Source organism: Ruditapes philippinarum, unplaced genomic scaffold (assembly GCF_026571515.1).
Source record: "Ruditapes philippinarum isolate M1 unplaced genomic scaffold, ASM2657151v2 ctg6376_1_1_1_1, whole genome shotgun sequence".
Lineage (NCBI taxonomy): Eukaryota > Metazoa > Mollusca > Bivalvia > Venerida > Veneridae > Ruditapes > Ruditapes philippinarum.
The window spans coordinates 1-140,744 of record NW_026856252.1 but is presented as its reverse complement, the minus strand read 5'-3'; the positions used below and the strand labels follow the sequence as shown (position 1 = coordinate 140,744).

At 31.6% G+C, this 140,744-nt stretch overlaps 1 protein-coding gene and 1 long non-coding RNA gene across 3 annotated transcripts; one reads left to right on the top strand and one right to left on the bottom strand.

The window, feature by feature from the left end:
* Positions 1-39,683: 39,683 nt before the first annotated feature.
* On the bottom strand, positions 39,684-138,572 carry LOC132745968 (uncharacterized). The gene is made up of 2 exons (XR_009627926.1): positions 138,354-138,572; positions 39,684-39,811 (listed from the first exon to the last, which is right to left on the bottom strand). It is a non-coding gene; the product is annotated as an uncharacterized LOC132745968 (long non-coding RNA).
* Positions 45,195-70,907, top strand: LOC132745969 (G-protein coupled receptor dmsr-1-like). Of its 2 annotated transcripts, none has more exons than XM_060735002.1 (2): positions 45,195-45,512; positions 64,888-70,907. In XM_060735002.1, the coding sequence occupies exon 2, from the start codon at positions 66,376-66,378 to the stop codon at positions 67,525-67,527; it is 1,152 nt and encodes a 383-aa protein (XP_060590985.1). In that variant the 5' UTR covers positions 45,195-45,512; positions 64,888-66,375; the 3' UTR covers positions 67,528-70,907. The 2 variants fall into 2 exon arrangements, with proteins under 2 accessions (XP_060590985.1, XP_060590984.1); XM_060735001.1 differs by lacking the exon at positions 45,195-45,512 and adding an exon at positions 58,465-58,930.
* Positions 138,573-140,744: the final 2,172 nt, after the last annotated feature.

Sequence of the window (140,744 nt, the reverse complement as noted above, 5' to 3'; positions counted from 1 at the left end):
AAGTGCAGGCAAGGGTTTTGGGAGGGGTTTCTTTTTGGTACAATTCAGCAGCAAAAGAAAAATTGAAAATTGCAAAAAAGCTTTTAAGGGAAAGATTTGAAGGTAGAGGTTAAACCTCTACAAAAATTCAAAAAAATTACATTTAATGTAATCTTTTTTTTTTAAATACTTTATACATACAAGTTTTTCAAGACAATCCTTAAAAATTCCGTATTAATTTACAATAAAACCTATAAACTTAAAGCAATTAATTCTTTTCCCTTTAATTATGACCCTTTTCCAATAAAAAAGTTTTCCCCCTTTAAAGATAAAAACCAATTTTAAAATCCCCAAAAAGGGAAAATGATATATAAAATTTTTCCTTTCTAAAAATTAAATTTTTCATCAAAAAGGGGGGGGTTTTCTTTTAAGTGTCTTTTAAATGCTTTTTTTGTTTTGAAAATTTAAATTTTTAAAATCAGCCTTTTTTTTCAAAAGGGGAAATTTTAAAATTTCTAAAAAAGATACTAATAAAAATTAATAAGAAAAAAAAAATTCTAAACTGTTTTGACATTTGAAATCTTTCTTAACCAAACCCAATGTCAAAAAACCACCCAAAAAAAACAGGGGGGGAAAAATGTTATTTTGGGAAAAACAAATTTGGTCCCCTACTGATTAAAATTTAATTTCTATGGGGTTTTAATGGGGAAAAACAGTTTTAATGAAAAATTTTTGGAAATAAAAATATATCAATATAAAACAGCTACATTTAGGATTGTGGGAAAGGGTAAATTTATCTTTTCCCCTTTATAAAAGTTTTAAAGGGAATGAAGAAATTTTTTTGGAACTCTTTAATTTGTTTTTTTTTAACATTTTTAAAATTTAAAGATATTTTTAAAAATCACTATAAAATTAAGAAAATTTAAAAAAATTAAATATTTGGGGTCCCCAATTTTTTAATTTAAAATTACAACCAAGAATTTTAAAGGAAATTATTGAGTTTTTTTGGGATGATGGGTCTGAATTGTTCTTTTTTAGATAAAAAGTTTTTTCCAATTTTTTTTGATAAAAGGATATGACCAATAAATTTTGTGTGCAAAATTTCAGACTTTTGGGCTTTTATAATTTTTCAGAAAAAATTTTTTTTTAAATTTTAAAAAATTAAACCAAAAAATTTGGGCAACATTTAAAAATTTCACTAAAACTACTTTGAATAGCTTTTAAAATTGTTTTTCGATTTATTTCGAGTACTTTTCTTCTTATTTTTGGAAATTTTTTTCTTTTTTTGAACCACTGATTAAAAAAAAAATTAAATTTTTTAAATTTTTTAACTTTTTTCCCCCAGTGGGGTTCAAAAAAAAGTACAAAAAGTTTTAAGCATTACTGAAAACTCTCTTTTAATTTTTTTTTATATTACCTTTTTTACTCAATTTTACTGAATTTGCCATCATCATTTTCTTAAGGAATCGATGCCCAGTGTTTCCATATGTGTGATTTTCTAATCATTGGACAGAAACATTTTCCAAATGCGCAATGAGGTATAATTTCAGCAGGCACTAATTGTTTTTTGGTGCCTTTTTTTTTGGAAAGTGATAAATTCTATGACAAAGAAATAACAAAGTGAGCAAAGGTCAACTCAAGTTATTTCAAAAATTTCCTAAAGCGAGACTGCAGTAACAAAGCTAATCGAAAAATCATATTATTCTGAAAATTAAGAAGGAAATTGCTGCACTTAAATAGTAAAAGCAAAGACATGCACACACAATTAAAGAAACAGTTTTTTAATAATAAAACAACAAAAAACATTTTAAAATGTAAATGGAATCTAGTTATTTTTCCAAAATAAATTTCAACTGATTGGAAACAAACACAAAAAACAAGAAATGTTTAATCACCCAAAATGTTGAACTATTTCTCAATGTACAGATTTTGAAAGATGTGTTGGTCCAATTGTGAAAAAGACAAAAAGATGTAAATGGAGAAGGAAGAAAAAAGATAAAAAAAAATGAAGCCACAAAAGAAGATGAAGAGGAAAAGATAATGAGGAGAAGGTGATGAAGAGGGAAAAAGTGAGAGTGAAAAAGATGAAGAAAATGAATGAGAGGAAAAGTGATGAAAAAAAAAGTGATGGTAGAGAGGAAAGATGAAAATAGAATAAAAATGAACAGGAAAAGGTAGATGAAGAGGAAAAAAAGTGATGAAAGAGGAAAAAAGATGAAGGGGTAAAAGTAATGAAAGAGGGTAAAGTAATGAAGAGGAAAAAGGTGACAAGAGGAAAAAGTAATGAAGAGGAAAAAGGTGATGAAGAGGGAAAAAGATGAATGAGGAAAAGTCGATGAAGAGGGAAAAAAAGATGAAGAGGGTAAAGTAATGAAAAGTTAAAGTAATGAAGAGGAAAAAGGTGACAGAGGAAAAAGTAATGAAGAGGAAAAAGGTGATAGAGGAAAAAGTAATGAAGAGGAAAAAGTTGATAGAGGAAAAAGTAATGAAAAAGATGTAACTGCTCTGCTGTAGATAAGGATGCATATTCTGAAAGTAATGTTTTACTTCCAGAAGAATAATGATTATGACATGTCTTAAAAAAATTAATCTACTAGAACCGCACCCTAATGATTTTAGATGTCTGCCTGGCAATAAAGGGACCTGATGACATGAGTTTGAACATTACTTTAAAAGTGACAGTCACAACAGTGTTCCCTCAAAAAGATAATAGCACTCGTTAGTATGATGAGGACTCATAAGTTGTAAGTATAAATTATAAGAGCTCACTTCAGAATCAAACTAAAAATAAAAAATGGTTTAAAAACAAGAAGCTGTCGGTAGGACAGCAACGCTCGACTTTCATAGTGCTTGATAGTAAAAAAATAATGCTTGATAGAGTTCCTACTCTCTGTTTTACAGTGTTGGTGACATGAATGGTGAACCTAAGTATTGCAAAGTTTCAAAGCCATATGTCAAGGGGTTTTTGAAAATTTTGGGTTTTAAAAAATTTTTAAACCAAAATTCTAATTCAAAAAAGGGGGCCAAAAATTTTCGTCAAATGTTGATACTTTCCCCCTTTGGTTCAGGTTGGTGCATAAATGGTAAAGTGTAAAAGTTTAAAGCCTTTTAAGGGATTTTGGGAAAATTTTTGAAATTAAAAAAATTTAACATAAATTCAAGGGAAAAAAGGGGATTTTTCGAAAAAGTTTTGGAAAATTTTACCCCCCTTTTCCCAGGGGGGGCATGAGGGGAAAAAGGTCAAATTTTAAAAATTTAAAGGGATTTAAAATTTTAAACTATAAAAACTTAACATAAATTCTAATTAAAAAGGGGGCAAATTTGAAAAATGCTTGAAGTTACCCCCTCCTGTCTCAGGGGGGGTCATGAGGGTGAAAATGTGAAAAAGTTTCAAACATATTAGGACTTTGAAAATTTTGAACTTTAAAAAAAATTTAACATAAGTGGTTACGCCGACGCCGACGCTCGGGTGACTAAAATAGCTCTACTTATTCTTATCGAATAGTCGAGCTAATAACTAAAAAGAGCTATATTTAGTACAGATTAAGGCAAATGATTTCAGTTACAAATGAAATAAAGATCATCTGAAAGCACTGTATTATAAGCTGTAATTTACATCAGAAATAAATTACTTTTAAAGCAATTAGAAACAAGATATATATTAAATAGTATCTAATTATCTCCTATTAATTCCCTATAACTCACTCGGAATTTAATTAAACACACATGTGGCTTTTAAAACAAAGATAAAATTCACTACTTTGATTCAATCTTATAATCCTAAATTGTCAATTTATTTTCATATATTCAATTAAGTGACAAATTCATTACAGTGACTTGGGAATAATGGACAATAAAATATTCAAATCAGAACAAGTGTGTGTTTTTTTAGTGCCATAGAATTACATTATAAGTTTTTTGTTCTATGGAATTGAATTATATGAAGCATTTATCTCAAATTCCCTATAATATTTTCTGACAAAAAAAATTAAAAAGATGTAAAATACTTTAAATATTGTTTTTTTTTTTTTAAACCGTGTTCAGACGAAAAATATAATGGGACAAACAATTTGAGACTAAAGCTGTGTTACTTTTTCAACCTATAAGGTGCAAGCACCATCTATTTGTTAGCTGATCTTTAAGACAACAGTATAATTTTTCATTTAAAAAAATGTACATAACAATACAAAAGCAGACGGTCATTCCTTCAAGTTGACAGTGACGTCACAAAATAACATCATTATACGTAAACAGAACTCTTAGATAATTCTTTTTTTATTGTCACATAAAATATGAGAATGTACTTCAAGTGTTTCTTTTATAAGTAGAATCATCATTCTAACAAATTTAGAGAAAAATATTTTCTTGCCACAAGCGAAAAACTGAACGGACATTGACCCTATTTTCAAATTTGTTGTGAATTCTAGTTACAATCAACAATATCTGAGTGAAATGTATATTTTTAAAGATCCTGTATGTTGTAATTTAAAGGCTGTTAAAACACTTAAGTGAAATTTTATATGTATATAATTATGCTTCTAAAACAATTTTCAAACATCGGAGAATATGTAAAGTATGTACTGCAAATATTTGTCCAGCAATTCTATTTCCAAAATTGCTAAAATTTGTAACAGTTACAAATATGGAATTCTGTCTGTTGTTCTGTTAAGTTTTAACACCATCAAAGACAACAATTTGCTACAAACCATAAATATTTGACACAGATCTTGAAAATACTTATATTACTGTCAATAATTTCTTTCCATTTTATGCACTGCATGAACATTCTGGTGTCACAATTCAATCACTTATATTACCATGTCATTTTCTCTGTAACACTTGCGTCAGACATAGCACATTCTGCATTTTCACATTTGTTGTGATGTAAGGCTCATAAGTTTTAGGAATGGAATCTTTGATTGGGTGCATAGCAAAATCTGACTACCAATTTAAATGTAATCATCTTTTTTAAGAACACAGTAATAACTACAGAAGTATCCTGGTGCCAAATCATAAATGTTCTATTAAAACTAGGAGTAAGGACTTATTTACTCATAACTCGTAACAGCCTTATTAGGGGCTTGAAAACTTCTAAAAAAAAGTAACAAAAGCATAATTAGGACTTAAAAAACTCCTATTTAGGACTTGAAAACTTCTAATAAGTAGTAACAAAAGCATAATTAGGACTTAAAAACTCCTATTTGAGACTTGAAAACTCCTAATAAGTAGTAACAAAAGCATAATTAGGACTCCTATTTAGGACTTGGAAACTCTTATTTAGGACTCGCAAACACCTAATAAGTAGTAACAAAAGAATAATTAGGACTTAAAAAACTCCTATTTAGGACTTGAAAACACCAAATAAGTAGTAACACTAGAAATGTGTCCATAGGACACGGATGCCCCCACCGCGCCACTGTTCTGTCAATCTTTTTACTAATTCAAGGGAAATAACTCTACAAATACTGGATAAATCCACAAGCAAAACCCCTGGTGCAAATCTAAAATATGCTGAACAACCTGCCCATAAGGTTTAATGACTATGTCAAATCCTTTTTGAGAAACTTGCGACACAAGTTGAAAATGGCAAAAATTTAAAGGAATAGGAATGGATGGATTGATGTCTGTCTAATATAAATATTCATCATTTAAAAAGAAGAATCATGACAGTTTTCCTATTGACATCAACCCTATAAGAGAGAAATTCGTGTTTTAAGACACTATTTTTTACTTGAGAAATAAGTTCATGGGCGCCGCCATTTTGGCGTAATGTCATTCTCGCAAGACAGACGAGACCGAGATTGTGACGTGTTATACCCACTTCCGGTAAAGGTGTACACGCTGGTACAACTGAAATATATCTTGATGAAGAACTTATTAATTTTATTGCGTACATTATATATTATTTATGAAAACATCATATGGAACTGAATTGCTTTAATTAATTAATTTAATTATTTTTTTGAAGACGCCGCGACATAAATTATCATTTGTCCGATATTCAAGCTTGCTGATGATCCCACCACATGATTTAAGCAATGACTGCTTAATTTTCAAAGATAAACCATAAATTTAATTTGGGTACTATGAGAAACTTCTTCAAATTGACGATATATCCTTTTATTTTGTACTTAATTTTCGCTAGACACGCTGTCCAAAATAGGCTATTTAGCACCCAGTCAAAAATGGTACCAACAGCAACAGGTTGCCCATTCCCCTATAATTACACATATTCTCGGGTTTATCCAGCTCCCTAAATCTTTTTTCCACGTTATCTACTTACCAAATTACTTTCCCGACAGATACGCATTACTACTACCGTAAATTTAATCCAATAAAACAAAAAATCATAAATCTACTTAATATTTCAAATGATTATTGGTAACTGAAAAAATGTGTTGCTTTTTTATGACGTGCTGTAATTTACTACAGTGTGGAACCTAATTCCCCCTAAGGTCATTCAGTTCACTGATGAAGCGTAAAAAAAATAGATGTCTATTTCGTCATAAGAATATTTGACAAGGGTGATTAACCAATCAAGGCACAATGTTTGTACATGATCAAAAGGTCTGTCGGCACAGAGGCATACAAGGAGCAATAAAAATCGTCTATACACAGTGTGACAGGAGCATTTGGTGCAAATTAGGAACAATTAAAATGGACAATGCGCAGTAATAGACATAAGTAGTAAGAACCAGCAATTGTGTGAATAAATTATGCAAATTAGATTTTTGAGCAGCCAATAAAAATGATTTGCCTGCAGTTAATATTAGGCTATGATTACGATGCGCAGCATCATACGTTGACAGACTTGTTAACAATTACTTTTCAAAAGAGTTGCTTATATTTTTGAAATGTATACATCAATTATGACATGTGTCCACACCTTTAAATTTGAAAGTCAGAATCAAACTGCAAACATTTAATTATAAGTACTATTAAGAACATGTTTTAGTACGATTTATATAATGGAAGTGGCTAGCGTACGGGCCCGTACGGCTAGCCAAAAGTTTTAGCCGTGCGTGAGTCACGTACAACTAGCAAGGACACGCTGTATTGGCTAGCTGTACGGCACTTTTCAAAATTTTATGGAAGTCGAAAATGCATATGTTATTTATGACTTTAAGCAAGGATTTTAACCAAGAAACAGCATTAATTGTCTTTGGATGTTAACTTTTTAGAGATTAATCGCCTTAATCGCTATATATATATCGATCTTTCAAGATGTCGAGAAAAAATAGCCTTTGCTTGCGTTTACACCAATTGAAATAGTTACAAAATTTTGATAATAATCCTTTTTTGTTTCATTAAGTTTAATTTTCGACACCTTTTATATGAAAAAAAAAACAAAAAACAAACAACAAACACTGAAAATGATTGTTGTTAGGCTCTTGATAATTGCGACAATTACCGACAGTACTGTATAAAAGTTTGTCCATCAAGGATAGTTTGCATGTTCCGTGAAAGGCATACTAAAATTCTATTGTCAGTCCCTGGATAGGTTTTAATTAAGGCTAATTAATTGATTGACTGTGCTTTTATGTTCGATATTTATCTACTGTTTTGAAAATTATATAATCATTTTTGCATTTCACCGTGTTTTTCTTTTTCTCATTCAATGATCTTTTTATTTATTTATTCCACTCCGATCATTTTTTATTCGACCCATGCATGTGCTTAAAATTAACAAAAATGATTTAATAATTCATAAAAATAAAACAACAAATGATAAGCATTCATGAAAATCAACAATTTTATAACGTTCGACTTCCAGATGATTTTGAAAAGTGCCGTACGGCTAGACAATACGTACAGTGCGTCCTGGCTAGTCGTTCGTGACTCACGTACGGCTAGAACTTTTGGCTAGCCGAACGTTTCTTTATTATTTATTTTTTTTTTTGATATTGTTACGTATTTTGAACCATAAAAAATCTCCTCTACACTTCCTGTGAAAATTAAATTGTCTGGTCAATACTTTATTATATTAATATTTCCTTACGATTCAACTAGATCGATTTATCATGAATCTAAAGATGTGGGGAAATGACATCACGCGCACCTGTTTTTATACGGCCAATACACAAACATGGCCGCGCTTACTGATTTGTAGAAATCGGTGATTTAGCGATTTCAATTTTGTTATCATTCGTTTAATATTATTATTTGGCGGCAGAAAATTTGCAGACTTATTATTTATAGTATTCTTTTTCTGAAATCAAGTTTTTATTCCAACCTTGTCTTTCCCTTTAAGTGAAGGGCAATAACTCTAAAAATACTAAATAAATCCAGACGAAAATACCTGGTGCACAACTGCACATGCTGATCAATATTCCTGTAAAGTTACATGACTCTAGGTCAAATACTTTTGAGTTACGTGCGACACATGTTGAAAATTGCAAAATTTTACTAACTCAAGGGCAATAACTCTGAAAATACTAACAATATCCAGAAGAAAATACCCAGGTGCACAACTACACATGCTGATCAACATTCCTGTAAAGTTTCATGACTCTAGGTGAAATACTTTATGAGTTACTTGCGACACATGTTGAAAATTGCAAAATTTTACTAACTCAAGGGCATTAACTCTGAAAATACTAAGAATATCCACACTAAAATACCCAGGTGCACAACTACACATGCTGATCAACATTCCTGTAAAGTTTCATGACTCTAGGTCAAATACTTTTTGAGTTACGTGCGACACAAGTTGAAAATTGCAAAATTTTACTAAGTCAAGGGCAATAACTCTGAAAATACTAAAAATATCCACACTAAAATACCCAGGTGTACAACTACACATGCTGATCAACATTCCTGTAAAGTTTCATGACTCTAGGTCAAATACTTTTTGAGTTACGTGCGACACAAGTTGAAAATTGCAAAATTTTACTAAGTCAAGGGCAATAACTCTGAAAATACTAAAAATATCCAGACGAAAATACCCAGGTGCACAACTACACATGCTGATCAACATTCCTGTAAAGTTTCATGACTCTAGGTCAAATACTTTTTGAGTTACATGCGACACAAGTTGAAAATTGCAAAATTTTACTAAGTCAAGGGCAATAACTCTGAAAATACTAAGAATATCCAGAGGAAAATACCCAGGTGCACAACTACACATGCTGATCAAGATTCCTGTAAAGTTTCATGACTCTAGGTCAAATACTTTTTGAGTTACATGCGACACAAGTTGAAAATTGCAAAATTTAACTAAGTCAAGGGCACTAACTCTGAAAATACTAAAAATATCCAGAGGAAAATACCCAGGTGCACAACTACACATGCTGATCAACATTCCTGTAAAGTTTCATGACTCTAGGTCAAATACTTTTTGAGTTACGTGCGACACAAAAGTGAACAGACGGACGGACGGAAGGACGGACGGAAGGACGGACAAGGGTAAATCTAAATGCCCGCCACTAATGTGGGGGCACAAAAAGCATAATTAGGAATTTAGGACTCCTATCTAGGACTTGGAAACTCTTATTTAATTAGGATTTGTAAACTCCTAATAAGTAACTAAGACTTAGAAAATCTTATTTAGGACTTGGAAACTCCTAATTGGGATTTAGTAAAACATGTCACAGGATGAGTAAAATAAATGCTAATGTAATCTGACATGTTTTAATTAGGTTAAAAAAACACTTTATTTTGATTTTTCTCCAGTCCCTAGTTGTTTCATTAATGCAACATGTCTTTTTAATTATGATATATTTTTTTTTTTTTTCATTTTTACATGTCTTTCTCTGTTTGAATTTTTTTTTTGTTGCAACAACTGCAATACACATTACATCAATTTTTGTGCTGGCAAAAACAAATATTCAATTCTGAAAAAAAGCTGAGTAATGTTATAAATGAAGCAAAAAATACAACCCAAAAACCACACCTGAAATGTAACAATGTTTATTCCTACCACAAGTAATGGTGGGAGAGTTATTTTGTATGTCCTATAAACACAGCTATAAAAATTTGTAAAAATAATGCACTCTCTTTGGTGGCAAAGTTTTTCAGGCAGAAAAACATATCAAGAAAGAGTGCTAGAGACAAGAAAATGAATTAACATGGTTGTAACAACTGATTATGAAAGTTCTTACATTCTGAACTAACATATCAGGCATAGTTACTGTACCAAAAAAATTACTTATTAATGAAACTGTAGTACTATCTATTCTGGAAATGACACACACAGGTAAAAATACGTACAACTGCTGTCTTAGTTTATCAGACTTGAAGCTTTACAGAGACCTACCCTGCTGGTGGCAAATGATTTACCCATGAAACCAGTGCAGACCGAGATTTAAAAGCTGTAGTGGCAGATTTGTGCAGTCTGATTCTGTCCCGCACTGTTTGCTATTCAGTCAGTATTTGAGGAATGGATATGTTCAGAATTAAAGGATTAAGATCAAACTAAAGAAGATGTAGTACTGTCCAAAAGTCCTAAGATCTTAAAAAAAATTTATATGAAAACTAAAAATTGCATTTTAATGGAACTGATATTCAAATTGATCTGGCTCTATAATTGTAGTATAATAAGTAAATTATAATTATCGAAAAATTCAAAAGATGTCTCAAAGAGCTGTGTAATGCTCCTTAGTAAAGAAGTAGAGGCCACATCAATTGCCAGGAAATTGTCACAAAAGCATCACAAACTACACCAATATAAAGATAGCTTCGAAAGATACAATCCAAAGTCTGTCCGGATTCAAACCCACAACGTTGAGGGGCAGGTGGTTTGATGTCAAACAGCCTTACCCACTCGGCCACTGATGTCCAGATGGTAAAATAAATGTGATTCAAACAATCTCAAGAGATGTAAAAATTTTAAAATCTGAATCAGCATGCATTTAAGAATTTCAGAACTGGTACTGAAATGAAATTAATGACTGACACAGAAAAGACCTTCAGAGTGTATGAAATAACAATGGAATGCCAGTAGATTGTCTCATCTAAAGCCATAAGTATTATATCACTTAATCTATCAAAAAAGAAAAATGGTCTATTATTCTAAGTTGATCAAGCTCTATTTCTGCAACAATTGCGGAGAGATTTCAGCTATAATTGTATATGTGACACACAGAAATGATCGGGAGCACATGGGAATTGATGCCTGTGTTTCCTTCTGTCAGATTTTCTCATTTATTGCTGGAGACAATTATTCAGAGCACAACTTTGGGGATTAATTTGGCACCTAACTGTTTTACTTAAATAATCAATGGTATTATAACTCTGTAATGACAAACATTAGCAAATGATATAACTCTGTTATTTCGTTTCTGAGTACTTCTTGACTTGTTTTTGTTCCGGTCATCTGCAGATTTCTTTTTACAAAAACAAATCATATTTTCTCTCTAGTTTAGGAGTTTAAAATCAAATTTGAATTTGGTCTAAAACATTTAAATCTGATAGGAAAAGGTCCCATTAATGACTATAATGTTGTTTTTCAAAGTCACATGGTTCTAAATGCAGGCTGAATCAATTATTGTGCTGAATATCATTAAACCAAAAGATCTTTTCCTAATTATATCTAATATACCAAACAAACATTTATACAGTTTTAATCTGATACAGTTTTCAAAATAACCGGTAGATTTGAGGTATCGAGGGGCTTCCTTATTGTTTATTATATTTTATTTTCCACTTTCATTCTTTCCATTTAACAATTATATGAAACAATTTATCTAAAAATAATATATATAGTTAATATTTAGAAAAGCTGAAGGCTGCTTTAAACCAGAAAAAAAAAACTGGCATCTTATATAACTAAAGACAAAATTGAATGATAAAAATGATAAAATTTCATCTAAAGTATACTGTTTTAACCAATCAAGAGTACATTGTGTACAATAAAAAAGACATTTATAATTATATTGAAGCTATAATGTACTTTTACTAAAGGAGATCAGAAAATTAAAAACCTTTTTTCATAAAATATGACACTGTACTACTGACATACTTAAAAAAACTTACTATAAAAAGCATCACCTATTAAATCTAAATGTAACACGATTTTAAATTGCAATAAATCTTTCTTACATAAGCTGAGAAAACGAAAATCATGTAAAGTGACTTTTTCTTGCACTTATTAATTTTATATAATATAAGTAAACTTACTACAAATAGCAAAACCTATTAAATCTAAATGTTACACGATTTTAAATTGCAAATAAATCTTTCTAATAATATATAAGCTGAGAAAACGGAAATAATGAAAAGTGACTTATTCTTGCACTTATTATTTTCATATAATATGATTTAGTTACTTCCTAGACCTCTTCATTTTTTACAATGGCAAAGAAGACATATCTAAACTAGTGAACAGAACTGGAACTTTGTATGATTGCAGGGAATCATAACTGAAACAAGTTCATGGAGAAAAAACAACAACAAGAGCATTGCAAAAGCGAAGGGTTTAAGGTTTAAGCCATTATTATAGCATTTAATTACTGAATATGCTCCATGCACTCTCAAACAAACATACAAACATATTTCTTCCATACAGGTACTTTGGAACTTCTTTTTCAAAATTAAAATAAAAAATTTGTAAAATACAGGCACCAGATACACTTTAACAGTATGTTATTATTTTCAACTACCAAAGTCGCCCGGGTGTAGTTTTTCCGAGGTTTATGAAAAAAAACCATGGAAACTGCCTAAAAAACCTTGGAAATAAACCAGTTTTACAAGGTTTTTTTTTAATTCCGAGGTTTTTTTTAAAACCTTGGAAACTTTATCCAAGGTTTTTGTATAAAAATCCTTGGAAATAAAGAAAACCTTGGAAACTACCTCGGAATTAAACACTCTGCCAAAAATCAGCTCGGAAAAAGCTTGGAAATAAGAACTTTGTCATTTTTTTGCTCGGAAAAGAACTTAGAAAATTTACGTAAAATTTGTTGGAAACACTTTGCCAATATTTAGCTTGGAAATGACCTCGGATAATTGAACTTAACTAAATTTCATCTCGGAAAATGTTAAGACATAATCATGATTTAACTTATAATGGGCATCAAAAGCAATAATCAACAGTTAAAGCAAACTAAGATAACAACCCGACTGTAGATTGCCAATGGATATTTTTTAATCCATGGTCAGAGCAAACAATTGTCCAACAGCATGGAAAGGAGAGATTTGGTCCAGGGAATCAATTTTTAGTATGGACATTGTCAATGGCCAACTTCCTTTTCAATAAATTTGTACTTTAATCTTCTGAAGCCATTTTTTGGGGAGGAATCAATTAAAAAAATTTAAGTGTGAAAACATGGAAAAGTTAAATACAATGCAAATTCCTTGTTGCCATAAAATACCTTTTATTAATGGCTATAAAGGTATTGTAACTAATCAAAATAAGATAAAGATTATTCAAATAACTGATGATCAGAAAGACTTGAAAAAATTTTTTTTTTTATTTTCATATTTTTTTTTATTATTTATAATTATTGTTACTAGATATCTTCTCCATTTTTAAGAATAGATAAAAGAGCAAAACTTATAATTATAGAAAAAGAAACAATCAGTGTTTATGTCTATTAGTTTCCAAATGCATCAGTATTTTTCCTGCAGTTTCTTTCTATATATAGACTTAACTTAGGGTTTCTTGACAGCCTGTAAGCAACACTGGAATAAGAATGCTATTAATCTTTAATATATGTTTTATGCCATATAAAATAGTATATTCTACTAAGCAAGTCTGTGACATACATTCAGATTACAATTTACTCTGCCATTAATTATGTGTACAATAAACATAAATAGTTATTAATTGTCCTTTAAATAAATTATGTACAATTGAATGTCTGAAATATAATAACCAGTATGCTTGTTAATTTCTTATAATTAGGATAAATAAATACTGCATCCACTAAGATTTCACACACAGAATATAACACACTGATCAGATAAAACTAATGGCACCCCAGGTGGTTCCCTTTATCTATGCATGATCAATCTTCTCATTGAGCATTCTGGGATAGACCAGATTGTTCCATGTGATTATTCAGGGGGAGTCTGGGTTTTTATACAAACTGCGACCGGGGGCTGCCTTAGGGGCTGGGGCTGGCTGCTGCTACACTGTGCTGGGGTTGCGGCGGCCCTTACTGACTGTCACAACTTCTCCACTTAAGTAACATCAACACTGTATGGGGACCTAGACCTCCGGTAGAGCTATGCATTACCGGTTGTTTTAAGCTGTGGGGAATTAGCCGAGGTCTAAGCTGAGTCCCGATACACAATATGAAGTGTCCACCCCAAGCAGTCGGTCACATAGTTTACTATCAGTATGTAGAGTGTGATAGCAGATAACTTTGATGAAATGAAGATGAACACAAATGTTCCTAATTACTTATTCAATTTATTGATTTTCTTTATTTCACAGTTTACTAATATTATATTCCATACAAAGTTTCTTAAAGTTCACTTTCATTAAAATATATTAAGTCCACAATGTTTCTTATCAAAAGGGTTTCCAAGATACTTTTAACACACTATTACATTAATTCTGATTTGCCTAGTCTGTTCCTAAATTCCATTCTTTATAGTTTATCTCTTAACTGTTCTTAATCTTACTATTAATTCTTCACTCTTAATTCTTAATTCATCATTCTCTCTCTGATCTACATATTTGTCTTCTATATCCATTATACCTCAGTTAAATTATTAAATCATAATCTGAATACACCAATGAAATGAAAAACATTGACCAATGAAAATAGACAAGCTCACTTCACACTCATGCTTAATCTGGCACTAAAATCTCTTATGCAAAAAGTAAAAACATATCTGTAAGTTACCACATAACTTTCTTAATAGCATTAATTCTAAAGCTACATCGTACACCAAGTATTATACAATGAAATACACTAACAAAAGGTTCTGTAACGAGTAAAAGGATTTCTAAAGTGAACACTAATGCTTCTTAAGTGTCAAAAGACTGCACATATGGTGATATTTAAGTATTAAGAATAAACTTGCTAAAATAATGCCTTTATGGCTTTTTACACCTAAACAGTAAGTTTAATTAACAATATGATTATGGATTCAAACATTACATTATATCTGAAAATAAAGCATTCATCATAAAACTCTAATAATATATTACATACACACTCACATTCATACATGAAGAAATATTATTATTATTTTGCATTTTTTTGTCATTTAAATAATTTTATTATTTTTACTTATTTTATTTACATAAAAAACTGGGGTCAAATATGCCTTGGTGGCAGTACCCGCCCTCTTTAATTAAAAGTTCGTCCCCGAACTTAAAGCATTAATACAATATAATACAATAATAATTTACAAGTACTTTACAATAATATTACTTATGCACATCTCAGCAACTTATTTAGAAATATTAATAATGCAACCGTAGCAGAAGCACAAAATTCAATATGATGACTGAGTTCTAAACGTTCTTTAATAATTTCTTTACACAATGTTTGTTTCAATTGATACACGTCAGTTGTCCAATAAGCAATGAATTCTGGAATTTTGACTGCTGAAATGTTAGATTTCCTGTGGAGGATTTTTATTAGTACAAGACTCTACTAGCCCGTTTTACATGCTGACCAAACATTTTTTTTTTTTTATCGACTTCAGTATCGTAACGTAAACCAACATCATTAAATTAAAAATAATTTATACAATATGCTCAATAGTATATCCTTTCTTTAAAGTGCACTGCTTCAACGCGCATATTAAGGGTTACGCGTCCACTGTATAACCACAAGTGCTCTAAATTAAAGAAAGGATTACTTTAACTCCCGTGAAAAAATTATTCTTTATTTTCAAATAGATAGAATATTTCCAAAAGAAAAATATTTAATTGATACTTAATGACATTAACATCATTAGTCAATTCGTTCTAAGATATGATCACGATATAAGGTATACAGGGATTTGATTAAATAATGATTAAAAGTCAATAACAAATAATTGAAATATATAAAGAAAATAATAAAAATAGAAATATATATAGTAATAAATCTAAGATCAGTCCACTTATGAAGAATCCTTAATTTAATATTTATATATTATATATATACATTATGACCAGTAAAACACAGGATATATATAATAATATAATATTATTTATATAGATAGAGTAGATATATATATATAATATATATATAATACGATATAAGATATATAGATATATATATCCGCGGGGATCTTCTAGATTTAGATAATGGATATAGGATTATATGAAATTTACTAAGCACATGATTTCCTCATCCTTGTTAATTGTAATTTCACTAATGGTGTTTTTAAAGCTGATTAAGTACATCCTTTTTTGTAATTCATGTAAGGTACCATTGTGTTTTCTTTGTGTATGTTCTAGTTTGAATTCTAAGTGCTTCTTTTTTATAAATTCTTCTAATTCAAGTATAAACTTTCTTACTAAATAATATGCTGTAAATATGTTTTGAATTTCAGGTGTTTCATTGCCTTTTTGAACAAGGAAATAGTAGACTCCATAGATAATTTTGATTCCAACAAGTCTTTTGTTTTCTTTATCATTCTTATCTTTTGCTAATGAATTTATATTTGTTTGAGTTTCTGTTGATTCTTTAAAAAATTTGTGACCTTGTTGAAGTGGTTTCTTTCTTCGTTTACCTGACATGGTTTTGTTTGCATGAAATTCTCTTATTAAATGATTTGGAACTTTACAATCATAGTGCCATTCAGTGCTGTTGTTGTTGAACTTAATTTTATAGTACAGTGCTCCATTGCTACGGTTTGATGCTAGTATCACTTTAATATCTTCTACTTTGAAGGGTTTACATATTCCTTGTCTGCATTTTATACATTTTGATTTTATTTCTGATTTCTGGTTTACAACATCATGTAAATTTTGTTTTTGCGCTTCATGTCTGTTCTGATTTTGGTTAATTATGTCTGGCTTCTTATTTGAATTGTCTGATCTTACTGTCACATTTTTCTGTTTATGGTTTGAGTTATCATTCACAGCTAGTCTTCTACTTTGTGTTTGACATTTGTTTCTATTATCATCTATCTGTTTCTTCTGTGCTTCATTCACATTTTTATGCATGTTATGACTTTTTCTATTGGACTTTTGTCTTTGATTATCTTCCTTTCTTGTATCGTTTTTGGCTTCTTGCCTCTGCTGATTTGTATTTCTACTAGTTTGTTTTTCTATATTACATTTCAGTGGTACACTACTTCCCTTTCTTTTGTTCTTACTATTACTGTTGGCATCTTGCCGTGGTGCAGTCTCAGTTCCTTTTGTTCTAACTCTGTTACTATTATTATTTTCTCTTGATTGCTTACTTCTTTCATTATTTACAACTTGAGTTTGCCTATCATTTTGCCTATTTCTTACATTATTCCTGGCTACTTTTCATTAGCTTCCTTACATTTTGTATCATTTTGTTTGTTATCCCATTCGACAGGGTTCACATCATGAATCTCCTCTGGATCTAGCTCATCTGTCTTGATTCTCGAGTTCTGTTGAGGTGATTGGTTGGTCTTGTCATCAGGGTCAAAGTATGGTTTCAGTCTCATTGCATTTCACCATTGATTTTACTTCTTTGTGGTCTTAGCAGTCGTAATCTGTAGTGTAGTTTGGTCCAATCATAGTAATGTAATATGGTCCGACCCATCTTCTATGTAACTTTGGTGCTTTCCCAGGTGGAATTTAGTACAATAACACCAAACTCTCTCAGCAGGTTTATATTCAGGGGCTTTTGCTATATTTATCATGTTGATATTTGGTTACTTTTTTCTTGGGCTCGCTGAATATTTTCGTTTGCTAATTTCCTACAGATTTTCCAAATTTTGAAGTATTTGCCCAGATGTACCTTGTAACTTGTGGCAGATGATCTTTAGGTGCAGCACTGTGTAATCGGTAACCGCATTCCCTACCATATAAAAGGAAAGAAAGGGCTAAAGTCTGTTGACTGTGTTGCTGGCGTAGATCTGTAAGCCATCATTAGTTCCAGGTAAAGGTACTGTCCAATCAATCTTGTTGATCCTTGCAATAAGCTCGAAGGTTGAAAAGATGTAGGAGTTCTTGGGACTCAACCCAATCATTTGTACATTGGATGATAAGCACTTGTTAAAGGTTTTGCGTTGATTGTTAATAGCTCTGATAAAGCCTTTACAAGGGTTTGACCATGAAGTTCTGTCCTCTGTCGCTAAGTAGTACTCTTGGTGCACCATATTTGAGATGATTTCCTAAACAGTACACTTGCAACTTTCTTCCATGTTTTGCGTTCGTAAGGAAAGCATTCTGCCCATTTAGGAAGTAGCTGTCGAGCTACTAGCCAATATATGTTTATATTTGTCCTGTTGTGGTAGGAAGTCACTCAGGATGTCCATCTGCCATCTATGAAAACATCATAACAGGTTTGTGGTTGTTAATGGAGGAAGGTTTTGGAGTTGAAGCTCTTTTTAAGACTGTTTGGCATACTCACGAAGTCTGTAACATAACGTCTTATGTTTCATACTTAAGGCCAGTAGTATTTGTTTACGAAGTGTGCATATGTCCCTTTCAAATCCTTAGAGTCGCACTCCTGCAATACGTCATGTCTGTTCAGTGACATCTCATCGTAAGTCCTGTGAATGGGATCTGTTGACAAGGCGTCCTCTGGACACTTGTTTTCACGTCTGGAGTAAAAGTTGATGAGGTTTGTCGACCATTCATTATTGTAGGATTCTGCAACTATTGTTCTGGGTTTTTGCTGATCTTCCTAGGAGACAATCTTATAACGATTGGGACAAGATAGTTGTATAGTATCTTTGAATCGGAACATTCACGTTGATGCTAGGTAAGTCTTTGAATGTCCCTTCTTAGGATCCATGGCTTGTTTCTGATGTAAGAACTGCTATAATTGTCTCTTAATCTCCAACCAGGGTACACAAGTTTGCCTGTGGTATTCTCTTTGTTTCCTCATGTAGTGAGCAATGTGGTCGGCTAGTCACTAGAGCGGCTTGTGTTGATTTGAGCAAAGTTGTCTTGATAAGAATCGGCATTGCAATTTTGTTTGAACCGATCGGGTGGAGGATATGAATTTGGTAACGTTGAAGAAGATATCCAACGGCCTAGGCGACTGCTTGACAGTCCTTGATTTAATCTGAGATATTTTACAGAGACGTTTCAGTGTACACGTAAATTTCGTCCAGCAAGGTAGTGTCTAAAAAATGTTGTATTCCTTCAACAAGAGCAGTTCTCTTTATCTAGTTGCAGTAACGTAGTATTCATTGGTCGTGCAGGGCTAGTCGAAGAGCAGAGGCATACACCATTCGCCCAAATGCATCTGGAGAGAAATATCCGAAGTCGACAATAATCTGACGAGTCTACGGCGAGAATAAGTTTATTGAAGTCGTGGATGATCTAATCTGTAGTGCGGATATAGTTTATGTTTTAATAATTGAAAGGTTTTTACATTCTTGCGTCAATTAAATGTGTTCACATTTGTTAGCAAATTTTGTGAGAGGTGTTAGCTATTTTGGCATAGTTGCATATGTGTAATATGCCAACATATTCGTAGGTTTGTTTTACTTGTTAGCAATTCTTGAGAGTCAGGTTGATATTCTTGATTTTCATCTGTATTTTCAGGTGTAGTATAATGGGTGGTAATATTCACTGATTTAGTTCCAAATTTGCACTTTTTTGGGATAATTTTAAATTTGCTGATGCTAAACTATTGAAACTAGATTTAAATGGTGGTAATGTTGGGCAACAAGGTGGAGGTAACTGGAACGGCATCAATCAATGTAAACGAGGAATTTTTGAGTATGGGAAGACTTTGGATGGGTCATTGGAGCACTTACCAGTCGAAAACTTGCGATGAGATATAGATAAATCTGTCCTGGTGCTGTAATGAAAGCACTCTATGTGTTTGGTGTTGAATTGATGTGTGGTACCCGGGGTACGAAATGCTAGGGAAGAAGGAAAAGGGGTGGAAGGGTAGAGAGAGGGGGGCGGGGTATAGACCCGAGAGGGAGAGAAGTTTGATTCCGACGAAGTAGAAACATGGAGGCTTTGGCATTGCAAGGGTATAAATACATCAATCATGTGCGGAATGGAAATTGACTATTGTTCGGTTTAGCTGCACTTTAGCTTCTATCAAATCCAAGCAACGCCATTCATTGTTTGCTTCTTACTAAGACTACTGGACTGTGGCATGGAGAATCTTTCTTCGATGACCCTGAATCTTCCATTTCTTTTGATCAGTTTTTGTAGAATTTTTTCTTTCTCTGGTGTGTCTATAAGGACTGAACTGATTGGGTTTAGAGTTTCCGTAAAATAATGTGTTCATGCGATTTGTCTCCTAGTTCGATAATCTTTTGGAAGATGTACGATTTTGGCGAGAAATTTCATTAATTTTGTTTTGTTATTGCTTAAGTCATGGTTGTTATGTCTATTCTAAGTCTTTCAACTATCGGTTCATAATTAAAGTTGATTGATTCTGGTAGCACTCTAGTTGAAAATGTTTGCTGGATTTTGTTCTTTGAGCCCGATATTTGATTTTGATTGTCTATCAGAAACTTTGCTATTTCTTTGTTTGCTGTTTTAAAATACTGGAAACTGGTTGGATTAAAAGTCTACAAACACTTTTAGTAATTTGGACATTTGATTGTTTTTTTCCATCCAGCTAAAGTCTTAGACTTTGTAAGTTATTCTTGGTTTAATAGCACTGTTGAATCAGAATGATTCTGGATATTCTCACTGGTATGATTATTTACTATGTGGTGTATTATAACTTCTTTGATTGTTGTGTCCCCAAGAATGTTCGTGGAGGAATATTTTTCTGAGTTGGCACTTTTTTAATGTTTTAACCTTGCAGAATTTTGGAACCACGCATTTATCACGGCAAAATTGATTTGAACCTTATATTTTTCTTAAAAGTCTTCCAACAGAATCTTGAATGTAATTGTTCAAATACATGAAGTTATGTGTAAAAAGTTTCACCGCTCACATTTAAATGTTTTCAATTTGCTAATCTATGATGCTTTTTCACCATAAATCATACTCCAATATTTGTTGCAAATGACTTCTTATTTAATTTTGCATTAGGTGAACCATGTCAATAAGGATTTTATTATAGCACTTTATATGGCTCAAGAGTCTACAGGCAGGGGTATTAGCTCGCCTATTGTGATTTTCATATAATTTTTCTCCATCTTTGGGTTAAAACCAACATCCATTATTAATTGTTTCTTTTGTGATTTATTTAATTTACAATTTTCCTTAGAACAGCACCAGTTCTCCATTTTAACAATATTACCTTACTCAAACTTTAAGAATGACAAAAAATGTTGTTCACATACAAAAATTTGTGAACAATAGACCTAAGCACATTTGAAAAAATACTTCAACAAAAATTTCTCTTAATCTAATATACAGCTTAATGCCCTATTTTTTTTCCTAAACATAGTATTTATACTCTTTTTATACGCTATTATTTGTTCACATATAAACAGGTATACTGAAAGGCATGCCAACAAAAATTGACTCAGCCACACATCAAATCTGATATGTTCCTCAAGTGGTCTTTGTGGTCGTCCTCACGTAAAATCCTGCTGCTACGTAACGCAAAATGTTTGAATATGTTCTTCTAGTGCCCGATCATCTCACGAAGTCTGTCGGATAACATCTGATTTGTTTCTTCATATCACAAAATGTCCAAAATGATCTCTTCAGCAGTTTTACTGAGTACGCCATTCGCCACCAACTGAAGACGCGGGGGCTGCCTTAGGGGCTGGGGCTGGCTGCTGCTACACTGTGCTGGGGTTGCGGGGGCCTTACTGACTGTACAACTTTCCACATTATAGCAGCAAACACGTACGGGAACCTAGACCTCCGGTAGAGCTATGCGGTACGCGGTTGTTTTAAGCTGTGGGAATTAGCCGAGGTCTAAGCTGAGTCCCGATACACATATGAAGTGAACCAAGCAGTCGGGCAATCAGTTTTACTAATCAGTTGTAGAGTGTGATGCAGATATCTTTGATGAATGAAGATGAACACAATGTTTAATTAACTTATTAATTTATTGATTTCTTTATTTCAAGTTACTATATTATATCATCATACAGTTTCTTAAAGTCATTTTTTCATAAATATATTAAGTCCACAATTTTCTTATCAAAGGCGTTCCAAGATAATTTAACACACTATTACATTATTCTGAATTCCTAGTCTGGTCTAACACTTCCCATTTTTATAGTTTTTCTTAACTGTTCTAATTCTTATACTTAATCTCCATTTTATTCTTAATTCTCATTCTCCTCTGTCTAACTGATTATTTGTCTTCCTATTACTATTATTCTCAGTTAATATAATTTAAATAATTAATTGAAAAGCCAATGCAAAATTGAAGAAACATTGACAATGAAAAATAGAAAGTATTACATGATGCTTATCTGGATAAAATTATCTTATGAAAAAGGTATAACACATATCTGTAAGTTACATAATTTCCTTATAGATTAATTGCTAAAGTACATGTACAAAGTTTTATAAATGAATAGCACTAAACAAAAAGTGTTTAAAGAGTAAAAGTTTCAAGTGGAAATAATCTTCTCTAAAGTGTCAAAAGACTGACTATGTGATATTAAGTATTAAGAAAAACTTGCTAAAAAATATGCCTTATGCTTTTTACAAGCTCAAACAGTAGTTATTAATATGATTATGATTTCAAACATTACATTATATCTGATATAAAGCTTATAAAAACATTATATATATTACTACACACTCCATTCATAATGAAAATATTATATTATTATTTGCATTTCTTTTTGTCAAATTTTAAATTTTTATTTTTACTTCTTTTATTTCATAAAAAATGGGGTCAATATCCCTTGGTGGAAAATCAAAACAGTCTAAAATGACACTCGCACTGTGGATTCTCTTCAGAACTATTATAATCTTTCAAGTTTTACTTTATTTATCATTTGATATAATTTGTACTTCAATTAACTGTCAAAAAAAAAAATGCTGTGGCTTTGATATTTGGATCAACCTGTTTCACTATGTTGCCCTTCAGTTATACTGTTTGAAAATTTGAATCTCAGACATTATGGTCAAGTGGTTTAGTTGGAATTGATGCAAACCTGGATATATTTAAAGCAATTATGGAGATATCTTGTTTTACTTAATGTTGGGTAGCATATTTGAATTTTCAAAGAAACATTTATCTAAGGTGACAAGAATTCAGGAAATAGTTTGGTTGTTGGTAATTGAACTAAGATCAATGACCTGGGACAGAATAAAACAAAAGAAACAAGATAGTTAAATGTCAAGGTAAATAATTTTAGCATACATTTATTCATTAAAATGTGCTGTTGTTTTTTTCAAATAAGTATAAATACAAACTATTTTAGATTATTTTTTAAGCCTAAATGTAAGCTAGTTAAATAGCAATTGTTTAAGAGATAATTTATCAAGTTATAAAGTGCTTATGTTTGTATATGATTGTAATTGAAAAGATGAGTGCATTAACTAGATGACAATTTATTATCAACTTCATCTTTCATAACTATTATTTGAATCTACATTTTTAATTGCAGAGTCAGCTTGTAAGACAAGTTTGCAGGACTGTTCAACATCCGCTTTGCCAGTGAGTGGTGTTTATATAGTATAGCAGAGAAATATACGGAATGTCTTGGCATAAATGGCACCTTCAAAGTTAAGTGATTAAGGAAGCCAACTGTAGACTTGAGGAAGGCTTCAAGGAATATACTACAAGGTATGTTTTTGTTTTAAACTAGGTTTGAAAAGTTTCGAATTTTGAAATTGGAATGAATGAAGGTTTGGAACTGAATTTTTTTATTGATATTTGTGGAATGCTGGTATTATGAGATCCTCCAGCTTTATTGATGCATATGTCACTTTGAGCAGACAGATACAGTCAGTGTAGCAATTGAATCCTTAATGAAAGCATTATTTTTTGCAATATTTTTGGAGTGCTTTAGGTTGTAACTCAGTATGAAATAATCTAAAATAATAGTAACAGACTCGTTTCTTTTTCTTAACATCGGGCAGAATTGTCAACTGCTAAGTTTTCTTGAATCTAACACTTAAGTACTGATGAGAAAATGAAATCACATGAAAAAAATTTAAATTCACTATTTCAAACAGTAGACAAACATTTACAGTAACTCAGAAAGGTCATTTGAAAAATAATTCAACGCTTCACTTTAAGCAAAGGTCTTAAACAACTTGTCATTCAAGTAAGTTTTGGAATCATCAAAGTGTTATTTCTTCTTCAAAAAAGTGCTGATTTTTTAAAAAATATATAATCAAAGTGAACTGATATTTTTGTACTTGGAAACGTTTAGGCACGCTATATTTTTTTTTATTGATTAATAAAAAAGAAATTAAAATGATTATTCTGATGCCGTACATACTGAATGTTCCTGAGTAATAACCAGTGTTCCTTAAATCCTGGGTTGGAACTTCCCTCAGACGGAGAAGCATCCTTGGTTCAGGAGTCAAATACAATGTGTAAGGGCCAAGTAGTTTGCAGTCTTTGTCTGCATGAGAGGGAAGCGCCCAGTGGGACTATTTATATATATTGTTTTTTCTAACTTCTTTCAATGGTGTACTTTATTAAATATTTAATTTATTTATTTCAGAAATTGTATCCTGGAGCATTTTCCACATGTGACCCTGGTGGATGGTGAGGGAAAAACTAAGGAGCACTTTAAAAATCATGGAGAGTGAACGGAATTCAAAAGATAGTATATTTGAATAATTTAAATATAAGCCGGATACCAAAAAATTATAACTGAACATTGGGATTGTAAAATTTACCATTAAAGACTATAACTAACTTAACTTTCATTTGTAGTGGATATACTATTTCTCACACTGAATTAATGTTTCAGTGAGTCATGTGATCAATTTTTTGCTCTGGTATTATTATAAAGATTTTCCTTAATTCTTAAAAGGACATATAATCTGCTCTTTTCAGAATATTTCATTGCGGATGTTATATTTTCTTATTTTCCCTGGATAATTCTCAGAATCCAAGGTTTTTGCTCAAATAAACCTTGGAAAATTTCTGTGCTTAAGTAGATCCACGAAAATACAACAGTATTCCCCGTTGTGAAGAACTTTCCGGAGTTCTTCAATTTAAAATCTTGGAAAAACACCACGGAACACTTTAAAAATCCTTGAAATTCTTGTTCGAATACTCCGAGGTATCCCATTTTCCAAGGTTTTCAAAAAATCCTCGGAATTATTTTTAGCGAGGTTTTTTACTTCTGAATCTTGGGAATCGTTCCAATACTCGACGTCATACTTCTTACAGAAGTTTTTTTTAATAAAATGAATTTTTTTTACAAAGGTTTTTCACCATCTCCCTATTTTCCAAGGTTTTTTTAATAGCGAAGTTTTGCATTTTCTTGTTCCAATACTCCGAGGTTTTTTTCCAAGGTTTTTGAGCCAAAAACCTTGGAAAATCTACACCCGGGCACAGAGCTCAATTAAATGTTTCAATAAATTCCAGATTTCATAATTCAAATTGTAGATTGATTTCCAAAAAGAATGAAGCTGTTAGGATTGTGGATGTTTTTTTTACTAAATCATAATCTATCTGATTACACCAATTCCAAATTTTCTTCTCTTTGTTAAAAAAGTGGATATTAAAAAAAATGCTCTTTCTCTTCAATTACTTTCAGAATTTGTTTTGCATTTTTTCCAGTGATCACTTGAAAATGGACGCATGATTATAATCCTAAATTGACATTTTGAAACTGTTTCATTTGAAAACTTGAATTGTTGTTTTTTTTTCAACCACAAGAAAGATTCCTATAAAAACACATTTTTTCCTGTACCATTCTTTATTTTCAGTAAACACAAAGTTCATTCAACCCTATAAAAACAAGAAACTCCAATTTCCTATCAATTATATACAAAGTGTTTTAGGGAAATTCCATGTCCAAACATTCTTTCTAACTGGTAATTAGACGCAAAAGGTCTGATGCAAAAACATGTGTTGTAAGACAATGTTATTGCATTTTTAATGGAAAGAAAAACTATTGTTGAAGTTTATTTATTTCGGAACCGTTGTAAACATAACATGGATCAGTGCACTTCAGAAAGGTAAGTCCATGTGTGTACACTGGATATTATTGGTCATTACTTATTGGGTCATAATATTATGGCATGAGACATTGTTAAGTTTTAGTGTAGTGTAGTGGTAAGCGCGCTGGTCTTAACAACTTTACTGGTGTGGGTTTTCAAATCCCGCAGCATTTCCTTTTTTTAATACACTATTTTTTTTCAAAATGCAAGGGATACTTCTCAAATTTGTGGCCATGTATAAAAATAAAGATAAACAAACTTTCAGTGCAAAAATTTTACTCTCGAAAGGCGAATATAATTGATCTTTATAAGTACAATCATTTTAAATAAAAATCAATCATTTCGGCAAATACACGAGAATATGAAATTCATGTTTAATACATCTCTGTGGTCATAACCTATTGAGGTACTCCTTTTTGGCACAGGAGACGAACGGGTCAGAGCGGCCCGCGGCGAATTGAGAGTGCCACAGGGTTTGAAGGCTTGTTTGAATTTGGTTTTATATTTGAATTTTAACTTTTATATATGCTTGATTTCCGGAATAAAACTTGGGAAAATAAACTATACAAGTTATCTAAAAAAGAAAGTAAAAATAAATTTAATAAAATGCAAAATGTGTTATTCCCCCGTCCTGGGGTTTTGTGTTATTCCCATTGGGGTTTGAAAACTTACGACCTTCCGCATGCAGAATACAAACCCATAACCACTAACATCAAGTCGCTTGAATGAAATTCAATTCACCTGTTTTTTTGCTAGTAATAGGGTTTCCCGTATATGTTTTTTATTCCTGCCACCCCTATGTAGCTTATAAAATATAAGATGTCCCATTCTGATCATATTTAATTGAAGTAATTAAATTTTTAATGTTATTTTAAATTTTCAACCTGACCCCACTTAAATGTAATTCCCGCAACACCCCCCCCCATAAAAAAAAATATATATATGTAATAATTTAATTTTCAAAATGACAATAAAATACTTATTCCAAAGCTGGCTTTGATAGCTTTGTCAACACGAACATAATCCAAGCTTTGTCAAATGAAATAATCCAAGCTGTTCACATGACACAATCCAAGCTTTGGGCCCACTTGAATAATCCAAGCTTTTGCACATGAGAGAATCCAAGCTTTTGTCCAACTTGACGAACAAAGCTTTTGTCCACATGACTTTATCCAAAAGCTTTGTCAATAGAAATCCAAGCTTTTGGGTCAACTTGAAAAATCAAAGATTTGTTACATAACAGAAATCCAAGCTTTGTCACTTTGAAATCCAAGCTTTGGTCACATGAATGCAATCCATGTTTGTCCATGAACAGAATCCAAAGCTTAAAGACAACAATCCAAGCAATGTCACTTGACAGATTCCAAGCTTTGTCACTTGAAGAACCCAAGCTTTGTCACATGATGCAATCCATGCTTTGTAACAATTTACACAATCCAGCTTTGTCACATGACACAATCCAAGCTTGGCCACATGACACAATCCATGCTTTGTCATGTGACACAATCTAAGCTTTGTCACATGACACAATCCAAGCTTAGTCACATGACACAATCGAAGCTTTGTAACTTGACACAATCCAAACTTTCTCACATGACAGAATCCCTTCGGCTTTTGTCACATTGAACAGAATCGAAAGCTTTATCATTGGGAGAATCCAAGCTTTGCCAAAACATGGAATGCAACTCCAAAGCTTGTCACATGAAACAGAATCAAAAGCTTGTCAATTACAGAATTTCCAAGCTTTTGTCACTTGAATAATCCAAAAGCTTTGTCACATGAAAAGAATCCAAAGCTTTGTCACATGAAAGAAATGAAAAAGCTTAGTCACATGAACACAATAAAAACTTTGTCACATGAAACAAACGCAAAGGGCTTGTCACTTGACAAAATCAAAACTCCCTGATTGGTTGAAGGGTATTTAAACCAAAATGTTTTGTCACTGAAAACAATTAAATTTAAAGGAAATAATATTTTTCATTTTGGGCCGCTCCTTTTTTCCCTTTTGTTTTAAATACAAAATTATAATTTAGAAAGATTTTTAAAAATCAAGCCCTTTTTAAATGTGCTTAATACCTTTTAGTAAATCATTTGTTCAGCTGAAATCAAATCCACTGATTTGGCAATAAAAAAATCTCATTTAAAGCCATCCATGGTCATAAAACTCGCCGAAACAGTGGGGGGGGAAAATGTTATAATTGCAAACTTATTTTCACCTTAACCCTGAATTTAAATTAATTTCTATGAGGATTTAATGAAGGAAACAGGTTTTAATGGAGAAACTTGCCACTATCAATTATAAAATATCATATTGCTTTAAGTAAAAGGAATAAAGAATATTAAATTTCTTTTTTAGTGAAACACATAGAGGAGATTAGGGCGCAAAGAAAATTGGGACTATATGAGAAAATGATTTATTATGATGCTTTTTCGGTGGTTTTATTAGGAAATATATTCAGTGATATAAAAAACCTGGGTAATTTCACTGCGTTTGAAAACAGTGAAATTACCACTGTTTTGAAATTTAAGCCCCCTTTACGTTGTTTCAGTGAAATAACAGCATGCCACAGTACTGGGTAACCCTTAATGAAGTGAATGTCGTAATTGACATCAACATTGGGTACTTATTTATTTTGGCGCGCTTTTCATTCAGTATTAGGTTAAAAATTTCTTTTAAACGTTTTCCTTTGCATGTAATTAAAAAGAAAATTTTGTTTAGTTTAGTGTAAGATTGAAATAATATTTCACCTGTGTGAACACCAAAAGTTCATATTTTACTCTCTGCTGCGCCACTTCGTGAAATATAACTTTTGGTGCTCACTCCGGTGAAATATATTCCGATCCTACACTGAACTAACAAATATCCTCTATATAATGGAAAAGTACAACAATTACTATAACCTTTTGTAACCTGCTCCAGGAACTAAAAGTAATTTAACAAGAGTCATGTCAACATGGCCCACCATCCCCCGCCGAATGGGTTTGCTAATTGGAAGAATGTATATCGTAGTAGAGCAGAATAATTCAATTTTTTAAGTGAAAACTAATGGCTGAAGTGATTACAGATTTGAAACCTATGTGAATACTGATGGCCTGAAAAAAACAAAGGGCAACTAACTTGAAAAATAATGCAGGGGTAGGTTATCATTCTTTTGTGCTGCAACACCCTACTCAGTAAAATCTATCACCTATGAAGTTTCAAAGTTGATACCCAAATACTTTTGAGATAAGCTCCAGAGAAAATAGTATGAAAAAAGAAAACAAAGGGCAATAACTCCAAAAAAATTATATAGCAAAGAGTTATCATTCTTGCGCAAGCTCCAGAGAAAATAATAGTAATGAAAAAAGAAAGGGCAATAATCTCAAAAAATTATATAGCAAAGAGTTATCATTCTTGCGCTCAGCAATTCCTCCTCATAAGATCTATCCACCTATGACATTTCATGTTGATATCTCAAAGGCCTTTCGAGTTACTGCTCTGGACAAAAAATTAATTTTGAAAAATAACAAAGGGCGGCAATAACTCAAAAATTATGCAGGGTAGAGTTATCATTCTAGTGCACTGCACTCCTCCTCCAATGAGATCCATCACACTCATGAAGTTTCAGTTGATACCTCAAAATACTTTTGAGAATAAGCTCCTGACAAAATAGTATGAAAAGAACAAAGGGCAATAACTCAAAAATTGTATAGGGAAGAGTTTTTCAAATTCTTGTGCACAGCATTCCTCCTCAATAAGATCTTATCCACCTCTGACATTTCATATTGACATCTCTAAAACACTTTTGAGGTATGCTCCACTCTGGTGAAAAACTAAAGAAATGTGTCGATAGGGACACGGGGGCAGCCCCCCACCGGCACCACAAGCGAGTAGTGAGTGTTCTGTCAAATCTTTTTAACTAAAGTCAAGGGAAATATATCTACAAATAATTACTGGATAAAACCACAAGCGAAACCCCAGGTGCAAATCTAAATATGCTGAGCAACCTGCATAAGGTTTTTAATGACTAAAGTTGAAAATTGCAAAAATTTTCTAATAAAGTCAAGGGCAAAACTGCTAAAAACTACTTAATATCTAGACGAAAATACTGGTGCACAACTGCACATGCTGATCAATATTCCTGTAAAGTTACATGACCTCTAGGTCAAATACTTTTTTGAGTTACGTGCGACATATGTTGAAAATTGCAAAATTTTACTAAGTCAAGGGCAATAACTCTGAAAATACTAAAAATATCCAGACGAAAATACCAGGTGCAACAACAACACATGCTGATGAACAACATTCCTGTAAAGTTCATGACTCTAGGTCAAATACTTTTTTGAGTTACATGCGACACAAGTTTGAAAATTGCAAAATTTTTTAAGTAAGTCAAGGGCAATAATCTGAAAAATAACTCTAAAATATCCAAACACGAAAATACTTCCATTTTTTCCACAATTTCAATGCGACCCAAGATTCCCCTGTAAAGGGGTTTTAAATGATTTTAAAGGTAAAATCTTTTTTAAAGTTTAACATGGGGGCCCTAAAGAAATTTGAAAAAATTTTCCCCTAAGTCAAAGGGCAATTAATCTTGAAAATCCCATCCCAAAAACCAAAATACCCGGGTTTGCACAACAAAACCAGGGCTTTTCAACATTTTTTTGTAAATTTTTCGAGATTTCTGGGTTCAAAATCCCTTTTTGGGGGTTTACTTTGCGACAAAAAGTTAAAAAGGGGGGCAAAAATTTTACAAAAAATACAAGGGGCTGGGCAAGTAACTTCTGCGAAAAATAATAAAATATTCAGAGAAAATACCAGGACTCTCACAAACCCTCTAGTACTAGTTTATGCTTCATATCAAAATTAGGCTTAAAGTTTTGTCATGACTCTAGGTTTAATTTTTTATATGTTAAATCTTGTTTTTTGGTTGGACAAACCTTCCAACACAAGTTGAACGGAAATCTCTAAGATTACGGAGCGGGAAAGGACTCCGTTATTCTTAACAGGAGAGTTTCTTATTCTGGCTATGTTCTTTATTTGTTCCTCTAATTGTTTCTTTTTAGCCACAACAAAAGAAATAGCCACAAATAAAAGCCATTACGGAAAATGAATGACATCAAAGAGAAAAGAACAGTTACCTATTGTCCCCATGTCTAGGCCACAAATTACTGTCCACTGTGAAGCTTTTTTGGCGGACGACTGGAAGAATAACCCAGGTTCATAAGGGGTTAATTAACTCACCACCCCCCCCCCCATGTTATGATCGGAAAGGTCGGGTACGTTGTGTTTTGGCTTGCGCGCCGCTTAATCTGAGCATTGATTAAAAACGATAATAAGATCAACACCTTGGGAAATAACTTTATACATAATCGGGATGCTTTCTTACAGGATTAAGATAGTTAGAGATGATGAAAAAGTAACAAAGGGCAAATACACGTCAAAAATTATGTAAGGTAGAGTTATCATTCTTGTGCACTGCACACCTTCCTGAGTGAGATCTATATGCACTATGTAGTTTCATGTTGATATCTCAAAGGCTTTTTGAGTAATATATGCTCTGGACAAAAATTAATTTAAAAAAATAACAAAGGGCAATAACTCAAAAAATATGCAGGTAGAGTTATCATTCTTGTGCACTGCACTCCTCCTCAGATGAGGTCTATCCACCTCTGACATTTCATGTTGACATCTCAAACACTTTTGAGTTATGCTCCACTCTGGTGAAAAATTAAGTATGAAAAATAACAAAGGGCAATAACTCAAAAATTATGAAAGGTAGAGTTATCATTCCCTTGTGCACTGCACACCTCCTGAGTGAGATCTATGCACCTATGTAGTTTCATGTTGATATCTCAAAGGCTTTTTTTGAGTTATGCTCTGGACAAAAATTAACTCGAAAAATAACAAAAGGGCAATAACTGAAAAAAAATTTGCAGAGTAGAGTTATCATTCTTGTGCACTGCACTCCTCCTCAATGAGGTCTATCCACCTATGAAGTTTCAAAGTTGATACCTCAAATACTTTTTTGAGATATGCTCTTGACAAAAATGTCGGAAAACAGACGGAAGGACGGACAGATGGAGACTATCTCTATATCCCCCACCCGCTTTTCGGCAGGGGATAATAAAGAGCCTTCACTACTTAATATTACAACAGACCAAATATCATTAATGGAAAACTAGTGTTTTAAAAAAAGTGAAATATAGACAATTTTGAAAGAATTTGTTTATCTTAGGAACTGAAAATATTAGGTAAAACAATTTTGATTATTGTTCTGTTGTTAATATTGGTGATAAACATCTAATACACATAAATTTTTTTCATGTATTTTTATCTCTTCTCTTTTCTTCTTCTTCCTTAATATATAAAATGAAATATTAAACATATCTTTAGCATGTGCCATAATGAACTGTAACTATTATGTAACATTGTTTTTATTTTGTTTTGTTTTTTTCATTCTACTATTTTTTAACGCAATATCAACTACTCAAATAAAGTGTTAATGAACCATAAAACAGAAATAGTATGTTCACACTTCTGTTAAATCATGCCTGTTGGGAGTTTTTCAAAAGTAATTTCAGTATATATCTACAAAATATCGTCCATAACACTTGAAGCAAAATAATTTTACAAAGTAACATGAAATATTTTTTCTTCAGAATTATTTATATACCTTCAAGGCATGGTGTGAATCTTAAGATTTTATTATGCTCATTTATCAAATACTTATAACATGAACAAAGGAATGGCCTTTTTACTGAATTGAGAGCTTTGGCGTTGTATTTTGTTATTCAAACTTTATCCTTCCAACAGTGTGACAAACTTGTCCTAATTGGAAATAGGGACAGTCCAATCTTAATTTATAGAACTCCGGAACAGTCCAATTTCAGTTTGAAGAAGTTTGGGATAGTCCTTTCTAAGAATGAAGAAATTCGGGACAGTCCAATTTCAGATTGAGGAATTTGGGGACAAACCATTCTTAGTTTGTAAAACTCTGGGACAGTCCAATCTTAGTTTGAAAAATTTTGTGACATTCCAATCTTAGTTTGAAGAATTTTGGGACAGTCCATTCTTTTAGTATGAAGAATTATAGGACAGTCCAATGTTAGTTTAAAGAAGTTTGAAGAACTATATTAAAATCAGTTAGAAAAACCAAACTTAATAAAGAAACTGTATGCAAATCATAACATGACCAATGTTCAAAACTCAAGGGAGAAAATGTACTTCCACAATATTTTGGGAATAGCTGATAAAAAAAAAACAACATAAAAATTTTACATTTGTAGTTCATTGCACCGAATGTGACTTCTGGATGGTATATTATATACTGCGATTAATACAGGGATCCCACTGAGAAACCTCTAATCTCCATTGCAACATTTAAAAGATCTTAGATACACAATTTTCACAAAGCTAACATAATATTTTTACAGGTATCCATGTGTTTTAAATTCATGCTAAATCAATTGTTGAATGTTTTAACAGAAGTTACAAATATCTCCTATCTGATATACTTAGTAAACTTTTCTATGTCTTCTTGTATTAATGAGAATTCAACTTGCAACAAACTATTATAGAGACAGGGAAATAAAATCTGAGGCCATATAAAAAATAATTAAAATGTACTTTTATTGACCAAAACCTAGACAGAGAGTGGTTTAGAACTTGTGGACTATATTGTTAAAGAGGACATCTTGGTAAAGTTAAGCCTACAAAGTTATAAAGTCCCATGACATTTTTCAGTCATGAAATAATTATTGTTGTCCCTATATACAAACAAAAATTAATTGAAGGACCAATGACTTTCTGCTAAGCTAAAAAAGGTATTTCATGCAGCATGCCTACAGATTTACTAATGAGCGACCCTAATTACAAATTTGATGCTCTCCCTACTGAGCTAATTATTAAGGCATACTCATCTAGGGGTGAGCAACTTTAAAATTACTACATGAAATCATTTTTTTTTTGTTAACTTATTTTTATTCCATTTAAATTGAATTAAACAGATATCAACTAATCAATTATGCAAAGTATGGGACATAATTTCTAGTTATTGAAGTCACAGGTTATTGGCATGGGACCAAGCCCGACCCTCAGGGTAGCATCCCCCAGGACCCTCTAAACTACCAAAATATACTTTAACCGATTCAAAATACATGTAATTTTGTATTGACATGTATTTTAAATAGGTTGAAGTATATTTGGGTAGTATAGAGGGTCCTGGGGGTGGTAACCCTGGGGGTCGGGCTTGGTCCCACACCGATAACCGATATCAAGACATTTTTTAAAGATTAAGAGTGCAGCTAAGTTCCCATTCTGAGAACATATGATCAGTACACAAGTACAGAATAGGAGAGAAAACTGTCTGAAAGACACAATTACTGTCAACAGACACTCTATGTCTAATGAAATCTTAGAGGAATGATGTTTGAACTCATTGACAAGGGTAAAATTGAGATGAAGTGTGTCAAACAATCAAATTGAAAGCATTGCCAGCAAATGACCATGAAGATCTTTAAATTCAGGCAATAAGAAATATTCACTTTTTGTTCATCACCAGATTTAATATAAAATATAGGATAAGCAAATGCAGAGAAAGCAGGAACAAAAACACTGCAGAGATACAAAATTTTCAAAGTTAGAAGAGGAAAAAATTTCCCTTGTCTGTTTCATCATGGGTTTCATCATGGAGCCTTTACCATATGACATTTTGTAATACGTGTGGGGGGAAAACCAATACAAATGATGGTTCAGGTAGTATTTTCTTATTATATATTTAATACATTTAATTTTATACATAATTTTGCATTAGATGTGAAGATCCTGTTGATTACATAAAATGTCTTCAGAAATTTTTTCCTGAAGTGAATCCATGTGAATTTCTGTCAAATGTTCAAACACTCCGTTTCAGTTTACAAAAAATAATACAGCTTTTTTCCTCAAGAAACATTCTGTAAAAAATGCATAAAAATATTTATGTAATAACTTAAATAGGAATATAAACATTGCTTCTTAAATATATTTACCAAGTAATGTTGCTTTAGTTTAAACCACTTTGTGGCACACACCAAATCACATTTGAATTTTTTTATTGTTGCCCTTATCAAGGCTCTTAAGTTACAAACATTATCTAAGATAGAAACAAGACTTTCAAGTGCTTTTTTCACTTTGGTATGTCTGTAAATGAAACAAATTTAAGAGAATAGGTGTTTTTTTGTTGTTTTTTTATGACAAATGTATAAAAATTCTTAAGTGCATTGAACCTGGTTGGCATACGTTTTGTTTCCTAATCAGATGGCTTGTTCAAGTTGTCTTATTAACTATAGTACAACTTTTCAGAGATATCCATATCATCTTTTTTGTCTATAGAAACAGAACAGAGACCTAAAACTTATCATAAAAGCATTTTTTCTTTCTTTGTCATTCTTGATATTGATCAGTATTTGTTTTGACATTTTACTTGCCCTTTTGTACGCCAAAGTTTAATAATATTACACATGTGTAACATAAAAAATTACTCTTATTAGTTATACTACATGGAAAATACGTTATGTAACTTGGTCATAAAATAAATTGAATTTCAAATATCAAAAGTATTTTTGCTTTAACGTAACCTTTTCCCAAGATAATGATTAAAAGTCTTGCAAGGTGATTGAAGGATCTGAGTAGATTTATACTGTATGATATGTATGCATTTAATTTGTCTGTCTTCAAGACAGCTCTGTGAAAAATCAAAGACAATAGCTTTCCCAAATGTGCTGTTATTGGTGTTAGAATTGAATGTCCTGTTATGGTGTAAAGAGACAATAAACATAAAAATTTAATAATGAAGATGAACAACTTGTTCTACAGACAAATCAGTGGAATGGTGAACAGAATTGCACATTCTTATATGGAAATAACAAGAGAAGGATTTTTCAAACCATTTTAAGTATGGTTGTTGTTGGTTTTTTTTGTCCAAATCTTTTAATTATCCAAAGGGTTGTGAAGTACTATAAATATTAAAGGCCCATTATGCCTAAGAGAAATGCTATCATTTTTATTTCTCTTTTGGCATTATATTACAGTTTCCAAAAAAAAATAATACTCATTTGCCATATAGATGATGTTCTTTTGCCCTAATAATCGATTTTCAATTTAATTCTGAGCATAATCTTTATCATTCTTTGCTGACTTTTTCATTTTAAGCACTTCACTAAGTGACCTATGTAAAAAAAATTGACCTCAGTGGAGCTCCTTTAATAAGTAATACACTTCAGTCAAATGCAGTCAATAGTTGTATTTTATCAAATAAATTCACTGATTTGGCAATAAAAACTCTCTTAAGCCATCCATGTCATAAAACTCAGCCAGAAACAGTGGGAGGAAAATGTTTTATTGCAAACTTATTGGCTCACCTACTGATTCAAATTAATTTCTATGAGGATTTAATGAGGAAAACAGGTTTTAATGAGAAACTTGCACTATCACATCATATCAATCATACATGCAGTCCTGGAAGAAAAAATTATATCTTTCTAGTAATGGAAGTATTTACCCTTATTCTAATAAATTTGTGTAATGGACCTCACAGTCCTGCATTCAATTTGAAAAAGTCTGTTTAAAATCTCAGGGATTTCAGTGAAAATAAAAAAAGAACAGCCGTAATAATGGTAAATATGCTTTTTTGATTGGGTTTTACATCACACCAACATACAGTATATTAGTCATATGGCAACTTTTTAGCTTTAATGGTGGAGGAACACTTCAGGCACATTCTGTAAGCTATAGCTGGATAGCTTTCTCACATGAAAAAAAAATGGAAGATGTTGGCATGGCTCAAACCTACCACAGTGAGAGGCAAGAGGTTTGAAGTCGAAGAATTTAACCATTTTGCCACAGACACCCCTTCCATCCATTTCCTAACTGGATTGCTCCTTACATGAAAAAAAACAACTCTAGTGGGATTCAAACTAACAGTTGCAAGGGGCAGTCTGAGTGAGTGAGCCTTCGGGACTTTAATTGCTTTACGAGGCAACTATCTTTACACGCAGCAAGACTTCCACCCACCCTGTGATATTAGTGATCTGTCTAAAAAAACCAAAGACAGCAGTTAAAAAATTTTATTGGACTAATTTAATAAACAGAGTGCACCTGCATATACCTAGTTTATTAGATACTGGTAAATTATTTCATGGTCTTAATAGGCTAATTTACACAGAAATAACCTGCAAAATTCTGGTAATAGCAATGTAATTATTATAATACTGCAACAACATTATAACATTCTCTGAAATATTAATAATTCACAAAATAGCCTGAAAAGTGATATTCAAATCTAAAGATACAGTATCTGCAAGGTAATGCATTCACTTTGTTGCTGTTTTTTTTCCCAATTATCTAGTATTATTAATCATACCAACAATATTGAGGCAATAATTATATAATTATCAATAAAAATTATTTGTTTACAAAGCCAAAACCTTCCAAAGGTCAAGTTCCAGTTACAAAACAAGAACATAAAACTGATTTCATGAAATAAAACATGTTAAACTTTTGCGAAAAGCAATATTTCTACAAATTGGAATTTGCTCTACTTTGAATTTGAGACTGTGCACTGTTTAAAAAACTGAACAGTAAACAGGAAGTGAAACTGTTCAGGCTGGTCCGGTACAAACTGGTTTGCAACTTGGCATGGCAGTATCACTGCACAGGCTTAAGTGATTAAAGAGTTGGCATCAAAAAAAGGCTTGATGGCTTAATTAAATAACAAATTGGAATTTGCTCTACTTTGAATTTGAGACTGTGCACTGTTTTAAAAACTGAACAGTGAACAGGAAGTGAAACTGTTCAGGCTGGTCCGGTACAAACTGGTTGGCAACTTGGCATGGCAGTATCACTGCACAGGCTTAAGTGATTAAAGAGTTGGCATCAAAAAAAGGCTTGATATGACAATGATATATCACATGTTACAAGTTCTTGAAACAGATTTCTTTCTCTATGTTTTTTTTAAAATTAAATGTTTTAAAAGCAATTCTTGGTGCACATTTTCTGCTTAACATGTTTCTGTGTTGTAGGCTTTCACACTGTTTTAAAACTTTTGTAAATAAATGAAGTCTAAAGATAAATAAATAACTTCTCAAACATCTGGTAGCATAAAAAAACTTTAAATATTTAATTCTTTTTTCAGGTTTGATAATATTAAAGTAGGCAAATACTACGAACAGGGAAGTAAAAAACTAACTTTGACTCCCATGTATAAAACACAGCAGAGACTGTTATTACAGGATTGTATGCCCGCATAGCGCAAGAGCCAAGACTTGTAATCTCAACATTGTGGGTTCAATTACCGGGCTGGCCAACCTAAATTACAAATCGGTCTTTAGATCCAGGGTCTGTGTATGAGTGCTTAAACACTTGGCACGCTAAAGAACCAGGAGAAGCTGGAATTGGGGCATCTTTCTGTATCTGTATCTTGTTCTATCCTCCAAACATATAAAATGACTAATACTCTTCTGGAGGACTCACCCATATTGGCAACCGGTGGCAAGTATAAATAAACTCAAGCTCTCACATACATCGCAGGATTTGGCAAGGCCAGATCAACCTCTGAACATTCAAACTTCATTATAGACTTAGCAAAAATCTACTCAAGGGGCAAAAAACATGTCAGTCAGAACAAGGAGCTGCTGTAAATATAGTTGAGATACTTATTGCAATATTCCATTAATATAAATTAATATACTTCATTATTGTCATAAACATATGTCAATAATGATACAGTCAGTCTATTCTATGATTCAAAATTTATAGGGGTCAGGAGGGCCTTCTTCCTGCCACATCATTTTGAAATAGTAGAAAATTTGTTCTTTTTTTAAAGTGAGGGATTACCAATAACCTCTTTTTATTTTTACCAAATTCACAAGCAAATTTTGTCTACATAAAGAAATAAACTGTTAGGTGCACACCTTCATTCATAACTACAAAAACAATCTCTGTTGACTGCTTTAGGGAATGAATATTTGGCTCTGTCAGAGTGTTGTTACTTTTCCTATTAAGCAGGTGGTTGCAAGTTCAAATCCCAGCCACTGGGAAAATTTCTAATGTTTTTGCAGTTTTTATATTAATAACTTATAACATTTGTAAGAGACCGATTAAATGTTCTGTTCTGTTCTGATCAGTTCTAATATAATACCCCTATTATAACAGAAGCCTGGAGACATGAAAAATCATGAAACAGATCATGGAAGGTGAATAAACCATGCATAAACAGACTAGACAAAAAATACATATTGTTTATATCTACTTTACACATTCCATTCCAACACTTGAAGCATTATTCTGATATAAGTGTTGCATGGGGGTGTTACAGATATATTGGTACAGACTAAAAGTAACTTCAGGGTATTGAGACATAAAAATATCATTTCAGGAAAACTGAGAAAGGATTTCTTTATGGATGCTTCATCAGACCAAGTTTGGTGAAGATTCCAGAATTAGTTTTTTAAAAAAATCATTTCAAGAAAATATTTCAGCCTTATAAGGAGCATATGATAATTTATTTCTCTAAATTTGATAATAGGGGCCATCTATGTGGAGATGATTCATGCATTAGGTGGCATGAGAAAATGTCGTAAAATGTTGTTGTCAGTTTTTTTTGTTTTTTTTTAAAGGGGGGGGGGGTGTTGTTGTTGTTTTTTTCCCCATTCTCAGTAGATATGTAATTATCAAACAATACATGTATAAACAAAGAAACTTCAATGCTGTACATACCAATTGGTGCCATTTTATTACAAAACTTTTTTTCTTACCTGAAATGAGAAAAAAAAAAACAAATTTAATATTCATAAATCATAAATCTCTTATATTGAAAATAAGTTATGAAGCAGTCAATTTTAAACTTGAATGCCCCCACACCCCAATATTTGGAGGTTAGTTTGGGGGAAATAAAGAGTTTTAACTCTTTGTTTATCCCAGAAGTGTCCAGTTAATATTGTAGTTTGGTCTCAGGCACCAAAATAGCAAGGATGATTATAATCTAAAGTCCTCACTATTCCCCTTAGGCAAGTTTTACAATCCTTCCATTCACTGACTCTTCATAATTTAAGATAAATATTTTGTCAGCAAATAAAACCACTCTAACAATTATACTCCTCAACAAATCTTCATAAACAGTTCCGAAGTTTTTTGACCAGCAGTCCATGTCATATAAGCTACAACATTTACTTCAACAAGCACAATAACAACTCAAGGCTACTATAATATAGACAGACAGATATATATATGTGTTGATTGATAGGCTAATTTTAAAGTAGTTGTTTCCAGTCATTTGTAGCAAGATCAGATATTGTATGAATTGTTATCAAAAACCCTCATTCACTTGGCATGGAAGGCGATATTTATTCTGATAATATACCAGTACAATCTGATGTTGTTCAGTTACATTGCTTAACACCCACAATCCTATTGTTCCAAACTTATTTTTGTAGGACTGTTGTTATAATGGCCAGTGATAAGATCTTAAACGGAAAAAACCAAAACGCACATATAACCAAAAAAAACGCTCGGATTTTATTCTGTAATGACAACATGATTGTGTATATAGATATAATTATGTAGATATCCTATGAGTATGAAAATCAATCATCATATAAAATATTAAAAGCGTATAAAAATCAATCATTATAAGGGCCAATCAACGAAATCTTACCGAATGTTTACGAAAGTATATTTAAAACGAAATCAGCATCACGCACTTGTCAATCAAAGAACAATCAAAGCATTAATATAGATAAGTCTATTACATTTTAATTTCTAATTTAAGCCCCTCTTTATGGGAAATCTCTAAATAAAACACTATCTCTGGTGGAAACTGTGCAATATACACAAATATTCAATCTTATAACACCATAGGCAATGCTATAATAAAATTTATCGCATCTTTATTCAAAGTTTTTTTTTAATAAATAAAATACTCTTAAGATTTTAAAGAGAGGCAGGAATTATAATCATAAGCAATTGCGAAGGCTTTAACAAATGTAGTAATATTTCATAATGATATAAAAACTTTATTCCTTCAAGATAATCTTCGTTACACATGTCAGCTATTAAAACTCAATCTTGGAAATCGGTAAATTTCAGCAATAAAATATTAATATAAAATTCTGACAGCGATCTTAATAGAGCAATTTATTTGTAATAAAGTTCCGATTTCTTCAGGTGTATTATCAGTGTTATACAAGACTGAAATACAGATCTATCATGTAATTTCATTAAATATAATTTTTTTGGCATGAGGTACAAGGCTGAAGAACTAGTTTTTTTCCCAATGTAAAAAATTCTTGAAAATTTTAAATTAAAATTTAATTTGAAAGTTCTCCCAACATGTGAAACATTTTCTTTTTCATATTATTATCCTTTTCAATTACAGTCACCACCCAAGTGAAAAGAAACCTAGGATCCCAGGCCATCACCAGGATCCATTAAATGGCCAAGATATACAAGGATCCTAATGAAATGTGGCATTTAACCAGACAGAGTCCTGGTGTGATCAGAGGGAGGTCTTTGACCAGGATTCTTTAATAAGAAACTTCCAAATTTTATTCAGTGACAAATGAAAACAAGTGTCTCATTTCAGTATAATGCAAGTCAATTTACAAGTTCACTGTACTTTAAATTTGAAATAAATCTATAACCTTAAAAACACAAGTAGTCTGTCTTGGAACATAAAACTTGCACAGCAATAAAATCATTGTATTATTCAAGGAACCTCTACTAACTATTAATTCCGTCTTTAAATGATAAAAATGTCACCCGACGCATAACTGTATTGCATAATCATAGAGTCACAGGAAATTTAGAACTATCCTTTATAGTATGAAATGCTGGAGGCATTAAAAGAGGGGGTATAATTTACATATACATTACTCTAAATAAGAAATAAAATGATTTGACACAATTTTCTCCGACATCAAATTATCTCTTTCATGGAAAAAAAAAACTCCACTAATATGACCTGTTTATTCTTTACAACTGTTTTTGCATTCACAATGTATTTGGAAATATACAACTTAACTTAAAATTCAGAAATCTTTCACCTGGAAGTTACACAGTATTTCACTTCCGATCACACCGCAATAAAAAGTAGTTCTCTGGAACTATTTGCAAAATTAATGTTTAACTTAAAATCAACTAAATACTGTAACTGAAATATTGCAAGTAAATTAAATTTTTATTATACAAACATGCACTCATGAACACACACACAAAATTTTGTTTTACCGAAACAACTTTATAACCGACAAGGAAAATCTATTCATATTTATGCCTTGGATTAACAGAAATGTGATAAGAACCAAATCGCTATAACCATACTATTATCAACAAAACCGACAGGAGCAAAAAAATGTTTCAGGTACTTGGCCAATGAGTAGCATTTTAGAAACATTAACTGGCCTCCAAAATTAAAAGCTTTTAGTTGTAAGAAATAAAATTCAAAGGGTTTCTGGGCCTTTAAAATGTTATAAACCAGCATGCAGCAACTTATATTTAGTTTTTGTATAGAAGTGAAAATACATAACTTCGTTTATTGCGCCTTATAACCATTTTTTAAACATTATAAAACTCATGTTTGACCTTTCTAAAGAAGTAAATATTTATTCATTTCTGAGGCATGATGTGCCTTTAAAGGTTATAATTACAGATTTGCTATTTTCATCTCAAAAAGAAAAGTAATTTATTATTTAAATTCCAGCTAATTTACAGAACCATTAATGACTGACCAATAAGATTCGATGTTACAAACATGCGCTTTAAAAGTATTAAAGCATCACATGACGGGCTGACATTATTTCTAGTCACTAAATCAGACATAGAATCTCGAAAGCTCAAAGGTCAATGCCATTTCTGTCAATTATGTGATTAATAGCATAGCATTTTTTCCATTTTTCCAGACAAGCCGAAAAAAATTCAGTTAGCATACATAATGAAATCAGAAAGGCAATGTCTATATTTGCAATAAAGCATTTTATGAGACTACCACGGTAATGACATTGTCTCAGAAAATTATATAGTGTGCTTATCATAAAATCTACTGTAATTACATACAAAAACCTATCATGTTGGGATATTTACTTGCATTTTTATGGCTTGACCTTTTGAAAACCGCTCTTGAAGAATTTTTAATTGCTAAAAAATTACTCCAAAAGGTCTTGCAAAGTAATAATATCATGTTTATGATATATATATCCTATAGCCAGGACTTTTCGTGTAATTTTTCTATGTATAATTCCTCCTCATGACTTACTTTCTTTAATAAATATATAGAGCCAGGTCTAAACCTTGGCACCTCCGCACAATCTAACCTGAGGCTCTTTATGGTTGTCAGAGAGTCCTACTCTAAATCGCTTTTCAACAAGAAAACCTATGGAACTATTTATAAAGACCTCTACAATAAGAGAGGGAACTATTTTGTCTCATTTTCTACAAAATCATGGTATTAGGATCACCAAAAGATATAATTAGACAGACAAACAGACAGATCCTATGTGACTAGCTTACATAATCACACTTGATTTATATATTCACATAAAAGTAGGCTTCCATCTAACAAGACACTTGTAACCGTCTCTGGCGGCTTATGCTATATTTATATACTGTGGCACAAATTATCTTTAGAAAGGAATTAGTCCATCACGGAAGAAAAGCATTTTTTATCATTTTAAAAATATAAAATGAAGCATATATGTGTCATTTTGTTTCATTGCATTTGTTTTCTTTCCTAGTCGAAAATCAAATCTGATGGTCTAGTGATTGCTAGCCGCATGAGTTCAAACCCCATCAGGTACATTAGTCGTTGTTTCCTTGAGCAAGAAACTTTACACTCATTGCTCAGTACTGGTTGGTTCTAGGAACAGATTCTAGAGCGTGTCTATAAGCTTAAAAGCTTCCTATACAATCAAACTAAAATAAAGTCTGTATAAACAAAAATTCTTTTATTTTCCCCTCATATATGATTATGTAATAAATATGTAATTGAGTGGGAATTTCAGAATTTACCATTATGTCATGAATAATTTCTAGCATGGTACATGATTTCAGTGCTTTAAGCTTCTTTTCTCATGAATTAATTCTGACTATTTAACTTAACTTTATGCCTGGAAACTTACTAAGTTTATAATTATAAAAGCTGGTAAATATAATTGAAAATTTAGCCTATCCTAGATCTCAATTACAAATTATTTTCATTGCCATTAATCTAATCAGACAGTTTAAATTATTTCATCAAATAAAGTGAAAAAATACTGATTGAAATAATATGAAGATCTTAAAAAGAAATATTTACCAGTGTAGAAATCCGTTGAAATTATACATGTATAAACATGTGAGGATTAAAATTATATGGAATCTGTATAATATTTTCAATATAATTGTAAACACTGGTATATAGTAATGATTTCTTGATAATTTCAACAGTATTAATGATTTCATATACAATGTAGCTTTTACATTGGAAGACATGAATGAAATTCATAATTACTATATAATGGTTTAAACATATATGAAATTATAAAGTCCATTGTAGAAAATATATGATATTTTAAACTCCTTTGAAGAAATTATATAAAATCATATAAAAAAAACTATTGTAGAAATTATATGAAATCATATTTACCATTGTAGAAATTATATGAAATCATATAATATCATTGTAGAAATTATATGAAATCATTTAATACCATTGTAGTAACTATAAGAAATAATATATACTGGCATAAAAATTATATGAAATAATACGTACCAGTGTAAAAATTACTATTAATATTTAATTTAGTAGAACAAACAAACAAGTTGTGCTGACATTTTAAACTCCTCTTGTGTAGAAATTAAATGAAAAATCATATTACTCCTTCCATTGTAGAAATAAATCATATGATTATTATAAATGGATTAATTGAACGAAAAAAAAAAGAAAAAAAGAAAAAAGACTTTGAAAAAATGTAATATAATATTGCCATAATACTATACATTGTTTATTGTTTCCTTTTGTGGACAATTATATTCAGGACTTAATAGATTGATGATGAGAATACAATTAGAGTAAAACACCCGTTGAGTTGAGCTGAAAGAGACGCCGAAATAGACATAAATGAGTTGAAATAGACACAACAGTTAGGCGACTCCACGCTATTGATTATTATCCAAACAGATATTGGCCAATCACATCTTGCTATTTGAGAGAGTCTCGAATGACTCGATCTAGAATCTAGCTTACGTTTGAACAAAATCATCGTTTAAAACGTACGAAACCTATGAGAATTCTTTAATAATGTTGATTATCAACAGAACAGCAGATTGGAATATTTTATATATATATACTATATGTACATAACTTAAAGCAGAGTTTTGACTGATTACGATAATGAAATGTTCGAAATAAAGTTGGAAATTTTTTATAGTAATAACTGAAATAAACAACTATTCGAAGATGTCATATTACTGATTTACACACAGGTAAATAAGAAATTACAAACTTTTGTAAACTTTTGGGAATAATTATAAATGTTTATAGATGAGAAAATATATTGTTAAAAAAAAATTTAAATGATGAATTATCCATTACTATGGGAGTTTAGTTAAACTCAATACTATTTTTGGACGAATATTGGATTTTTATTTGTTAAGTGTGGAGTTATATATAGTTTTCTATATTTAAATCAGACGTGGATATTATATTATAAAAGTAAGGCAATAAATTATTAATTGTGTCTCTTTAAATACATGTCATTTTTGTAAAGTATTTCATTGCTACTGAAAATTAACACACAAAATAAAGGAGGAGGAGAAAAAAAGAATTTAATTCAAAATTTATTTCCCCTTAAATTAAAATAATGAAAAATAATTACACATTACCAATTTGGTAAAAAAAAAATGGATAAAAATCTTTACATTAAAAAAAAAATATATACAAAAAATAACCAAAAAACAAACAACCCACACTTTGAAAGTGTTTGTTGCATAATTTTATTCAGCTAGAAGTTTTACAAAAATTAAAAAAAAAACAAAAAAAAACACACACACAAACAAATTAGAAATTCAACAAAATGCCATGATAAAAGACATTAAGCTTGGCTTTTTTTCTTGGGGGGGGGGGGGGGGGGGTGTACAAATTTACCATGATAATTAAGTTTTATTTGAAATCCAACTTCATCTTAATTTTTTGTTTGTTAATTCATTTTAAACAGCCAATTGCTGAAATTAGTGTTAATTAAAAATTTGCTACCCAAAAAATTAATGCTACAATTTTCCCTGCTAGTTTTCATAAAAAGAATGTAATTTAAATGAAAAGAAAGAAAAATATTTAAGCGGTAATAAGAAACTGAGAGGTGGTAAAAAAGTTACATGGCAATCAAGAGATTAACATAACTTTAAAGAAGAATGCCACATTTTCTTTTCTTTGATTTATTTAGATGACAATTCAACAAAATTTGATAGGTGCATCCTGATGATGACTGAGTGTTTAAGGTGGTTTAACATCAAACCAATTGCCCCTCACTGCTGTAAGTTTGAATTCCCTCAGGAACTTTTGAATTTTTTATGTAAGGAAGCTATCCAGCTAGCTAAACAATTGTTAGTCAGAAAAAATTGATATCTTAGTGCAGTTACAGGTTAACTTCTTATGTAATTTAATAAAGTTAACATGTTACTGCACTAAGGGCTTAGTAAACATGACTTTATATACCGGTGGCTAAGGCTAATTACATTTTAGATTCTGCAGGTAATATTAGAGCTTAATTGGACTCATCGTATGATTATCATGTCTTATTATATAATACTGATGTATATCACATACGATATATATCAGTCAATAAATCAGATAGTTGTCATAAATAATAAATAATATGTCTTACAGTGGATAAATAATACTATAAAAATAACACAATTACCACCAGTATGTTGAATATTACTCATTTAATGAGTTTACAGGATTATGTAATAGAAATGTGGATCTTATTTTTATGATATCTCCTTTTTTCCTGCAAGAACTGGCTTGTTACGATTTTAAATGTTGGTAGTTTTTAAGTGTATCAGACATCAACAATCTAAAGATTATAAAAAAATCCTTTATTTCCACAGAACATTTAATTTGACTGTTATATAACAACTTAAAACTTTGGTAAAATAGAGCATGTCTCATGTAATTAAAAAAAATATTTCTGGAAAAAACTTGTTTAAAAAAAATCTCTTGTGATGAAGGTTGCCCCACATTACAATGGGTTTCATTATAAATACAAGCACTTAATATATATTTTATTCCTTTTCCTATAACCTGAAGATGATGTAAAAACAAGCCCGAGACCTACACAATTACATAATAAATTGATAGAAGAAAATACTAACCATGCACTAAAGACAGAATTCTGTTGGATCATATTGATTTATTACATAATAAAAACTTAGGTTTCCTTTCATTCTATCTATAAACACAGCATCAGAGATAAGTTATAAGCGATTTATTACGCCACGGCATAGTTTATTTACTTTCAGTTCAGGCTTCCAATTTTTTCCCTCTTTCCAACTCAATTTCAACAATTTCCTTACAAAATTCAATTATTCTTTTACTTTTTTTACAAACCGGAACTTCTCCATCTCTCCTTGATAAGAGCAAACTTTCACCGGTATATTTTCATGGTGTAGTTTTGTTCAGTAGTGGTCAATTCTTTTAACTTAATTATTACTGATATATTTTCAAAATGTTACATTCATAGTTTGGGAAAAGCAAACATTTGCAAATTTCCGAAGTATCTCTAATACATACTGATCTAAAATTTCTAAACCTTTCTACAATTTCTTTTCTTTTAAACAATTTGTTTAATTAATGGCAATCGCATATGTCTTTACAATAAGTTTCATCTTTAATAATTTCAACAGGGCAATCCTCATCAATTGCAGTGCTTATTTCATTACCAAAGGGTGTTGTCATTACAATATTTATATCTATGAAAATGGGTGCTACATCCTTGAATTCAATTCCCCCAGATATAGCCATTAATTATGTACTAAATCGAAAATTTTATAGTTTCATTTTATATCAAATAAAGCAGATTATATAAAAAAAGAAGGTAGATTAAAGCATTTTTAATATCATCAATTCTTTTTAATACCCAAAGTACAAACACTGTTGGTTGCAGGGTTGTCTATAAATAAACATTGGTTTAACATAAAAAGCAATTATGTTTTGTCTTAACTTGCACCTAAACTTGTACTCATGGTTTAATAGGAAACAGCCACTCTTTGATTAATTAATGGCAATCGAATTAGGAGCTTTTAATGATTTACAGGAAAAACAAAAAATCTAAAATCTCCGTCAGGTAATTTATAATCACGAAGTCATGAATTTCTGACAAACTTGGTTCATCATCTACAGACAGCTGAGTTAGATATTTGTTGCGGCTATTTTCCTCTGTCCATTTTACTTACAACACCGGTAAAAATTTGAAAACCAGACCAGAAAGTAACAATATAATGAACTCTTCATGCCCTGCAAGCTACTAAATTAATGTAATGGACTTGACCTGTTTTGAATTTGGACCAAACCATTGTAAGTTTTAGGGGTTTTTGTAACAAAAATGATCCGTGCCGACAGTATTGAGCCTAGTTAGACTGCACGATTGTACAGGCTGGCCTGGGTCTATACTGGCCGCAAAAGCTTTAAATAATTTTCAAGCTCTGCAGGCAGGGTAAAGCTTTAAATTAGCTATGGAATTTTTAATAATTTGATAACAACCTTTCTCTGTTTTCATAGAGTACTCTAAATTAAAACCTTACAATTTGTATTTTTCTTTTGTATTGAATAAAGAAGTGGTACTGAAAAACGAAATGTCAAAATAATAATTACATCTTTCTATTTTACATGTTTGAAAATAGTTAAATTTGAAAATCATTTTCATAGTGTCATAAATATAAGAGAAATAACTAAAACACCTCTAGGCAGTTTAAAAGACAACTATGGGTGCATATAAATTGAACATTTCTATAAAGAAAGTAAAACTTAAGTGCCCATTAATCCTAAAATTAACTTTGGCCTGGGCACTTTACTAAGTTCAACTACCATCCCTCCCACTGACTTGGCATGTACACCTGGATTGACACTTTATTAAGTCATAGCAACTTGCTATTAGATTAACTGAGATATGATAAGTGTTAAAATCAAACCAAACTAAACAAACTATGACCATTTTACAAATAAGATTGGGATCTCAATTATAGAAAATATTGGTGAAATTTAAATGAAAAATTAACCGTCTTTGTGAATATCATCTACTTTTGATACAAATTCCTTTCAAAGGGTAGGTAACTCATGTGTTTCTGCTATGTAGGATTATCAGGGGAAGCAACTCCAATAAACAAAATAAACAAATAAATAACAGTTGTTTCATAATTTTGCCAATTACATTTAGGTTGAAAGTAACTAAAATTTATATTCAATTATAGTTATTGAACTAAATGATTGAAGGATTAATTTAGTAACCTTACCTAGTGGTGAAGGGGGTAGAGGGAGTGGAAGGGAAGGTTAGGATCTTGGCTATAAGTTTTCATGGAAAATAATTTTTAATATTTTTTTTCCCCGAGATCCATAGTTGATTGTTACTTGTTTAAGAAGTACATGGATCAATGGTAATATCGTTGAATATCTGTCCATCAAGGACCGTGAAAACAATTTTCATTCATTAGCCAGGTCATCCATTGTTATTGTGATATTGGAAATCACTATCTGTTATGAATGATTTGTCAATAAATACTGCCAGGATAGAGTACATACAATAATCAGCAAATAAGTTTCATCATCTTCCACAGATCTTTGTCTGATTGCCGCCACTTTCATCCCACTTCCCACAGATCTTTGTCTGATTGCCGCCATTCTGGTCCCTTGTCCCACAGATCTTTGCCTTGTTGCTGCCACTCGAGTCCCTCATCCTAGAGATCTTTGCCTTATTGCTGCCACCCTTGTCAAACAGACGAATGCTGCCATTCTCGTCCCTCATCCCACAGATACTTGACTGATTGCTGCCACCCTCATCCCTTGTCTCACAGATCTTTGCCTGATTGCTGGCACCCTCATCTCTTGTCTCACAGATCTTTGCCTGATTTCTGCCACCCCTGTCCCTCGTCCCACAGTTCTTTGCCTGATTGCTGCCATCCTCGTCCCTTATCAAACAGATCTTTCCCAGATTGCTGCCATCCCTGGCCCTCATCCCACAGATCTTTGCCTCATTGTTGCCACCCTCGTCCGTAGTCCCAAAGATCTTTACCCTCGTTCCACTGATCTTTGCCAGATTATTGCCACGCTCGTCTCTTGTCAAACAAATCTTTGTCTGATTGCCGCCATCCTCGCCTGTAGTTAAACAGATCTTTGCCTGATTGCTGCCACCCATGTCCCTTGTCAAACAGATCTTTGTCCCAATTATGCCACCCTCATCCTTGTATTGTTTGTTTGTGCTACATCTGTCTCTGCCTCTGTAAAGTAAAAATCTTTTTTCTGCTCATTTCTTCTATTCTTTTCTTTTCATTTTATAGTTTTTTTAACGTCCTGTTGGCGCAGGCAGTTTTTGTTTCATGAGGTGAAGCAATATAAATTAATCAGTTCAGAACACACAAGTGCTGTTGTTGATTTCCTGGGTGGGTTGTTTCACAAGATTTTATATAATCAATCATTGGTTAATGAAATGCCAAGATCTGTTTATGTAACAGGTTGAATTTTTGATAGATGAAATTTGAATCTGAATTTTTTTACATGCGATGGGTTATTTAGCAACAAGTAAGTACAAAACTGCACTTAATCTCGTGTACTGGTAAATATACTGTCAATATGCTATGAATTTCAAACCCTTCATTGTTATTTTACAATTAGCTTCCTGGCGGTAACAGATTCTACCCATGCAGACCAAGTTCATCTGGCACATCCATGCCACCTAAATCATGGTCTGTACTGTTTGCTATTCAGTTAATACATTATTTTGAAATTTGCCCATAAAATTAAAAGAAGTTTTGTCTAGATTGAAAGATGGACAAGTTTGTACAAAAATATTTCGTGTGGTTAAGGTTAGGGGTCTTCAGGGAGCTGCAGTAAAGTAATCAAAAGTACAAGTCTTGTAAGACATTTGCCAAGTCCAGCTCTAATACTGCTGACTTAAGGCAAGACTTAAATGCTGTAAGTCTAACCATCCTAATAATCAGGTTAAAAATTACTTTCTTTGAATAATGATATTGTAGTAAATTGCACAATGAACTTATGCATGACACTAAAGAAGACTCGTTAATTGTTCCCATTTTCGTATTTGACTATATGACCGCAGTAATATGACATGGGTGGATTCCTGTTGGACTTAAACCAGTATACCCCTTTTGTTGTAATAATAGACATAGCAAAATAGCCATATCATAACTAAGAATCAATCATTAATCTGTTTTGTTTTCCAATGTGCATCCATTCCCGACAATTTTTTTGCTGACTCAGCTAACTTTTGTATTCCGCTTCAAAACATTTGTACATAAAGTATTTTTTTCTATATTGCAATTCGTTTCTGGGATAAAATCAGAAGAGCATCTCAACAAAAGCCATCAAGAATTACGAAAACCATGCTTTGTTTTCCAGACCGATAGAAACATGTAAATTTCTCCCTGCTTTTTTGCTTTCAGAAGTCATTAATGACACTCCAAACAATTTCTGAAAAGCGGCTAACTTCTAGTGTTTTAGGTCAACATTTCATCTGTTTTATCCATGGAAAAATTCTGCGTAAATATATTTCCCTAGAAAATAAACGAGTACCACTTGTTTTCCTTACATTATATCTTTTTTAAGGTCTTTACCATATATAAGTAATCTGTCTCCCAATCTGCTATGAATCTGTAACGTCTAATTTGTCTGGCTTGAAAATCTGACAAATTAAATTTCAAGGCAAAAGTAATGGGAAAAAATAGGAAGTCATTTTTTATGCCAATCCTTAAATAGAGATAAATAAAATAAAAAATATTGAGTAAAAAAAGACAACAAAGAGAAAGAGAAAACAAAATTGCATTTCTTCACATACTAATTATAGATATATATAAATGCTAGAAAAACAATGCAAAAGGGCGAAAAAACACAACAATAATTATTCAAAGAAAATTGCATGAAAACAAACAAAATTTATGCAGCAACTCTTAGTGTAAATGAGTAAAAAACTGCGACCAACACCCTAATACAATCAGGAATTGAGTCCATTAATACTTCATGCATACTTGAAAATACCTGCAGAGTTCTGCTAAACACTTTGTAACATGTTAAGTCATATATCATCTAGATGTAACAGCCTCGAAAAAAAACCAACTGTTAATGAAATAAAACATGATATTATTCCATCCTCACACCAGATGATGTACTGAATACCTATAGCAGAACTTAATTTACATTGCTTGTTTTGTTTTCTCACCAGAACTTCTTTACAATTGTTGTCTTTGCCTACAAGAAACATATTGCAAAAACAAAAGATTTGAAATTTGTTACAACTTTGGAATTTTAAGTGATGGCTTGGCATGGCTGAGTAGTTAAACGGCTTGGCATGGCTGAGTAGTTAAGGTGTTGAACTATTAATTTAATGGTCGATAGCTGCCCAGGTTCAAACTCCGTCAGGGGCAAGCTGTTTCTTCCTTGAGCAAGAAACTTTAGGATGATTTCTTAGTAGTGGTTCAGGTTCCAGAAACGGATTGGAGAGTGTGCAAACAACCTTAAAGTTTCCTTCACTAAAAATAAATTCTGTACAAACTGAAACAATAACAAGATTGCATTTGAGAAAAATGCTATGCCACCGCATTATAAGCTCTATGCCTTGTACTTTCAGACAAAAATATTTTTTATCTTTTACTATATGTACATAATGAACATCAATGACCCCCGGGCAATAATTTGAACAATCTTGGTAAAGGTTCACTTTGCAAAGTCTCATGCCATATATTTAACCTCTAGTCTTTGTCAATTCAGAGAAGAAGATTTTTCAATTCAGAGAAGAAGATTTTCAAGTTTTTACTTTATCTTATAAGGAAAACTATCGCTTCTGGGGCAGGGTAATTTTAACACTAGGGGCATAATTAAAACAACTTTAGTAGAGGACTCATAGATGATATTATATACCAAATATCAAAGCTCTAAGCCTTGTACCTTCAGACAAGAAGATTTTTTAATTTTTTACTATATGTACATAGTGAAAATCAATGACCCCTGGGGGGTGGGGCCAATTTTGACCCCAGGGCTATAATTTGTACAATCTTACTAGAGGCTCACTACATAATGTTTTCTTGCAAAATATCTTAACTTTAGCCTTTGTAAATTTAGAGAAGATGATTTTGTAAGTTTTTACTATATACATATAAGGAAAACCTATTGCCCCCGGGGCGGGGCCAATTTTGACACTAGAGGCAAAATTTGAACAACTTTGGTAGAGTACCTATAGATGATATTATTTAACAAATATCAAAGCTCTTAGCCTTGTACCTTCAGACAATAAGATTTTTGACTTTTTACTATATGTATATATTGAAAATCAATGACCCCCAGGACGGGGGCAATTTTGATCCCAGGGCTATAATTTGAACAATCTTTCTAGAAGTTCACTTCACAATGTTTCATGCAAAACATCTAACCTCCAGCATTTGTCAATTGCTTGAAGAAATTTTTTTAAAGTTTTTACTATAAGTTTTTACTACATACATTAAAGGAAAACCAATGAACCCCGGAGCGGGGCCGATTTTGACCCCAGGGCAATAATTTGAACAATCTTGGTAGAGGTCTACCAGACAATGCCTTATGCAAAATATCTAAGCTCTTGGCCTTTTGGGTCTTTACAAGAAGGTATTTTAAGTTTTTACTATGTGAACATATAGTGAAAATCAATGACCCCCGGGGTGGGGCCGATTTTGACCCCCAGGGCTATAATTTGAACAATCTTGGTAAGGGTCTACCAGACAATGCCTTATGCAAAATATCTAAGCTCTAGGCCTTTTGGGTCTTTACAAGAAGGTATTTTAGGTTTTTACTACATGTACATATAGTGAAAATCAATGACCCCCAGGGCGGGGCCGATTTTGACCCCCAGGGCTTTAATTTGAACAGTCTTGGTAGAGGTCTACCAGACAATGCCTTATGCAAAATATCTTAGCTCTAGGCCTTTTGGGTCTATACAAGAAGGTATTTTAGGTTTTTTCTACATGTACATATAGTGAAAATCAATGACCCCCGGGGCGTGGCCGATTTTGACCCCAGGGCTATAATTTGAACAATTTTGGTAGAGGTCTACCAGACAATGTGTTATGCAAAATATCTAAGCTCTAGGCCTTTTGGATCTTTACAAGAAGATTTTTTTAATTTATTCTTATAATTTCTTTTGGTTGCCATGGCAACCAGATTTCTGCATGGAATGTAATTCTTTGAACAACTTTGGAAGCCCTTCACCCAAGGATCAATCCTGCCAAGTTTGGTTGAAATTGGACTAGTGGTTTTTCACAAGAAGATTTTTTAAGTTCACTATATAATCTATATAACACACACACACACAAACAAACACACACACAGGTGAATCGCTATATGCCACCGCATCGCAGATGCTGCGGTGGCATAAAAATATTTATACATTCAAATTTGTTCAATAATTAAGAAAATGTTCAGTAATTTTATGCTCTTAAAATATTAGGTGGACATAATGATGGTGATCTGCTTTCCTAAAATTTCATAAATTTTAAAACCAATATTTCACCCTAAATTTTGAAAATACACAAGCCCTGTCTTGAATTTGGAACCAACCATTAATCAAGTAAGGGATTTTAAAGCTACAAAAACAAAGAACAAGCTACTATAATGATTTTGCGATAAACTCCTCGATTTTACAAGGGTTTCTTTAATCCAATGTAATCAAGCATTGAGAAACAAGACTGCTATTTGTATATAATGTATTTATATTATATGGTACATTTAATTCATTGATTGGAAATTTCTTTTGTGACACAATAATTGCTCATTCTGCTTCTTAAGGGTATTCTGTATCTAATAAATTATTCATTTAGCTTTTAACTTATGCAATGAAACCATTATTTTATATCTGGATAGGAGTGGATGGGCATCTTCTGTTTAAAAATTCATATATGTAATGTCTAAATCTTGCTATTATTTCTTGTTCCATTTGACCAGAAACTTTACTCTAAATGACTCTACTAATTTAGTCCATCTGACCAGTCTCTATTTAGTTGACTGCTTATCATAATTTTACTATCTTGATCCATTTGACTAGACTCTATACAATAAATGACTGCTTATCATACTTTTACTATCTTGATCCATTTGACTAGACTCTATACAATAAATGACTGCTTATCATAATTTTACTACCTTGATCCATTTGACTAGACTCTATACAATAAATGACTGCTTATCATAATTTTACTATCTTGATCCATTTGACTAGACTCTATACAATAAATGACTGCTTATCATACTTTTACTATCTTGATCCATTTGACTAGACTCTATACAATAAATGACTGCTTATTATAATTTTACTATCTTGATCCATTTGACTAGACTCTATACACTAAATGACTGCTTATTATAAATAAACTATCTTGATCCATTTGACTAGACTCTATACAATAAATGACTGCTTATCATAATTTTACTACCTTGATCCATTTGACTAGACTCTATACAATAAATGACTGCTTATCATACTTTTACTATCTTGATCCATTTGACTAGACTCTATACAATAAATGACTGCTTATCATAATTTTACTACCTTGATCCATTTGACTAGACTCTATACAATAAATGACTGCTTATCATACTTTTACTATCTTGATCCATTTGACTAGACTCTATACAATAAATGACTGCTTATCATAATTTTACTATCTTGATCCATTTGACTAGACTCTATACAATAAATGACTGCTTATTATAATTTTACTATCTTGATCCATTTGACTAGACTCTATACACTAAATGACTGCTTATTATAAATAAACTATCTTGATCCATTTGACTAGACTCTATACACTAAATGACTGCTTATTATAAATAAACTATCTTGATCCATTTGACTAGACTCTATACGCTAAATGACTGATTTCATAATTTTACTATTTTGATCCATTTGACTAGACAATATTTGACTGCTCATTTTCATTGAACTGTGGCCATCTTCTGTTGACTGCTTGCTAAAATTTTCTACTATCTTTGACCATGTGACCAGACCATTCTCTTAAAAGCCCTTTATTCACTTATTGACTGTCTCAAATCCAAAGCAGGACACGTCCATTTTACAAATTAAGTTTTTTTTAAGCGGTACCCAGTCGATCCCAAAAGCTTAAGTTAAGCTCTTCTGAGCTTTGAGCACACTCACACACAGGTTTCAATATCATTCTGTTTGCTTCAGAACTGATATTATTTTTCACCTAGGGTAGGAAAGTAATTATTTTAGCAGACGCCATTTTCTGAGAAATCTTCTCACAGCTAGGAGGATTTCAGATTAATTGGTTTGTTATCTAAACTGATTACCTCAAGAAATATAAAATCTCTTAACTATTTGGTCAGGTGTGAATAAACGAGAATAGTTTTAAGTGAATGGCTCAATAATTTTATTTTTGGGGTAAAAAAATCAAGATTTTGAAATGACTATGTAGTTAAGATAACTATTTTTAACTACAGTTTTCTTGGAAAGAATACAAGATGCTTCAGGATTAAGTTTAATTTTAGATCGGAGCTGCAACTTCATCTATGGAGGTCTATCTTTTTCATCACCTTGACGATATCAGTTATCTGAAGACTTTTGTAAATAATTAACCCTTTTAAAAAAACTTAACTCATAAGGAGTAATGTACTACTTTTTTCATAACTTAAAGTGTATAATGTCTAAGTAAACAACTTTTAAGTGTTTTTTTTATTTAAGTAAACAACTTTTAAGTGTATTGTAACTATTTTCTAAGCATAACAACTTTTAAGTGTATAATTTCTAAGTAAACAACTTTTAAGTGTTTCTTTTAAGTAAAAACTTTTTAAAGTGAATAATTTCTAGGTAAACAACTTTTAAGTGTGTAATTTCAAAATATAAAACTTTTAAGTGTATAATCCTTAAGTGTGTAATTTTTATGTGAATAACTTTTAAGGTGTATAATTTCTAACTTTATAATATTTAAGTGCTTAACTTTTAAGTTTGTAATTTTTAAGTGTATAACTTAAAGTATGAAACTAAAAACTTTTAAGTGTGTAATTTTTAAGTGTATAACTTAAAGTGTATAACCTGGGGGAAATGGAAATACTGCCTCTGTGTACTTGGAAATGGAAAATGCTCTTGAAGTGTTCTTCAGCACTTTTTTATGTGTAAATAATTGTTTTTTCATACAGCTTCTTTTCATTCTTTTGTAGTCCATCATCTACAAACTATTGTGCTGTTATTTTAGGTCCATTAAAAAAACCTCTCAGGAAAGTTATTAATTCATATACATTCTTTTCTCCCTACAATAAGGGGAGGGTTCAAGCCAGAATAAATACCCTTTGTCTTGTTTTTGTTTGAATCATAGAGTTCAAAAGTTGAGCTATTGTTGACGATACATTATCACATTAAAAAATTAATTTAAAAAATTTCAAAAAAGAATATTGAAGATCAGGTGAATTTAACAAAAACACAAAAAAAAAACACATACATTGTATCCAAAATATATAAATTCTAGTTACATAGCAATAAAGCATATGGTTCCATTAAGAAAAAAAAGTAAAAAAAACATTCCAATAAATTCTACAGATCAAGTTCATTGACTTTTTGAGCTATTTATTTATGACAGTAATTCTGTCAAATAAAGTTTTTGTGATTTAGATGCGATCTGAACTTGTCAATAAATTCCGTAAGTTAGCTACATATTTCCTTATAAAGATTTTACAGTAGATTTCAAATTAAAGCTGAAAATGATGACAAAAAACAATGATTCAGAAAGAAATTTTAAAATCTTTTCATACAGAAAATATAGAAAATATTAATAACACAACAACAATTTTAAATCATATAAATAACATGCATTTTTTAAAATTATTTATTACAGAAATATTGTAGAAATTATCAAATATAAATATTTATGATGGTATATGTTTTGGATACCCCTTTACATTTAAATTGTACTTATTTGTACTTGTCATTTATCTATGTTAATTTAGTAAATGTTCAACTGAAAGCTGTGGGCCTTCTCTGTCCATTTCTTGTTTTTGTTACATTTTTTTATAAGAATAAATTTTTTTTTTTTTTCAAGATCATTATAATTAAGCTAACCAAAGGTGCTGGTTTCTTCTCCTTTGAAAAAGTCAGAGCTCTAAATTTCCTATCAATATTAAGTTTACCCAGAGGGGACTTTCATCTCTTTCAAGCATTCTAGACGATTCTTTTCCAATACCCGAAGTCCCAAAGTAACTTTAACCCTCCTAACTAAGTAACTACCACTTTACTATATTACCCCATACAACAAAGTATTGAAGAAGTACGTAACTCGTAACTTCGTAACTCAGAATCATTTCTTATTGAATTAGAAGAAACAAAAGTTGGTATATTTTCTCTCCAGTAACGAAATCAGTCATTTTCTATTGATCTTGTTACACCAGTATGTTACAGGCTTTCACAATATTTTACATGCCCGACAAGGCTGGTACTAGTATAGGAATACAATACTACGCTTTCGATATAGATATAAAATTGTTTGGTGCTTCGTTATAATATCATACGGGGATATATTGTTAAATAGTTATTAAATGTGTATCAATTTGCTATATTTAAGTGCTTAGAATTATTATTATTATTAATGCAAAATACTCAAATGATGTGGATTTTATAAATACAAATTTATAAATATGACATTTACAGGTATGATTTTTATTTTTATTCTTTTTTTCTTGATTTTTTTATTATATTTTTTTTAAAATAGATTTTAAATAGATAAGTAAATGAGAATAAAGGAATAAAGTAATTCAGTTTTTTTGGGCAAAATATCCAACTGATAAAAGATTAAATATTTTATTGCAATAACTATAAATAATTATTATAAAAATATCTAATGGGTTAATAAATTAAAAACTTTATCACAATAAGTATCAAACAAAATAATCTTCTGAGATTTTGTTGTTTGTAAAAAAAAGAAATAAAATGATGACATATAACTTGATGCTAATTTATTAAAACCCTGTTTATAAAACTCAATTAATTTAAACAAAATAAAAGAATGAACATTTTGAAAATATCAAAAATAAAAAAATGCAATAAAAACAAAGAAAGTTACTTTTTATGATTATTTTTGGAATTAATACAACAGAAAGACAACCTCCCTGCAAAATCTAAAAGCGTTTAATTCAAAATAAATCAGCACAGAATTTTAATTAAAATCAACATATTTAAATGCAAATTTAAATCAATTGCACATTATTTTCATGGACTTTATATTTTATGATAAGATAACACGGGGAAAAGAAAGAAATGGCTTGTATACATGACATTATACATGGCTTGGTGTTTTTATTTACTTGATATTTCTCTCTTTTGTGGTTTGATGTATTTTTTTTTTTTTTTTGTGGTTTGAGATTATCATGAATTCAAGGAATTTGTTTACCAGCAGTATGGCAAAATGGCTAGCTAAGCAGTTAACACATCAGACTTGAGTAATCTAAGGATTGCTGGCCTGGCCGCCATATGGGTTCAAACACTAGCTGTCAGGCCCATGACTTTAATACCTTATTTTCAAATTTCTTTGTTGCTATCTGTGAATAGTATAATCATGAGTGATCAAAATAAGTTGTACATACAAAATTTTCATTAGTGAATCAAAAGAAGTATAAAGTTTTGTTCCGGTCTTAGTCCTAGGTGTTTTTCAAAAATAGTCAAATTTCAAGTCCTTTACCTGATATTTTACTATAACATGTGCAAACTTTAATTTTCAATTAAGATTGACACACCTGAGTTATCATTTATTCAACATCCATTTTTACCAGTAAACTAAAGATGGGAATGATATAGTGACAATTTTCCCAATTAATATCAAGGCAATTTTTTTTCCCCCAATTAATTATAATCAATATTGTATGTTTACATTTATTTATCAACACTTGGAAATAACAAAGGGATCGTAAACCATTTTAAATGGTTGCGGAAACTCATATTAAAATCATTGATTTATTCTTTTTAAATCATTTTGAAGTGGATGTTTTCCACTAATTTTCACACCTTTAACTGGCATACGTTCACTGTGAAATCAAACACAACAGTTTGTCATTAAAGCCTGTTGCAACTTGTTGGAAGTTTTGAAATAATTCATAATCATTTTAATTCCAATTTCTTTATAATTGATATTTACTTATACGTTATTCATAAGATATATAGGTATCTATTGAAAAACATAACAAGTGCTTAAGTTTAAGTCCCATTAGGCATAATAATGATAATCTTTTTATAATAAGCATTTTTTACTGTGTTGACTGTCAAAAGTTTCTAAATAAATGCTACTTGATCATGTAAAGCTGAACCATCTTTTGTTTTTAAATTTTGGCAATTAATTGTTTTTGTGATTTAGTATTTGGTATGGAAGTCAAAATATCACTTTGTTTATGTTTTGCTGACTATTTAAACAAAGCACATGAATTTTACATTCAACACTTCTTTTTCAAGTGATATATTCTAAGCATCGCAAATGCTTCAAATTATTTTTTAATACATTAAAATACATCCCCTATCTTTTAAGCTGAATGTGACTAAATTATATACATGAGGACCAAGATAAAACTTTTGTTTCCTTTTTAAGTTAATTAAGCCATTGTTTTTTAAATATTATATATTAGTTTAGATTAAGTGACAGTACTTACTCTTTCATTAATGGAAAAACAACAACAAACATGACAACTGTTTGCAAAAGAATATCACCTAAATGTTACCAAAAAAAATATAAAAAAATTCTTGTTTGTTGTTTTTCCGAATTCTGAATAAAAACTGATTGCTCATATTAAATAGCTTTAAAATTGAACATTTCTTCAAAGATTCAATATCAGTATTGCTATGACCAAGAATAATTTCAAGAGGATATTTTATAAATAAGTAAACAATAAATTAAGCGTTCATCTTCAGAAAAAAAAAAATCCAAGTTGTAACATTTTAGAAATGTATATGGTATAATATTCTTTGATAACAGTACACAAGTGGCTGCGAGTAAAGGTACAAATTAACTTTCACAAGAATTGTTGGCATATTATCTAGGAAGACATGGTATTTCATGTATAACATAGCTACGGAATGCTGTCTGTTACAGAATGATGCACTGTTTATAATAGTACATTTACAATGTTTCACCATGTCTGATAATATCAGACCACTGTTTTTTGGCTCCCACAGTCTTCCTTTTTTTGACCTTTACACTTGCAGAAAAAATTCTTTTTAGCATGTTTGGTGACAAAACTTTGCAAGTCAAAATCCATAAAAACTATTTACTAACAGAGCATGTTAATTTAAGTATTATGTAAATGTAATGTAACTAAAATAAAAGGGCAAACATAGAAAATGTTCTTAATTTAAGCCATTTTACAATGACTTGTGAACATATTTAATTTATTTTAAGCTCTTAGTGTTTCCTACGGGAAATCTGTCTACAAAATAAATTATGTACCCGAATTTCTCCAAGAAATAAAATCTCTAATCTGGTTTTCTTTAACATATAACCTCTACTCCTCCTTTTCTTTCTTTGACATGTTAATACAATACACAAAGAAGAATATACGTGATTTATCAACATTAAAGACAACTCCTTTGACGCTGATTTTAATATATCTTTTTTTCTTTGCCCTTGATTGATAATACAATTGAATAGCTAGTACAAGAAAATGCATTATTCATAGCAAGAATAGATTTCTTTTGTGCGCCACCTCGGAGTATATCCGCAGAGTTAGCACTGCACAGCGGAAAAGTTAATGAGAAAAATCCCACGGGTCGGACAACTTTTCTTATATCTGAATACCAATATGCTTATAGGTCTGCCTTTTTTAAACAGGATTATTACTCAAAATTCGCAGTTTCGCCTGCCTTAACAACTGAACTGATTAATTTGCAGACGTTAAAAAACGGCTCATTTGCAGATAAATCAAGAAGTGCAACATAGAGCATTTGAAAGGTTGAATGAAATGAGAAAAAAATTTGGCACATTTTCGGATAATATTCTAGGGATAAAAGTACTTTTTCCGCATCTATTATTTGGATAAGATTTTAATCTAGGTTTCTGTTTATTACATAACATTCTAAATTGTTGATACATATAAATTGTCTAGGACCATATTATTTTTTGATTATCAGTTTAGAAATAAGTTTTTGACACTGAACCAGATGACAAATATCTTTCATTAGCAGTGACAATTTTATTACAAAAATAAAATGTCTTCTGTCAAGAATGATACAACAATGGGCATCAGAATTATATTGCTTAAAGTATATGTTAACATTTATATGCATGTTAACGTTACCTTGTATTCCTTATATCAAAGACTCCGAGTTTTCTTATTAAAAAGGATTAAATCTGTTTCATGACATGAATTTCAATTTATTTCTGAAAACGAGACTTCCCCTAGCTTCTTTATTTTTTTTTGACTGATGTCAATCTGGTAATTGTTGATTGTTTACTCTCCACTCAAGCCAAAGAATCATCTTCAGTAGCAGTCTAATTTGAGACGGTGTCTGTCGCATAAACAAGCAGAAAACTGTCCAGAATCCCGCAAATACACAGGCTTCCATGTCCTTCAATGACATGTTTATGGTTAAATAGTGGCCAGTGTTTCCTTCATTACACATAAACCATTCGACTGTAAGAAACTTTTTCCTGGATGCTTAATGAATACTCTTCCATATAGTGTATAAAACCTATGGTCAGAGAAAAGCTAACCAATCTTCACATTTTTCCGCCCCATTCTCCAGCATAATACACAAACTTCAGTTACCACAAGGCAAGCCAATTTTCCACCTTCTTGGCAGCCGTAAGTGCTATTTGGAGGCTAGGTTTAGAAATCTTCAATTGGAATTCCAGTGTTATAAGGATTCTTGTAATAAATACTTAAAGGATAATAATCCCGCAGTCTTATACTTCAAGATAGAAATGTTTTCAATATCAATTTTGTAAAATAAACCCTTTATTTGCTGAATTTCTATGAGGGACATAACCTGTTTTGAATTTGGGACAGTCTTATATAAAAGTTTAAGGGATTTTCAAAATCAAACAAAATTGATCCCCGGACAAAAAAAAAACCTCCACTTTTTTCAGTGCTGGACAGTATAATAAAAGCAAATTACAATCAAAACATTTTTATGTAATAACTAATCTTAACTTTTAATATCATTTTGATCTGGACACTGACCTTTATTTATATGTTCAAAAATGGGTATGGTGAGGATTGAAGTTCCAAGGTCAAGGCACTTTGAATTAATGACCAATTTTATGTTTTGCTATTACAAGTATATTACAAGTACTAGTAACCTAGACCTCTGACATTTCGACCTGAAATTAATAGGAACACTAGAACTCATCAAAGAGCTTCCAAACAAAGTTTAAATGATATAGCATTGTTAGTAGTGAAGCAAATTACCATATTGAAAACATTACAAAAATTAAGTTACCAAGCCCTACCAATGAATGGTTCATGACACTTAAACCCCATTTCTTCTTTAAAATGTTGGAAGTTGCAATATACACACACAAAAAACCTCTTCAATATCATGTTCATAATGCTTAAAAATGACTTAATCTTAACGAGCCATTCATTCTTAAGATTGCATGATATTAGATATCATTAGTAATTTTGTATGTTTGAAAAAAAAGTCCAGAATTTAATGAATATTAATCAAGTTCACTCAGTTTGAGGATTTATCATCATCGATTTTTTGGAGAAATTATCCTCATATTAAGGATACATGATTAAACAATAAGTAGATTAAAGTCATGATGTTGTTTATTTTTATCAGACTGATTCTCAGTTAGAAAGTTGAGATTGAAACACTTATTCTTTATCATTGTAACCAGTCCACATTGCATGATTTAGTTAATGCAGGATTTATTTAACAAATACTTGATACAGTCTACGTTATATAATTTAGTAAATGCAGAATTTATTTTTATGTCAATTGTGTTTGAAGCTGTAAGTTATAGAAACACTTCGAAGCCATTCTGGGAACATCTAAGGACTAAGCATTAGTGAGCAATGAGTGTCAAGCTTTTCACTGAAGGAAACAATGTTTACTGACGAGGTCTGAACCCACGCAGCCAGCAATCCTTAGATTACTCGTCGCATGCATCATTAAGTAACATTCCAGATAGCCATTATGTATGACATTGAAGGTTGCACTCCTGGGCTAAACAATGATTTTTTTTATTTATTTGGTTGACGTAACAGTTATAAATAATATTATTCAAGTCATTTCTCCAACGCTGTCGAGTTTTGCTAATCAATGAGAAGTTACAGTGCGCAACTTGAGGAAAGAGTGGCAAAAGAAGGCGAGGTATAGAATCTAAAGAATGCTTGAGCTGAAGTCTCTGTCAACAGCATATTTCACAATTTCTGATTAGGAATTAAGAGCAGCTGACTATTTGACAGAAACAAACAAACAAAATCTTCTTCTTTTTTTTTTTTCAACTTGGCACCTTTTTCACTTTTTTTCATTTCTGAAAGTCGTAAGTCATTTGCTGTCGATGATTGTAAAATTTAATTTTCTTTGCTTTTACAGAGCCATTTAAGGTAATTGTTACAGATAACAGAAACACTGCTGGGGATCCCAATTAATCAATCTGTAATTGTTTCTATTTTCAGGCATTCTCATGGTACTCTAGATATCTACCATAGTTGCCGAGGAAACGACGAGGAAACAGCCGATTCTTGAGGCCATTTAAAACTAGACTTCTGACATGGAACGGATGATCTGAGATTGACCAAGATAACCTTGAATGATTGTTAGCATATTTAGAACGTATTTAGAACGACAATTTCTAGGAACTATGTTATATTTATATACCATTAATACCGAACAATAAATAGTGTCATATAAAAGTGACGGTCAGTATATTGTGTATTATAAAGTGGTACTATTTACAAATTGCTCTTTTTATAAATGGACAATTTTTCTGACAGAGGCTATTTTTGATAACAGGAAAAGTGCAAAGATTTGATAATTCCAGAAAAATAGATGTAATCAATTGTGCCAGAGGATAAATCTTCAACTGGAAATTTTAGAAATCAGCTAAAAACTGGCAATAATTTTTCTAATAAACAAAAAACAATATCTCGAAAACCGATCAAAATAAACATTTGTGTCATAATGAGCTTCGCCAGCTATCCAGAATGCAATTCTTTTTTCAAAGCTACCCAATATTGAGCTGTTTATTGTATATAAAAAGTTTAGACTAGACACGTAACTCTCTCTCTTTACTCCCCCGTTGTTTACTAGTACAGCTTTTTTCTTCTGCTGTCAACAATTTGCCTGCTATAACAGTGCCTTATAAAAATCAATCCCACTTAAGCAAGTCGTTTGCAATTGGTCAGGACCATTAAACCGAGTAAATAAAAATAATGTGATGTTGATATTGTCTGTAAATATTATCGAAGGATTTAAGCAGGCTCACTAAGCGAACTTTAATGACAGAGTCAATAACGATTTACCACGTTGACCTGTATTGGATTAGAAATTTTTTTATTGTATTGTTGGATACCGCGTTAGGACAAAATTGGAATTTCTCGGAATACAAAAGGTGCAGGAATATCGTCGGATATCAAGTAACAAATATCAAATGATTGTAAATTACAGTGGGAAACAATTATTGGAATATAAATGAGTAATAATATTATTTATTTGTTGAAATTGGATAAATGTCATTGAGTAAACGGCATTAAAAAATTGAGAATATTGAAATTTGAGATGCACGTGAATTAAATTTACGAACAGGAAATTCGAAGATGAATAATTACTGGTGTGAGAAAATAATGCGGAACTTGAGACAACTGGATTGATCTACTATTACGACAGACATTCTGCGTACAGGGTAACGTGTCAATATCATTACTTAGTGTAGGAGAGAAATACAGGGCATTTATAGAAAATAGATCCTAATGACACATTATAGACAGGCTGGAAGCTGCGATAGAACGTTAAAATGATCATATGCCACTTTTCTATTGTTTGCGGAAAAAGCTTCCTCAGAAATCACACAATGTAATCTATCTTAAAAATCTAGACTTATAAATTGAATGTTATAAGTGATAATAAACAAAAAAGAATTGTTTGGAAGAAAAAGATAATTGAAGATGTCAGCAATGTTTTCCGAGCCTAACTTAACAATGGCTATCTTCAACACTACATGGCTGTCGGCTGACTCTCAAACTACAGAAAATGCTGACACAACCATGATAGACTTTCAGAAGAACTATGGGAAAGTTCATGGATATATAAGCAATATCGTTTGTATATTTGGAGTGTTATCGAACATCCTTAATGTTATCGTGTTGACAAGGCGACATATGATTACGCCTACAAACTGTATTTTGACCGCACTTGCAATTGCCGACTTTTTGACGATGCTGACCTACTTGGTCTATGCGACATATTTCTACATAGCCACAGAACCAAAGTGGGAAGCCCATCATTCGCAAGGATGGATGTATTTTATTCTTGTGCACAATCATTTTATAATTACGTGCCATAACATGGCAATGTGGTTTACAGTATCGTTGGCTGTGTTTCGATATATTTTTGTGTGTCATCATGTGATCGGAAATCGACTGTGTAGCCTTAATAGAGCCATCCTAACAATTACAATAATTGTGATCGCAACTATTATAGTGTGCATACCGAACTACTTTCTTTACAAAGTAGTTCCACTGAGAGAGCTTGGATATAATTCCAGTGGCTACTGGATTGTAGACTCGGTCTTTGTGGAAGAGCATGACTTTTATAAAGTGCTGATATTCTGGTTCTTCGGTGTGATAATGAAAGTTGCCCCATGCATTCTCTTAACATTACTTAGTAGTATGATTATACTGACAATGCATCAGGCCAGTAAACGTCGTGTACGTCTGCTGCAACAGACACGATCGTCAGATCACGACGTCAACCACGAACATAATCGTACAACGTGGATGCTCGTCTCTGTTGTCCTATTTTTTGTGATCACGGAAATGCCGCAAGGGATTCTTGCAATGATTAGCGGTCTGAACGATCATTTCTTTGAGGAAATATATTCTAACCTCGGTGACGTCTTAGATCTCTTGGTCTTGCTCAACTCCGCGGTAAACTTTATCCTCTACTGTATAATGAGTCAACAGTTTAGAGATACATTTAAGAACTTGTTTGTGCTGCATTGGATGGTTCAGCGACAACAATATGGAAAAGTTAACGGTCACCAAAACGGTATTTCACAGTACTCTACTGTTGTTAAAACTGAGGTCACTATGCTTTAGAATGTATTTAAAAAAAAACTTTGTTTTTTTCATACTTGTTCATAGTATCAAATAATTAACATAACAATCAATATAATAATTATAGTCGAAGCAATTTTAATGTCAAATTTCCCGTAAACAATCATACTAATGTAACTATGTATCTTTTTCAATCAATTTCCATATTGGAAAAATAATCTACATTAAGACTTATATGAGGACTCTCTCATGAGTTTTAATATTATATTTATATTTTGCATATGACATGCTTTTTGTCTTATATGCTTTGTGATATAAAAATTGTTTTTTGATAAAAAAAAAGTAACCCGCTCCAATTCCCTAAACTCAACTCTCTATATATAAAATATACACCCATGTTACAGATGAAAGCTGCCTTGGTAATTTATTAAAGTGCTGCATATTTCAAACCTAACATGTGCATGGGTTATAAATCTAGACAATTTCAATATTTGTCAATGAACAAAGTGCCAAGTAACTATTTTCTCAAATTTTTTTTTTAATTTTATTATATTTTTTAAGCTCCACTTTATTATGTATGTTAAGAGTTTTTTTTAATCCAGTTATTTTCAATAATGATGCTAGAACAAAAAGGACACAGATTTTTGAATAGTTTATTATAATTAATGAATAAAACATACTATTATTTGTTTTAAAAAAATTATAGTCTATAGTTTACAAAACTTTACATTTTACCATAATTCACACAATATAACTAAATTTTTCGTCTTTATTTATTTATATATATATTTTTTTTTTATTATTATTTTATTGCTAATTTTTTTTTTTGCTGCTCTTTTCATAATTACAAAATATACGATACATTAAATATCAGTTCAAAAAACAATATAATTATAATATAATGCTTTCAAAATGTTATAAGTGCTGAACAAATTTTTAAAAATAATGATAATTAAGCCCAAATTTTAATTTTACATTGATTGATTTAACTTTTACCTCATCCTATTTGACATGGTATAAGAAAGTACCATAGTATTGTTCTATGTAATATAAATATTTATATATATTCACCAACATGGTCATGGCATTTGGCTGATGAAACATTCTTACTTATAATTAATACCCCTAATCACATTATCCTATTGCTTTTATTGTACAAAGCTTTTTCAATAAATCAAATTATTCATAATGCCTCATCTTTTTGTTTAACAAAACAACAAAAGTATATATCATTAATTAAATTGTTGTAGTCTGGAACTTGTTTGTATCTTTAAGGCCAAAAAAAGAAGAAGCAGTTGCTGAGTTTTCCCTAGTTGACAGACATGCAACCATTAAATATTCCAAACTCAGAGTAATGTTAGTTCATAAGAACCTCAAAATACCATAATAATAGAATTTTTCTCCCTTACTTTATTTCTAAGAAGTGAAAAGGGTTTTCTTCTGTTAGAATATGTCACTACCCTGCAGAGGTGTTGTGTAATATCATTAATCCAGTATCACCCAATATATAGGTATATACCATTGGTTTGAGCACAAACTATAAATATTTCATTATGCATATGTAATATTGCTGTAACCTTATTTTGCTCAAAAGTTCATCACTCATACCATATTGGATGAACTTATAAGAAAAAGACAACAAAATAGCTCTTCACATCTAACGATGCCATATGTCATACAAAGTGGGAAATTAAAAACAACTACAAATGCCATAAATATTGATTTCTCACAGCTAAGGGTCAATAACAAATAAAGATTTTAATCACAAAGAATCAAGAAGCAGTTTGCAAACAGAAATATTCTTTTTTTCTCTCATTCTCTGTAAGGTGACAGAATGATTGTTATTAATTTTATCAAGATTTGTGGCAGTAACTTACCGAGGTGACACATTACTATAGGTACCTTTACCACGTACTCTAAATAACTTAAATGGACTTGTCCATCTTTCAATCTGGACAAAACCATTCATGATTTTTAGGGAAAATTTCAAAATATGTTCTCATTGAACATCAAACAGTGTAGACCATGATGAGACAGCACAGATGTGCCAGTTGAAATTCGTCTGCACTGGTAACATGGGGTCAATCCATTGCCACCAGCAGGTTAAGGGTTAAAAACTACCTGTTTTCTCTGTCTTGCTAAAAACCATTCATATCAAAATCACCAGAACTGCTGATGTTATTACTTTATTTCACTTTACTTTTATAATCTTTATAATTTTTCAGTCTTTGCACTATTTCAATACCCCCAAACGCAATTTAATAAGGCAATTTAATTTAGTTAATTTTTCTTCTTTTAAAAAGATTTTGTTTTTGCATATTTCAAAAATTTGTAAATTGTACTCAGTGAATATGGAACTTTACAAAATAGCCAGTGCCACGATGAAAATAATTTATTAAATAAAGAATTATTTAAATTTAAGTACAAATAAAATGTAGGAGTGAATTGAATGTACCAGTATAAGTGAATTGCTTTGAAAGTGTAAACAGGAACATGTTTTTTAATGAAAAAAGAAATGGCAGAAACACAGTGAGTTTTTTTAAATAAAATTGAAAAAAAAAAATCATAATTTTATTATGAAAATATGGAAGGATCATAACATAGCTAAATCTGTTATCATAATTCTTTTCTTATATCTTTCTCGGCATCACCAAAATCAATTAAAACATGATACAAACGAACACCGAGCTGAACAAAACAAACCCATTTATGGTCGCAAAGACATAAATAAGAATAATGGAAAATGACAGCTGCCGAATTAAACGTTGAAATTTAATATGGCTTCTCCTGTAAAACTTCTAAGAACTGGTTTTCAAGCACATTGACATTTCACATTTCAATTCATCGAATCTTGCTCCGGGCTGTAAGAATTACGATGGTAATATATGAGCTTTAAGTAAGCGCACCATATATCTTTAAATGCGCTATTTTGTAATTTTCACCCCGAACAGTTTAATTGTACGATTATTCAGTAAATCTTTCAACTTCCTTTGCCGGTTCAAAGAAGAGCTCAGATTTATTTTCTCGTTTGCCATTATTCAACAGTATTTTAAACGTATGTAATTATAAAATTAGGACAGATTGATTGTCTCAGTAAAGTCAAGAGAGGTGATTTTATGCTATAATTATAGAAGCAAAGTATGAACATCAAAAGTACAAATGACACATAAATAAAAAGATCGTAGTTTGAGCGACAGATTTTTATCTACCGGTATTGAGAAAATGGACGTACAACAATGACCCTACAACAATGACCGAGAAAAGAAGAAATGTGATATTAAGGTTAAAAATACTTCTCTGAAAGTGTGAGATGCAATCATTCACCATTATTAAATTTCTTGTTCCACAATTTAACAAATAAAATTGCATTCTAAGTACTAAATTAAATGACTATTGATGATAAAGCTTTAGTCAGAAACCAGCTCGACTTCTGACCCAGTCTTCAGAAAAATGGAAAACATGTTAATAACCTGAATGCATATCTTAAAAACATTTGTCTCAATTTTCTCCGAGGAAACTTAACGCAGATTACGCATAATCTGCATTTAACTGCCTTCATACCGTAAACTCCCTGCAGAGCTGTCTTTTTTGGTGCCGTCGGTATTACATTCGGTAATAATCTACCTTTAAGACTTCCATAAAGTTACCATTATGTCAATTTAGCTTTCAAAAACAGGAAAATCAGTAACCTCCAACCATAACATAAGCCCCCATGTTTATACCAGACACGGAAATAAAAACGTCATTTTCTTTCCTCTCATTGCAGTGACGGGAATTCCATTATATCACATATATTTTCATCTAGCGAAATTAGCGTTAAGCTCTGATCAATCATACCAACCCTCATGTGGACTACGTAATGAATCTCGTATTTTTGTCTCCCAGACAAAAACATTTTAAACCTCGTCTCGTCTAATGAAGTTCCACCGGTTAGTGTTTGAATAAGCATAAAAAAGACAAAAGCTTGTTTGTTATTGTAAAGTACATAAGGACACAAATTAAATATCAAATTACTTTATCTATAATTCTTTTTAATCAGATTATTTCTGGTATATGACGTATAAAGGGTATTTCATTGTTTTTTATAGTGAATATCGAATATATTTCATTATTAAGATATCAGTTTTTTTTTAAAGATATTGTCAAGTGCTTGACAAGAGGCATTAGTAAAAGTATCAAAATATGAAAACTTTTTAGAGTGATTTTTAATTTTTATATTTATATATTCATTTGGCATCGAATGAATGCTTCTTTTATAGAAATACTGTTACTTCACTAAAATCTTAAGCCAATGTGATACTTCATTGCTATTTGTATTTATATTAATTACAGATAATAGGAAACTAAAATCGTAAAGTTTCTCTCCATTTCAAACAGTAAGATATGATATATATCTCATCCAAAATATTTTCAGTTTATTTTTTGTTCATTTTTTTTTTCCCCATCGAAATTCAATACATATATTTCTGAATGATATATGAATAATTTAGGATTTGCAATTAATAAATATTCTGTATCAAAACACTTTACATTACATACATATAACACTTAATTACTATTATATGTAATTATTATTACTAAAATCATAAATTGCTTGATGTATATGATAATAATCATAACGGTGGGCACACTGAAACATCACTTTACTATGAACTTCACCGGAACTAAAAGACGTATGAGACTTTTATTGGAACTATGTCAAACATTAAACAATACACTTTAAGTACAGTTCCTTATAAAAATAACTGTAAATTTGTAATTAAGAATGATCAGATATCCTCTTTTATGGTTAGTCATAAAATATCATTTATATCTAATCCGAGATGTTACAATACAAAATATCACTTATATCATACAGTCATGAGATGTTACAATACAAAATATCACTTATATCATACAGTCATGAGATGTTACAATACAAAATATCACTTATATCATACAGTCATGAGATGTTACAATACAAAATATCACTTATATCATACAGTCATGAGATGTTACAATACAAAATATCACTTATATCATACAGTCATGAGATGTTACAATACAAAATATCACTTATATCTCATCCCAGATGTTACAATACAAAATATCACTTATATCTCATTTGAGTTGTTACAACAAAAAATAATCTCTTATAATGTATCTGAGATAATACAAAACATTAAATAACCATTACTCTCTTGTCATATTTATACAGTGCATTTTTAACCCGTAATAATAATCACTAAATATCTATTTTAATTAGTATTAATAATACAATAAAAAAAACAATCAATAAAGTATGCATCAATAACAATTAATGATATTTAAGTAATATTGCCGTCAAGCATATTGATACAGGATTACATATAACACATCTAAAAATATATGATTACTAATAAAAATTGTAATAAATTATCACTTGATATGGGCTACTAGTTATAAAATATGTAATAAATCTGTAATTTTATATGTAATTGCATTTACAAAATGTACAAAATTATAGTTATTATGTAATTGCATCTACTAAATGTTCAACATTATATGTAATTATAGCCATCATAAAAAGTAATAAAACTTATCACAGTAATTACAGATATCAATAATAAAGTTATGGATATCACTTCATTGAGATATCAGATCACTGAATAATAACATCACTCAGCCACTGTAATATTAAATAGGCAATAAAGAGCCCTAGACAGTAAAAAAATTCTTTGTTTATTTTGCCATTTTTTTCTCCCATTTGTTCAAGCCTTAATTAAAATATATGGCTCCGAAAATTAATAAGTATTTGTCATACATATTAAGCTAGGCCAGCCTGGATATACCGGTACATGCAGTTTGACCAGGCTCTATATTGTTGGTTGATTATTGGATTATTTTTACACAAATTAAAAAGAATTTTCGATAATGTACTATCAAAATATCTTAAATTTTCTCAAATTCAGGAAATTGAATTATGTATCATTCACATGTACACATATTTTTCACTCTATCACTTTAAAGTTAAAAGTACTTCTGACCTAAAATGATCTTATGTTCACCTTTTAAAATTTCTCTTACATGTCAAATGTTTTCAATCAATTTTAATGAGATAAAAGTCAGAGCTATTTCTACAAAATTACTGACTATAATCTATAAGTAATCGGAGAAAGTTTACGTAAAAGTGCATGTTAATTAACAGATAGGGAAACTGAAACAAAAACCATTTAAAGGGACTCAGCCGAGGTTTTTTTTACCATGATGGGACAGGAAATATTTTTTTAGATATTTCAGTACCATTTGATGTAAGTCTGGACCAATTACTTGTGTGCAATATTTAGGATCATTCGCTTGCTTTGTTCATTCAAAATAATGATTTTAGTTATGTATATTATGACCTAATAAACACATTTAACAAATATCTGTCCAAGAATCTTATAAAAGCTCGAATTTTAATTTAATTCACATTATATTTTTAAATCAATTTTTATGTATTATTCTGTTTTAAAGTTCCCCAGTCAATCTCAGAAAGAATTTTAAGATTTATATTTTTAGGCTTTTGGATGTCAGCAGAGCCCCTTTAACTAAGATGGTTAAGAAAGTTTGGGTTTATTTGTATAAAAGCATTTGTTACACTGAATGTAGCACACATTTTTTATTGCCATCATGTACAAAGAATCACCTTTTTTATATACGTTTTGGATTTCATGTTAACTCAATTTTCAACCCCTCCAAAAAACCAACAACAACAATAATCCCTTCCAAGAAAGGGAGATAAATCTCACAGAGTCTTTCCTTGTATAATTATAAAAGTAATGATGTTGTCTATTTTGTATTGCTTATAGTAAAATTAACTCAATGCCAAAACTTTACACAGTACTCTGACAGAATACACAACATTTTACGCCTATATACTAAACTTAATTGCAAAAAGTCACTTTACATGAAATTTCACCGTTTGGTGCAACACTACTGTAAATCAAAGAGAAACTATTGGAAAATGTCACTTTACATGAAATATTCACACTTTGGTGCAACACTATTGTAAATTTATAAGAAACTATTGGAAAATGTCACTCTACATGAAATCTTCACCATTTGGTGCAACACTTACTGTAAATCAAAGAGAAACTATTGGAAAATGTCACTTTACATGAAATTTTACCCTCTGGTGTAAAAAAACTTTTGGAAAAATTTCAAAGTCATTTTACATGATATTTTACATTGGAAATCGTAGAATCCAAGAAAAAGATTGAATATAAGTCATGCATTGAGGGGCTATGAAAATGCGTTAGGTCAATTGTTTTCATTCCAACACACATGGCCATACATGTACTTAGTCATTATTTCAATAATTTTGTCTAGGCTATAACATAAGACATGAATATTTCAAGTACAAATTGTTTCATAAATACCTATATATAAATATATAAATATTAATTGTTCATATTTACATTTTGCTTTAACATATGTTACAGTTAGTCTTCGGTCATTATATAACTTTCAGTAACAAGTACATGTATAAAGAATGGCATCATATCCAGAAAAAAAAAATTTATTACTATCAATTAAAAAGATAGCTTAAATGTACAATATCTCTATTTAATGACCACTCTCGTATTAAATCCAACTTTATAATGAGAAAGGTTTAAACAGGACAAATATAGTTTCCATTAAATACATGTCTATTAAAATAATAATGCTGAAGTGATTGTATATTATAAAATCGACAAAATTTCTTAAAAGCATGTTGACCACTATATGTATTCTTTTTTTATAATAACAAAACCGACCAATCAAAGAGAAAAAATTTCAAAATAACCATGTTTTGTAGTTTTGGTGCAAGTTTTATTGACCTTATAGTTAGACTGTACATATTTATTCAAATATATACACACATATAATGTGTTTATTTAGTAAAAAAAATTGTTCTTTTTTTCAAATATGTCTTTGATACTTAAATGGACAAAGATTTTGTGTACAAAATTGACTGTTAGATTTACTATAATGTTAAAATTATTATTATTATTGTTTAAATGCTGATCACCTGTCATTAAACAGTTCAATAAAAAAAATATTGTTTGGTTTTATATATTTATCCTTGTAAAATATAGTCTGATTTCATCATATTGTGTAATTGTTAAGCTTTAGAGAAGGTTTATTTATTGTTTAAGACTGATTGAACAGGTCTTGATTGATCTTGAACCCAAAAACTGTAATTTTTGCAAGTCATATTAATTACTGGTAATGATACATAAATCCCTACTAACTTGCTGTTAAAATTTACGCCCCTATATAGTTGTTTTTAGAATTGCTTTTACAATTTACTCCCTTGTACTACTGGATATTTTTCAATTATGAAAACAATCTTATTCTGCTACCCAGTGAGGCGCATCTAAATTATTCAAGCAAGAAAACAAGACATTTATCAATAAGTTATCACAAATTGGGAATTGACATTATATTTTACACCCCTCTGTAGGATTATTGCAAATTTGATACCCTTGAGACAATAGCGGATTATTTTTTGCATAATAACTAAAATACATGAAAATTATAATGATGAACTTGGCCATGGTAAAATAATTACAATCTGGCTTATGTATTTATTCCCTTTTTTAAGTAGGCTATTATACAGTTCCAAAAATATTTTTCTAGCAAATTTTAATTAGAGACATGAACATTATTATATTGTAAAGGTTACGTTATTGCAATACTGTATAACATTATTACACCTTTCACACTGCCAACAAGGCGTGTTTATTGGGTCTTTGCAGACTATTAAAGAAAAGTTTAGTTAATAAACCTACATTAGTGGTCTACATTATCGCTCTCGTAATTACAGTAGATAATCAAAATATTCTGGGGAGGAGAAACATTAATATAATCATCCAGGAATTGATGACATCACCATGTGAGCTCAATATCAGTTATTACACCATAAATACATTATACATATATCTATTTTAATAACTTAATTTACGTCTCTGCCAAAGTGTATTAGTCATGTTAGATTGATGTATCTTTGATTATTTTGTATTTTAGATTTTATTTTGAAAGGAGAAAGGGGGAGGGGGGTGGGGGGGAGTTAGGTTTTGAGAGAGGAAAAAGGAGGAGTAGTGTGGCTAGGAGAAAAATCTTTTAAGTATGAATTGAATTAAAGTAAACCTATAGTATAATCAAAAACTCCAAGGAATGATACTGAAAAGATTGACTGTCAAATCTTAATTTCATTCATATGACCGAAATTGATTCAAAAGAATTTTGGAGGACATCTAAATTAACGAATTTAAGTCCCAATGAAAAACAGTCCTTATCAACTTTGCATATAACTCTTTAAAATTCCGCAAATTTTCATTTCCAAAAGAACTTTCTACATTGTCTTTGCTTCAAACTCTTCAGCATATAATTATTTCCTCCTGTACATAGTACAATATCTGTTTATCGCAAACAGGAAGTACATTTTCCGCGGAAAGACAATTTAGATAATTATATAAGATAATAAATGAATGAGATAATAAAACAATTCCATGACAAGATCCTTTTTTAATCAGTATCTTAGATCAATAGATTCTATTTCTTATTTACAATCCAGTTGATAAAGGTTAAATGAACCCTGCTGTACCAGTCCTTGCTGAATATGTAAAATGGACTTATACTTTTTACTTATTTTTATACTTCATAACATCAGGTGTCAAGTGCCATATGGTAACTGTAAAAAGTCACCCCAGTCCCAGTACTTCACTTCAGGGTTGTTATATTTTTCTGGTCCTTCAGGATCACTGATTTCACCACTTAAGTGTTGAAATTTGAATGTACAAGCAATTGTTGCATCAAGTGTTAAGAATGGCAAAAATTACATTAGATCAATATGGAACAATTCCATGGAAAGCCAGAGACCAGAGTAAACTAATGCTTATCATAACAGCAGTAATGGTGTATAATGGTAATATCAATACAATAAACAATGGTTTCATATCTGCTCAATTACCCATCATTCTTAACATGTCCAAGAATTACTACAAGCACTAATCGATGGAGACATACTTATTACCATTCTAAATCACCCCCAGGTAGCAAATGTCTCCGGATATGTTTAAGACTCATTACAACCTGCAGCTATTCCATTTTCTTCCCCAGTCTTGTATTATTCACAACAGTGATGTTATATTTTGTTTTTACAACAACATTATATTTATTCAAAATTAAAAGTATAAATCATTCTATTTCTTAACAAGAGCTGTCGGTAGGACAGCAACGCTCGACTATTCTTAGTGCTTGATAGTAAAAAAAATGCTTGATACAGTTACCTCCTCCTGTTTACAGGTTGGGGTCATGATGGTGAACAAGTGTGCAAAGTTTCAAAGCCATATGTCAATGGACTTTGAAAATATTTGAACTATTACAAAAACTTTAACGTAAATTCTAAGTCGAAAAAGGGGCATTATTCTGTCAAAATGCTTGATAGAGTTACCTCCTACTATTTACAGATTGGGGTCATGATGTTGAACAAGTGTGCAAAGTTTCAAAGCCATATGTCAATGGACTTTGAAAATATTTGAACTATTACAAAAACTTTAACGTAAATTCTAAGTCGAAAAAGGGGCATAATTCTGTCAAAATGCTTGATAGAGTTACCTCCTCCTGTCTACAGGTTGGGGTCATGATGGTGAACAAGTGTGCAAAGTTTCAAAGCCATATGTCAATTGACTGAAAATATTTGAACTATTACAAAAACTTTAACGTAAATTCTAAGTCGAAAAAGGGGCATAATTCTGTCAAAATGCTTGATAGAGTTACCTCCTCCTGTCTACAGGTTGGGGTTATGATGGTGAACAAGTGTGCAAAGTTTCAAAGCCATATGTCAATGGACTTTGAAAATATTTAAACTATTACAAAAACTTTAACATAAGTGGTTACGCGGACGCCGACGCGGACGCCGACGCTCGGGTGACTGCAATAGCTCTACTTATTCTTATCGAATAGTCGAGCTAAAAAAGAAGATGGTGCCAACCTGGCCTGGCTCTATACATGTTGCAGTCATGCTTAGATCACTCCCAGTTACAACAGTGGAATGGCTTAGATGCCATAAAATTATTTTCTTTGATAGGGATCCTGGCTTCTTATTTACTTTTACAGCATTAATATTGTTCTTTTTTTGTTCTGTTAACATCTATAGGGCCTACTACATCTGTTTTAGTAAGATGTGGATGCAATTAATTCTAAGTGCTCAGATTGAAAAATGAGTTTTATAATTAAGCTGAATTAATATGTACTAGCGTTAAAGTATATAATTATATCTTTTTATTCAAACTGTCTGCTGCATTACATCAGATCAGGGGCCATCATTGCATGTACGAGGGTTGTTCAAAAAGTAATAGGACTGGGAGTCCTGCGTATTCAAATTTCATTCAATTTAGAATATTTTCATATGTACAGCAATCGTAAAATGTTTTCTACAAATCAAACATACGTTTTTTAATCTATTGTGCTAAACGCGATTTTCCTTTGCTATTGAATAACCATGGTAACACGCACCCGGCGCAGCACATAAATATAGTTATTGGAGCTAAGTTCTACTTCTAATTTATTCATAAATAACTATTTGTTTTCCCCTGTATTCCATCAATACGTTGACATATATTAATGTGACATTATGTCCAAATTTGACGTCATTCGGACATGAACTGGCCTATTTATTAAGTTTTGAACAGCAGCGGTCATAGCGTTAGATGTAGAAATATGACATTTGTTAACAAACAGAAAATGTGTGCCATCGTTAAATTTTGTCAACAGATTGACTATAATCATTCAGATACACACAAAATGATTAAATAAACTAAGGAAAATTATCCTGCCATCAGGACACTTGTTTTCAGCTGGCACAAGCAATTCAAAAACTGCAAATACAAGATCACTAACGAGAAAGGGCGAGGATGAAAGTTGAAAATTGACGGGACGTTAGTGACGTCAATTACAAAAGCGCTACAAAAGAATCCACGGTTAACGGTACGCGAACTGTTTATCGTTGTTTGTATCTGATTCGTGTCTACTTATTCAGTTTTAAACAAAGGATTGTAAATAAGAAATTTGTTATAAACACTATTTTATTGTATTTAACTAGATATACGTGTAATCAATAAATTAATGTAATAGTTAACGGTAATAATTAGTAGTGTTTCCCAAAAACTTGTTTTAATAAACGATAGACTGTGCTAAGTAGAAAAGGATACCTTTCAATTGAGAAATATTTTTATTGTTGTGTATATAATCATATTGTTTTAAAAACATACAATGACATGAGTAAATTAATAAAATAAATTGCTTTTGCTTTAACATTTTCAGTCCTATTGAGTTCCAAGGTTACTAAAAAAGCTCGAGAAAACCCGGAGAATGGCCGGCTATCGGGCATTTATTTTTTTTATTTTTGAAACAGTGGAACGAGAATGTGATTGCTTTTTTCTTGCTTCATCTCCACATATGAGGCAAAGTAAAAATTACATGACTCATACACCTAGAGACGAGACTACTTTCTGAAAGAATGACGCTTATTACAATTTCGATTAATTTTACGACGTCATGAACGTCAATTATTGTATTGTTAGCGTGCGCCGCGTTTCGTACCCCTTGTCATTTGAAAATTTCACAGAAATTTCATTTGTTTACATTTTGTTTTGATTTTTTCACTGTATATAGAGAACATGTTCCGATATTTGTCTCATGTAAAATTTTGTGCGTAAATTTAAAAATGTGAACAATAGAGCTGCAGTCCTATTACTTTTTGAACAACCCTCGTATATGGCTGAGAAAAACAATACACAAATTGGTCAAAGTGGAGGACGCTTCAAAGAAAATCAATTTTGGTGAACAGAGAAACAATCTGAGTGATCACTTAAAAGCATGTTTTAGTGAAATCAGAGCCAATTTGTCCAAGCAAATAAGCTATTATCTTTCCAGAAAATGGTAAGAAAAGGTTTCTTATTAATGTCCAAAAGTACTCTGACAGTGTTATATGCATATCTCTGTCAATAATGCTCAGAACTGTTCACCAAGTAATTTTGAGTAATGGAGTCTATAAAGTATGTTAGAGCAATATCAGAGCCAATTTGTCCAAACCAATAATGTATATAGTAAGCAAAGTTTCCTTATTAATGTCAGAAAGTACTCTTGCAATGTCCTCTGCACATCCCAGTCAATAATTTGTTCTGCTAATAATGGTCACTGACAATTATATGATGAAGAATAGCCACAAAGTCAAAGGATATAATGGCATTTGCATCAGATTCTTTGAACAATTTTTGTGTGACTGAATGTTTTGTTAAATGTTATGACTGTCTTTGCTCTACCCACCACTTACAACAAGTTTATGCAAATACACATATTCAATTATGAAAAGAGAAATATGTTCTCTACTGCAGGGACCTAAGTCTCTTAGGCAATTGCTATGATCTCTAAAGCTCAAGTCTTTGTGGCAAGAACTTTAAAAACTTAGACAAGAGCACTTAAAGCTATGAGGTAAGAGCTATGGTCTCTAAGACTCTGAGACAGCACCTTAAGTCTATAAAGCAAGAGTTTAAGTCTCTGAGGCAAGAGCCTAAGTCTCTTAAGCAAGGGCTTTAAAGTCTAAGGCAAGAGCTTATGTCTCTTAGCAAAAACTATGAAAACTTATGCAAACTTTTAAAGTCAAAGGAAAGAGCTTAATATATTTCTTAGGCAAGAACTATGAACACTTGGGCAAGAGCTTTAGACTATAAGGCAAGAGCTTTGTTCTTTGCAAGGGTTTAAGACTCCAAGTTAAGAACTATGGTTTCTAAAGCAGTAGCTTTGTTCTCTAAGACAAGACCTTAAGTCTCTAAGGTAAGAGCTTATTAGTATCTGAGGCAAAAGTACCTGTCTTGAAGGCAAAAACCTTAAGTTTCTTTCAATTAACACATTGTCTGCTTTTCTGTTGCTTTTAATAAGATAATGTTTATATCACATAACATAGCTTTCTATAAATGTTTTAATCATAATGTTTTAATTGTGTAAAAGGTTTTTTTAAATTTATAAGCCACTTAAACAGTCAGTCTCCATACCCAAAAACTAATCATGCATGTAGGTCCTTGCTTATAGATATAATGGTTTGAAAATGATACAGAACATTACCAAAACCTCACTATGACCTTTTAAGTCAATATTGTCCATCATTATGGTAAAACTTAGACATACCGTAAAATTCCTATTAAATGCCCCCGGGGGCTAAACATTTTCCAAAAGGGGGGCTATTATTACAACACGTTTTTCCTAAATCCAAAAATCATTGAAAATACATTTAGTGTAACATGGGTTGGTAATAACATTAAAATGTGTTAAGATTTTAAAGTTCATGTGATACATTTTTGTGTTTACTATGAAATAAAATGGATTCTGAAGGATTTGAATAAAATTACCCATTTATTAAAGTTCACCACTCATGAGCAGATTTTTTTCTATAAATGCCTGGGGGGGGGGGGGGGCTTTTTATTAGGGGAGGGGCGTTTATTAGGAATTTTACGGTAATTGTGGGTCCTTAACTTATAAGTTAAAACTGAAGCATTAAAAAACAACAATAAAAGTAAGGGCAATGACACTGTATCTTTCAATAACATTTCCAAGGTTCCCCTAGGCTATCTGTGAACATTATGACATCAAAATAACGTTTGGCAGGAATGGTTGTAACATGCAATGATGTCATCAATGTTTAATTACATAAATGTACTGTAATTATTGCCTTTATCTTTAAATAATTAGCTCTACAATTCATCATACATCATACAAATGAATACAGACTGAATGGTATATTCGTATACACATAGATTTTTTTGTAGTCTTAGAGAACACTGACTTTACAGTTTTTACTTTTGGTCAATATCAAATTGTAAATCACACTGGGGAGTTATTCCCTTGCCCATATAATATGTTACTACAGAATTAAACCATCTTGTCAAGTACCGATTTTATTTGGCTGAAATGAAGCAAAGATTTGTTTTTGTTTGATTTTATGCCACACTGACACTCAGTTTAAGTCATGCAGGGACTTTCCAGCTTTACTGGTTGAGGAAGATTTCAAGTTTTACTGGAGAAGGAAGACTTCAGGTGCTTGTTCCTTGTATTATTTCAGGCACAATAGGAACTCACGACAGTGCAGAACTTGAAATCCCCAAACATATGTCCTACCACTAGACATGCTTACTCCCCAAATATGCCGGCTAATAATAAATGGCTTTGCCCATATCAGAAAATGGACAAATGCATTCCTTATAGGTGTGGATGAGTTAACAGGATTGTTCCTCTGATTTAACAATTTCTTAATGCTTGAACCTCACATCCCTAAATATTAACAATGCACTTGTCCATTATTGAATTTGGAACAAATTTGCAAACAATTTGCAAACAATTAACAGTGCACTGCCACTAATAATGGACAAGTGCATTGTTAATATTTAGGGATGTGAGGTTCAAGCATTAAGAAATTGTTATACTGTACAAAAATCGCAGACTGACCAAACTTTCATCTAAAATTTCATCACTATATAATGCTTATATATATAAATATTGCTGAAATTATTTAACGACAAACAACAAACTAGACAAATAATGTCTGGTGTCTGTTTTAATATAAGTATACATCTATATTCTTGAATTCAATTTTCTGATGATTATCACCTACCAATACTAAATACAGTACAAGAATATCCCCCAAATGCTTATGATTTGATCATAGAACATAATCTAGCTGTCAAAAACAGAATATTCATTTCACATTCTTCATCTTTTTCTTGTGAAATTTTATTCTCCAGGGATGTTCACATACAAAACTCTTCACAGCTTGTACAAAGCTCTGAACAATGTGATAAAACTTCATTTCCAATTTTACAATCCTATAAATAACTTGATGGGAAAAATATGAAAGGAGAAAGAGAAAATATCAAATTTCAAAATACTTCAAAACTAATTTGTCAAATGATTAGTTTAGTTAGGTAACTATTGTTTCTACAAGACTATGATATTTACAAATTCAAGCTGACTCGGCACATCGCATGTTTTCGTGTGACAAAAACGGATTTAATTGCCAACAATATCTATATTGCAATTAAAATTACTGAGTCCATCGCAGATTCAAATACATGCTAAACAGTTGACAGCTTACTTCCTGAAAAAAGCATGTTATTCTACATAATTTATGACATATGTTTTAATTTTCATTACTTGACAAGGTGAGAGGTCAAGGTCTCTTAGACTTGGTCTAACAAAAGGGAGATTGATTCTTACTGTCTGAAAGCACTTTGGATTGGTTCATGTGAGGAAACTATTCAGCTAGGTAACAGATGGCAAATGGTCTGGCTTCACCAGAAGAATTGAAAAATCAATGTTTGTTTGACTTTTACACTGAGGGTGTGACTGTATTCCCAACTTATACATTAAGTTTTATTTCTGTTTGTATATATTTGAGCTATTTAAATCACCCCCTCAGATAACAAATCAGATGCTCTCTCAATTGAGAGCGGAGTGGGCAGACTCACAACCTCAAGGGTGTTTTTATCTTGAATGACTATTTTTACAAGAGGTATGTAGTTTTTAATACAAGAGTAAGTATTGATATTCCTACCATTTGTCTGTGACAACTGCCTTAGGTCCTTATACATTTAATCATGACTTACTTACAGTCCTTATTTCCATTCATATATTTTTCATAAACCTGAAATAATTGCCAATAATATATAAATGTATAATCTCTCTGTGTTATATGGTAATTCAAATGAATGAGAAATAATGGCGACAAAAATCTTCTGATTGAAATATTTGTTAGTGTGTTTGGGTGGATTTTAAGCGCACCAACACTGAAAAGGCCATTTGAAAATTGACCAGCTTTACTGGTGGAGGAAGACCTCAGGTGCCCCTCCTTGCATTATTTCAGGCACAAACTGGCACCTGAGTATATTCACCTATCTTTCATAAGCTAGCTTGATAGCTACCTCATACTCATATGAAAAATTCCCAAGTCCCCTATAATATGTAGATCTACTTATATGTGTGGGGGGAGGTGATTTTCCTTTCCTATGAAAATATAAAAAAGCTTTTTATGACACTGTGGTACAATCAGAATATCTGGAATTAGATTAAGCCTCCAATAAACACAGATTTTGTCTCAAATAAATGCACCAACTTTCAGGATATATTCTCAGAATGAGATTTCAAACAGTTATTTATAGTGTACTGGACTCATAATCCCAATGCTCTTTTAGTGATTAGTAATACTTATTTCATAACATGACCATACCAAGCATCAAACTTGCAAGCTCCATTAAAGGAGGCAAAAACCCTAACTAAGGAACTACAGCGGGTCATCCAACTTGTTTTTTAAAAACTTGTTAATTATGAAACATTGTTGTCCAACTTGTTCTTTGAAAACTTTATAATCATGAAACATTTTTGTCCAACTTGTTCTTTAAAAAGTTAATAATCATGTAACATTGTTGTCCAACTTGTTCTTAAAAACTTCACAATCATGAAACATTGTTGTGCAACAGTTACTGTTCTTTAAAAGCTTTATGGTCATGAAACATTGTTGTTCAACTTGTTCTTTAAAAGCTTTATAATCATGAAACATTGTTTTTAAACTTGTTCTTAAAAACTTCACAATCATGAAACATTGTTGTCCAACCTGTTCTTTAAAAACTTTATAATCATGAAACATCGTTTTTAAACTTGTTCTTTAAAAACTTCATAATCATGAAACTTTGTGTCCAACTTGTTCTTTAAAAACTTGATAATCATGTAAAATTGTTGTCCGACTTGTTCTGTAAAAACTTAATAATCATAAAACATTGTTATGCAACTTGTTCTTTAAAAACTTTATAATCATGAAACATTGTTTTTACAACTTGTTCTTTAAAAAACTTTATAATCATGAAGCATCATGGTCCAAGTTGTTCTTTAAAACCTTTATAATCATGAAACATTGTTGTGCAACTTGTTCTTTAAAATCATACATACATAATAATATCCAACTTGTTTTTTAAAACCTTTATAATCATGAAACATTGTTGTGCAACTTGTTCTTTAAAATCTTTATAATCATACATACATAATAATATCCAACTTGTTCTTTAAAAACTTTATAAGCATGAAACATTGTTGTCCAACTTGTTCTTTAAAATTTTAATAATTATGAAACATCGTTGTACATTTTGTTCTTTAAAAGTTTTATAAGTTCTTTAAAAGCTTTAAAATCATAAAACAGTGTTGTGCCACTTGTTCTTTTATGAAACAGTGTACTGCAACTTGTTCTTTTAAAAACTTAATAATTATGAAACATTATTGTGCAACTTGTTCTTTAAAAACTTTATAATCATAAAGCATCAAGTATCTGTATGAGCAATGGTTTTAAAACTTAATCAAAAAGGAATCCATGAATCTAATATTTTAGTGGCATGACACTTTATTACCTTTTATCCGAGTTATCTTTTTTATTGCGCCATTAAATCCTTGGATTTCAATATTTTGAAGATAAAATTAATGACAATATCAAGAAAACCAGCCTACATGAATATCAATTATGACACCAGAACCATTACAAAAATGTATGAAAAACATAACAATTTTGTAAAATATGGATATATCATATGTGTGGGGTTTTTTGTTATCAATTATATTAGTTACTAAAGATTTTTGATTTCCATTACTCAAAGTGAATGGTGTTTTTGCTTTTCTGTAGAGTGATTTTTTATGACCATAAATTTTCTGGATTGACTCAAGAATTAGTTTAACTCTGACATTTTGATTTAAATCATAGATTGTATATTCTCTAATAAATGCCCCATCACCTTTTCTTTTTTGGCATAAAAAAAGAAGAGAAAAAAAAAACTTAGACTAACTAAGACAATACTTCAATTCCAAAAAAGCATTTATTTTAAAGCGCTTATAAATGTAGCTTGTAGAAAATAACACAAAATCTGTAAATAAAAAAAAATTTACAATATATTTTGACAATATTCAACTTTCATTTTTGTACTTTCACCGACGTCCTCTTTTTGGAAAATATAACATTGCCTGGGGTGTTTATTAAAGATTATAGTTACAGTATCATAAACTTTTTAATAAACAGAAAAATACAGAAGTAATAAAAGAAGATAAGTAAACTATTTCTTTATCTATAATCATTGAAATGTCTCAATTACCACCCTAAGATGTTTTAAAAAAATCAATTTATGATATTTGTTATCATATCATTTAGTTTAACCTCTATTAACCTTTTACCCCATGAGCATATTGCGAAAAATGGCCGTTTTCATTGAAAAGCCTCCTGTAACAAGTTCAAACTGCTATGAAACTATGAAAAATGCTTCAATACTAATGAAATACTAACTACACCATAGCCTCTGTAACAGCATGCTCAATGGTAAATTTCCTGTTACCATGGCAACTGGGGGACGTCTCAAAATTGCCAAAAATCACTATTTTGCATTGTTTTTTTCCATCAAAACTGATTTCAAAGTGCTGCAACTTCTCAATGAATTGAGATAGAGTAAAAGGCTTTTCAGCGTCGGTTACTAGTTACCCTAAGATCGACCTGAGGCTATTTTTAACCTGTCACATGTCCAAAATTTTCTTGGCGATGAGGGGGACTCCGCCCCCCTTAACCCCCCAAAACAGAAGGGGGCACATCCCCCTTGTGGCAACCCCCTGATGTAACATTTGGATGGGGGACGGAGCCGAAAAAGTGGTCATTTTTTTAACAACATTTCTCAAACGAAAAACAGTGTTTGGGGCCTAAATAGGGCATTTTTTCACTGTTTGAGGCCTCAAAAAAAGGGGGGGGGCAAAAAGCCGTCGAAACACGCTTATATAAGGGAAAAGGTTAACCTGATGATTTTCTTAAATGGACTTGTCCAGCTACCATTTTTGAAACTTTTGAGCTGTTCATGATTATCAATTTTAGGGGTTTTTCAGTTTTTTTCAGTGCCGTTTGCAATGTGTAAATTACTTTCAATAAATTTACTTTTAAATGCATTTACAAAATTTTCGTGAAAAATTACAATAAATCTGTAGGCGTGCAGCTTGGTAAGACTTGTATCACTTTCCAGCCAGGTACGGAAGGAATAACATTTTGCTTTCCAAGATTTTTTTATAGACATTTTTGAAAACTGTTATAGTAAGACAGTTTAAAAGATTTTGTTCTGTATTATGTACAAACTGAATTGCATAAAGCAATAAATTATTATAAGGTATAAATGGGAAGAAAAACAACATGTCACCACTGGTTTAGTTTCTAGAAAATTCACCATTTTCTATTCCATAACACTGTAAATTTTAAATAATGAATATAATCTAGTGAATTTCAAGAGACATAAATTATTAACATTTTCTTAATTTGCAACTTAAGATAAAAAAAACAAGGAAACATACATAACTGTTAAAGACCATCTTTCAAATCTTTTAGTGTAAAAAAAATTAGTCGAGAGAAATGGAATCTTTCAGAAAACGTACAAAAACATATTTGTCAGTCAGCGTTTAATAAAACAAAGCACACGCAATATCTATCACGGCTTTGAATAACTGTGAAATGATTCCAAGAGACTTTTGCATGTGAAAAGATATTAGATAGGTGATAATACTCATAAAGACGAATGAAATATTCATGGTTTCGCAGTAATAAATTGTTTTTCCTCCCATTAAACTAACATAGACCAGTACAGTAAGATTTACTGGATGCTAAATTCTCTATCATAGTCTAAAAAATAATCTAGCTAAGTATATGAATTATATAAAAAAAAAAATTAAAGTGCTGATATCTCAGGCCCTGTTAATAATTTATCTGACGATTCAATAGAGAAATACAATGCAGTATGATCTGAACAAGGATGAGCAACTTAAAAGGGAATATTGCTTCCTCAAAAGCTGTCATTGTTCTGAACCATATATGAATGAGTGACTTTAAAAATCCCAAATGCTGAAGAAAAAAAATCACACATATATGTCTACCACACAGCACTACAATGAATAAAGGGAAATTTTACAGCACAATTAAGATAATTAAAGATATTTTTACAGCCATTTACACAGCACAAACATCATACTCTTGTAAGCAAAAAGTTATTCAAATCTCATGGCCATGGACTCCTACACTCATGTCTTTTAAATATACCAGAAATATTCTTGCTGTATTAAACCTTACAAGCTGTCATTTTGAATAATTATATTCATAAATTGCACCAGAATCATAAAAGCTACTTACACTCACTGCAGCAAAAACAAATGTTCTCAGCTGAGTTATAGTTAATAAAATAGCATGTAAATCATTTTAGACATAGCATTGTCATGTATAGGTAGTTAACTCAATGTAAACAATTAACCATCAGGACTTTGCCGGTTCAGATCTTGTCAGTCAATTTTCATGCTTATTATATATAATTTACAAGATACCTTCAACTTTGCTTTTTTATGACAATAAGTGGATCATTATGGCAGCAAAAAAGCTATGAAGCATAAAGTAAACAAGGATATTAGACCTTTCTATGTTAAACGGACTTCGTAAACGTACTTCTTAATACGGAATAATTTTGAGGTTTTCTCAAAACATAAATGCGCGAAAATAAAATAGAATGAGCAGTACGCTAAAACTGTGATGCAGCTATTTCAACATATCAACATATAAAAGATGAAGACAATATAACCATACTTTATATGAAAACGAAGAAAAGAAAACAAGTTTCTTAGTTCATAAACTTTATTGTACTGCTAATTTTTTCAACCAAAGATCAACATGCCATTAAGTTTGGAGCGTTGTGATAGGAGGGCTATAGGTAAATGTCATCACTGCGGTAACTGATGACTCAAAGTTCGGGGGGGGGGGGGGGGGGGGGGTATCCTGTCGTCTCATATTTGATTTACAAAGGAGCGCGTATTCCCCCTGCGATGAGCCGGCCGGTTACGTTGGCCTGCTGAAACATTCGAAACAGCCGGCACTGGGTGCTGAACTTTGTCTTGAACTGCTCTCTCATCGTTATTGTTGTCAACCAGTAATTCTTTCTGACGTAGACCGTTTGCGGGCTGTGGAGCTCTTTTATCTTCAACATAATCGTCGTATGTATATTCGTATAAATGTGTCTGTTACTTAAGTATGAACAAAATATAGTAACGTTTCAGTGTGAAAATGCACGAAATTCTCGAGCGTTAGAATTATACAATAATAGTACATATGCTATACCGGCTAACATTAAAGCAGCACGCCTCCAGATTCATGTTAATTTTCATAAAAAATGGAAATGTATTAAATAGTAAAATAATGTGAGATTAACAAATTAAGTATTTTACATACTACAACCGGTACTAATAATCTACGAAAATTACCAAAAAGTGGTCAACATATGCAAAAACAACCCTTACTGCGTTAGTAATGCAGTAGAAATTTGGTGATAAAATGCTGCAAAATCAGTGTTAAACCGCACATAACATGTAAAATATAATTTGGATCCTGAATGTTTTTACCTTTCTTAAAAGTTTAGTGCATTTTTCTCAATATTGATTTTTCTTGAAATAGTTTGGGTGATCTGGAGGTGTGCAACTTTAAACCCTAGGTCCTCAAATGTTGCCAATTTTTTTACAATAACAATACCTTTGAGTGTGAAAACCTGTCCATTGCTAAATACGTGTGTCGTTAAAATTTGTGTTATGTTAATTGTGCTACTTTTCTCTGCAACACTATATTTTTTGCATTGTATTTAGATTTTCAGAATGACCGCTAGCAGGCGAAATATCACTTCCTGCTTTAGTTCAATCCCCGCAATATGACTCAGAATATATCAGCCGTCCATGGTAATGTTAAGTTGCCGTATTATGCCAACTCTAAACTCTGTACAAGATATTCGCAACCGTTTATGATTACATGTATATATTTCGAAAGAAACGTTTTTGTTCAAAATTTTTTGAAAGATATGTACATTATTTATAATATAACTTGTAAAGAATAGAGATGTTACATATCATAAACTTAGAAATTACAGTCGTCAGTAAATATGATTTTATTGTTTGTGATATGGATATGTTGTTTCCCAACCCTTAATTGTAACACTTGTCACCATAGTCAATGTGTGCACCGCGTATGCGCACATTTATACCTGCATTCTACACAACATTTGTGAATTACATTACTTGGTCAACCTAGTAAACGTGGTGACTGGGATAAACTGTATCACGCAGTTGGTGCAATAGATGGAACATCACACGAATTATTACGACCAATGGATAAGCCACAAGAACAATTCTATTCTTGATACTGTCACTTCTACGCTATAAACACACAAGTTAGTGTGAATTCAGATGGCGACATTTTTAAACTCGAGATTTCGTGCAATTCCCACTGAAGCGTTACTACATATCATACATATGATGACATTTACGTTTGTTCCTGCTTCCAAAAGTACCAACACTTACTAGTATATTTTGAAAACATCGCTTCTTGGTCATTGGTTGAAAAAATAACACCACAATAAAGTATATAAACGAAGAAAATTGTTGTTTTTTTGTTTTAATTGGGTCTTTATAAAAATTATGGTTACATTGTATCCATCTTTAATATGTTGATGGTTGATAGAAATGCTATAACTAGCCTATATATGTAAACCCGATGTATTACAGTTTTATTGATCTTTTTATCATTTATGTTTTGAGAAAATCCCCAATTTATTACGTATTACGAAGTCTGTTTACGAAGTCCTTTTAAGATAGAAAGGTCTATTATGACTGCTTTATTAGTAACATTAAGTAAAGAGCATTGTTCCGAAAGGGTTAAATATTCAAAGTTAACAATTCTTAAACATATCAGGGCATTGTTCTGAAAAGGTTAAATATTCAAAGTTAACAATTCTTAAACATATCAGGGCATTGTTCTGAAAAGGTTAAATATTCAAAATTAACAATTCTTAAATATATCAGGGCATTGTACAGAAAAGGTTATATAGTCCGAGTTATGAATTCTTACATATACATGTATTAGGGCATTAAGATCTAAATTGAAAATCGATTTTTGAGTGATCATGACTTAACCCAATTTGAGTGAAAAGTGATGCAATGGGTCATTTTGCACAAAAAAAATGACAATTCTGGAAAAATGGGGTGAGGGAATGATCTAAAAATTTGCACACAAGTCATTGGTCCACACCTACACCTACAATTAAATGATACACAAGTCTTCAACACAAAGTGATTTATCAAGTCAAAAAGCCTCAGTGGAGTCCCTTTAAAGTGCCATGCTGACAACAGCTTACTGAATTACTGCACCTAGTATTTTGACTCAAACAATGCTTACATTACCCTGCTTGATTTGTACAGATTTGCCTGTATTTGTACTGTACTATTGTCCAATCTTATTGTCAAAGCATTTCAATCTATAAATAAAACATCCAACAGTATTTGTCTGTCTCATATTCAAATTAAATACGGATTCTTCTAGTCTTTTAAGTTGCTTAAAGAGTACAGACCCCGATCATGACATTTTTGGTATGCCCTTAAATTAATCTTAATCTTTTGATCTTTATTGTCAAAGAGCCTATCCTTATACTTAGATTATACTATCGCAAGAGCTTTAAACAATTTATGTGTCTGGACATTGGCTATTCTACAATGGTATCACAAAGTGCCAATTTCTACAATATAAAGTCAATTGTGTCCTGTCTATATTTGATTGTATTTACTATGCTATATTTTTGATATGAACTTGCATTAATAACTCCATGAGATTGATTCCCTAATACCTATAAGGCAATAAAGGAAATGAGTAAAGCTTAGGCTAATTCTGATGGCATGATAGCACAAAAAAAGGTCATAGGGAGGTCAAAGCCATATTTCGTATACCATGTGACATTTTAAGTATCTTTATCAAAAGGTCACATTTACTTTCATACATTATTCACAGCTAAAATCACTATTTATAATTGCAGTGCATGCTGTTGCAAAAATGACATGGCAATTGTTAATTTGTTTGCTAAACACTTTGATGAAAGTAAAATTGGTCAGCATCGGTCAATTGTCCTATAATGTGACTTGCTGCGTTGTAAACACCAGCTGTTTCTGCATGCTATATTGCCAAAATCAAAGCACTGAAAGCACTGGTAGCTTTGCAAATGGCTCAGTTAAAAATCTGCAATTTTTTTTTTTTTTTTATCATTTCTACACTATTCCATTTAAATATTCTGCTTACTAGCATTTTATTCTAAAATAACTACATAACTTGGCAACTTTTTTTATTTACAAACAGAAGAAATTAAATTTCATACCAACATATAGGAACTATTTCTTTAGGAACTATTAATTATTTCTAGCAGAAGATTGCCATGAGTATTGATATCTAAGTTATATTGAACTAATTTTTTTGTGCGCATTAAAATATTTCGATGTGCAGTCAGTTCCTCCAGAATTTTTCTCTGGTGAAGATCCCATATAACCTAAGCTTTCAAATCCACAAAACTTTAAATGAAATTCCATAATAACACAACTGACAACTCTAAATAAAGTCATCTTTTAGTTGGGTTAAGAGTCACATCAACAGTGTAATGATTGTATTTCAACTTAAATGGTGAAGGAAGGCTTTATATGAATGAATCACCATGCATCATTTTGGCACAAACAGGACACCAGTCCTGAACTTGATACCTTGAAGTTAAAGCCAGATAGATCATTCTTGAACCTAACACAAAAAGTCCATAGATATTTTTATATTATGTTTTTAAATAAGAGATAAGCCGAATTGTTGTAATCAATTGGCTCTTTAAAACGCCACAAAAATTTTTTCTATCTTTAATAAATGCTATCAATGCAAAATAACAATATACATGTATGGTTACTGAATGGATACAGCCTATGCTAAAGACAAATGTTCAAACTCCTGTTTCAAGCAATACTTACGTAAAATAACAAACCCTTTCATCAACGTTATGCTGAGAAAATTTGAATGAAGCAACTTTAAATTACACCAGTGGTGATCTTATCATGTTCAATTGTTGTCTTTTAGTATTTCTTCTAAATGATCTTTATAAGAAATATGAAAAGGTTAAATTGACCGACTTTTTACTCTTTTTCATCACTAGAATATAATAATGTAATATCAAGATTAGGTTCAGACAGCACATTTCCGTTTAGTTTTCATAAAAACTGCTTGCAAGTCCTGCTGATTGCAGATTATTACTCCAAATGCCAATTTCAATTAACATGAATTCATATTGAAGAATGATTATGATCAAGTACAGGACTGCAGAATGGGGCAAGTGAATGAGGTCTAATGATAAGAACATGTTCTTGAACAAGTTCATACTAATCAAGCCAATTATAATCGATACATCTTGACCGCATATAAATCAAGCAGGCCATCTGTTAGACTTGTATTATTCTTCATTAAAATTCTGGCTTATTATCAATGCTGGGGTAAATAAAAGGAAAAGAATATCAAATTTTGATTTATTTATTCCAATTACTTTGAATATTCGATGTATTTTCTGCTCAAAGGCTTATAAATAGCTATTAATACACAAAATTGACCTTATAGCACATATGACTTGTGTCTCAAATATATTGAACTTTTAATTTTACACATGCAATAAGTTTCTAATAGATATACTTAAAAGCTGACAGAAAACACTTGCTGATGACATTTTAAAATTTTAACAAAACAAAAATTAAGTATTTATTCAACATATATTGTTTCAGAATTGAGTAGTTTATGTTGCAATTTCCTTATAGATATTACCTTAAAAGACTTTTTCCCTAAATTGAGATAAAAAGGTTTTCATTAAAGCCTTTAAGCACTTGAAAAATTTTCTCTGGAAAAACATAAAATAAAATGTTTAATGAGTTCAGGGAAATATGCACCAAAGAACATTATATACCATTCACACAACCTTTATTTGGTGCACCCTGAATTTATCATTAGATGTTTTATTTCTGTGCCATAAATAAGACATTTTATATCACACTTTCAAAGAGAGCAATTGGTACCTATTCATTTGTTCCAATTTCAGACAGAAAATATGCCAAGAAATTAACCCATCGACTTCTTTAATTCTCTTAATCGGATACACAAAAGGTTCACTAATAATAACATCAAAGCTATACATGACTATCGCCCATTATTTCAATTACCCACTTGTGACAATATACACACTCCATTTATTATTGACCCTGAGGCAAGTGTAAACTATTCCTGGTCAGTATGCCATAAATATTTATGATATGAGCAATAAAGCATGCATACATGCAGCTGAAAGTGCCTGGAAAATGTCAATACAATGACTGGATATGTCAATAATCCCTGCCCAGAATTTTATAGCTCATTCTTCAACAGAATTATGACAAGTGGTTACAAGAAACCCAATGTAAATCAATGTGTATAATCACATTTACATTGAAACAGTTTGTTAACATTGATATAGTAGATGAAAGAAACAAGGTCACAAGGGAAGTAGTACTAAACTGTTAATTAAATTTCTTAATTCCTTTTTGGCATATTTTTCTGCTTTTAATTCCTCACTTGATCTATGTAAGAATTTCAAATTTTATGTTTGTTTACAGGCTTTTGGACTTCAGTGGAGTTCCTTTAATGTGAACATAAACTACTGTAATGCAATAATTATTGTCCTCTACTAACTGTCTTCAAAACTCATTAACATTTGTTTGCATTTTCAGCACATGACGTTCAAATAATGCCCTTTGTAAAGTTGGAGCGCATTTTTCCCTGTTCAAATAATGCCCTTTGTACAGTTGGAGCACATTTTTCCTCAATGCAACCTTTGAGAAGCAAGCGTAATGGGTGTTATTAACAAACTGCATCATTTGATCTCTGAGGTAAACTCTAAATTTAACTCTTCTTATCTGCATTAAATGACTGGATAAGATTAAAAGAGTTGCAGTGCATTCCCATTAACAAGATCATCTAACATTTTTCACAAGACGTAATGTTCCCTTAGATTAAAATGACTGAAATCTTTATTCCCCTGCAGCTCTTCTGTATATTTAAGATAAATGCTGATTTCTCAAATTAAATTGCCAATGTAAATTTTGATAAAAAAAATAACTCTTTTGTTTAATATAATGTTGAGGTCTTGGAGCGCTTTTTGAATAGTGTTTCAGTCATAATATTTGGCAAACACGCTAACCTAGTGTCTGGTTCCTTGCTCTCAGTGCCTGAAAGGGCCATAGGACAGTCATTAAGCCTAGAATAATTATGTTTATTTCACTGTACAACTTATAACATGGTTTTGGACATAAACCCACAAGCTATTCTTTACGAAAACAATTGGCAAGTCAGGATAGGGGATGAATGGCATTGCATATAAATCAGTCAACCAATTCATGGCAGAAAAACCTTGTGTAAGACCATGGACTTGACCTTTGCAATACAAGTCCTAATCAAGCAGTCTCCAATTTTATGCTATAAGAAAACAGCAGAGACTAGTTATCTATAGACATATTATTTAAAAACACGGTGTTGTCTGAAAGAATGTAATTGTCACATGTTCAGACATTCTTGATAATTATCAATTCTATTCTCAAAGTCCAGTGGATCATTCCATTTTAACTATATGATTATTATTATTATTATTTCTTTTATGAGCATTATTTATTTGATGTTCAAAAGTATTCCAAACATAATCTGTATCTTTAGTTTTTTTTTATAAAAAATTGTTGCGACAAACCAAAGAGAAAGCTGACAACCACAGGGGCCAACAATGGATTCGACACCATTTACTATCCCATACTATTTCAGTGTTTTTTCTAGGATTCGAAAAACAGGGGGGATTTTTATCGAAAAGTGAGAATTTATTACATTTGTTAATATTTTTCCTTCTTTGTCTATGTAAAATTTTCCCCCTCCCTCTCAAACAAGAGCTGTCGGTAGGACAGCAACGCTCGACTATTCTTAGTGCTTGATAGTAAAACAAGAGCCCGGTTTGAGCCGGGTGATGCTCCCCGAATAGGTTTTGGACACAGGAAAGTACACCTCTTGTAGTTTCAGAGTTATGTCCGTGGAAAAAGTTCAAAGTGCAATTATTCCAAAATTAGGCAAGGCAGAGTTACAGTTCTTTGCACTGCACTTCTAATCAATGTGATCTATCAACCTACAAAGTTTCTTGATGATATCTCTTATGATTTCCGAGTTATGTCCTGGACAATTCAAAAAGTAAAAATAAACAAAGGGCAATAACTCCAGAATTAAGCAAGGTAGAGTTATGATTCTTGTGCACTGCACATCTACCCATTGAGATTTATCTACCTACAAAGTTTCATGTTGATATCTCTTATAGTTTTACAGCTATGTCCCGGACAAGATTTTTCTAAAAGGGGAGATTATTCAAAAATAAGGCTTAACAGAGTTATGGTTCTTTTGCACTGCACCTCTACTCAATGAGATCTATCTACCTACAATGTTTCATGTTGATATCTCTTATAGTTTAAGAGTTATGCCCCGGACAAGATTTTTCTATAAGGGGAGATAATTCAAAAACCAGGCAAAATAGAGTTATGGTTCTTTGACACTGCACTCCCCCTCGATGCCCCTAACCACTGTATGAAGTTTCAACAAATTATCTCCAAGGGTTTTCAAGTTATGTTCCGGACAAAGTTCAAGTTCAAAGTATTAAAATAAACAAAGGGCAATAACTCCAAAATTAGGACAAAAAGAGTTATTGTTCTTATGCACTGCACATCTACACATTGAGATCTGTTCACCTACAAAGTTTCATGTTGATATCTCTTATAGTTTTAGAGTTATGCCCCGGACAAGATTTTTCTATAAGGGGAGATAATTCAAAAACTGAGCAAAATAGAGTTATGGTTCTTTGACACTGCACTCCCCCTCGATGCCCTCTACCACTGTATGAAGTTTCAACAAATTATCTCCAAGGGTTTTCAAGTTATGTTCCGGACAAAGTTCAAAGTATTAAAATTAACAAAGGGCAATAACTCCAAAATTAGGATGAAAAGAGTTATTGTTCTTATGCACTGCACATCTACCCATTGAGATCTATTCACCTACAAAGTTTCATGTTGATATCTCTTATAGTTTTAGAGTTATGCCCCGGACAAGATTTTTCTATAAGGGGAGATAATTCAAAAACCGGGCAAAATAGAGTTATGGTTCTTTGACACTGCACTCCCCCTCGATGCCCTCTACCACTGTATGAAGTTTCAACAAATTATCTCCAAGGGTTTTCAAGTTATGCTCCGGACAAGACAACGGACGGACAGACGGACGGACGGACGGACAGACGGACATAGCGCCGACTATATGCTCCCCCGAAATTTTTCGGGGAGCATAAAAAATGCTTGATAGAGTTACCTCTTCCTGTTTACAGGTTGGGGTCATGATGGTGAACAAGTGTGCAAAGTTTCAAAGCCATATGTCAATGGACTTTGAAAATATTTGAACTATTACAAAAACTTTAATGTAAATTCTAAGTCGAAAAAGGGGCTTAATTCTGTCAAAATGCTTGATAGAGTTACCTCCTCCTGTTTACAGGTTGGGGTCATGATGGTGAACAAGTGTGCAAAGTTTCAAAGCCATATGTCAATGGACTTTGAAAATATTTGAACTATTACAAAAATTTTAACGTAAATTCTAAGTCGAAAAAGGGGCATAATTCTGTCAAAATGCTTGATAGAGTTACCTCCTCCTGTTTACAGGTTGGGGTCATGATGGTGAACAAGTGTGCAAAGTTTCAAAGCCATATGTCAATGGACTTTGAAAATATTTGAACTATTATAAAAACTTTAACGTAAATTCTAAGTCGAAAAAGGGGCATAATTCTGTCAAAATGCTTGATAGAGTTACCTCCTCCTGTTTCCAGGTTGGGGTCATGATGGTGAACAAGTGTGCAAAGTTTCAAAGCCATATGTCTATGGACTTTGAAAATATTTGAACTATTACAAAAACTTTAACATAAGTGGTTACGCCGACGCCGACGCTCGGGTGACTGCAATAGCTCTACTTATTCTTATCGAATAGTCGAGCTAAAAATAGGGGTGAATTCTCAAAAATATGGGTGAATCACGGGCCCATCGCCCCTCCTTAGAATAGACACTGCTATTTAAGCTAGCATATAAAACATAACTTATGTAAATATTGTATGGGTAAAATATGATACAGACTCAAAGGTTAAAATAAAATAGTTTCGAAAATAACTTTGATTTCTTTAGGTATATCTTTATCAGTGACATCAATATGGTTTGAAATTAATACATTAATTTTATTTTCCTCATCAAATCTTCAGGCAATGACTCCATAATTAGATCTGGAAGTAATACCCAAACAAGATATGCTTTTAATGATATCAAAAATCCTCAAACTTCAAATATTTAACATAATTACGTGCCTAAGGACGGATTTTTGTAATGTGCTTATCTGCTTCAATTCTAGAAACTCATTTCAAAATCAAACAAATCTTTAAAAAAAATTGTATTAAATTCACCATTATTCTGCACATGCAAAATTGAAATTAAATTCTAGTTTTCTCAAAATTGTCAATTCATTAAAAGATAACCAAGAAAATCTCTTTGAGAACTATCTAGCAATTGAATGTGACACAGTAATGTACTTTAAATTATCTTTCCCCATAATGTATTAAATTAATGCCTCAAAATATAATATACTATTCAAAAGTGTAATGTGAATGTAATTTAAAACCTGTATTAAACTAAATATGAAAATCATTTTCTCTCAGTTAATTAAATTAGTCTTACTGATATTTCACATTATTGCTCTATTATCACTCTTAGCCTGCTCACAGAAGAATAATAATTTCTGTCATATGTTGCGGTTCTGATTGGAATATCCGTCCCAAGGGGACCCGCCCATTGGGCGGTGACGAGGCTTGCTGGCATGGGTGAAACTAATGGAAACGCCAGTCTGATATGCAAGAAACTAATAATACCAAGCGTCCAGTGCAATAAACTTTAACCATGTCCAGCATATACATTAGTCAAAGTTATTAATTAATCAATTAAATTTTAAAATTTAAAAAAAAAAAAAAAAGTAAATTTCATTTCTTTATGATAAGAAAAAAGTACAAACAAGACAACTTCTATTTATCCCTAAAAACTGTACAATTTTGAAATACATCAACTCCAGCTTTTCAGAGAAGTCTAATAAATGTCTCATTTTCAATTTGAACAATTATTTCTTGGCATTATGCGCACAAGGCAGACATATTGGCATTCATGCTACGACTTCAGATAAGTGGCAGAAAAGACCTATAATTACCACGCTTCCATATAATTATGCCTTTTTTCTTTAACTAAGTGACACTCAATGCACTTAATTCCTCTAGAAATAATAAAACTTAACTTTGTACCCACATTGACAGTATAACGCATGGAAGATGATCATTTACACAACTTTTGAACCAGTTTTAATTCATGAAACAGAATTTGATTGGCTGAGTCATTCAAGTGTTAAGCCTACAACTGACCAATCATAGTGTATGTTTCATTTTAAGTCTTAATTCATTAAACAGTACCTGATTGGGGAATCATTCAAGCATTAAGTCTGTAACTGACAAATCACAGTGAACATTTCATTTTAAATTGGTCCACATCATAATTATGTACAAAACAATTTTTTGAGCACTTTCTTTAAATTTATACAGAAATTTTGTAGGCAACTATAAGCTTTTACAGCAAACCAGTTCTTTACAGCAATGTGGGTTCATCGAAACATGAGCTTGCCTCTGATTGGTCTTTTTTTTCTACATTTGTATTCTTAGATTTCCATCAAACACTTTCACTTGCCTTATATGAGGCCCGAAACATCACAGTCACATTCAAAATTACCATTTCATTTTTTTGTTTAAAAAAATCTAAAATCCAGTCGGCAAGTCTAAACATCTTCATACATGGAGTTACATGTTACAGATGAAATTAATTTCTTTAAAAAAAAATAACCCTCTCCAAGAGGATTTTGATTAAGAAGCATGGAAATTAAACCACTGGCTTCCTGTGATCCATGGAGGCAAATAAATCATATATCTGTCAGGTTTCGGATTAAACATTTTTGAGAAACTCATTCTTAATTTGGCAATTTCTGGATGAAAATAAGATGCATATTTCAATTATTAAAAAAAAATGACTAATTTTTATGTAATTAGTTTCTTTATATGCCTTTTTTAAAAATGTATTTAAAATGAATGAATGTATGAATGGATGAATGAATGAATGAATGCACACATGAATGAATGAATGTCCACAACCCTTATCCTTATATGAATGAATGGATGAATGGATTGATGCGTGACTAAATGAATGAATGAATGAACAATTAATGAATGGATGCACATATGAATGAATGAATGGGTGAATGGATTGATGCATGAATGAATGAATGGATGGATGCAGGCATGAATGAATGAATGAATGAATGAATGAATTGATGACTGTCATGTGAGGAAGCTATCCACCTAGCTTATGGAATATTATCCATGGTTCTACTCAGGTGCCTTTTTGTGCCTGAGACAATATGCAGAGGGGCACCTGAAGTCTTCCTCCACCAGTACAGCTAAAAAGTCGCCATATGACCTTCAGAGTGTTGGTGTGATGTAACCAGAACAAACCCCCACCCCAGCCCCCAAACAATTACTTTAATTCACCAGCAAACAGATGTAAGTCTATGAATAATAAGAACTAGAACCCAATATGGCAACACAAATATTGCAATACTTTTTTATGACATCTGAATATTATGCAAGTTACTTCATTAATGGGTAAACACAAAATGATTCATTAATTATATTCAAATAGATAAATACAGAATCCCTAAAGAAAGCCCAACACGGCAAAATTGAAAATGTTGCAGGCTCGGTTTGATTGAGCCTGTTCATGGACGGTACTGGAAAGTGCAAGTTACCGTCCACGCCCCCTAGCACCGGCTTAAGCAGAATTCAACATTTAACATGAACTGGTAAAATTTAGAATTTTGAAACATCCGCAGATGTGTTTAAACCCAGACAAATTTCCAAGAATCACCACTTCCTCATTAATTACAGCCCTTTATACTAACCTAGACACATTTCCAAGAATCTATACTCTATGTGTTTTAATAGGATAATTATTTCCAAAATTAAAACAGACACATACATGTGACAAATGAAATGGGCCAAATCTGGATTTTCAGCTGGATTTTTAGGCTCAAAACTGGATTTTTTTATCGACTTGAATTTCAATGCGTGTTTGGCACATTTGGTTCAAAGAATCTATAATACCCTCAAAATCATTAAATGATTATACTTTTTATGATTTTTTTGTGGATCAATATTAATTTATTTCACCAAAAAATAAATAAATAAGTGTAGTCATACAGGCTATTTCAAAACAGTCACATTTTCAAATTTCATTATTTTCAGTTTGAAGAATTATATCTGTCTTTTCAGTCATTCAATAATTGTCTACAAGCTATTTGAAAATGTACAACAACTATTCATGAACATAAGACTCTGACAGTTAAATAACGTAACATAAGTAGAAGACTCAAAATAAATACAAGAATCGTTCCGTTAATTAAATCCACATTTTTGCCTCGATGATAGTGTAATTCCTAAACAAAACAAAAAAAATTACCCACTCACTAAAAATAGGTTAATAAGACCACAGATTTATATTACATTATTGTAATATAAATCCGTGATTAGACATCTCGAACAGGCTTTTGAATGATCCACTTTAAATGATTCTGCTCACCTTTTATCTTTATCAGTGCGGCACTAATCAAAGAAAATCAAAGGCTGAGTCGAATTCATACATGTAAATTTACAGGGTAGTTTTGATGACGTAGCGTGTAATACCTACTGCCAAATTACAAAAGAGGTCAATTGATTGACACACAACACGTGATAAGTTAAACATGTGAGAATAACTTTGGTTATAGGAATTGTTTATTACGTCACCTTGCTGTCAATTAGTGACTCAACATTTAATCCGCTATAATTTAGGATATGGACAGATAACAATCAATGCCCACGGTTTACATTTTAGATACAGGTGCTGTGTTTGATTTTTTTATGTTGATTTTTTTTTAAATATCGGGAATTCAAGCTGTAATATCGGGAATCGGGATCAGTGTTGAAATATCGGGATTTTTTTAAATCCCGCCGGGATGTCACATGTATGCAGACAGTAACTAAATTTTAAAATATTCAGTACAATATTGTCCACTTTTATTGTAGTGTAGTCTATCTCTAAACATGCTATAATCTTATGTACATTTGTACTTATGTCAAAAATATGTCAAAAAGGGTGTTGCTCCTTTATGATCTTATGTACTAAGGTCATTTATCCCAAAAACTATGATGATGACGAGGCATTTGATGACAATAGGTCTGTAAAAATTTCATTAAAAGCCCTTGCAATATAGAAGTTGAGCACAGAAGAAATTGTTCACACTCCGGCTGCCATCGCTCTCAACCACAAGCCTTAATTCGACACCACCAGTACTTTACAGAACAACAAGACTTTACTTGGTTGAAAAACCTGATTTAAAACCTTTTGTTACCATTTACAGAGTCAGAATAAATGAAACAAGAGCTGTCCGTAAGACAGCGCGCTCGACTTTTTTATTGCTTGCCAATAAAAAAAGTTTTTGCAGTAAAAGGCAATACAAGAATCTCTGTATTTTTAAAGTGAACAATGGCCATGAGCATTAAGATATTTAGTGAAGAATTATTTTACTGAATTGTGTGATACCCTTGAACACTGCAGCAAAGTTTGAAATGTTTAAGTCAAAAGAGGGCTGGTAAGAAAGAAAAAAAAAATAGTTGTTTGATACCCTTGAATATTACAGCAATGTTTATATGACATAATTTATGGTAAAGTGAACAAGTGGATAGGAATGAATTTTTTTAGATTTTTTAAGTTTTTTAGTGCTTGCCTATAATACAAAACATTGACAGTTAAGGGCCATAATTCAAATAAAATCTTTGACAGAATTACCTTCTCCTGGACATGTTTGGGAATCATGATTGTAAACAAGTATTCCAACTTTCAAATTAATATCTCAAACAGTTCAGTCAAAAAGTGGACTGGTACTAAAAACTTAACCAAGATTCTAAGTCGATAAAAGGCCTTAATTTTTAAAACAAATCCTTGACAGAGTTACCTTCTCTTGCGTACAGATGGGGGTAATGATGTGAAATAGCATTAAAAGTTTCAAAGCAATATCTCAAAGGGTTAAGGCAATAAGTGGATTTTACCCATATTCAATGTATTTTCTAAGTCAAAAAGGGGCATAATTCTGTCAAAAACCTTGACAGAGTTATGTCCTCTTGTCTGTTGATGAAGGTCGTGATGGTAAACAAGTATGGTCAGTTTCAAAGCAATACCTCCAATGGTTTTGAAATAAAGTGAGGTGGTACAAAAAACTTAACCAAGCTCAATACACTTTCTAAGTCAAAAAAGGGCCATAATTCTGTCAAAAACCTTGACAGAGTTATGTACTCTTGTCTGTAGATGGAGGTTATGATGGTGAACAAGTATGGTAAGTTTCAAAGCCATACTTGTAATACTTCTGAAATAAAGTGGGGTGGTACGAAAAACTTAACCAAGGTGTGACGCCAACGCCGACGCCGACGCCGGAGCGAGTAGGATAGCTCCCCTTTTCATAGAAAAGTCGAGCTAAAAACTATTTAAATGATAGTTGTTTTATCATTTAGTTTAAAAAAAAAACATAAGGAATACCATAATGTCTCTATTTAACGCTTGGAGGCTTGCATTTTTTAAACAAGAGGGCCATGATGGCCCTGAGGTCGCTCACCTGTATATAGCCCCCCCCCCCCCCCGGGCCAATTTTTACCCAAGGGCTTTTATTTGAACAGACTTGGTAGACACCCATAAGAAGATGTTTCATGCTAAACATCTAAGTTCTAGCTCATTGGGTTTTTTAAAAGAAGATTTTTTTAAGTTTTTACTATACACATATAGTTAAAAACAATGACACCCCTGGGGCAGGGCCAGTTTTGACCCCCAGGCTTTTATTTGAACAAACTTTGTAGATATTTACTTAAAAATGTTTCATGTATAATATCTAAACTCAAGCTATTTGGGATTTTTCAAAGAAGATTTTTAAGTTTTTGCTATACACATATAAGGAAAATCAATGACCCCCGGGGCAGGGCCAGTTTTGACCCCAGGGCTTTTATTTGAACATACTTGGTAGACACCCATTAGAACATGTTTCATGCTAAATATCTTAGCTCTAGCTCTTTGAGGTCTTTAAAAGAAGATTTTTTAAGTTTTTACTATATGCATATAGGGAAAATCAATGTCCCCCTGGGGCGGGGCCAATTTTGACCCCAGGGCTTTTATTTGAACAAACTTGGTAGACACTCATTAGAAGATGTTTCATGCTAAATATCTTAGCTCTAGCTCTTTGGGTTCTTTAAAAGAAGATTTTTTAAGTTTTTACTATATGCATATAGGGAAAATCTATGACCCCCTGGGGCAGGGCCAATTTTGACCTCAGGGCTTTTATTTGAACAAACTTGGTAGACACTCATTAGAAGATGTTTCATGCCAAATATCTTAGCTCTAGCTCTTTGGATTCTTTAAAAGAAGATTTTTTAAGTTTTTACTATATGCATATAGGGAAAATCAATGACCCCCTGGGGCGGGGCCAATTTTGACCCCAGGGCTTTTATTTGAACAAACTTGGTAGACATTCACTAGAAGATGTTTCATGCCAAATATCTAAGCTCTAGGTTTTACAGTTCTTTAAAAGAAGATTTTTTAAGTTTTTACTTAATGCATATAGGGAAAATCAATGACCCCCCCGGGCCGGGGCCAATTTTGACCCCAGGGCTTTTATTTGAACAAACTTGGTAGACACTCACTAGAAGATGTTTCATGCCAAATATCTTAGCTCTAGCTCTTTGGGTTCTTTAAAAGAAGATTTTTTAAGTTTTTACTATATGCATATAGGGAAAATCAATGACCCCCTGGGGCGGGGCCAAATTTGACCCTAGGGCTTTTATTTGAACAAACTTGGTAGACACTCATTAGAAGATGTTTCATGCCAAATATCTAAGCTCTAGCTCTTACGGTTCTTTAAAAGAAGATTTTTTAAGTTTTTACTATATGCATATAGGGAAAATCAATGACCCCCTGGGGCGGGGCCAAATTTGACCCTAGGGCTTTTATTTGAACAAACTTGGTAGACACTCATTAGAAGATGTTTCATGCCAAATATCTAAGCTCTAGCTCTTACGGTTCTTTAAAAGAAGATATTTAAAGATTTTTCTTTCGGTTGCCATGGCAACCAGAGTTCTGCATGAAATGGAATTCTTTGAACAATCTTGATAGAGCTTCATACAAAGAGTATTCCTGCCAAGTTTCATTAACATTGGCCTTGCGGTATCATAGAAGATGTCCTTAGAATATTTAAAATGTGGGTGGACGACTGACGACGGACGCCATTTGGTTGGCCATCCTAAAAGCTCACCTGCACTTTGTGCAAGGTGAGCTAAAAAGGGGGGCACTAATTAGAACTATAAAATTTGATTTAAAATATGTTTAGCAAAGATACAATTCATTATAAAAATCATTTATTCACTACTTTGATCTAATATATAATACAGGATTATATTCTTTTAATGATTTTACATTACTGGAGTGTCATTTATTGTTCTTTTTAAATAAAACATTTTGATATTTTGGACTGCTCTTTCATTTTGGATTATAAATCTATAATATAAGAGTTTTTTCTAACAAAATGTGGTGGGGGCACTAATTAGAGAGGGGGTGTTAATTAGAAACAATATTGTAGATAAATATATTTTGACCAGTACTTCAAAAATGCTGCATCTCCGGCAACAGCTGTTAATTCTTATCTCATTCCTAAAGTTGTGCACAAAGTTGCAATTTTTCACCCATTATTCAAAGCAATTTCAGTTATTCAGTGCAAAATGTAGAATACTCATTAACTTAAGAACAATCAACGTAATTTTTGCGACTTAAAATTACATTAAGAACAGTAAATAACCAAGACAAAGAACATGGAATGCCATTAATTACATCTGTGCATTTGATTTTTTGATCTTTCTATTTAATCATTATCTTTTCTTAATGTTTCTAGTTGTATCTTTTTTTTCACACAGCTTGTGTTTTGCATTATACAGCATGTCTTTTTGTGAGTGATCACCTAGCTAAGACAATAAATTCAGCCTAAAAGTCCCCTAGACTCAACCAGAGTATCACTGATGTATAATCCCCCCAATTTCCCACAAATGACAGACCATAGTATGTGTTCCCCAACATGACCAGAGTATGTGTTTCCCTTACATGACAAGAGTATGTGTTCCCCTTACATGACCAGAGTATGTGGTCCCAAACATGACCAAAGTATCATCACAGTGGTCCCCATAACATTACTAGGGTATGTGTTCCTCCAACATAACCAGAGTATGTAGTCCCCATAACATTACCAGAGTATTAATGTTCCCCAACATGACCAGAGTGTATGTTCCCCTTACATGACAAGGGTTTGTATCCTCCAACATGACCACAATATGTGTTCCCAAAATCATGTCCAGAGTATGTGGTCCCCCCAACATGACAAGAGTATGTCGTCCCCCCAAACATGACCAGAGTATGTGGTCCCAAACATGACCAGAATATGTGGTCAGAGTATGTGTTCCCAAAAAAATGACAATAGTATGTACTCCTAAAACACAACCAGATAATGTGTTCCCAAAACATGACCAGAGTCTGTTTTCCCAAAACATGTCCAGACTATGTGTTCTCAAAAACATGACCAGACTATGTGTTCCCCAAACATACTTTTCTCAAGTTGGAGAATATGCTTGTTGTTAGAAATCCTTAGATTTATGCTGCGGTGAGGCTAGAATTCCTTAGATTTGTAGTCAGACGTCTTAACCAATTGGTTGTCCTCAGTGCATAAAGGGGAACCTAATAACGTCATTAAATTGGTTGCAGAATCACATCTATGAGTTTATCTAATTTCTACATGGCATAAAACATAACAAATTTACAACATGATGGTACAATAAAAAATAATTGCAATCTTTTTTGGTTACAAAGGCAATAACTTTAAAAACATAATAGAAAGCTGCAAAAGTTTGCACAACTCTTTAGCTCACAGCTTCTGATACGAAAATCATCAGAGAAGAAAATTCTGCAGGTGAAACTTATGTGCTAATTTAATTGCCTGCTATTGCAGCTGAGAGGGGCAGCATGCAGCTGATTCAAATTACCTCCCTTGGAAATTAATACAGTTCATAAAAGTGCATCAAAGCAAGGTATAATCAGACAAGAACAGTTTTATATTCGTAAATTTAATAACTTCCTTCTCTTTTGACTGCTTTAATGCATACTGAGCAGTGCAAAGTCTGGTGAAAATTAGCTTTATATTCACAGACACTTATGCTCGTTTTACACAAAAATATGCCTAAAATAAAGGAAAACTAAAGCCATGCAGTGTTTCTGTAACATACATTGCGGAGTATACTAAAATAAATTAGTCTAAAATAAAGAAAAACTAAGGATATACTTAAGAAAATGGTACATTGTACAATATGCAAACACTGAAAAAATTACAATACACTTGTTTATATAAAAGGATTGCAATAACATCATAACTCAGAGCATGAACAGATAAAATCAACAGATGCATAATCCTTGAGGCAGTGCAATGGGGCACCCGAGTAAAATAATGGACCTTAATCTGGCTTAAAGCTACATAGCTTCATGACATCCAGAAGTCCTTGGCAAGATTTGAACCCGCAACATGTGAAGGGCAATTCTATTAATGTCAGTGGCTTTAACCACTCATCAATGGAGGCCACCATGACTCTCTTCTTAATTTAGATTAAGAATCTCACTTTGCAGTAAACACTTAGCAAATTTATCATATTTTAAAATTGCAACCATAGTGACAACTTAAGTACAACATATAAATTAATAACATTTATATGCCTGAACAGCTTCAGACTGACAATTATGTTTTTAAAAAACTCAGAGTTTAGCTTCCGAGTTAAATCGTTAAATCCAACATAGCCGAGAATCACAACTTTCTCAAGAACAAAATTCTACCAAGTTATGAATCGGTTCACATCAAAGAAAACATAATGCATTTTAAGACCTGTTATAATTGATAAAGGAGGTTTTGGTTATACACAAGCATAACCTATTCTTAACTAATTACTATCTTATCATTTCATCAAAGAAACAACATATCCCATCAATCATGATATGAACAACTTATTGACAAGTTGGCAAACATTGTTCTGCACCACTTCCATTGGTATTTTCATCTTCCTCAAAGCAGGAACTTTTAACAACTTATTTTCGTAATTGCAATCACTTTACTGATTGAAGCTTGAAATACTTTTCAAGAACATTGTGTGAGAAGGTTCTCTGTTGATTTCTCATGTATGAAAATGTTCCCTGTTGATTTTCAATGTGAAAAGGTTCCCTGTTGATTTTCAGTGTGAAAAGGTTCCCTATTGATTTTCAGTGTGAAAAGTTCCCGGTTGAATTTTAGTGTGATGATTTTTAGTATGAAAAGGTTCCCTGTTGATTTTCATTGTGAAAAAAGTTTCCTGTTGATTTTCAGTGTGAAAAGGATCCCTGTTGATTTTTTAGTGTGAAAATTTTTCCTGTTGATTTTCAGTGTGAAAAAGTTCCCTGTTGTTTTTCAGTGTGAAAAATTTCCCTGTTGATTTTCAGTGCGGAAAAGTTCCCTGTTGATTTTCAGTGTGAAAAATTTCTCTGTTGATTTTCAGTGCAGAAAAGTTCCCTGTTGATGATTTTCAGTGTGAAAAATTTCTGTTGATTTTCATTATGAAAAATTTCCCTGTTGATTTTCATTATGAAAAATTTCCCTGTTGATTTTCAGTCTGTCAAAATATTTCCTGTTGATTTTTAATTTGTGAAAAGGTTCCCTGTTTATTTTCAGTGTGACAAAGTTTCCTGTTCATTTCCATGTGCGAAATGGTCCCCTGTAGATTTTTAGTGTGATGATTTTTAGTGTGAAAAAGGTTCATTTGGTAAGTATGAACTTTTATTCTATGATTTTGAAACTATAATTATTACTTATTTACTGAAGGAAAGAAAAAATGTACACTCATATTGCACTAAGGTTGGGAACAAAATAATGCAACTTTACAATAGTATTGCACTCAGGGTTGAGAACAAAATAATGCAAATTTACAATAGTATTGTACTTACGAAGAGAACAAAATAATCCGGTATTCCTCCAAGGTTATTGGGAACAAGATAATGTAAAGGTACAATAGTATTGCACTTAAGGTTGGAAACAAGATAATTTAAAAGTAAAATAGTATTGCACTGAGGATGCCAACAGCATCACGTAAAGTATAATATTGTTCTGCACTAAGGAACAAAATAAAATGAAGGTACAATAGTATTGTATTTAAAGGAACAAAATAAACTTAAGATTAATACAGTATTAACTGACCTCAGCTTAAAAAAGTTAGATTTTATATAATAATAAAAAATTATGTTAGATTATATTCAATAGTACCTGAAATAATGTATAGTGGGGCAACTGAGGTCTGACAATTAAATTAGGCGTCTACACTGTTAATGGCTCACCAACTTAAAAAACTTTAAATTTTCATCTTGATATACCCAAAAATTGTTTATGGACAGTTTCAGCAGGTTAAGGGTTTAAGAGTGAAAGATAAAACTCCTGGAGGACTATTTTCTTGGAAATTTGTCTACATTTGTGTAAATAATTAATGGCTGATTTGTCATTGTCCATTTATAAAGTAACTTCTATAATATTCAGACGTCTTTAAAAGGATTGCAATTTTTATGTAGTCACTTTGGGGCCTATTTCTTATTATTCATAGACTTATATCCTGTTTGCTGAAGAATAAATACATTAAAATAAAATCTTATTATTTCTGAGATGACAAGAAGTGACATGTGAAGTTGGTGCGCTACTTTGGCTGCTATAAATTGTGCAGTATCTAAAAATAGTAACATACTGGAGAGGTATGGTTAATGTTTTACAAATATTGTTGAAGGATTTGGCAAAAGGAAATAAAAATTACAAACAATTATTTGACTCCATGAAATTCTACCTTTTTTTTAAAGAAAATTAACATACATCTAATTTTTAACCAGATATTTTGCCAAATTAGTAAGATTTTTCAAAACATTTAATACAAATCCTGACAGTTATGAATTAAGTTATAAAAAAAACTTTAAATTACTAGAAGTCATGGTTAAATTTTTATTCCACTGAATCAAAGTTTTCATTTATCAGGGAATTTTTTTTTAAATAGAATGCATTTCATCTCCATAAATGTATAAAACGTCATGTATTTAAATGTACAGACTCACTGGCTAGATTTAAGTTCTTTTTGGGCAAAAACGAAAATTACAATTTTGATTACTTTATGAATTTCAGACACCATACTTCAACAGACAAAGATATGTTCAAATTAAAGAATTACACAGATTTCTTGGGTTGTATACATTAACAATTTTATCTCAAGGGTAAATTTGGGGAAAAAAATTCTATGGGAATCAGAAATCAATCCATTAATTGTGAGGTTAAAAGACTGTCTGCACATTCATGCAATCTTAATTAGATTTTGTATTGCTGCAGGCCTAACTTTCATTTCATTGTTACAGGACAAACCACCATCATAATCAAAGCACTGGAGGCACTGTTGTTAATTGGTACTACAATCACCATGGTAAGTAACTCTAACCATGCTAAATATCTTAAATCGGACTGGTACGTCTTTCAATCTAGACAAAACTATCTATCATTGTTTGGAAAGAAATAATAAGAAAAATTTTCAAAATAAGAACTGAACAGAGACAGTACACAGACCATATGATCAGAGTGCATGGATGTGAAGGTCATGATCTTGGTTTGCACTGGTCACATGGGCAAGATTAGTTTGAATTCTAACAAAGATTTCTATGTAGATTAAAGATACATGTATTTGTATTATTCTGCTGTTTCTTTTTTTGTGGGGGTGGGTGGGGGGAGAGGGGTGAAAGGTAGGGAGCCAAGATGTTTGAACTTATTAAAGAAAAACAGTAACACAGGGTGGTAGTGTTTATAAGGTAAGCATGATTGTGACCCTAGTAAAGCTTAATGAGCCCACAATCCTGCACATTCCCTGGGTAAAATTACCCACATTCCCTTGGTAAAAATGAATCCACATTTTCTGGGTAAAATTAACCTTCATTCCCTGGGTAAAATACACCCACATTTCTTGGGTTAAATGAATGTACAATTTATAGGTATAATGAACCCCCAATCTCTGGGTATAAGAAAATAAGGAACCCAAAATTTTCTGGGTATGATTAATCCACAATTCCTTGACCCACCATCATTTCATGACACTGCCCACATTATTAGCAAGACCCTAAAAAAATGAATACTTTTTATTTCATGCTTCAGTAATGGACATTGATAAATAAGCCAATGATTGTTTTGCCTTAACTGATTCCTGCAATTAATTCCCTTATAACTGGTTTTCTGGTTGTTTGAACAATTTGGACAATTTGCTCTTTTGCTGTGTTTGCTTTTAATTCATTTCCATTTTTTTGCTGTTTTTGATATTTCTTTTCTATATATTTCTTTTTTCATTCATTTTTTTTGATACTTGATTAATGTAATGCACTGAATTTGCTTAATATCAATCAAGTAATTAATTACTTTACATCCAAATCTTAACAACATACAGCATAAATTTTACCTTTTGACCTCAATTAAAGAATAACATAAAAGTTTTCCTTAACTGGTAAAACAATTCAAATCCTTTTAAACAAAGCAATATAATTTCAGCCAACAAAAAAAAAACAAAAACAAAAAACACACAAAAAACTTATTTCTATTAACCAATTGTAAACAGATATTACAAATGTATACATAATTTCTAAAGCTATCATCCACGCTTTAACTTAGGTTCACATGAGGTCTAACGGTGAAAAATCACTTAAATCTGATGTAAACACTATATATTTTCTTTATAGTTCACAATTTCCTGTTAAAAAGATTTATGTAACTCAATTATTTTAATTGATGGCACATGGATATGTGATAAACACCTTCTTTTTTTTACCATTAAATCAATTAACACTGAATTACTAAACATGTAAACATACCAAGAGAAACAACTACCCTGGATCAACAGGTATTCTTAGAAATGTGTGAGGAGTGAAGTAGAAGAATTATTCAAATGCTTATAAATTGTCTAATGTTCAACCTCTTTTCAATTAACAAAGCTGATAAAATTAGTTTAAAGTCCCCCATTACAACATTCTCACAAAATATTTCAATTTGAAAAACAAATCAATCAGGCAGTGTTTGCTATATTCTGGCTTTCATTAAGACAGAAAGCATTACGTAATGCACTTCGTGGCACATTCCCTAACAAAAACATCAATTCTGATATAAAACATAAGTTTATTTTTACCTGGAGTAAGAAACAACAAAGTACATAGCCCTGTCAAAAGTTGAATGGCAATTTTGTCATAAAGCTGCATGCCTCCAGATAAGCCAAAATATTTCAAGAAAATCAAATTTGAGAAAAATGTACTAAGATTATATGATATGTAAAAAGATTCAACATTCAAGTAAAAGTTTACATGTTATATGCAAATAAAAACTGCTTTTAAAGTATTTATCATCATATTTCTATTGCGTGACTAACACAGTACAGACTATTTTTTGCATATTTTGACCCCTTTTGGTAATTTATGTTGATTCTATTAGTACTGATTGCAATGTGTAAATTACATTCTTTGTTCACTTCAAGAAATTTACTTTTAAATACATTTTCAAAAGTTTCATGAAAATAATCATGAAACTGTAGGTGTGTTGCTTTATTTATAAAATTTTGTTTATTTATTCTTTTTCTTTTCTCAAAATTTTGTTATTCTTTTTTTTTTCCAAATGATCTATTCCTATGAGTTAAACAATTTATACAGAACAAGAGATGATTCTTGCACTTTGGTATAATTAAGACCATCTTGTAAGTAAACCAACCTTGCAAAGCAAAAAAACAGATAAGAAAACTTTGCACTTTAGATTTTATATATTATCCATCAGCTTGTTAAACTAAATTTACTGGAACACTTTCATTAAACTTAATAAAACTATTGCTGAAGTGAAGGAATCGAAAACTCTTTGGGGTCTACTGGTACAGTGAATTTATCACTGACATAAAACATTCTTGTTTCAACATTTCCCAGAGGACCATGAAAGCTTTTATATCTTCTGTAATTAATACATGGTCGGCTTCAAATGTCACAGATACAAAGGAAATGGAATCCTGTTCGCTATTTTCACTTTATTTACAGTTACTTGTTTCATGTTAGTCCTGAATAAATTATTTATATAAATTTCATGCTGGCAGAGAAAAGGTTCTGGAGCCAACATAGCTTGGCATTGTCTTTTACTTTTAAGGAATATTTGTCAAAGAAATACATTTGGTCATGAATTTGTTGACATTTGAGCCTGTCATTGCTTTTAGTACTGATTTTGTTTTGCGTTTGGCTTGATAATGCTGGTATATTTTTTGTGTCTGGCATTTTGGCAATGAGTACAGTTAAAATGATTTAGTCTATTGCATGGAAGTCAAAAAGCAACATTTTGCTTTTTCACAATTTCTTCAAGCATCTTACTTGTTTTAAATCCATTGATACAACATAGCAAAACTAATGTTTCCCCTTTGTACAGAAAGTGGCAATTTTTCATTTTTGAGGCTTCAAAATTAATGTGCTTTTATTAATAATACATTGTCAGAAATACAAATTTCACAATACTTCTGATGCTTTTGAAATAATCTTAACACTTGGAGAACTGATTCAAAGAATTAATTTCTAAGATGGCATACTGGCAAGCTGGAAACATTGAACAAACTAAAATTGAAGTTTTAATAACGTACAGACAACAGTTGGGAAATAATTAATTGCATGCATTCACTTTTAAAATCTCTTCACTTAATCCACAATGTTTCATATTAAAAGTGGTTATTTGTGATTTCATAGGTATGAACTAAAGTACAAAACATAAACAGCAAACTGTTCAAAGAGTGTTTGGTACATATCAGGAAATAGGCAAGACATTTTATTTACTCACATACAGGGCATTCTGATTTTAACTTTACCCAATAGGTATTATGGTACAATAGTTAAATGTCAAAAAAAAAAATGTTTCTAAAAATAATTCTTCAAAATGGTATGTAAGAAATAGACAACTTGATACATATCTTTTAAAAGAATTTGTTCTGATAAACTTAAATGGCATCAAGATAAACTTAAATGGCATCAAACTATATTGCTATATGTGTATGCAATTAGATATTCACAGTGGTTGTCTAAGAAAGGGGAGCCCATGAAACAGTCTGACAAATAAGAAGAAAATATTGTGTTCCAAAAGACCAATGAGATTGCTGAATTGATACCAATAAATACTGGTAAACAATTTTTTTTCAGTAACACATGCTGGGGCAATATTGGAAATATAACAATAAATCAAATCAGTTGCTAAGTACAGTGATATTAAGATGTAGACATTCTTATGCTTTCATCCAAAGAGCATTTTGTTAATGTAATATTTAGGTGAATAAGGTTGAAACATTCAATGAGTTAGTAACAAGGTACTTCCTAACATTGGCAGATAAATCATTATTTTCTTAATGGTTAACTACTTCCTGAGAAAAAAAGCGTTATGTATCTAGAAGCCACATGGATAGAAAATTATAATTATGTAACAAATTTTTACGGCTTAGCTTTTCATGGTCTTTACAAAGACTCATTATTTTAGCCCCAAAAATGTTATAACTTTCATTTCACAAAAAACTTATTTTTAGTGTCCTTAAGGCTGTTTCCAAGTTCTATCTCATTGACCATAATAGGTCAACCATCTTTGTCTATTTTTGCATTGTAGAATTTAGTACAGTTTTAGTCATTTAGTATTTTGTAAGAAGTCAAAAAACAAATTTTTCACAATTTTTTATTTTCAACAAATTTTTCACATCGCGTACAAATTTTTAGGTATAAATTTTCAAAAGCTCTAAATCATTCATGATTTAAAATTCTAAGAAAAAAAGAATTTTTTTTCTCTTTGTGAAATTTATGGTCTTAAAAAAAAAAAAACATAAAAATTTTTCCAAAAAGCCGTATGTCAAAATTTTAATACATTTGAAATTGTTTTTTTAAATACTGGGTTTAAAATATAATGACAGAATCAGATATTCAAAATATTTTTGCCCCAATTATTCTGCAAAAAGATTGCCAATACTATTGTTAGAAAGCTGATGGATCAGATGTTATGCCATTATTAATGCATTAATGTATAATGATGTGCTCTTTTGACAATTTCTCTTTTATTTTGGAGCAAAAGTGATTGATTCAGATAATTATCAAAATTTAAACGCATGACCAAATGCTCTTTGACCGAGTACAAAAACCTTTACCTCCTGTCTCCTTGGCCTACTTTCCTGAAACAGTGAACATCTAAAAACAAGGGCAAAGCCTAATTAAAGCAAATTCTCTAAGGTTTGCAATATAGGCTAAAAAGAACCACTGTTTATAACTGATTATGAGCTCTATAAAAAGAGAATTTTTTCAAAAACTCATAGCCTCCAGGGTAATCAGACACATCATTCACAAGTGAAAACTTCTAAATATTTCTAGATCAAAGAAAGTGCAAATCAGTTATAAATCTGTTATAATTGATAAAAGAGATCGCCTGTTACAGAAAAAGTACACCTATTTCTAAACTAATTATGATCTTTCTATTTCAGAAATCAAAGCCATGAATTGCCCCCATCTGTTACAAAGTAAACAACTTAATATTGACAAGTTCAGACAAAACTGTCATAAGTCATTGAAATAAAGGCTATAAGCAGTTAAACAATGTTGGTGGTATTTTGATACAAAATAGATTAATTCCTCTAAAAACATCAAAAAATGCTTGAGGGGTGGGACCCCCTAGTCACCTTGACACACATACATAACTTCCTATAAGAATTAAGTACAAAAATATTTTTAGCCTCAGTGACCTTGCCCTTGACCCAGTTGTTGCATGTAACCAATGGTAGAGGATTATTAAGATTGGCTTATCAAATATCTATGACATTTTTCAATAAATGAAGGTATGTCACTAAGAGAAACATTTAATAGAATTAGGCAAGAGGAAACATGCATTGCTTAAAAATTACCATTACCTGATGCATTTAATCTAATACATAATACATAAAAGGATATAATTAATTTGTCTGATTTATAATGTGTTGCATGCCTTAACAAAGAAATAATGCTGGTAGACTGGGCAAAGTCTGTTAATTAACAGTTGTAAGTACATATTGAGCAGCGCCTGAAGTTGTAGACAGTGCAATATCTGCAGTTGTATAGTTTCACACAACTTTTGCAGTGATATATTAATATGTTATGTCTGCAGATCTTAACAAATAAGGCTTCTTTTTTTCTTTCTTTCTTTCTTTCTTTCTTTCTTTCTTTCTTTTTGTGTGTTTGGTTTTATGTTGCACCAACACAGAATAGGTCATATGGCGACTTTTCCTACTTTACTGGTGGAGGAAGACTTCAGGTACCCTTTCGTGCATTAATAAAGCACAAACTGGCACCTGAGTGAAAACACCAATGTTCCATAAGCTTGAAGATAGCTTCCTCACATGACAGAATCCAAAGTCCGTCAGGAATTGAACCCACAGCGGTGAGGGGTGAGTGATTTGAAGTCAACAACCATAACCACTCAGCCATGGACGCCCCAACATGGCATCTAGTAAACATTATAGGACAACACTGTAGGGATTATCTATATAATAAAGGAAACATAAAAAATTCCATTACAGACACAAAAATTCTCTTTAAATAAAACACTTGTTCTTCACATTTAGTTTCTTTCACAAGAGGATAATTTTCATACAAATTTTTATTGTCACTTTCACATTTTCTTGTTGATTTTTTCAGCCCAAATTGTGTTAACAGAAGCGTTTAACCGCTTTTCGTTTTTGGGGTCTTTTTGCACAATAATGTAAAAAGATTATTCTGGGAAGCAGAGAACGTCAATGATCTAAAATTTTAATTATTCTCGAAAACGGAGAGCTCCAATTAAATGATCTGAAATTTTCACACAAGCTACTGGTACACACCTTCATCAAATGGTACATGATTCTTGCAAACATTATTTTCAGTCTAGTCATGGTTATTTCCAGTCCTGTCATGCCAGAAAACCTTGGTTAGAGTCCCTCTGGCATATATATTTTTAAAATGGCTTACATCAATAAATATTACATGTTACCACTTATTTTCAATGGACTATATGCCGGTATTACCAATGTCTACTTTACTTTACAACCAAAACCAAATAAAATATTTCCAAATAAATTTAAATTTAAATCTAAGCATCAGGAAATAAAATTGCCTTTAAATGGAAAAATGGACAGAAATTTTTTCACATTTTTTTATTTTATCCCAGTCCATTTTGGTTCGGAACTCCCTTACTTTTTTGAAGTATTATTATTTAGGTAAATCCCGACCTTGATTAAAAACTTTAAATTTTTAGTTAATCTCTTCCTTAGACAATTAAAAAAGTTCAATTAAAACTTTAATCACTTTTTTTTCAATTCATTAATAACCCCTTCAAGTCTATGTTCCCAAAACTTTACCTTTTTAAGTTCAAATTCCTGGTATTAAATTTTAAAGACAGTACTAATTGTAATATGGGGAATCAAAGCTTGCCCCCAAATAGTGCAAGTAAAAGGCGGCAAACATTTTTAGCTACAAGCCTAATTTCTTTGCCTTATTCTTAGAAATGCCTTATAAAGAATAAAATGAAAGAGCACTGTGTTCTGGCTGAAGTTTCACTTAATGATTTTCAAACCCGTGATCATATCTAATACTAGGCTACTCAGTGACTTAAATGATTTAGCTCTCGGCCCTGAATAAAGTATGAATAAAGTATCATTTATGATAAACAAGCCCTGGATATGGCATAATGAAAACATAATGCTTATTTTGCAGTTTCACTCTCAAGCTGTTAAGATTTTTGATAAACTTGTTAAATGATTTTCACATGCAACAGAAGCAAAACCCATAATGAACATCTGTGCATTTGACTTGTGGCTTTTGTTTGTTCCTTTAAACACATTAATGTAAACTTTCATCAATATTTTATCTGATAGAAGTTTTAAAGATGGCAAACAGTTTGAAAGAAAGTGCGACGATTAAGTTTATCAGGTAGACATTATAATTTTTTCCATGTAATGCAGTCAATACCTCACATAAAGCTTTTCCCTGCATGTTGTTCTCTTTACTTTCCTTGCATTTTCCTATTTGTAATATCAGAAAATATAGATTTTCATTGTCCCAATTTTAAAATTTTCAAATGTAATTTAAATAACTTTTTCAAATTTTAAAAGCCCCTGACCTCATTACAATATCGTTAGTAAATTTCATATTTCATGAAAATCAACAATTCTTCCAAACGGTTACTAAATACTGTTATTTAAATTAAGAAACATTCAATATTCTTAACATAATATATTGTTTTACACTTTGAAAACTTTAAATGACTTGATAAAGGACCAAAAGTTTTTTACAAATGATTTATAATGCAAATCTAATCTATTCCTTGATTGGTCCATATTCAAAGTTACATAAGGGCATGACCATTTTATTCATACGGGTTGGTCCAAACTTTCAAGCAGGGCAAGTCCATTTTATTCATATGGGTTGGTCAAAATTCAATGCAGGACAAATTCACTTTATTCATATATATTGGTCCAAATTTGGAAGCAGGGCAAGACCATATTATTCATATGGATTGGTCCAAACTTAAAAGCAGGGCAAGTTCATTTATTCATATGGGTTGGTCCAAATTTTAAAGCAGGGCAAGTCCATTTATTCATATGGGTTGGTCCAAATTTTAAAGCAGGGCAAGTTCATTTTATTCATATGTATTGGTCCAAATTTGGAAGCAGGGCAAGACCATTTTAGAAGGCCGCATTGTAAATAAGATGTTGCAATCTGTATATGTCTTAATGTGTTACCTTCGGTAAATAAAGTTATTATTATTATTATTATTATTATTATTTTATTCATAAGTATTGGTCCAAATTTGGAAGCTTATTCATATGTATTGGTCCAAATTTGGAAGCAGGACAAATCCATTTTATTCATATGTATTGGTCCAAATTTGGAAGCAGGGCAAGACCATTTTATTCATATGGATTGGTCCAAATTCAATGCAGGGAAAATTCATTTAATAGGTTCATTAATGTATTTTATGATGTATTAGGTGAAGAGGACCACTTTGTGCTTGTATGATATACGTGTTGATCGTCTACAAATATGGACATATCGTATCCTAGATTGATGTGAACATTATAACGTATCATACCCTGCGGTGATCTGACCGAGGTCAACACATATTGTTTGATAGTCTATGATGATTCGGCTGAAAGAAGTCAGCAATTCATATAAATATGTCTGAAAAGTACCATCGATACTTCATACGCAGACATTGACAAATGTTTCGGCAGTTATTTTGCTCCAAACAAACACAAAGAATCAATCCCAGCAAGATCCCCTAGGCGCATTTGAATATTTTATCTAATAACAAGAAAAGGCAAAGTATATTACAGCAAATTGTACCATCAAATCATAGTATGAATTCATTGAATATTTCCTTAAAAAAGCAGTATAGATATATTTCGTGTGACAAGAAAAATGCCATTTTCACAACCTGTTACATAATAATTTCCCTCCAATCAATTTCATGACAAATATTTAATTAAAATATCCCTGTTTTATATCAAACTACTTGGGTGTTTTATTTCTCTTGAATTAAACCTAGTGAAGTAACAACCTTGTGTAAAATAGCAAGAAAACCATGTGTTGATATTGTGCCCGTATACTCGCCACTAGTTGCCCAAAATTGGACAAGGCCTCAAGAAGATAAGTAGACATTTTATACTTTGGAGGATAATGCAAGATACAAAAAGATGCCAAAATTCCAAACTCTTATGGTTGTTTAGAGTGCTAAGTGTTTACGCACTCATACACAGGACCTCGATTGAAAGTCTAATCTGCAACACTTGTAAATTACTTCAGTTGGCCAGCCTGGGAATCGGACCAACAATGTCAAAATTACAAGTATCACGCTCTAACCGCCTAAGCTATGCTGTTTGGCAAGAGAACCATGAAAGCTTACCTTTACCTCAATTCCAGGTGAGCTAAAAACATAAAGGATAATGCCCCCTGCCCAAACAAAGTCATTTAATTACAGCTGTGCATCTAACTTCAGGCAAAGTGTCCTGACAAACTATTTGTACAATATGTTATGTTTTCTGTTTCTAACACAGAGGTAAAAGTAATAAAACTGTTTTTGAATGATTCTATCACAGATAGCAAAGATTACTTTTTTTTATATCCTGAAGCTATAACATTTATGAGGCTATATGACATAAAAGGCAATGACGTATAACAGAATCAGAAATTCCTTATATAACTTGTTGGATTTTTTATCTTTTAAATTTTCTTTTGCAAACCATCTTAAAATAAGAAGAACTTGCTCTTGTACTTTAATTAACAAAGAAAAAATAAATTTTGCCCTTTTAATTATTAATTACTTTAGTTATACACTATAAAGTAATGTAGGGTTTTTTTTTTAATATAAAATGTAATTTCTATTTCTTTTCTTTTTTTTTGTAACTCTTAAGAAAACCAGAGAGAACAGAGAACATAGCTGGACAATGTTTTCTATACTACTGTAAGGGGCAGTAACTCTTTATAAATCATCAAAGCAAATTAAAGACCCTGACAGATCAGAATATACATTAATTCATTCAAGGAAGCTGTGACCTTTGAGTGTTAGATCTTTTTTTGAACAAACACTGAATTTGATAAGTATTTACACAAATAAGAGATTAATGTAATGTGATAAAAAAATCTGACTAATAATAGTAAATCATTATTCACTATTCATTTTTTTTCCAAATTATCAAGATTTATTCCCCTTCATTAACTAAACAACTGGAAATTAATTATAAGTAAGATATAACACAAAATTTTCCTTTCATATTACACTTCAAGATTTACATACAAATATTTACATTTCGAATTTGGTATAAAATCATGTCTATCATTTTGGACAGAAAACATTAGGACAGAAACATTTTGGCACCCTGAGATCCCAGAAAGGAGCAGATGATAAGTGATATAAAACAAATACATTATTTTTACCTGGAGTAAGATCAAACAGCAAAATGATAAGTTATCAAAAATTGACGAAAATGTGTTCCTTTAATTGCTTTTTCATGAAAATAAAGGGGCATACTTGCCAGTAAATAATTCGCATTAAAACATTTTGAACTAAAATTAAACCATTTACTTAAAGTAAGATAGTTACAAACCCAATTTCCGGAATAACCCAAGCATTACCAATTGTTACACTAATTCTTTTGCTGTGCACTTATTTAACTTTCTTGAACCAAAATTCCTCTGTTGTACCCTTGTTCCTTTTGCTGTATCTTTATTGTACCTTAATCCCTTTGGCTATTCCAAATTCATTTGCTGTACCCTTATTCCTTTGCTGTACCCTAATTACTTTTCTGTACCCCTTTTTCTTTGCTGTACATTTATTACTTTTCTGTACCCTTAGTCCTTTGCTGTACCCTTATTACTTTCCTGTGCCCTTATTCCTTTGTTGTACCCTAATTTCTTTGTTGTACACTAATAATATTCCTTTGCGGTACCCAAATAACTTTTCTGTACCCTTAGTCCTTTGTTGTGCCCTAATTACTTTTTGTACCCTTAAACCTTTGCTGTTCCCAAATTACTTTTCTGTACCCTTATTCCTTTGCTGTACTCTAATCACTTTTCTGTACCCTTATTTCTTTGCTGTACCCTAATAACTTTTCTGTAACCTTCTTTCTTTGCTGTACCCTATTCACTTTTCTGTATCCTTAGTCCTTTTCTGAACCCTTAGTCCTTTTCTGTTCCCAAATTAATTTTTATCTGTACCCTTATTCCTTTGCTGTACCCTATTTTCTTATCTGTGCCCTTAGTCCTTTGCTGTTCCCAAATTACTTTTCTGTACCCTTAGTCCTTTGTTGTACCCTATTTACTTTTCTGTACCCTTACTCCTTTGCTGTTCCCTAATTGATCTTTGTTGTAACCTAATTCCTTTATTGTACCAATTTATTCCTTTGTGGTGCCCTTAAATTCCTTTGAATGTATGTAATTGAATTAACTTTTATATTGTATCTTGCTATGAATTAATAAGCATTCATTTTTGTCACAAAAATATTCATAATAAAATATGAGTAACATATATCTTTGACCTATCAAAATATGGTTCTATTGAGATTGAAGAGAACTGCACAGATATCACATGTTACCTAGGATGATTCAATTTTGGTGGCATATCAGCACCACTGCTGTCATTCAAAAAGTTAATTAAATCAAATAAAACCTGACTATCAAACAAGATTCAAACATTCAGAACTTAAGTAATTAAAACGGAAATCTTCAAGGCTTATTTTGGCACAAACTACCTTAAGAATGTATGTAGTTTTTGTGCTCTTGTTATGAAGTCATTTAGTCTTTTATTGTCATTTAACACTTAAACAATAGCATATTTTGAAATCATTCACAAACATGGAAATCTTCCAGGACTTCTCATTTGAAACCCTGTACACCTGGGACTTTGTTTTAGATCATCAAATTCCTCATAAAATTCCTCATAAAATTCCAACTATGCTGGAACAATCAAAATGGTAAAATTCCCCACACTAGAAATTAGCTTATTATTCCTTGGCAAAACAATAGAGGCAGGTTAACACCTCACAATTCTTTCAATTGCACCCCTCTCTCTTTCAAATATAAGAGAGGCTATGTGGCGTAGGTTTATAAAGGAAAAAAGGAATGGCACGAAAATAAAGCATTTAAACATTTTTTTTCCACATTTTTTTTTTCAGTTTATGCCTGCTAGAAGCAAATGATTTTATACACGTGACCCAAGTGAACAGGATAACCCTGCGCATCGATGTACTGCAAAATCATTATTACTCGTGGGGCACTAATTTCGTGATTTTTGTGGATAGGTCAATCTACGAATTTAAGATCAAACAAAATTTTATTTTGTCTGCTGTAAGATTATTTTGCATCCTTTTATTTTTACATTTTACCTTTTGGAAAAAATGAACAGTCCACAAATTCTAGTACCCACGAAAATGTTGTATGTGACAAAAACACGAAATTTCATGCCCACGAAATTAAGTGAATTCACAGTATATTGGAAAATGAAGAAAAACAGGGCAGTTACGGAACAGAACCGCAATTAACAATTTGTTTACAGTAACTGAATACATGTATCCATAAAACGGATGTCACCAAGGCTAACAGTCAAATAAAAAATAATAACAAAATTTGAAATTTTTGACATTTCACAAGTCCTTAAATTTCAATCATTGCTCACTGTGGCACAAATTGTGACTACGAAAAAAAATCAAACAACAAGCAAACAACATTTTAAAAATAACTGGATATCCTTTCGACGGCCATAGCGTAATAAAACGTACCGAAAAATCGACTTCTCAAAAGCCAGGCGCTATAGTCATAAGAAGGCTACAACGTAATAAACCGGTATAAAATTTTAGCTTCCTGAATGCCACTACTGTTTGTCGTAGGAAGGCCACCAAAATTTAGTTTTAAATGACTAAATTCTTGAAGTTTACCTTTCATTTATTTCATTCTGTTAAATGTTGTTCAAATAAAAACACCAAATATGTTAATTGTATAGTGCCCTTATTGACTGATATAGTAAATGTTTAGATATACAGTACACTTTTTAATTAATGTGGTAATCAAATCGATATCCAAATTAATTGAAGAAAATCTTCTAAATGGTATAGTATTTTAAAATGCATTTATTGATACATCAAACGAGTTTCTGTAAGCAGTTCTCTTATTTGAAACAAAAATGAGTTGAACTTACAAAATTCAAGTTGAAAAGCATAGTATCAATCACCCTTCCTGAGAAAAATTGATTTTCATTGATTTTCAATAATTACGTTTTAAAACGTTGTGGACGTTTTACTCAACATGGTATTCTAATGGGCTATATAGGTAAATAACGTAAAATTTGCCGTTTTAAAACGTTCAGAACTTGTTTTAAAAAACAAGGATTGTGAGTCTGTTTATTGCAGTTGAACGTAATATTAACAGTTTTATACGGTATGGCTTTGTTGTTTATCGTTACATAATGCAGTGGAACAGCCATAGCGTAATATTTCGATTTTCATAAACACATTAAAAAAACCAGAATGTACGAAAACGAGGTTTTTACGGGGTTGCATGAAACAAAATTCAAGTTTTATGCTGATTTACACTATGGTTTCTAGAAAGGTATATTTTTGATACGTTTAACTACGGTATGGACGTCTGTCGAAATATAAGACTGGCTTTCATAAATGTAAAAATTCGATACGTTTTCTTACGCTTTGGCCGTCCTTTGGGTATAGCGGATGGCCGTCGAAAGGATATCAAAATACTGAATGTTTTGAAGCATGTATAATCATTTATTCATGATGATCTCAGATGATGTTTTGCAAGGCATCTAAATTTAATGAAATGTTCAAAGCAATATTATAAATTAATGTTACGAAAATTATAATTCAATGTAACAACTCCATCCCATAATGCAGCTTTCATTACACTTCCCACTGATACACTACAGCCTCATTATAACGCTCATGTTGGGGTCCAATGTCTCACCACCGCGTTCTAACGAGGCTCTCATTAGAACGCTCATTGCGAAATTACTGCATTACCCCACGGTGACCGCCTATATATATAACGCTGACGATTATTACTTACTGTTCAATGAATATCAACATTTTCTTTTTCTAAAACAATTCAATGATGTAAACATATATTATATTCACAATAATACTAATTATATTTAAAAGAAACAAAAAACTTTCGAAAGAAAAACATAAATCATGAATGTAGTGTAAACAGTTAGCCATTACTGTAATGGTGTTTGATTAACTAGGGGACACAACTAAAGCTGGACTGTAAATTACACTGTAATTTACAGTCCAGCTTTAGTTGTGTCCCCTAGTTAATCAAACGCCATTTACTTCCTGTCTCGGCCATTTATTTACAGTGCAGGATTTTAAATTGATTTTGGGCTTGTGTGGGTAAATATTTAATTCAGGTTTACATGTCACAGATATGTGTGTGAATTTTAGTTTCTTTATATTCACTACCGGTTGCCCATGTCACAGTTATGATATGAATTTGAGATTTTGGAAACAATTTGATGCCTGACTGATGGACAGGAAAAAAAACAAGAGCGGATAAACGCTAACCTGGGCATGTTTTTCACACCTTTGGCGCTCATAAATGTCCTAATTACAATTGTTTATTGTACTAGACTGTCAAATTGTACAAGCGTTATAGCGCGCTATAAATCTAGATCTACTTAAAAAAAAATTTGGGGGGGATTTTTTTTTAGGGGGGAGCCAAGGTCTATGACCCCTTTACTGAGATTAGCATTATAACGGGGAGCGATATATCGAGGCTACAGTGTACTACTTATACATAATACAGATCTATTGTCAAGCCTGTTTAAGGCTATGTACTAGTGCAGAAATATTTTTGATTCACATCAACAATGGTATCATGTGTTGCCATTAAAAGTTGCTTTTTTTCTCCAATGGTTTTTAAAAGGTGTCACATTTCATTGTTAAATTTAAAAAAATATTTATGTGAGAATCCAGTTCAACTTGAACACTATAATTATTACTATTGCAAAAAACCTATGGTATTTTACATCTTGAACACTATTTATATTGGCAATTCAAACTATTAAATTTTACAACTTGTGTACTTTACCTATATCGTCATATAAATATAACACTTCTCTTATTTCCATATAACTTCAACAGGTCAATTGCAGCATTTTTATCTATATTGCCATATAAGTATGGACCATCAATATTAATCTATAATGCCATATAACTTAAGGACCAGCAATTTTTTCTTATAATAATTATTGAATGTGTTTTTTATATTGCTTTTAATTTATGGCAGCGTTCTAGAAACAACTGATCAAATTCAACAAGAAAAACTATTATAAATAATCTCAGATTTTCCTGCCATTATCCATTGTAAAATTATGCATTTCTTTTCATTTAGTGATATTTTGATTAATGTATAATGAAATCCTTTACAATTTTTAAGTGAAGCATTTCAATCTGAAGATGGTATTCTAAGCTGTGTTTTAAGCAAATCCCCAGACTGACTGACAGAACAATAAATCTAATGTTTTTTTATGAATTCTTAAGATTTTTTCTCAAAATTAAATTTCAAAACCATAGTTCTGCTTTCTTTGACTAAGCCCCCAACAATTAAAAGCACATATTCTCAATGGTAAAAGTCTTGCGATTTCAACAGCAAACAATTTTTTTTAAGTCTACTCTACCACAAAAGACCCCTCAATCAGTATTAAGTGAAATGATCTTAAACTGTACTATTAAATGCCACTTGAACATCACAACAAAATATCTATAAAAGACTATCCTCTCTTATTGCCCTCCATCATTATCTCCTCCAGTTTCCACATGTCAATCAAACTCTGAAGAACTGTTAATAACTTACCTTATGTTTCGAAAAAAGAAAAGTTTTTCTAAGTACTTAACTCTCCTAGAAATGATAAGTCAAAATAAACCACTCTTCATAATTCAAAAGTTCCAAATATTTCAAGATCAAAGTGAGTGTAAGGCTGTTAAAATATCTGTTATAATTGTTTAAGATGAAAGGTGAACCTATTTCAAAACTAATCATATAATTTTTTATCTATTTTCAAAATCAAAGCCACAACAAAGTTCCCATTGATTAAAATATATACAACTTATTGACATGTTTTGATATATTGCTGGAAATGATTAATGGCATTTCTACAGTTTGGAAATAAACTAGTTTTACAGTTTAATAAAATTTGAGTCTGCTTAAAGATAATGAAAAGATGAAGTCTACATAACTACTAATCGTGTCCAATTTATCAAGACAGAAGAACAAAGTTATAGCTTTAATGATAATTATTATACATCAAAATTTATACTGGCAAAAACAAATATGAAGCTTACAACAGCTTATTTTAATCCCAAGAACAAAATAGCACATTAAAACTTTTTTACAATGGCAAAAGAACAAAGTTTAGAATTTATTTATAATAATCTATAACAATTTCTTTACAACTGCAAAAAAATAAAGCTAAAACTTATATAACAGTTTATCTTGCCTATAAAATTTATAATGGCAAAGACAAAGTTGAGGTTTAATTAAAACTCATTATAAAAACCTTTTACAATGGCAAAAGAACAAAGTTGAGACTAATTATAATGGCCTATAATAAGTCCTTAACAATGGCAAAAGAACAAAGTTGAGACTAATCATAATGGCCTATATTAACTTCTTTACAATAGCAAAGAGTAGAACATTAAGTTAAGACTAATGATAATGTCCTATAATAACTCCTTTACAATGGCAAAAGAACAAAGTTGAGACTAATGATAATGTCCTATAATAAATCCTTTACAAACAAAGATGAGACTAACTTTAATGGCCTATAATGACATCCTTACAATGGCAAAAGAACAAAGTTAAAACTTATATTGCAGCTTATCATGTCTCTAAAATTTATTATGGTAATGAAAAGAAACAAATTTGAATCTTATTATAATGGCCTATTATAACTCCTTTACAATGGCGAAAGAACAAAAATGAGCCTTGAACTATTGTAACTCCTTTACAATGGCAAATGAACAATGCTGAAGCTTGAAGCAGTTTATTCAAATCCATTCACTATGGCAAAAGAACAAAGTTAAAACTTATATTGCAGCTTATCATGTCTCTAAAATTTATTATGGTAATGAAAAGAAACAAAGTTGAATCTTAATATAATGGCCTATTATAACTCCTTTACAATGGTGAAAGAACAAAAATGAGCCTTGAACTATTGTAACTCCTTTACAATGGCAAATGAACAATGCTGAAGCTTGAAGCAGTTTATTCAAATCCATTCACAATGGCAAAAGAACAAAGTTAAAGCTTTTTATTATGACCTATGTAATGAGTCCTTACAAAATGGCAAAAGAATGGCAAAGTTAAAGCTTTTAACACTTATCAAAACAATTAAGAATAACAAATGAAGGAAGTTTAAGCTGTAAAAAGCTTATCAAAACAGTTAAACAATGGCAAATGGACAAAGCTGGATATATAACAGCTTATCTTATATTGACTTTAATATCAAAAAATCAATTTTTGTTGACCTAATTTTGTTTTATACACCATATATATATTTCAAAAAGAAGTTTAATTTGCACTTCAATGTACTTCAGCAATTGTCAAAGTTTCTAAACCTGAATGTCAATTAATTAATTCAAACAAACAGTGTCCATTAAATCTTATTGCATTTCATATTGTTTATTGTGACCTTCTATTTAAGTATATTAATAATTTCCCCATACAAACCTTAGTTGGCTTTTTTTTTCTTGAAATTTAGTATAATATAGCTAAAAACCAGAACCTATTCTCTAATAAATTCATTTTAATGGCTAATCATACTTTTGTTTTTATACATTTTCCTTCAAACTATGCACTCTAAGAGAGAATTATGAATAATATCAGAGAATTATGACTAATATCCACAGAAAATGGCAAATCTGTAATCTAATTACATATTTGTATATTAAAAGATTTATTTAAATTGGTGGTTGTTATAAGAGTGGTTGTGGGATTATTCTAAAAGACATAATCAAATTGCTCTAACTTATTTGCATAGTCAGCACAATTTGTAACTATGCAAGAAAATAAACAGTTCTTGCACTTGCTTTTTCCTTTTTAACAATTCTTGCATTTGCCTTTAAAAAATTCATGCAATTGCCTTAAGTTGCTTTTAAACTATTCTTGCAATTGCCTTTACTTGCTTTTAAACAATTCTTGCATTTGCCTTTACTTGCTTTTAAACAATTCTTGCTTTGCCTTTAGTTGCTTTTAAACTATTCTTGCATTTGCCTTTACTTGCTTTTAAACAATTCTTGCATTTGCCTTTTAAACAATTCATGTATTTGCCTTTTAAACAATTCTTGCATTTGCCTTTTATACAATTCTTGCATTTGCCTTTTAAACAATTCATGCATTTGCCTTTTAAACAATTTCTTACATTTGCCTTTTAAATAATTCTTGCATTTGCCTTTAAACAATTTGCATTTGCCTTTACACAATTCTTGCATTTGCCTTTACACAATTCTTGCATTTGCCTTTTTTAAAGAAAAGAAAAGGGGATTATATCAGCCAACTGGTAAAAGGCCACTTCTTGTTGCCTTTCTGCTGTTTGTCTGAATGTCACTGAACAAACTAAAGCAAAAAGTTATGAACTTATTATTTAGCAAATGGTCGAAGAAATGTTTCTAAAAACTATCAAACAAGCCAACTGGAAAATCAAATCAATCATAAAAATTAAGTGTCTGTTGCAAAATGATCCAACAAGATGTTCAAAGATGAGCAAACAAAACACCCATATTTCATTTTTAGAACAATTAATTGTACAATTGATAAAGATGGCATCTTTTGCTTTTGTTTTTTATATTGTTCAAGGTCCAGAAATACATTACCATGTAATGTGAATGTAATGTAAATTTTGTTTTTGTTAACTTGTTTAGGTATCAATAAATTAATGTGTTTTGTTTTTTAAAAGGAGAAAAGCAACACATGTTTTGTTTAGGAAAATTACTTTTATGGGGTTTTTTAACCTGGTCGTTGCACACTTTTCTAACTTTCATGCATTGACAATTCAAACCATGTTTCAGAGGAAAAAAATATAATGCTATGTAACTACAAAAGTCCTAAAATAAAGGATGAAAATTTAGCTTTCTGAAATTGTCGCAATTATGAGTGTCCTGATTGCTAATGTCTAAGTAGCTATGCAGTGTTCCTGACCGTAGCTATGCAGTGTCCCTGGCATGGTAGCTATGAAGTGTCTCAGAAGCTATGCAAAGTCCCTGACCTGGTAGCTATGCAGTGTTCCAGAAGCTATGCAGTGTCCCGGACCCAGTAGCTTTGCAGTGTCCCTGTAGGCTATGCAGTGTCCCGGTAGGCTATACAGTGTCCCAGGAGCAGTACTTGACTGCTATGTGAGAACTAATGAACTCTGATTGCAGTGCCTGTAACCTGAGGACTCTGAGTGAGTCTGTGTGCTCTGAGGGCACTGACTGACCTATGACCTTGGTACTTAAAATACTTAAAATATCAAAATTAATATTATCATTAAATTTGGGGAACCTTTGCTAAGCTCAGTTTAGAAAAGATTAAAGCTCAATAGTTATGTAACTACAATCAAGTAAATTCCAGACATCATTCTAGTTATGAATTATTATCCCATCATTCTTTTCTTAATATTAAATTTGTTTTGTGTGAAAAAAAAATCTCATGCATGCCAACAATTTGTGCAAAACGTAATTGGCGACACAGGCTGATTCATTACATTTTCATCTTATTTGAGACACAAAGATGAATAGCTATTTTCCACTCTTTTTTTCTTCGTCAAAATTTAAAGACAAGTTTCATTATTGTGATTTATGGCTAAAAAATTAAATAATGTGTTCTCTGGAATTTGTGGCATTACAGAGGAACCTCCATGATCCCATCTTTAAGTTAGATATAAAACATTTGCAATCTTTTCTGAAAGGCGACTGGGAAATATAACCCTCTTTCTTCCGGAAATACTCTCTTTTCTGAAAGATGTTTCTTAAGCAATCTCTTCTATACTTGTGTAAATACTCTCCTTTTTTTCACAAAAAAATACTCCCTTTCTTTAGGAAATGGTCTTCTTTTTCAAAACTTCTATCTGCTCTAAACTCTCTTTCTTGTGGACATACCCTTCTTTGCAAAAATACTAAATGCTCATTCTTTTTGGAAACTGCTCTCTTGTCTGGAAAATACTCTTACTTCTGGAAATATTCTCTAGAAAATACTCCCCCTTCTGAGAAATACTTTCTTTTCTATAAGTACTGCTCTAAACCTATTTCTCCTCTTAGCATATATACATTTATATGTTTTTCATTTACTCTCTTGTCTGAGACAGATTTTTTGTTTTTTTTTGTGGGGGGGGGGGGGGATACTTTTTTTCTTTCTTTTTTTATTTACCTATTTTTCTTATTTTCTTATTATTTTTTTTTTCAGGAAAAAGTCTATTTTCCAAGAAATTCTTTCTTGTCTTAGACATAACATCTATTCCCTTTTCCAGGGAAATATTATCATTTCGTATTATCACACTCTACATTCTAAACTGAGGCTCTAATTTGACTATAGGCTAGCTTAATTTTAGTAATTCAACCCCAAAATTGATAATGGACAGTCCCAAATAGGGAAACTGGGCAAATCCATTGTTGATTCCAAGGAATTCAGAAGGTTACAAGTGAATTATTGACTAGAACTCCGCGAGTCAGATGTGTTGCCTTGTAAACAGTATAGCTGCCATTTGCCACCAGTTAAAGTAACCCCTATTTGTCACCTTTTTAAAGGCAACACAACAAAGGCCAATAACTAAAAAAATCAGATGTGCAGAGTACCGGTTTTTGTGCACTCACTTCAGGTCATTGAAAGAGGCATGTCTACAATGTTTGGAGTCAATCAGACTTATAGTGACTAAGTTATGCTCCAGACAAGCCAAACGGGACGCTGCTGCTGCCGCTGACAAAAGTAACCCCTAAATGTCGCCTTGAAGGCGACATAAAAACATCGTCACTTTCACACTGATTGCCCTTATCTAGTCTAAAAAGTATGTGACGTCTATTAGTGTCTGAAAGGCCAATCATCTTTTATTATCGGAACATCGTTTTTCAATTTAAGCTGTAAAGTACATAATAAAAACACTGAATAGCCATCTTGGGAAGCTACTAGCTGTCACATCTTGTGAATTTGACACTGATGACAACAACAAAGTTATAGATGGCATTAAGGTTAATTAATTTTCCAAAGTTAATTAAACTGTCAACTATGAATTAATTAATTTCCAAAGGTAATAAATTCACAAAGTAACAGTTGACAATGAGTTTATCATTTTCAAAAATTAATTAATTTCTTTTTTTTTTTTTTTTTTTTTTTTGTTTTGGGTTTTTACGTCACATCGACACAGTATAGGTCATATCGCGACGTTCCAGCTTTACTGGTGGAGGAAGACCTCAGGTGCCCTTCCGTGCATTATTTGAGGCACAAACGGGCACCTGAGTAGAACCACCGACGTTCCGTAAGCTAGCTGGATAGCTTCCTCACATGAAAGAATCCAAAGTCCCTGTCGGGATTCGAACCCACAGCGGTGAATTAATTTCTTAAGAATAACTATAATTAATAAAGTTAATTAATAACCTTAAAGGGACTCCACGTTTTTTTGTCATGACAGGACTGGAAATAGTTTTTCGAGAAATTTGAGGGGTTTCAATTAATTTAAACAGCTATTATTATAGTGTCTGGTCAGAATGCAAGGACACAGAGGCTGACCTGGCTTGAGATGTTTTTTTCATTTTTTAGGGTTGGATTTTGAGTAACATTAAAGCACGATTATAATAGCTTGACTTTTTCTTTTTTTCTTTGAAATAGAAGGAAAAAAAGAAAATATTTGTGGGCGAGAAGATATCTTGGCTATCACAATGCTTTTAATAAATTCAATTACAGTGCCATACAACCTGATTCACACTCCACATATTACCACAATTTGATTACAAACATTACCATATTATTTTATATGAAATAATGTACCATGGGAGTTTACTGGCCCAAATAGCTAAATAAATTATATTCTGAGTATAATTTTTGCTCCTACTTTCCTATTAGAGAATGTCCATTAAAAATTTCTAACAGTGTCTGATTCCTAACCTTTGCGGTGCTAAATTTGTCCATAAAAATTGCTTGCTGTTATTTATGTGAGATTTTGTTTCGGGGAGGGGTATTAATATGGTAACAACAAAAGGTCTTTTTGGACTTCATGGCTGTGTAGATTGATGTGGCTTTATTATTGACGGTAGTGCTGTCATACCAGTCATATTCACCACTTATGTTTACAATGGCTTGACAATAGAATGATGGCAACAATGGCATAGGATGATTTCCACATACTATTAATTACCTCCCCTTGCCACCATTTTGGCAGTCATTCCCAATGTATCATATGCTTAAGATAAGATGAAATTCTCTCATAACTCTATCATTTTCTCTCATAATTCTATCATTTTCCTGACATATGATAAAAAATCTTTTACATATTGGTGCTTTAATAATATGTATAAAAAAAATTGACTTTTCATGTAAATCAACTTTTTTTATTGATTTTTTATATTTTTGGCTTGCAGCCACGGCTGCAAGCCATTTCATTTGGAAAACTTGTTCCGGTTAGGTGGTTTCCTGCTTACATCTGTTGGTGCATGATTGAACGGGAAACCAGCTGCAATCGTGCCAATCGCAACTTTTCGGCCTTTTCCGTCACACTTCAGATTAATGATAATAGCCGATGTAGTTCCGATTGCAATCGTGACAATTCGGGCGATTCCGTCATACTGCGGAATCAGACGAAGTAATATTACGGAAATCTAAGCTATTTTAGTTACTTCGGTAATCCCAGTTTGTTTATATAAATAGGATTTCTATTTTTACTTGATTTATCGGTTTAAACCGTAATAAATTATAAAAGAAATTGTTCCGTTTCAATTGTTTTTCAAGACGCAAAAGTTAGTTTCTTTTATAATTGTTTTTTGTCTGTATTAGTTTTATACAATAGAGAATGGTGACTGTAGTAGTATTCCATCTTCAAAGGGTGGTCCTGCTTACCAAATCACGCATGATCGAGTTATATTTAGATCTACTGAACGCAATTCAACTTCTTGGTGAGGTAATCTAAAAATAGCCCATGCATATCATTAACCTTACCATGTGCTGATCTACAGATAGCGCATCGTCTATTTGTGATCGTGTAACATAGTTGATACATGCTTATTAATTGGTACCACGTAACGAAGTATTTTAGTGCATTTACTTGTCTATAAAGCAAAGGAATGATTTCGCTGCGAAAAAAGGGGAAATGAAATGTGCACACTTGTTTTCCTTCAGTATCACGTTAGTATTTTTACGATTGATCATTTTCTTTATTAGTTTTATACAATAGAGAATAGATTTCAAATCGTTTTGACAAAAAATATTCGGTTTTCCAAAAAAAAAAAAAACCAACTAAATAAACCCTTTAATTATGATATACAAATACCGTAATTAAAAAAAAATGTGATAATAAATTGAAACCAAAAAAAAAAAACAATTTTAAAGGGTTGGGATGAAGGCACAACTGTGCAAGCCTTTCCTTTTAAAAGGAAACTTTATTTTAAATTATATTACATAGAATATTGACACGAAAAATGGCTGCCACTTTTGGCAAGGGAGGTAAATATTGTAAAACTGGAGAACTATCTATAGCCACTTATTTGTTGACTGGCTTAAATGTTTCATATTGAATTGGCAGGCACACATGACAATCTATTTTCATCATTAAAGCATTCAGAGGACATAAAGCACAATGCTCATACATTGTGATAATATATATTGCCAAATGAATTTCCGTCTTCATGAAAGCCATTTTGGTTGTTGGCGTATTATGACGGGGATATTATTGTCTGACTCTCTGATAGTAAAGAGACCACATCTGGGTAGGAAAATATTTACTGTCAACATTTTGTAAGTGGTGAAAAATTATTTTCTTACTGATTGGATTAAATACAATTTAATGTCAGTCATATATATATTTAGAAGCCTAGAATTTGGCAATTACTTTTCATTGGTTGTGACAGCATTTACTAGCAATTCTTTCAAGTGGTTACTATATAATATTATGCACAAGACGTTGTTCTTTTATGAGGTTAAATGTTTTTTGTAGCTTTTGTCTGGGAATTGCTGATTTCCAAAATGTTTACAAACAAAGATCACATTTTTAGACTTTAGCCTGTAGGCAGCAGCAAAATCAGTACAGTCGGGTATTACATTTTTTTTTTTTAAATATTTCCCTTAACTGATCAATAGTTATGTCTGGATTGAAAGATTGAACAAGTCAATTTATGATATTCAGCATGGTAAGGGATACTTGTATCCACTTAAAGCAACAAGGACCGACCCCTAAGCTTTGTCCCTGTCACCAATGTCTGCCTTTCTAGGTTTAAGCCCTATTCGGGTCACACATCATTGTTTTTCTCATATGACATATGGTACTGCAAGAACTAGTCTTGTTTCACAATCAAGCTTCAATACAATATGTTTAAACTGCACTTTACAAAGTCTGTAAGCATTTAATATTATGCAAAATGAAATCAAATTTTTTGCTGGAGGCGTCAGATGCCAAACAAAATGTACTTTTAATGTACCAGCAGGATCTTTACATACAGACTACAATCACCAATTCACTAAATCTATTAGGACTTTTATCAAACTTGATGCAGTATTACGTTAAGTAACTTTGACAAAATTAAACAAAAATTGACATCTGAAGGATAGTATTACATGTAATTTTCAAACAAATTCCGAGAATTCTGTTCGCATGAGACTTTCAAATAACAAGAAATAACAGCCAAACTTAGCAAAACAGTGATACAATGTAAATCTCAAATCTTTCCTTTTTTTTACATCTAATAAAGCTGATGTCTCTTGCAGATGACATGTGCTTGGTCTTCAAAAACATTTTTAAATTCATGTTATTTATAACGTAGGAGTACCAAACACTCGAGAAAATGTTACAGCACTCGTACTTCCTCTTTGATCATAAAATGAATTTTCCGAAAATAAACGCTGACAATGGCGAAGATCTTAACGTCAAAAGTCATGATATTCAAGGACAATCGATGATGACAAAATGCAATATTCCAAATATGACAGAAGGCAATATATAGATAATTTAGACGCCCCTCGGGACTGCCATGAAAGATCTTTTTACAGTTTTCTAATTAAGGTATATAGGATTATCATGTTATATATGTTTCTGATATAGCATGACGTACATTCTCGCGTTCAAAACAAACATACAAACTTCAGTATTGCCCGCTATAATTTTGTTCCTATCGCCCCCTGGGAGACTGTAATGATTTCCCAGGACTACCATCAATCAGACTATTGGTACCCCTCAACAGAAACCAAGAGACAATTCTCTTAGATCAACTCTTCAGATGATGTTTAAATGTCAACTTCTTTGTACTCATCAATGGACAAAATAGCGCCATTTTTTTTATTGTTTTTGGTGACATTTTCAAAGTTGTAGAAACAGAAGTTAATGCTGTTATAATAAAACAAATAGAACCACATCTGTGACACTGCTGCAACAATAAAACAGAACACAAAGCTTGCAGGTCATATATTTAGGATACATCACTTAAAGGTTGATGGTGAATTCATCAGCAGAATAGGATTGTCTTTAGTTGGATACTGTTTCTGTATTTTCCCTTTACCTTTCTGCACACCAGACCATGTGTTAGAATAGAATATATATATCAACCTTGTGTGCTTTGTGGTATGATATTGCATGGTATCACAGTTCAGATGTTGAATTGGATCACACAGGCCTTATGATTGAGGGCTTACGTGATTATTTTACTGTGCATTTGATCTTTATACAGTAATATACCACAATGCACTCACAATCACAAAATTAGCTTCCTTAATATAGCATTTTGGCCAATTTTAAACACATGAAATATAGCATTTGGAGATTTAAAACACTTTCCTACTTTCAAAATGTATTATTTCAAACCATTGAGAAACAATATTGTCATATTAAACCTTTCATTTGTATTTAAGTTTTCTCTCTTTTATGCTGTACACAGGGAAAATTCCTGAGGTTGATCCACAGAGCAAAATACTCACAAACTGAAAGAACCCTTTACTAAAGATAATATTCACAATTGGAATTGATCTCTATGCACTTGTGAATAACTCTAATAAATACAGATTTAAATTGTTCTTCTATTTCACTTTACTCATATATAGACATATAAACAATTGCTTCAGTCTGAAACATTGAAACATCATTTCAAACAAGGTCAGAACTTCTTTAAATTCTCTTTAAGTACACATTTAAGAACATTTAAGCATTTGATTGACTTAAGTTTTACGCCAAAGAATTTTCATTCATCATGGATCTACAAGTTTTTGCATGTAGATCCACTATATAGTCTATGTTTCATGCTGTTGAAAAGAGCAGCCCATATAATATGGCACTCCATTTTAATATTACACCTCCCTCTGAGGTTTCAATTCTCATTTCAAACATGTGAGTAAAAGTAAATAAATGTCAGGTAAATTTCTTGCTAAGATAAAACACCAGTGGCCTTGAGAAAATGAGTATGAAGGACTTCTTTAAGTCCCATATACCACATGTCCTTAGAACTGGGCCATTGCTTATGGTAATTCCAAAAGTTCAAAGAAATAGACAACTCCCTAACAGTACAGGGATGTGAAAAAAATATAAAATTTAGAAGTGTATGCTTAAATTGTTTATAATCAATATACTCTTGATTTTATTTGGTTGCAAAAATATTAGCTTAGTAAGTGCACCAAAAAATTAATTAAAATGGATAGGATGAACTTTATTTATATACCTGTGTATAGGTAAATAATAATTGCTGCTGTAAATGGCCGGAAAACTGAAAGTAACTGGAAACCTTGAACTACCTTTTTTAAGTGTGTGTGTGTGTGTATAATTATACATGTAAATATATACTTTTGTCTTTTCCAGTGATTGGTTTTTCACATCCCTGTCACCTATATATATTAATTCTACCACTTACCTCTAATAGATGTGCTGTGACTGGTCGCCATAAAATTTCCACTCTCGACAAGTTCACTAAACCAGTCTCCAGTAACTTAGCAACAGCAAACAATGATGGTTCCTGTAAGACACAACAAATATATTTATTTCTGGTAATAATTATGTTTTGTTAAGACAATGTTACAATTCTCCTAGGGAAAGCTATTTTGAGCAATTTTAGGTGTTTCACTGCAATTCAAACCAGTGTTGACATTTGATTTTTTAATCAATTTAATATATTTAACTGATGTGTCCTCTGGAAAAAAAAAGCTAGACAATTAACCAGTAACTTAATTATTTTTGTTTTTTTTCCTTATCATTAAATCTTTTTCTTTTTTTTTTCCTTTTTCTTAAACATCTCCTGACAACAATAAACTGTTTATGGTAATTTTTGGTACCTTAGGTTAAAAAAAATGTTTGGAAAAAAAAATTAATATTCAAAAAAACATACCTAATCTTTTATCTGACAAGAGAATCACTTGACTAAATAAATGTTTTAAAATGTTGTTTTATACTAAATATAGACTTATGTTTTGCTTTATTTAACTATTATACTAAAGTATTAATTTTTAATTTCAGAAATTGATTCTTTACTTTTTGTGATTTGTTATGGTGAATCTTTGGGGGATTATTTTGTACGTATATTAAATTCATCTATTCCAAGCCTTTTCTTTAAAAGCCTCATTTCTCTATTATTATGTTCAACTAAATCTTATTTTAAAAAACACACTACTGTTATAATAGTTTAATCCTTTTAATTTAACTCCAGAATTTGTGTAATGGATTTGCCCAGCTTTTAATTTGGGACAGTACATTCAAAGTTTTAAGGGAAAATTGGCTGCCAATGCCATGTAGAGCCTGATTGGACTACATATGCAGGTTAGCCTGGATTAATACTGGTGGCAAAGACTGTAGCACTTCTGGGTCAAGCAGACTAAGGGTTATATTGACACTGATATGACACTTGGATAACAGAAGAAGTTAAAATAATTTTTTATATATTCCTCGATTCCTTGGAAATTCTTGGAAATCTCATTCCCACAGCCTTTAGGCTTATTTAGATCTACTTAAAATCTATACAAAAACAGAAACAAAAACAAGAAAAGCAGTCAAATGAATAGATAGTAGTGCTATTTTTAACCTTGATGACTTTGACCCAGCTGACCTGAGGTTCACCCAAAAGTAATAATATAAATAGTAATATAGTCCTATGTGGAAGGTACCAATGGATCATATATCCAAAAAAGTGTGAAGTGTGATAGAAGGATTGTAAAATTGCAAAGACGCATGGAAATACTGATTTGAACAAACCTGACAGTAAAACTCCTCTACATTAAAATTGCGGGGAACATAAGTTCTATTCCCTACCCTACAGCTCCCATTATATGAAATTATATATAGCAGAAACTGTTGTTTTTTCATAATTTTTTCCAAAAAAGTTGAATGGCAAACATTTGTTTAAAGGAAAGCTGAATATTTCACCCATCCCTCGTCAAATTTACATCTGATAAAAGTGTTCTGCACTTACATCAAACTTTTCTGAAAATGTTTCACGATACCTATCAGACCATATTTCACTTATATTCAACCCTCGTGAGAATACACCCTACAAAAGGAAACAAGCAATTATCATAGTATTGCAAGCAATCCATAAGTCCCCTACCGGATAGAACCCCATCAGCATTCTAATGTGTAAATTTTTCTCTATTTTAAGTAAATTTGTTGGAAATGTTCTTTAAAAGTGATCACAGGAAAAAGTTTTTATGAACAGACAGACAGACGGACTGAAGGACACTCTAAAGTTAATATTTGAAACATCCCTGTTACCAAAATATAACATTTTTAAAAAGCAAAATTCTTAAAGAGGAGATAACTCTGGAATTAAAGATGCAATTTCATAAAAAGTTTCAGCTCTTTTTGACTAATCACAAATATTGTTAATTTGCCATGTTTTAAGCCTATTTGTTGCCAAAGCAAACCAATATTTTTCAAAATAGGAAGAAACAGATAAGACATGCATAATCTTCAAGACTGCCCATCTACCCATATGTCAAGTTTTCATAATAATATTTCCAGTAACTTTTTGAGTTATCACTGGATTCAGTTTATGTGTAAAATTTGCCATATTTTCAGTCTATTGTGTTGCCATAGCAACTAGAATTTTCAACATAGGAAGAAAAAAAAAAGACGCGGTATAATCTCCAGACTGCCATCTACACATATTACAAGCTTCATAAAAATATTTCTATTACTTTTTTTGCGTTAACACTGGATCCAGTTTATGTGTAAAAATTGCCATATTTTCAGTCTATTTGTTGCCATAGCAACCAGAATTTTCAACATAGGAAGAAAGAGAAAAGACCCTTTCTTC

Excerpts from the sequence above, each read along its gene's own strand:
- LOC132745969 (XM_060735002.1), top strand. The coding sequence starts at position 66,376 with ATGTCAGCAATGTTTTCCGAGCCTAACTTAACAATGGCTATCTTCAAC.